The sequence below is a fragment of the Acartia tonsa genome, chromosome 7 (genome assembly GCF_053477335.1).
Source record: "Acartia tonsa isolate MP-2025a chromosome 7, ASM5347733v1, whole genome shotgun sequence".
In the NCBI taxonomy this organism is placed as follows: Eukaryota; Metazoa; Arthropoda; class Copepoda; order Calanoida; family Acartiidae; genus Acartia; species Acartia tonsa.
The window spans coordinates 24,268,137-24,409,928 of NC_137266.1; the positions used below are offsets into that span (position 1 = coordinate 24,268,137).

General features: G+C 31.7%; 3 protein-coding genes across 6 annotated transcripts; 2 read left to right on the forward strand and 1 right to left on the reverse strand.

The window, feature by feature from the left end:
• The first annotated feature begins 9,896 nt into the window (after positions 1-9,896).
• LOC145325121 (delayed-rectifier potassium channel regulatory subunit KCNS2-like) lies at positions 9,897-104,641 on the forward strand. 4 transcript variants are annotated; one of them, XM_080167969.1, is made up of 31 exons: positions 9,897-9,968; positions 10,310-10,417; positions 10,950-11,143; positions 12,534-12,616; positions 13,548-13,652; positions 21,917-21,995; positions 22,501-22,562; positions 24,075-24,135; positions 27,287-27,364; positions 31,808-31,824; positions 35,049-35,170; positions 59,898-59,977; positions 65,186-65,280; positions 72,161-72,202; positions 72,486-72,593; positions 73,759-73,857; positions 74,943-75,045; positions 75,482-75,578; positions 77,799-77,892; positions 79,055-79,131; positions 85,039-85,101; positions 86,811-86,928; positions 91,071-91,158; positions 91,850-91,993; positions 95,997-96,077; positions 98,470-98,519; positions 98,775-98,827; positions 99,290-99,432; positions 99,747-99,888; positions 100,326-100,383; positions 101,556-104,641. In XM_080167969.1, exons 4-31 carry the CDS (start codon positions 12,563-12,565, stop codon positions 101,598-101,600), a joined length of 2,358 nt encoding a protein of 785 aa, XP_080024095.1. In that variant the 5' UTR covers positions 9,897-9,968; positions 10,310-10,417; positions 10,950-11,143; positions 12,534-12,562; the 3' UTR covers positions 101,601-104,641. The 4 variants fall into 4 exon arrangements, with proteins under 4 accessions (XP_080024095.1, XP_080024096.1, XP_080024099.1 ...); XM_080167970.1 differs by lacking the exon at positions 91,071-91,158 and adding an exon at positions 91,206-91,293; XM_080167973.1 differs by lacking the exon at positions 95,997-96,077.
• Positions 104,642-130,680: 26,039 nt separating this feature from the next.
• On the reverse strand, positions 130,681-131,343 carry LOC145324222 (histone H2A-like). The gene has a single exon (XM_080166844.1). It carries the CDS (start codon positions 131,326-131,328, stop codon positions 130,951-130,953), a length of 378 nt encoding a protein of 125 aa, XP_080022970.1. The 5' UTR covers positions 131,329-131,343; the 3' UTR covers positions 130,681-130,950.
• A 3,805-nt stretch (positions 131,344-135,148) lies between these two features.
• On the forward strand, positions 135,149-135,637 carry LOC145324223 (histone H2B.1/H2B.2-like). The gene has a single exon (XM_080166845.1). The coding sequence runs from the start codon at positions 135,155-135,157 to the stop codon at positions 135,518-135,520; it is 366 nt and encodes a 121-aa protein (XP_080022971.1). The 5' UTR covers positions 135,149-135,154; the 3' UTR covers positions 135,521-135,637.
• The last annotated feature ends 6,155 nt before the right edge of the window (positions 135,638-141,792 follow it).

A 141,792-nucleotide genomic window follows, 5' to 3' on the forward strand; every position in this document is an offset into this window, starting at 1 on the left:
GAAAATTATGTTCTTTAACTTTTAATATGAAATTTGGGGTATATTCCTTTTCGTGGCAACGTTCCTTAAGGGGCGATTAATCGTTTTTTTTCACAGTAGCTTTTCTCCTATTTCTAGCCCCTGAGGGGCCAATTGTCTAACTCTGTGGGGCAATCACCCAACCCAATATAACCTAACCTACCTAAAATAACATATCAAAAGCCATTTTAAAAATACGAAGAATCGAACCTTAAGGGGCGTTTCCACGAAAGGAACTATTTGCGAAACTTTTTGCTCACTTGTAAGAAAGATTAAATTAGACAAAAATGATGAGGCATATATATATAAAATACTATTAAAGGATAATAGCAGCTCTCCCAATACAGAGCAATGAATGTGTGTACCTATCTGTAAAACATTCGCCAATAGAATAAATGTAAATGGTTAAAAGAAAGGTCGGAAACGGATGTAAACGTTTATCTTATCTTTCTTATATATGGTTCGCTTTTTTTCTATATGGTATTCAACATTCTAATAACTTTACTAGTTAAAGTTTAAAAAGAAATTTAAAAAAAATATTTACCTGAACAAAACAATGATTTTAAGGACAGACAAATTAAGATGCCAGTATATGCTTATCAAAAAGCTGTATCTTACATTTTATATGTTTATTTTTGATAACAGCGGAAAAGATTGTGAATCTCTTATAACTTTTCGGCCAGTCGGACATACTGACAGATAAATGGACAGCCAAACGAATGAATACTGCTAGAATTTTGTTTGTTTGTATATATATAAGTCCTATTAAAATTGTTTAGTGGTCGAGCTCTTATTTTGAATATCAAATGTTTAACCCACGAGGATAATCAAATGTCTCAATCAATTAGAGAAAATGTTTCAGAATTATTCTACCGTAATCATCTCTCATCCTTAATGTTAGTAACTATTTGAAAAAAATCTAGTAATACAGATAGGATAGTTTAAACTTTGGTATAGAAATGAATTTGTAAGATAAAGTTGTTGTAAGTATAGACACAATGAACCACATAGCTAATTAGTGGAACAATTAGTTACCTTGCCCTTTTTTGCAGTAATGTATACAATACATTGCAAAATTTGTAAGTTGGATTGCAAAAAATCGTTCAGTTAGCAAACAATAGGACAATCATTCAAAGCAGTCATGTCTAAGTGGGGTAAGCGGGCTAAATGAATTATCCCCCCCCCCCTCCTAAAACAAAATTCAATCTGAAAAATTTTCAATGGTTCAAACTCTTTGTTTATTACAAATAAGGAAAATATTTGACAGATTTCACCAAAATAAGAGCTTTTATTCTATTTAAGAAGGTGGGATAAAAAAAATAATTTAATTACCGCCAACATTAAGATTTTACAACCCCTCCCAAAGAAATAGCTTGATTCAAAAATTCATATTATATTGTAGTTACGAAACTAATTTTAGACAGACAGCAGACATTCATTGATAAATTTAATAATGTTATTTTAAATGTCTATATGTAAAGTTTATTCAAACAGTATATAGCAAAAGGACAGACAAATAAATTTAAATTAAACTCTTCCTTAAACTTTGTGCTTGGCAAATTTGTTATTCTGCAGCCGCAGCTGTATTCAGCAAAACATAAAAGTTCATCATAGAATCAAATAAGTTTTAATTTAAGCACAGCTAAACCTGCAGCTGTTTTTTTTTACATTTTATAAGGTATTTTTTTCTAACAATCTGCAGCTGCAGTCATTTTTTTTCTCTTTACAGTCCCAGCTCTGAGGGTACGCGACTGCTGATCCCTTAAAAGATATTTGTTTGTAAATGTAGCATGTTGTTTATGAGCATGAACTTGAATTTTGAACTAAATGACAATGTAGTATTCCTATTAGGTATGCATGTACAGCTTAACTGTCATGCGCAGGGATAAATATTCTTTAATACTAAAATAAGAGCAAAATATATTTTGAAAACAATCATATAATTGTCCTATTCATCTGATGTTTGGAATAATAATAATAAAAATATCAATAGTTAAACAATATTCCACTTTAAAAGGTTTGACACTCTCTACAAGTGTAAATGTTCGTTTGTTGTACAGTCTGATTTTAGAGCTTTCCTTTTATGGATTTTGTCAACTTTTTTGTATAATGTTTGAACAATTACCCAGTTTAAGACTGTGTCATTGAACATTGAAGGTTTTATTTGTTATAAATAAGTATACCAAAATAAGTAAAACAATACTACTAGTTCACAAAATGTTCATATTAATTTACTTTCTTTATAACACATGTCCCTGCCTCCGTTTAACTTCCAGGTTGAAAAACATGTTTACATGAATTTTAGTTAGGCAAGCAGGCATATAAATGGGTATTATTACCAGAGGAGGAAAGGAAAAAGCATAAGACAGGTGAACATGGATCGGAACATGGACAAGATTTTAGTTTCTCCACCAGCCTTATGTATCTGGACTTGGGTTTGCTAGCTTGAAAATATTAATATTATTATTTTTTTTTTTTTTTGGGGGGGGGGGTTAAATTATCTCATATCTCCCTGACAAATAGATCCTTTTGATTTGTCGTTCATTCACTACCGTATAATTTTAAATATTGATTTATACTTTTAATAAATAAGTTGGGGGGGGGGGGGGTTGATTATAAAAATGAAGCCAGGGAATGGGTCAATTTGGAAGACGAAGAAAGTCCCTAAAAAAATCAGCATGTTACGTCATAAAAAAAACCCAGGGATTATCCATCTCTTTTTTAGGGGTTTTCTTTCCCACTCCTCCTCTCCTCATCCCTCATTTTTATGACGTTATTGAGGGACTTTCTTCGTCTTAGTAAATTTGCGATTTTATAAAAATGCGCAATTCTTATGATCTAGGTTTGCTAAACATGTGCAGAGGTGAGGCACACCGTTTGATTTACATACATATTCAAATGGAAGTATTATTTGCACTTACTTTTTTACTTAGTAAGATGCTCCAACATACTAAAATAGGTAATATTATATTGTAGGCTATAGGCTACCCCTAAAGACCTCTCGGAAAGGGGGTCGACCCTTTACTTTACATTTTTTTCACGGGCGATTTACCTCAGAAGGGTGAAGATACCCTCCCCCCAAAAAATGTATAAACCTTCCCTGGGCATTTAAGAAATATCTCTGCATAGGAGAACTCTATCGGTCCAAGGGTTAGTGAGACCCTTCACAAACACACAGGCTGGCACTCTGATACTTTCATAGGTAAAAATCACAACCATTCACAATTTGTTTTCTTAAATTAAGGCATAACACCATTAAATACGTGTCTGCATTTTTATTTAAACTAATGCACAGAGGGGCAAAGACAGGCCAAAATTATTTCCTAGTCGTCGTAGGTTAGAATAAATCAGTAATGATTTTTTATACCCTATGTGGAGGTCAAGAATAAACTATTTTTGGCCACACTGTGCATGCAAGATATTTTTAGCACAAACAAATAAACCTTACATTCTAATTGTTTATTTTTCACCTCCAAAACATTTTAAAATCAATTTATCCATTAAATCTGAAAGTTTGTTTAATCATATTGTTGTAAGGCGTTTATGGTATAATTTATTATTAAAGCTTGGGCTAAATAAACATTGAATAAAACAAATTATTCTAGGTAAATTAGATTTTATTATTAGTGATACAATATATATATATATATATATATATGATACAATATATGCGATTTAAAACATTAAAATAAATACCCAATTTTGATATTTTAAACTTTTAAAACTTCTAACATAAAAAATTAATCAACAAAGCTAGGACTGCAGTTTGTTTTAAAGTATAACCATTTCTGCTGAGCCAAATTATTAATTATTAATCAAAATCAAATTAATTTTGCTCATATTTGCTATTGAACTTTTTAATAATATTCAAACATAAAATCTACACACAAAAAAGTAATAAAAAAGTTAGAAACAAGTCTGCAAACATTATAATATTGATTTTATTACCCCAGCCACTCTATAAGTAGGGTATTTTTGTACAAAAATCTTATTGTAAACCTGTAAAAGTAAGCTCATTAAGTGTATGTATTCCTTGTTTGCTTACAGGTTTTAAAACTGAATAAATTTATTAAAATAGATAACAACATTAGACGATACCATATAAAGTTTTTAAGTCTTTCATATTCCTATCTATATAAGGCCAAGGAAACCATAACTCAATGGATAGCCCAGGAAATTTTATTATCATGTTTGAAAAATTAATGAATGTTAGCAATCAATGGTTGACTTCGATTCTAATGGACATAATTGTTATAATTTTAAGTTATATGTAGAGTCGGATTTATAGGTTTTTATTATACTTCTTTTCCAATTATTATGTTAAACCTTGAATACTTCAGTCGAGGATATAAAGGTATTATTTATTACTAATGCTACTATTTTGTATTTTGATACATTTCTTAGTAGTTTCAGAAATTCTGTTGTAATATGAATCTTATTTTAAACATGATATTTTATGAAACATATCTTCTTTATAGGTCTAGGGACTAGCTAAGGCTTAAGAAACAATTGCTTAAATAATTTTGTACTTTTTAGACTTTTAAAATAAGGTTATAACTTGTGTATTGTAGTGTTCCGAAGAATAATACAACTTCAAAACATTGAACAAAATATATAAAATAAATAAAAATAAGAATAAATAAATAATTTTTAACTTATATACCTCGCTGTTTTGTATGTATGCACAAAGGCCCAGTAATTATCATACAGTTAGAAACCTGAAAAATATTCTGAAAGAAAAAGACTTTTTTCACCTTCATAGATTTTTGTGTCTGTTGGGGGGGGGGGGGGGGGGGTTATAGGGTATAACCTCACATACCCTTAAAAGTCCCCCAAGAAGTGTTTTATTTTTGGTGCTTTGCCCCATGCTTGAAAACCCTAAGTTTCCCCCCCCCCCCCCCCCGCCCTAGTAAAATAAAATTAAATTTTTGGGCAGTAACCCCCAACATTATAGAAAAGGGGAGGATAATTACCCCCAACATGTGTCAAATTAGGTAGGTAAGAAATCACCCTTCTCAAACATTAATTACCTTTCCTCCCACCTCAAAAAAAGCTTGAATATACTTGATAATCCTTGGTGATAATCCAGAAAATTTTCAATCTTCCAACTGATATAGGCCTGGTAATTGTTGTACTTGAAAGCAAATGAAAATAGGAAAAATATTGTAAAACCGTTTATAATTTGTTTTCATAAAAATAGAATTAATATTTAGTATTTGCACTACTTAAAAGTATTAGATTTAAGTTACTTTAGTATTTCAACTTAGATAAGCATTATGTTTTAAATTTGACAGATATTGTCAGTAAATAACAAAATTTAATTTTACTTGAATTTTAGATGTTTTACTTTCATTTTATAAGATTTGAACTTTTGCCTCTTGTAAAGAGAAGCTACAGCACAATTGCAACTTACCTTTTCCCTGACAGATTTTGCTAAGTACATTTATTGGCTAGGGTTCAACACCATTTTATTTGCAAGTTCAAATAAAAATAACATCTACCATTTCTAGGATCATTGAACAATGAACACAACAAAAATATTTCCATGAAAATAAATGTTAACATTTTCAAGGATCATTGTTTTAAAAAAGAAGAAAAAGATGTATAAAATATATGTATGCCCATATATTTTGCAAAAATCTTGGCAGCTTTTTGTGTAAGCTAATCTTTTGGATATAATAAACAACTTTTGGCTAATCCATGATATAACCATAAGTTTGATTTTAAAGGAGGAAAGAGTGGTTAAATTTCTGTAATAGTAACAAAGTTTGTTTTAACATCTTTTAAAAAGGAAAGTTTGTATTGTGGGAAAACTTGAAAATAAAAATTTTTCTAAAACTTGAAAATATATTTTGTTTTAGAGAATTTTCATTCTAATCTATTGAATCTTTTATATGTTTTAATGTAAACGTTTAGTTCACAATTCTAATTCTTATGAGCTTCAAACTATCTTTGAGATGGGAATGTGTTATATCCAAATATAAAACCACCAAGATTTATCAAAAGTAGGAAATTTTATCTGACATCTAAAATAAGGTTTGGCTTTCCCTAAAATCGAAAGAAAAGATCCTTGAAAACCACAAAAAAAAACATTTGATATCCTTGAAACTAAAGAGTTAATGAAGATAGCTATAAAATGTTAAGTAGAGGATTATGGTAAGATTATAACAATGACAACATGCACTTCTGTGTGGCCAGGATTAACTACTTTACAAGTATTCTTTATTGATGCCATATTTTTTATACACCAAATAAACCTAGGATTAGCTCCAAACATACATAGAATATTAACATTAGAATATTTAGTAGCATCTATCATATCATTTAAGAATGTCATTGAAGGGAATGAGTAGTTGATCAATATCAATAGTATTTTAAAAATACATATAATACAGTGAGTAGAGAGAAAGGGGCTATGTATTTTTTACTTATGGAAGGAAAAGGCTATACTAAAAACAGTTAGAATATGACAATGAAGCAAAGGTATAGAATGTAATTTATAAAATAGTGACTTTTGATTATTCTACTCACAGTTAGACTATCTACAGTAAAGATTTTGTAGTAATTATAAAATATTTCTAAAATTTTTTTATATTTAAGTTAGCCCATTTTTTGCTCATTGAAATACAACTCTGTTTCATCTTTGATAAAGGATTGTAAAAACTATAAGAATGATACTGCTTCATGTTATGGTAATTTTACATTACAAGATGGTTATGTATGTGTTTAATGTTTTAGAAATAGATACATTATAAACCATGGATTTGAACAATAAACTCATAATTATTCAGTTTTATTTGTATTTTCTTTTCAAAATAACACAATATGTATGACTATCTTTTAGAAACAGTGTTAGATAATTTTATAACAGCAAAGGTTTATTTTATGATCCATCAATAAAGGTTGAGCCAATTATCAATTATTAAATTTTGTGTACTTCTTGAAAATAAAATGAAATCTCTTGAGGTAAAAGCAAAAAATAGATTGTCTGATCATTAATTTGATTTCGTTAAATTAGCTTTGTTTGTTCTTGCTAAAAACTTTTAATCTAATAGTCATGATCCCATCTGCTTTGATTATATGATCACATTTCCACCTTTTAGTACTTTCTGTATAGAGCAGCATAAGATAGGTGTGTTTGTCTGTCTTTGTGTTCTAAAGATCTCATATACCCCTTGACAAATATTCTTCCCCTTTATTTATTAAAGCTGCATAACTAATAATTGTACTTTTCACTGTTTTTTGGGAACCAAAATCCAATCACTAAAATGCCTTTTAAACAGTGAAACCAAATTAAACTTGAATATAATAATAAGAAGAAATGATCTCTTAAATCCCATCTCATTAACTAATTGTATCCTCGATGCATCTGCTGCATATAATCTTTATTTTATTTGCATAATTTACCTAATCCTATTTCTGCTGCGCATGTAATGATGAAGATTTCTCAAGTGCAAATATTGTCTTGCCATGCCAACTTTGTAAAATAGAATGACCAATAAAATAGAAACTTTACTTTGGAGATAATTATACCTTGAGAATTTATGTATTAAAATAGATGCATGCTAAGAAAGCTACCAAGGATAAATCTGAGAACACCTTCTTCATAGCAATCAAGAAAGTGACCTTTGGTAATATATTTTTAAAACTGCTGAAAACCTAAAAAGTTACCTAGGATAATGCTGCATTTGCCCATTTTATAAGATGGACACAAAAATGATAGCTAAATAGAATGCAATAATCAAATGACATTAAAGACTTTAAAATAATGTAACATTTTAGTGTCTTTTGAATCTCATGTTTTATAACTTTATTCTTGAATCTTATTATCAATTTTATCTTCAAAGTAAAATTGAAATTAAGGATAGATACATTTCAAAATATTGGTTTCACTTCCTAAGGTATAGCAATAAACACTGCATACTGTGCAACATGTTTACTGGCAATGCATGTTTTAAACAATTTTCACACATACTTACATTCAATTTATTTCAACACCCCCACTGTTGTTATAAAGTAAATTTACAAATATTTCAATTTTGTTGTTTCTCAGTTTTGACCCTACAGCATAACAGTTTCCTTCTATGGGTTTTACTGAGTTTTCTTAAAATCATATTACAGTCTCTATGCAGCTCATCTTTTAAATTACAGTTCTTACATCCTTAAAGTACCATTAAAGTTATTTTTATCAAAATGTGTTTAGCTTGTTACAGGTTATATACTAAGTAGAATTTTACCAAACAGGTAAAAGGGTCTTCTGAAGCATCCATGTAAGGCAAAGGACAAATAATACTTCCTGTATTAATATTGTGCTCTTGCTGCCAAGTGCATTAGAATCATTATTCTTTACCTCCACACATGGATGCATGTGTTAGTGTGTGTGTTTCACAACTACTCTGTAATTGATAGCTGGGCAGAATTTATGGTTCCAAGCTACAGGTTGTTTCAACCATGTTTTGCATAAACGATATTCATGCTCGGAAGTAGAAATTATTTGACTATGTTCATAAGTCTGTTTTTCAAATCTTTTTTTTTATATTACTTAAACAAAAAAGATACGGTCATATAAAGGTAGAGCATCAACAACTAACAAAGAATTTAAAATAAAAAGATGAGCACTCTCAGAAACTTTATAGTCTCATAATACATACAATTAATTGTTATACTGTATAATAATACTAGCGGCTTCGCCCCTAGCCCCTAGGGGCTTTGCCCCAAGAGGTGATAAAATAATTTGGGCGAAATACGTAATAGGACCTAGGAAATCCCCTAAAAAAAATGGGGGGGGGGGATTTTTTGTTTTTAGGGGGGTTAGGGGTGTCCCACCCTCCAAGAAAATAGCCTAAAACCACCACAGGACCAGTAGGTATATTCCCTGAAGACTAGAATCCGATTGGTTCAGGGGTTACCGAGATTTTAATGGACGGACGGACGGACGGACGGACAGACAGACAGACGGACGGACGGCCAGACAGACAGACGGACAGACATCGTTCTACTTTGTATTATAGATAGACGATGGATAAACATAATGCTATGCTGCTACTAATAAATCTAAATAGTCTGTATGTAATAATATTGACACAAATAAGGAAAACAAGAGCATAAATACTATATGCATGTATAGTTGAATGTATTCAATATCAATTAATCAATACTAAATTAATTGTCAACACAAACTTTTAAATAAACAAATATTAATGCAATAAATACAATATATTTAATATTAAAGAGCTAAAATTTCTATAGATTTTAAAAATATATTTAGGTATATATTTTTAAAAGCGAAGATGTTCTATAATTCGGGTCGGTCCGTCAGTCCGTACGACCGTCCGTCCGAGACGGACAGCTTTTTCGTTATTTTAGGGATGTTAGAATTGTCCTATCAATTTCAAACTTTGCATGAAATAGCTGGGTACGTTTTAGAAAGTGTAGCAACTCTATAATCATTATCAGAATTTCTGTACGTCCATTTTAAACATTTGATTTTTTACTTTTTTAACAACAAAATTTTATGTGATTTAATTATCCGATTGATCTGATTTTTAGTATAATGATTCCCGGGACACCAAAGTACAATATTATAAGCAAAGCAACTCTATAATCAAGTCCAAAAATCTAGGTATGTCCATAAACATTATCCCGTATCAAGAAGTTTTTCAACAAATTTAGTCACAATTTTGCTTTGACTCTTATTAATTTTTATTCTAATTATTCAGTTCTGACGCTATACAAGTGTTAATGTCTGTTTGTCCTACCGTTTCAGAGCTTTTCTTTTATGGGTGTTGTCATCCTTGTTTAATCTAATATTGCATAAAAAGTTTTCCACGCCACCTGAAGTTAATTATTGTTGTATCTAGTGTAAATGTTTACTTTTCAGATAATAATGCCCGGGGCCTAGAGCCTGCAACACTAATAAACCAACATTTTCTTGGTGTTAGTTCAGACAGGTACACAATTAGATTACTGTGTTTTCGAAAGAATAATTCATATCAGGAAAAATATTCTTATTCTAATTAACAATATAGCTCTTCTTTGGAATTGATAAACGAAAAAAGAAAGTTATCTGTATCATCCTAAGCTCTTTAATTCTTAAAAAGATCATGTACTCAATAAGAATTGTCCACTGAAGTGATTAATTTTGAAATTTTCTTTTCATTTCAATAAAGAAGACAATTTAGGAATCTTTTTACCAATATTTTGGGGTCTTATTGTAAATCACGATAAGTAGGAATTAGTTCCTTAACACTTCCAATACACAGTTTTCATTCGTGTATCGCCCTGTGGTTAGAGTCAAGATAAATAGTGTATAATCTTGGAAGCTCTGAGAAGCTGGTGGTGGGAAGTTTGAGCGCTTACATTACAAGATTCAAATTGTAAACATCACTCACAATTCAAGGTTAATAAGTAAAGGTGTAGTAATACTTTTAAAAATTACCTAGGTAGTAAGGCTACTCTATTAACTTTTCAGTTTCGGGCTATTTGTCAGTCTAGCCCTAACTTTCATGTGTTCTATTACTTTTTCTAGATAATGTACACTACATTCGATGCATTGTTGCCCTAATGTATTTCTTTTTTTTATTTTGTGCTTTTCTCCTCCCTCATCCATACCTTCATGTATATATTACTTTATTATCTTTGATAGTCTGTATTTACATTTTTAATATGGCAGGTGTCCAACCTATGATAATTTTAAAACACTTTTTTTTAGTATTGCAGCTACTCAATATCTAGAGTATGTTTGTCGTCACTTACTGGGTTGCGTAATACGGATTTTATTTGAATTTTCTTTAATCTACTATACTTGCTTTATTACAAACTTTCAGTTTTACTTTAATTAACAGTTTATTGTTCTTTTCTCATCCAAGCTTTTGTTAACTTCCAATGCTTGTTTTATAACAAACCTTTACTTATAAAGAATAAAATTCCAGGTATTAAAAATTATTATTTGTCTGCATAAGAGTGGATTTGTCCGCGTGAAGAAGTGACCTGGAGTAAAACTTTATATGGCTTGTATGTGTGTGCAAGTGCACAACACACACACACACTCAGTGCTTCTCTGTGCACACCCTAGCCCACACACACACACACACATGCACACATACAACTAATTAATTAAATGCAAGTAAGTGGGTTTACACATTAGATAGTCGTGGCAAAAGCTTCTTGACAACTTGTCAAATATAACAATCATATCACATGTTTTGGTCTAACTCATCTGTAAAATATAGTATGTGATATCAGTCTGTCTAATTAGATCTAATTATCTGCTTTATTGAGTTCTTTTAATTATGAAAAACTTTTTTCTGAATTCTGAGAAAAAAAATGACTTGTTGTCATACAAAACTAAGCATAAACAAAAAAAACCTGAATTTTATAATGCTAGTTTTATTTTATAATTGCCCTTTCAAACCTATTCTTGATTATTTGTCTAATTTTAAAAGCCATCAATCATTATTCATTTAAATACCATTAAAACTAAGCCATAAGCTTTAAAATGACATTAAATGCACAATAATTAATATTTGAATAGACAAAGGTTATGTAAGTTTGCATAGTTATTGTTGTATATACCTAATAAGCCTTAGTTCCTAGCCTAATATCAAATTTGTATTCATGGACAGTATCTCACAGTATTTGACAATTAGGTACATGAATGGATTTTTGTGTTTTGGAAGATTATAAATTGTCATATTTTAATGTTAAAATTTTATTGTATTATCAAACTTTTATAGGTGAAAAAAGGACAATTACACCCAAAAGTCGTTAGAAAAGAAATGAAAAATATTGTTGAACATAACTGAAGTTAAATAAGAAAACAAGAAAAAAAGGAAACAGGATTGAAAAAGAGAAAATAGTAAAGGAAAAAAGGAAGAGAATAAATGTATATTTATCAATGATGCTATGAAAAAGCTTCTATATAATACAATGATCCATTGGTGTATCTAATTATTTGACTATGCGCCATATTCACTCAAACGTATGCCCGGGCATAACATCATATAAATCATGTCATAAAACTTATATAATGTTCAAAATTATTGAAACTTTTAATACATTTACATTTAAAAACATCATTCTTACTCTAAAATGGTTTATAACACAAACATATTTAGACCTTTCCACGCACCTTGAAACATACTCCACGTCTTAATTGCGGCCCTAAGGCAACCAAACCTTTGATTGCACGACCTTTGTCTTAGATGTCCATTTTTGGGCAAAGGAATTCCCCCTACTCTAACTATTTTTGTCGCGCACCTGATGTAGCAACAGTAGGAGCCATTTTTAACGTCTTTAGTTATGACGCGGTGTTAATCCGAGATTCGAACCTATCATCTTCCCAACGACGAGCGGATGCGCTAGGTGTTTAACCACGGTCGCTGGTTACTTATCACACATTTTACATTAAAGTATCATAACATGCATTGCATTGATGGCGATGCAGCAGGGGAGGTGAAACCTTGAGGGTGTGTTTTCACATTTCTTAGCTATACTATTACAATTACACTGTTTAGGTATACCATGACGAATTGGTAGAGATTTAATGAGCGTAGTGGGAGTGGCACAATATAATGGCAGAATGGACCATAATCCAAAGGTAAGTTTTAGAATATCACATTTCTCAAGTGGACCCCACCCGCCTTCCCAGGGAACTAAATGTATAAGACAATGGCCGATAAAATGTTGTACATTTGGAGACTCAATGAAAAAGTCGATCATAATACATTAAACTTAATTGTTAAGCGAACGAATATGAAAACGTTATTATAAGATTTTTGGGACTAGTGTAAAAAATAGTCTTATTTCTCCTCCATCATTGACTCCCCAAAAACTTTTCTTTAGAAATTTATCTCGGGCCCAATGGAATCTCTATTTTTATGAGTATGAAAACTTGAAGACAGTATAGCCTAAGTTTATTACAAATCTGTTATCTCGTTACCAACATAAATGGTTTGTGATATTTTTTTTTGCGGTCCTATTTAATAAAATAGTATTTTCAACTTTCCATGTTCCAAAGTATATAAAGAATGTGGTGTATATCAGTTAAGTATTAAAGCTACAGTACGTTTATAGGGCATTTAAGTTGGTCTGTTAGCACTGAAACACTTGAACTGGCATCAGCTTCAAATATGATAGATCAACCAATTCTGTACGTAGGTTAAAATCTCTAACTGTATAAATATATAATTAACACACCTAAAAACAACTTTATTCCTGAAAAATCTCAAATGGACCATGCTGACACCTAATAGAATAGTTAACTAGGGATGGTTTCTATATCTTTTCTTACAGCAATAATAACAATAGAGCTTCGGCCTTGTCGTATGAATTTCTGCTGTGTGATTTCACATTTTTTGACGACTTTATAACCAATATATATTGCCCTTGTCAGCCCTAATCTTATTAACAAATTACAATTCAAAACGTTCTGCAGTGAAATACAGTGACAATAAATTAATCTTCCCCCAATTCTTCAATATAAATTTCTTAAATGGAACATTATTAACCACCCTATATTTTATTTCTAGGAAATTGAACATTCAACTCCACCTATAATGGAGCCTGGAAGTCCTGCCCTGACATCTCCAGACAACCTGGAGATCACAAATTGTTTCCAAGAGGAAAAACTACCGGTAAGTAGAATATATATAGATTATAACATTATCTAAATTGGTGCTTTCCCTCAAAGTTCATAGCAAGCACAGAAATACCCTCTCCCTTTTTTGTTGAAATATTTTGAAAAAAAGAGAGGGGGGTCCCTAAAAGGTCCCTAAACTCCTAAATGAAACCAAAAAAATTCTTATTGTTTTAGAAAGACTATTCAATGATTCATTTAAAATATTTGTTGAAATACATTTCTATATCCTGTAAGGCATAGGTTGATACTTTAAAATATCAATATTATGCATTTTTGAGTGTGTGAAATTGCCTTTGGACACATGTTGAATTATCAAGAAATAACCTCAACATCAAAGTATGTAAATTGAAAAGGCTATTAAGAATTTGCACCATAATTTTGTGCATTATTTTTCCTCAAAATAAATGACATAATGTCATAAATAATTGTCATTTATATTTCAATGTTTTTTTAAGTTTTCAAATAAAGAATTATGTCTAAACAAAATTTGCTAAATAAATTGTTTAAGGAAGCAGAAGTGAGTTTGACTGTTTAATATCTTTAAAAAAAACTAAACCACACACTCTAATTAACTAGCTTCAATAAAAGCTTAAATAAGGGAGAGGAGAGATAATTACGCCCTCTCTACTGATATTTACTTTGGACAGAATTGTCTTGTATTAAATATAAATACTGAAAGTACTGTAAAATGTGAAATATGATATTTGTAGTAGATCCTAAATCAATGCTAACTTTCCAATCAATTTGAAATCTCTCTCACACAAAGTTTGTGTCTTTAACTTTCCTTTTCACACTATATATCTTTATTGTAGTTTACTTACGCCTGCACTCCTAGTATCTAGGGGCTATGTATTCGGAAGGGTATGGAAAGGCAGGGAGTAAGGGAGGGGACAATGGATCGAACATTCAATTTTTAGGAGTCTTAGACTTTGGGTACTGGCTTAAAGGGAATGTGCAAGAATTTAGCAGTTTCTGACTGAGTTTGGGTACTAGAGCATGAAATGCCGCTACTCGCTGTGTTAGTTTTGAATATAGCAGACGGAAGAATTTATTCTGATATGGGTGGTATAAAAAAATTCTCAAAAATATCATTTCATAGATAAAAACTTTATGTATATTTATGTAGTAAACAATCTAAGAACCCTTATCTAATTTTTAAATGATTGTTTTTTTTTAATTTTTTCTTATTTTATAGTATAATTTTATTAACACAATTGCCTGCAAATTTTCTGAATTAATCTGGATTTAATGGCCTTTCTTTGAAAACTCTTAAATTGAATTTATTGCCCATTGTCCTCTCCCTTACTCCCTCATGGAAAGGTCTAAAACCATCCAGGGACGTGTGAAAAGCTTCCTTTAAATGGACAATACAATCTGTTCAGTAGTTATCTAAATCTTAAGCTACGGACAGAAAAAAAAACTTTATGTAATGGGATACTTTTTCTCTAGATTGTCCAATTTGCTTTTTAGCTTTTAAATCTGGTTCATGCAATGTACTCTATAATAAGCTTATTTGGTTTTATTTTAAATTTTGCATCTTCTTTAAAATTGTTGTGTATACGTATTACGTATGTTTAAATGCAGTTTTTCTTCACACACAAATTCTTTATTGAAAAGACCAAATTCTTACACTATCAGACACACAAATGAATTGCCAAACTATTTAAAAGTAATTACCTTTACAAATTTTCCTTTTTTCCTATGAATAAAGTTAGCTTGTAGATGCTCAGTCATTAATGTTTATTTTGACCCTCCCAAAACCATACAAAGTTTCCCTAAAATAATTTACCTATTTAGACATTTATTTATGGGATCTTAATCTATGATTTTTCTGTCTGCCGTAGTTATTGTATAACCTTTTCTTCTGACTTTTATAACCAAATTTTCCCCAACTTCTTATTGTTGGATGTGACTCAACCTTCTTTCTTTCTAAAACTCTAATTTCTTTTCTTCCTAATTATCATTTTATCTTTTCTAAAAGAGCTAGAGAAGAATATTTTCATAAAATGAATAGTGGACAAAATTGAACAAATTTAAGGTTCGTTTACATGATACCTTCTTAAGTCAAAAGTTTATGTCAACTAAATATATGAGATCTGGATTAAAGCGTTTATTAGGTTCAGTGAAGTCCCGCAGGGTTAGTGCAAGGACTAAAATAATTATTTTTATTCAAAATCAATAAGGAAAGAAGGATTGGAGAGGGTTCAGTGGTCAAGAAATATTTTTGAGTGAGAGTACCCTATCATGTACCTAACAGGAGTAATTAACTCAACTTTCAGTTATTTTATACCTTTCCCCGTGGTTTGTGTGCCTTGCTGTGCATGTTTCCATCCATCTTATCATCTTATCTAGTTCCTAGGAATTCACTTTAATCAAATTTTCAACAAATTCAAGTTTTAAAGTTGTGAGTTTGAGGCATGACTAGGGTTTCAATCTGGGTGTCCTATCCCCACCGTTCAATATCTTATATTATGGAATCTGAACAAATTATTACAACAGAGTAAATTTCCCTTTTTCCTTATATGTTCACTCTCATAAACGCTTTTAAAACAATTGTTATTGTGTAACACTTTAAAAATATGCGAAACCAAAGTCACACCTTCAATCGGCGTAACTGTAAGGGCTGAGGGTATAAGACAATTCTTATATAAAAGTAACAAGATCTGTTTATATTTTCGTGTATGTACCGAAAGATCGCGCCAACCGCTAAACCGATATAGTTCTCCTTCACAGTATAGCTTTTCTGTAGATGTTCATACCCTTTTGTGGGAGGGTACCATCAATCTTCAAAGATAAATCAGCCATTGAAAAAAAAACCAGTTTCGTTACTTTATCTTCTCAAAAGTGGATGGTCTACCCCGAACCCACTTTTATATCTCTTTTATTTGAATTATGACTTTGTTTGTTAATAAATGTTGGGAGAAAGTAAGATATTAATTTGACAGGCATTGCCCTGTCCCTCCCTGATGTATACATGTAATAACTTACAGAATTTAAAAATTATTTATATCAATGAGTGCAATATCGGGAATGGTCCCTTTCGTGGCAGCGCCTCTTAAGGGGCGATTCCACGTATTTTTGATAGGTTAATTTAGGTCAGGTAAGGTTATATTGGGTTAAGTGATTTCCCCACAGGGTTAAACAATTGGCCCCGCAGGGTAAGAGCCCCCCGCAGGGGCTAGAAATAGGAGAAAAGCTACTGTGAAAAAAAAACGAAGATTCGCCCCTTAAGGAGCGTTGCCACGAAAGGAACTATACCCCAATAATCTTTTATTTATGCTCAAGTGGGGAATCCACTTCACAATTACCCGATTACCCGATAGATTACATTTTCTAGAAATCCCCTCACCACTGAGCACCTACTCTATAAATATCAATGTCTGTCCGTCTTATAAATACCTGCCTTGTAATTACTCAAATAATGCATACCTTAATAGTTGGTATGTCTTTCTGACCAAATGACTAACAAAGATATTTTACTAGTTTTTTGCAATGTTTTTATTTTTTTCTATAATCACGTTTGAAGTTTTGATATGTTAAACTTAAATAATTGTATTTTGCACTGAATTTCTATTTATAGTTAGTGACCTACTATCATTTCATCAAGTTTTTTCACCTTCAAATTGGTTATGTGCAAAATAAATATAAACAAGGATGACAACATCCGTAAAAGCGAAGCTCTAAACGGTAGGAAAAAGGGCATTAACACTTGTATAGTGTCAGAACTGAATAATCATATTATAATTGTTTAAAAGTCGAAGCAAAACGGTAAGTACATTTGTTGAAAAATTGCTTGATTCAGGTTAATGTTTAAGGACAGACTTACATTTTTAGGACTTGATTATAGAGTTGCTTCGCTTAAAATATTGTACTTTGTTGTTCCAGGAATCAGTATACCAAAAATCAGATTAATCAAATAATTAGATCATATAAAAATTTGTTGTTAAAAAAGGGAAAAAAAATCAACATGTTGAAAATGGACGTACGGACATTCTGGTAATGATTATAGAGTTGCTTCGCTTTCTAAATTGTACCCAAGTACTACAGTGATCACCATGCAAAATTTGAAATTATTAGAACAATTCTAACGTGCCTAAATTAATTGAAAAAGCTATCCGTCACGGACGGACCGACGTAAGGACCGACCCTAATTATAGAAAAGCTTCGCTTTTAAAATCAGAATATTTGGAGAAAAAGTTAAAGCTAAGCTTCCATAATTCCTTATTTTGAAGTATTCTAAGGGATAAGTCAATATACTTACCCACTGTTGATAAACAAAATTACTCCTTCTGTAGATTAAAATTAATGGATTAAAAGGTTTGGACACTTCTAGTTTAGAAGCAACTAACCAAAAGAAGGTATCCAAGGTTTATGAATCAAAGTATAAGTACGGGGTTATAAGACTTTGTGTACTAGTGTAATTTACAGACCAATGTCCTCTCCCTCCAAATTTTCGTATATCATGACCCTAAATATTTTGAATGTAAACGCTTTCAAGAATAAAGAAACATGTCCATCCAATGACCTCTAACCAAGGTGCAGTATTATTTCATATAAAAACAGTTCCTTCAAATTATATTTTATATAATCACACATTCGATAATTATAATTGTATGAAAAATAAGTTTTATGAATTGACATTTTATCACTTGATACTGAATCCTTACCAGGTTGCTAAGGACCAAACAGGAACTCAGTCTTGTTGTCTGTTCCAGGTTGAAGTGACACAATAATATATAATAATAATAATTGTAAAAACTGAGGCAAAAACTGATCCTTAGGCCTTACAATAGATGTACAAGATTAGAGAGTTTTCATATCTTTTAGAAAATATTCATACTCTCAAAGAGTTTCATATTCGCAAAAAAGACTAATAATAGTGAAACTGTCGCGCTATATTCAGGAATTAAATGCTTAAGTGATGTTTAAAGGACCAGGCTGTGACCAGAAATTAAAAGAAAATAGCGCTTCCATTAGTAGTAGAAGAGGTCATGGGTTCGAATCCCGCGGTCTGAATTGGCTCAAAAATAAAAACTTTAAAATAATTTAAAAGCATTGTTTACAGTTGGAGGAATGTTTTGGCCTTTAACACTAACAATTCTTTACCTTTTACTAAGACATTGAAAAAAGTAGCTTTGGTGTTTAGATCTTGATTTTTCTCTTTTCTCTAACTCTATTGTCCCTACCTTCCTATCTTTTCTGTCCTTCCTATACTTGACTTATATTTTGTATAGTAAAGTTATATAAAGAAAATAGATAGATAGTTAGTATCAGCGAAGCTTTTCTATATTTAAGAATTTTTTCTTCATACATAAAAGTCATACACTTAAAACTCAATGGTTGGTTAAAATTATAGTACCAATGTTTAGGGTATAACTACTCTACAATTTAATCTAATATCAATTTGTTTATTGCATAAAATCTTCGTTTTAATGTATGTTCTAATCCTTTTTATGATAGAAAGATATGATATAAGATTCCTCTCCTCCTTCTTTTCTTATTGGTGTGCTTGTCTAATCTGTTCTCTACACATGATTTATTATGACTATATTGCATTTCTTTCTGCAACCCCTCCCCCCTACACCATCATACCTACTCCATTCTATAAACTTAACAAAATACTATCCCCTTTGCCCTTTTATTTCATAACTTTATTTATTGTTTCTCCCCTTTATATATTAAAGCCACAACAACAGATATGACTCCAACCTATTAAACCCTCTCTCTCTCTCTCTTGTTGAGAAGTCAGACATATAATTTTTAACTTTTAATGACTATAAAACCTATCTTAAACCATTTTTACATAATTGTTATGCCTTTGTAAAAAAAAAAATGTTTAGTATAAATCGAATTTAAGAAAAGCTAAATATTGTCTTTTTCAAGTCTACAGAACCTTTAGAACCAAAAATATTGCTTTGAAAGTGAAACTTTTAAACACTTGAAGGAAATACCAAATTTGTTGATCAAACAATTGAAATTCTTAAAATGCGCTGCATTACTTTTTACCATTATTTGACTCTAAAAATATTTGGACTTATAAATTAAGTAAAAATTAATGGTCAAATGAATAAGAAAAATTTATAATAAAATATGAAAATTCAACATTTTTAAAAGCTATAACATTTTTGATTCCTAAGATAGGTTTTGTCAGTCCTTACAAGATATATTTAAAGTTGTTTGTAAATATCATCAAATAATAATAATTGTCAACAACTTCTGTTAGATTTTTAAAGATGAAAATGATTCTAAATTATATTTCTAAAACTAAAGATTAATAGAGTTTTAATGTGCTTCTACGGGGCAATACCCAATATTAAAAATATAAGGATAACAACATCCATAAAAGCAAAAATCTGAAAAACACACATCAACAAGTATATAGAGTTTAACAAAGCGTTTAATATTCAACATAATTTAGAATTTGTACAAAAATCCGTGAACATATATCCTAAAATAGCCTAAATACTGGATGCTTAATACGGACATACGTGCAAACTTACATTTTAAGACTAAATTAATATCAGAGATATGCTGCGCTTATATCTGTATTCCTAATAACCCTAGGAATCAACCGTAAAAATATTTTTTTTTATAAGCTAAAAATCATTATGCGCAAAACAAATTTTCGATATTGATTAACAAGATTGAAATTGATAGGACACCTCATCCAATCAACAAACTAATAAAGTCAAAATTTAGGTAATTATCTAAAACGTTTTAATGTTTGACTTCATTGTTCTTGTTATTGATTTTTTTTAGGAGAAGCTGCGCTATTTTTAAATTCAAGGTTAAATAATATTATACAACAAACATTAACAAATAAACATGGAAGAAAAACAAATAAAAATGAGGAAAATTGCACCCATAGTTAGCCTAACAGCCCAGCGGGCCAGTTCTCTTTGATGAATAAGGATATTATTGCATTTCTAGAGTTTACCCCATAGGCTATCTTAGCACGGACAAATATTCATAACTAATTCTTGAAATTATTTCAAAATTGTAGATTTACCTGATTTTTATTTTACTTTAAATCTGGTTTGTTATATAAGCCCATAAAAATAAATTTATATAAAAAAGTCTAAATAACTGGAACTATTTTCGATTTACATAATAAAAATATAACTTTCCTTTTATGCCTTATGTAGCCACTCACACATCATTTGTGATTCTTTCTTTAAAATTAGATCTGGCCTCCCTCCCCCCTCCCCAACCCCTATTATAAATCCTTATACTAAAGTAACAGGATGTTTGTCTGTGTGTCTGTCTGTGTGTACCGAAGGATCTCGCTAACCGCTGAACCGATCGGGTTCTCCTTAACAGGGTAGCTACTCATAGGTCCCGGGAAGGTTTATAACTATTTTGGGGGAGGGTACCACCACCCTCTCAGGAGAAATCGCCCCTAGAAAAAAATTACCCCTCCCGAAAAAGAGACTTGAACGAAACATAAACCAATTATTTCTGTAATTAGATATTTTAAATAAAAAAAAACATTCAAAGTGCCACTAGAGGCCTCTAGGGGCGTAGCCGCTAGTATTAGATATAGCACTACGGCTGACCAGAGACAAATTTCCTTTCATCTTTTCAAAAGTAAAAATTTTGGCAGAAAGTTGCATTGAATTACAGATTCTTAGCAGCGCAGCTATTATTTAATCAAAATATTTTTGTCCATCTGTTCAGAATTACGTTGTTGAGCACTAATAACCGAAACCCCCTTATTTTTAAATTAAATGGGAAATAAGGGAAGGGGTAGTTTTTCGTTTATTTATTACTCTAGGTCATGTTAGGTACCTGATATTTGGTAGTAAGCAGCCCCGCAGGGTTTGGACACCCCGCAGTGGTTATGTAATTTCAATTTCTTGAAAAATAAGAAAGGGTGTTATGATTGAAGAACAGGTACTTTGTGTGATGGCATCGAATTTTTTTTTTTAATTCTGAGATTCCTAGTTTGCCTCAAACAATTTCTGTCTGCATGTCTGTCTGGCACTAAATTTTGTCTTGACTAATCATCAATTCATATTAAGTCCTCATTTGAATGTCTTACTTTGATATTTTGTAGGAATGGTTGTATATTATACGTGGATATTATGAAAGGAAAAATTGTAGTCACTGCAACTCTTTTATTAGTCATTTCGTTCATCCAGTAGGAGGAGAAGAGAATTGGGTGAAGAGGTGGATTTATCGTCATTGTAGCCCGCAGCGAGTCTCACTTTCATGAAAATCTGGTGTAAGATCCAAGTAATAATATATCCATTTTTGTAGGAGAAAGTTGAGGAGATGTATCATCTATTGGTCAACATAACACAAGAACTATCAAGAATTAAAATCATACTCAAGAAAAGTAAGTTTTATTTTACAACATTTTGGAGGCATGGACCTAGGGGCTCAAGAGAGGTTAGGAAGGCCTGAAAATAGTATAAAACTTTTCCAAGACTTAAATCCAACAAGGATGACAACATCCATAAAAGCGAAGCTCAGAAACGGTAGGACATACGGACATTAACATTTGTGTCAGAACAGAAAAATCAGAATATAAATGTATAAGAGTCGAAGCAAAATTGTAAGTAAATTTGTTGAAAGACTACTTGACACAGAATAATGTTTATGGACATTATTATTATATAATCATATTATATTATGGACAATGGAACTACTCGGGAATCACCATGCAAAGTTTGAAATTGATAGGACAATTCTAACACGCCTAAATCAACGAAAAAAGCTATCCGTTCCAGACATTTGGACTGACGTACGGATGAACGGACCGACCATAATTATAGAAAAGCTTCGCTTTTAAAAAATATATAGCCTAAAACCAATTAATATTATTATTGTGTTTATTTTAGAAGAAACGAGTGAAGAAGTAAACGGGGGCGGGCTTCACAATTATGAAAATATTATACAAAATGTAAGTATCTAGTTTTATGGCATTTCATCTAAACTTTAATATTAACATAGGATCTAAGTTTCCTAATGAGAAAAATATGAACCTAACTTTTATTTTGTCATCACCAATTGAAATGTAAGAAATACAGTGAAGTAAAATGGAAAATAAGGTGTTTATTGTGTTTGTTAAAAGCGAAGCTTTTCTATAATTAGGGTCGGTCCGTCCGTCCGTACGTCCGTCCGTCCGAGATAGTTAGCTTTTATTCGTTAATTTAGGCATGTTAAAATTGTCCTATCGATTTCAAACTTTGCATGGTGATTCCTGTAGTAGTAAGGTACGACTTGGAAAGCGTAGCAACTCTATATTCGTTATCAGAATGTCCGTACGTCCATTTTAAACATGTTGATTTTTGTACTTTTTTAATAACAGTTTTTTATGTGATAAAATCATCCGATCGATCTGATTTTTTGATTACTGATTCCTATTACAATAAGGTACAATATTATGAGCGAAGCATCTCTATAATTAAGTATTAAAAATGTCAGTATGTCCTTAAACAGAATTCAGAACACTCAACAAAAGTTAATGTTCGTCTGTCATATCGTTTCAGAGCTTCGCTTTTATGGATGTTGTCATCCTTGTTTTTTACTTTAGGTTAGTTATGGGCATGGTGGTTATAGGCAATGCAGGGATAGGGTCCCCTTCAGAGTTAAGGCATGGGAAAGAACTAAATACCTTTCCTTATTAGCAATTTATTTTATAAATGAAGGGTTCTGTACTTAAACGGCGGCACAATATAGGAAAGCACAGATAACTTTATTTTTCCATTTACCTATTCTCTTACATTCATTTAATTGATATAAATCTAACCACTTTACAATAAGGATAAATGCAAAAATCAAATTATCAATCACATGTAAATTAACCACTGTTCTGATTGATGTGTAAATTTACTTTTTTAATAATTATTTCATAAAATGCATTTGATTGGTTTTTATGGAAATTATTTTTAAGCAATTTATCACAATTATGGTATTTGGAATATATTATTTATTTACGCAATTAAACGTATTAAAGATTTTATATTTTATAAAAGTTCTAGCGGCTGCGACTCTAGTTTATAGGGGATCTGTTGTTAATTGAGTATAGAATGGGCAGAAAAATAGCTGAAATCCATCCCTTAAAAAATTAGAACTCAATCAGTCCAGTATTTATAGAGATCTTTAGACAAAAAATAACCTTACTGCTTTATATAATATAATTATATTAGGAAGATTGTTTAATCTGCTAGTGTCCTATCCATTCTTCAATCTTTCTTTTAAATTATTTTTTATTAAATCGACTGAATCATTTTTCTATTGTAATGAATTTAAACTTTCTTCCACTTTGCTATTATTTAACATGTAATATTTTTTTCTATACGGTTTAAATTTGCTTCATTGGCGATTACAGTCTCGCTATGAGTGGGCAAATCTATTAATTCGCATATCCACGTACAACGAGAAATATGAATAATGTTATCCTTTATTTCAGGAACTTATTGCCAATAATATTTCTATAAATTTGATGGACAAATCTCCAGAAAAGACTACAGGTAAGGTTCAAGTTTTGGAAGCTACTATAATATAAATCTGTATGTCGCATCGTATTATAGACAGTTTTCTACGGATTTTAAAATAAAATTGGGGCAAAATAACTGGTTTAAATTATATGATTTTTATTTTAATATTCGCAGAAAATTGTCTTTAATTCGATGCTTACATGATTTTCAGTGTCGCTGAGAACCGGTTCTAATCCAGCGGATATCAATTGGTTTAGAAGCAATACTGCAAAGACTTGTGTTCGATATGCGAATCAAATTTCTCTGTACATAATGATGACAAATACAAATTCAATCTGAATGGAGATATTTCGAATAATTTGGTAAATCCTCTAGAATCGTCTATTGGACCATGATTATGCCTCCCCATTTTTTTTTGCTTTCGGTTAAAAGCTTTAAAGGAAACAAGAATTGTAAGCTTTTTATCCTTAATTTACTCAAGCATATTGACTATCACATTTTTAACATATTATAAAGAAGGGGAGAGGGTTGATAAATGGGTACTTCTAAAGCAGATTGGTTGTTATTGCTAAATAATTTGAATTTAAATAGGATTACCATAAACATACATAGAATCGGTGTACCTGCCTGCTTGCAGCCTGCCAGGGCAAACCAGCTAATAATCAGTGGCATGAATATGCTTTCTAAAAAAACTTTAATTAGAAATTTTTGTCTAATAAGGACCGAATAGGAACATTTAATCATTTTAAAATATGACTAGCTTGCTATTCATTTAATATGTCTTATTGAAGCCATATAAGCAAAAGTCATTAATATCTTAATGTAATGTAATAATCAAATGTAGCAGGGGCGTCCAAGCTTTTTATTTTGGGGGGGGTAAAATTTTTTTAAGGGGGGGGGTAATTCGGTTTCGGGGGGGGTAAAATGGCGCGCGAAGCGCGCCGCAAATTTTTTTTACCCCCCCCCCAAAATTTTTACTCCGGGGGTAAAATTTGCTTGGGGGGGGTAATTACCCCCCCTGAAATCTGTTGGCAGGGGTAAAATTTGTCTACTCCCCTCAAAATTTACCCCCGGGGCAACCCCAAATTCGTTTGGGGGGGGGGGGTAATCGCCCCATTACCCCCCCCCCCTCCCCTTGGACGCCTATGAAATGTAGTGACCATTAAAACTTTTGGGGAACAGACTGTATATTATAATTCAAATGTATTTAATATCATGAGGGAACTTTTGCAACTCTGTTTTACATAATGTTTTTTTCTTCCATATATCTTTCCTTGATAATATCTATATGTTTGTCTATGTCCGTGTGTCTGTTTGTGAAATTCAAATTTGAATTGCATCAAATCATTTTCAATATTACATAAATTTAAATATAAGGAAAATTTATATTTGAAAATAAAAACGTTAAAAATATATCATAGAAGACAAGGATATTTGTGTTTTAATTAGCACAATAATTAAAATCTAACGAAATAGATCCTTAAAGAAAAGTAACAGCATGTCTGTGAGTCTATCTGTTTGTACCGAAGGATCTTGTTAACCACTAAACCATTGCTACCGTTTAAGAAAAATACTAATCGATTATATGTTATAAGAGCTCATAAGCGAGTAGCTAAGACAACAAAATAAAAAAAAAGAAACCAGCAGGAAAAGGAAGTAAATCCAGATCAATCAAGTGTCTTCTTTATGTCGACAAATTACATCATTTCGCTAGTGTATCAATAACATCAACCCACTACCCACTCTATTATAAATTTCAGTTTCTTTTGGTTTGGTTAAGACACCTCAGGAAGGGAAGGGATATGTATAATCCGGTTCTCTTATTCGTTTGATTATAACTTGTGTAGTCTTTTAATAAGTCTAGATTAAACTAACTTTTCCATTAAGAAGTTTATTTTATAAAATAATTGATTTTGTTCATCATAATGTACATGCATTTTACGTCAATTGTCTTATCCCTTCGGATGGAAAACATATAATTCCAAATTTAAAATGAGATGGGGGGAAGGGTTAAGATAATTGTGGGTCACTGATCCACTTGAAATATATTTTGCCTTCAATTCTTTACAAAACATGGAGGAAGTTTGAAAAGATTGAACAAAACTTAAACACATGCAGAACAAATAAACTAGGCTTCTGTCATATCCAGGAAGGTACTTTCCCTCAAGGTGCCTATGGAGCACCGAAACCTTCCTTTTTTTTTTTTGATTTTAAAAGAGGTGAGGTAGGTAGTTTTTTTTCTCAGTGTCTGTATAAGAAAGGTAGGGGGGTTGGTGGTCTTTTTTTAAAATAGACACTTTGAGGAAAACCGCACAAGGGATGTTTAATCTGTAATAAAAATGTATTGCCTTTTTTGCTAACAATTATTATATTGCAATGATTATCAGCATAAGTTTTAGATATGTTTATGTTTAGATTTTTCCTTTGGGAAGGGTGAAGGTATAACTAATCTTACTTTAGAAAAACTAGGGGCTGTGCCACAGCATCTAGAGGCTTAGTATTCAAGTGCATAGTTGGGGGTGGGGGGGGGGGGGGTGTAAATAGCATAAAACGACCACAAAGCTTAAACCTTGAAACAAATTAGCATAAAAATAAAATTGATAACTCAATTGGTTCAGCGGTTGGCGAGATATCAACGGACAAACAAACAAAAAAACTACCACTTTTTAAAATAAAATATCCTTTCCTCCAAAATCACTTGAATGTTCTTAAGACATAAATTTTCTGGATTAAATGTGTTTTATATTCCTTTTAATCTTCTTCCGATCATATTCAAGTATATTGGAAGCATAGCTTCCATATAACTTGTTTCACATTAATCTTAAACGTATGACTTGTTAATTAAGTTTGATTCGACTATAACAAGTACGATTATACTATAATCTATAAGTACGGCGATAAGCATAACCTTTTTTAATAGTCTAAAACTAGACAATATACTGTTTTACTGTACTATAGCTAAAATAAGGCTATTGCTTCTCAGTTTTGAAAACCTTCAGTCAGCAAATATCATTGCTACTCATCCTTGTTTTTTTTGGGGGGCGGGGGTAGTATAATTTTCTGTCACCACTCCCCCCCCCCCTTATAATACAGAGCTAGGGGCGTAGCAACTAGTTTAGTTCTAAGTAATATAACCTTATCGCTATTGTCTCGCTTATTATGAATATATTTGTCTTTGTTTCAGACAAGAGCAATCTGTTTGATGATACTAAATCTGAATTAAGTACAACCTATCTTGATATTCCTAAAGAGCCAAATTCAGGTACATCAGTTTCTTGTAAAATAAACACATAATAATGTACTTTGTATTGTACAATATAATGGTTGGTTGGTTGTATGAAAAAAATATTTTGCTTAACAGATATTTAGAGTTCCCATAAACTAAAAATTGAAAAATATTGCCTGTCTTTAAATACATTGGTCTTTTTACATTTATTTTCACAACTTAACATAATATTGTGTCTTTCCATTTCTTATTAGGTTATCTTAGTTACAAGGAATTATGCATCTGAATAAAATGTATTTTACAACAACTCTTGTCAAAGTTAATGCGTTATCGAGGAAAAATTTACCGTTTTTTCAGTATGACTTCGACACTGATCAATATCAACTAGATTTGAAACGGTTCTCAATATTACAGACAATTTTCCACGAATATTAAAATAAAATCATAAAAATAACATAACTGGTTTTAATCGTAAAATTTTCCCTTTTAATACCCGCGGAAAGCTGTCTATAATAAGATTACATAAATAAATAGTAAAATCATTTCTAGAAATAAGCTGTAATTAGTTTTATATAAATAAATTAATTAACAGTAAAAACGTTTTCAAAATAAAATATTTGACATATACATAATCCCTTTTACCTGGCGTTTGCTGATATAAATGATATAAAATTACTGGTAATGTAATCTCCAATCTACTGGCATAATTATGTAAAGCAGAACTCATATTTCCTCCTTCCGCTTTTAGTAGCAAAGCTACATTCCATTTCTCCTGAGCTTTTTGTCAGTATGTCTGCTTCACTTCTTAAATCTTTTTTATCCTCATTTAGTGTATTTTTACTTTTTAAAACCATTCTCTTCTAGCGGCATTATCGTTAATTTGTTAATATAAAGATATAATAATTTATTTTGTTTTCTCTGTATTGATACAGTGTTTCTGTCCATTTTATGAAAAATAATATTTAAATGGTCTTAGCTTCTGAATAAATTATGCTACTATTAGTCAAGCTAATTTTTTAAATATAAAAGTCACGCTACATTTGACATAATTAGTCTGATCCTATATTATAAAGTAGTAAGGTTTGTTTAAGATCTGTAAAATTACTGGTCCGAATTGGTTGTAATTTTTTATTTTTATTATTTTCCTGATCTCCTCTGCCCACCACTAGAGGCTAGGGGTGAAGCAACTTGGCTGGATACAAACAAATAACTTTTCCTCAAGACAAATTTTACAAAGTAACCAAACTATAAATTGTATCATAAAAAGCAGATGTCATTCTCTTTACAACTTGATAAAAATATGAAAACTAAAGTTTAGAGGGGGCATAAAAACTATGAATTTTGATTTTATGGATGGTCAAGTTTGTAGGGATAGATTAAAAGAACATAAATAAACTTTTAACCTTTAAAATTAACATATTTTTTCTTAAGACAATTGTTGTAATGTTTGAATTTAGTAGAAGATTAATTTATCTTCCATTGTAATATCACTGTATTCCTGTAAGGGTAGTGAAGGGTAGTGTAGGATATGTTTATGAACCATTTTCAAATCTACATTCTTATACCAGAGTAGCCATTTTAAATTCGAAGATTTTTTTCAGATTTTTTAGGGGATTAATTTTTTTTCTAGAATATTAAACTAGATTTCTTTTCCTAAATATTTCTTTAAAATAAAATAAAAATATACTTTGAAGGATTTTAAGAAAAACTGAAATAATTTAAAGTTGTGTAGTTACACTATAATCAGGGCATGCAATTTAACAGTCCTTAAGCGACAATTTTTATTGGATAGTAAAATTATAAATTCTTTTAATTTCCCCCAAATATTGTTATAAAAATATTGCTATACAGTCGACATATAGACATATTTTTATTTGGCTTGTTTGAAATACGACTACCCTGTAAAATGACTTGATCTACTTTGGAGTATGTACACTGGAGTAAAAAGGGGAACAAATTATGCAGACCTTTCAAAGTTGGGTGATTGAAAATATGTTTTCTCTTATATTTCTATATAATAAAATTTGATTATATACAATTTCTGCCTTTCATATATCAATAATACAAAATACTACGACGTCTAGCAGTACATCTGAAGCTAAAAATCTCACAAATCACCTAACCAAAAGGGTTGTGTTTGTTAGGGAAAAAAATTGCCTGCAACCCAACCTGTTTTTTATTTGCAGTTTTTAAAAAGTGTGCAATGTTGTACATATAAAATATATTCAATTAATTAGTTAGGTTTAATTGGTTAAAGTCTAATGGCGACAAGTAGTCCATAGTTGTAAGTTTAAGAAAACATTGATATAAGAAAATGTTTAAAGTTGAGTAATTTAATTCCACCCTCCCGACTTTCAAACAGATATTCAAATTCATCCTGTTTTTGCTTTTTCTGTGAGATAAAAACATGCTTACACACACACTACTACACCAAATCTTTTTCAAATCTATTGGTTTTCAAAACAAATATTATACATCAAAATTTTAGGTGAAAATGAAAATCTTTAAAAATAAACTGTATTTATATTTTTTGTAAAGTAAAGAAAAGTTCTCAGTTCAGACTGACAAACATCATTCTTCTTTGTATTACTGACATAAAAACTTTAAATATGACCTCATATAATGCTTTGGTTTCAGCTATTTCATTTTTAATAGCTGTTTGTTTGAAATTGTGATTTTTTCATTTAAAGTCGAATTGAAAGTGTACTTAGATCATTGAAAAGGAAATTTCTCGAAGATCACAGACCCCTCCTTTTGTATCAAATTAAATTTAATATAAGTTGGGGGGGGGGGGGGGGTTGCGTGTTTGTTTTTTACTGAAGAGAAGGTTGGGTTAGGTCATGTTTGTTACGGGGTAACACCATAGGTTTAGGCCCCAGAGGAGTTAGGCACTAAACAAAATTGAACCTCCCCTCCTTATTTTCTATTTCTTGATAAACAAAAGGTTGGGGGCTACTGTACTCGCTAGGCACTTTGATGGAAATCACCAAAAAATCAATTTGCATGAAAACGTGGTTACAAGGTCAAATTGTAACATGTATACAAGAAATACCAATTTATATTATTACTATGCCTTAAAGTTTGTAAGGCATACACGGAAATGAGTATGTTATATCGGAAACCTTTTATTTTTTCCCCACATACACATATTACATGTATGTAATAGGATTTTAGGATTTTGTTATGTTCAAATACAAAAAACTGACTAAAGAAAGACTCTCACAAAATCTTGTTGTATTAAGCTGCCACCAAAGAAAAAAATACAATTTAAGGTATCTTGAAGTAAAAACTTTAGTGCAAGAGTTAATCTACTATGCAAGGTTGATCGTGACCTCAAAACCTTTGTTTATACCCTTCAAGATACGGTTTTTGAGGCAATGTAATGCTTAGTTAATGGTTAGGTTTCTTTATTTTAACATGAACAAATCTAGAGGTTCTCTAATTTATATCAGTGTATATAACAAACAGTAATTGTAAGCTTAAAGGTGAATCCACTTGGAGTAAGTTGCTGTAGATAAGACATTGTAGGGTTATATTATATAAAAAAATTGACTTTAACCTAAATTCTTTTGAAATATGTAACTGTCTTTTTTATTGATATGAGTTATGTATCTCTTATTTATTAAGTTTTTTTCTTACACAAAAAGGTATGATTCCTTTTTAGCTTTCAGCTACCTTTCCCACCCTCCCCTAGAGGCTAGGAGCTTAGCAGATAATTTATTCATAAAATGCAATATTACACAATGCATCTAAAAAATGTAAAGAAAAAAATATTAATGATGAAGACATGATAAATAAATATAGTTTCCTGAAGCAAATCTACCATTGTTAACATAATTATGGGCACAGTAATTTATGGAGATTGCTCTATGCAATATCACAGTTTCACAATGCTAATAATTCATCATAGATTTTATTAAGTTGTTGTGTTTATTAATGTATTGTCTAAGACTTTCTTACTTTTAAAATTAAATTGTTTTTTTTAGCTTTTCTAGGATCCTATATGTACCTCCTTAGCAATTGGATCCTAGTTTGTTTTCTTTTAAAATTTGGACATAATTATTTTTTTAGAGGTTCCAAAATCTTACAAATTTTCATTGAATTTGTGAGACATTGCTGCTTGCAATTTTGAGAAAAATTATACAATTTATCAAAAATGCAAATAACCAAATATAATTTTTATTTCATCAAAACATGGTAATAAAAGGCCTATAAATAATTAAAAACAATCTATTAATTTGAGAACTTTTCATATTTGCAGCTATATTAAATACGTCGAAAACGTTTATCAATAATATACAAAGTTCTTTTTTTTGTATTGAGTCTGTGTCTCTTATCTGTGTATCTATGGTGCATAATCTATAATGTCTATTCTTCCTATTGTTATTTCTTTTGTGGCTTATATACAGTGTACCAAATATATAATATACATGCTATAGATGTAATATAATTAAATATTTGTTTTTTTCCCATGTCTAGCCTGCACTGGAAACAAGGTAAGTTATTCTTAGTGCTTTTCCTTAAAGTACACGTCGTGCACTTTCACCCCCCCGCATATTTTTTTTAAATCAAAAATAATGGGGACTTGTGGTAGTTTTTTATGCCTAGTCACTGCGGGGATACCCAGTACCCAATATAAACTAAGAACCCAAATTTAAGTAATAAAAAAAAACATTTTCTTATTTAATTCAATGTACAGTGGGAGGGTGGGGGGGGGGGTGTGCTTGACCAGGCATTTTAAGGGAAATCACTAGATCTTTTTCTTATTTATCAAGTCAGAAAATTTTTTATGTCGCGAAAACGTAGTTGAGTTTTAATTTTGGCTAATACAGCCAAATATAGTAACTACTGCTGCTATGAAAATAAATTTAATAGAAACGTGTGATTCATAAATACAAAGTAAGATTGCCGAAAGTGAGTTAATTAAGTTCAAAAGTTGGTTGTCTGTAATAATAATATTATCAGCTCGAGCGCATAGGCCTTTCCGTTTTTAGTGTTAATCTGCCCTTAGTTTTAATAAAGATTGATTGATTCTTGTACTTGAGTGAAGACAGACTGTTGTCATTCAAAAAGATTTATACATTCAAACTTGTTTCTTGCAGGGGGTATTTAGGATCGGAGGTAACTTCAGTTTTAGTACACTCTCTCTGTAAATATAACAACTACTATTATTACACCACCCCCTGAAATGTATTTACCCCCCGCAAGTAACAAGTTTGGATGAAATAATTTTTTAAGCCGCAGACTCCAAAAAAATTAATACGTTAATATTTATCATAGTCACTTTACAATTTTAGCAATCTTAGAAAATCTAATATTTTGTACATTATATTTTTTGCTTTTTATTATGTTTAAATTTGAGTCAGCTTGACCTTACAATAGAGTTTGACTATTAATTAACTTTTGTAAAATACAACTATACAAATCATCATTAACTTTTAAATTTCAATAATAGTTTTTAATTGCACATTTTTTTAAGTTAATACTTATATTATTTTCAATTTAATCAAAGATCTGAAGATTTATTTGTTTTTCAAATTGAATAAGTCAGGATAGGCTTTTCATCTTAATTTAGAGTACACCAATCTAAATAAGTATCGTTGCAATATTTTGTATCTTTTTCTGTAAGGGGAAATATTCTGAAAACCAAAAACTGATAGTAGTGCAGCTATTATATACCTTGGATAGTACGTCTGTCCTATGTATGCGAAGGTAGTAAACATATTTACTGCAAACTGCAAAAGTCTTGCATTTTCCACTGTAAAACTGTATAGCATTAAGCTTTTCTTTTTAAATCGTAAATATTCTATTATTGGTTGTTTAGATACGGTTCCTATGGGCTAAATTGTCAACAACAAAAAAACTTTTTGGGGGCTAAAATTTTATTTTTTCTAACCTTAAATCATTGAATGTCATATTTCTACTCTAATTTGGCAGATTAATTTTCCCTGTTTGTGAATGTGTAGTGTATAGTTGAGTGTACTGATGAGGGTTAAATCAGTTTTTCCTTTCTTATTTAGATTGATAAAGACAGAACTACTAGAATAGATATACTTATTATACTTAGAGTGTTCATATATTCATACCAAGTTTAAATAACAAAATAATTCCTTTTTTCATTGTTATTTGATTTTTATTTAAAAAGCATTTTATCCATTTGCTGCATAGAAATGGTTTTTTTTATGATTTCTAAGCGTGCTAAGACAAATAAGCTGTCATTGAGCTATAACCAAATAATAAAATTATAAAATATGTTGATGGGTCAATTGTTTGAAGTTCATGCGTTTATCTAAATTATCACAAAATTGGAAGTTTTGTAAGAATGTAGGCACTAGTGAAAGAAATAAAAGAAAACATTATTATAAGATAAATAAGTAACAAATTAATGTAAATTTGAAGATTAATTTGTACTTTATTTCTTTGTTGTAGTCTACTATCAAATTCAAAGCCTTCTTTGAATTTTTTCTTACAATTACTAAAATTACAAAACATAATTTTCTGTATTAAACAAGTTTATAAAGAAATTTATAAAACATTAATTTTGTATCTTTTAATGTTTTGTCAAATGTATTACTAAGGTCAAGCTGACTATAATTTATCCCATTGTTTGTTTGAATTTATGGTCTAAAATTAAACAGCATGCAGAGAGCAGAAACAAAAAGGTTCCAGGCCATTAATTTGATTCAGCTTTAATACTACTGGTGGTCAGAATTACACTTTTACCTCCTTTGGTTCATTACAAATTAAATCTCATTTTAAAAAGACTAGACGTACTTAAAAAGATTTTAATAGATTTTTGCAACTTTGAATTTTTTTAAAATTAAAATCCAAATTGACTAATTTTTAAAATGTTTTATGCTGTGAAATTTGCTTATAAGAGTGAAAGTAAATGAGTCCTATCTCTGTAAACAAGTTTGAAAAGATGCTGTACGTATTGGTGCAAAAAATGGGGACAATTTTTAAATTGATTTGACGGGGCTGTTTATTTACGTCACAAGTGAGGGGAAAGAAAAGGGAAGGAGGAAAGAAACCCCCTAGAAAAGAGATGGGGGTATGACGTCACACGCCAAAACAATTTGAAATTTGTCCCCATTTTTTGCACCAATATGTACAGCATCGTTTGAAAATTACCATAGGATTGACTCTAACCATGTTTTATTATGATTAAGGCATTAAATGCAGCTTTTAACGATCCTCTTAATGTGCAATTTTGTATTCTAAATTATGTTGAATATTGTCCTCATGGTTGATATGTGTTGTTAGTAGCACAGCTACTCTTATAATTATTGTCGTTTGTCCATCCGTTTTTAAAGTAATTTTTTGAAGATTGTAATAGTTTGGCATAATATGGTACTAAAAGGTAATACAAAAATTAACGTTTGCTGCCCGTAAGCTTTACAGCCACGCTTCTGCGGCGTATGGAGGCGTCAGCTGAGTGTGTGGGTCTATACTGCTGAGTTTTGCTATGACTTTTAATGACTGATTCGTCTACAATACCGTCCATACAGCTGAAGGTTACATACTGAGGCTTATTGGGTGGCTTAGAATAATGCGCGGCTGACTGATGGCTGAAATAAATTTTTAAGTGTCTTGTCCTTGTTTTTTTCAAATACATGGTTAATTTAGCTGGGTTAGTTCAATTGTTTAATAGAGTACCTACTCTATTCTTAATTATGATACAACATCTTTAGATGAAATAACATCACATATTTATTTGTAGGGTGAGGAAATTCCTAAATATTATGTGTCCGGTGAGGCGACCCTGCACCCCCCATCCCCGTTCCTCATAGTGGCCAACAAAGTGCTCAAAGGACCCGTCATCCTAAATGTTGGCGGTAAAAAGTAAGTAATATATTTTTTTCCAAATCAAAATTCTGTTGTGGTTTTATGCAGGAAATGGGATGAATTATCTAGACTAAATTTCACTTTCAGCTTTCGCATTATTTGTAAAACTTGAATTTTTTGTGTATCATAAACATTAATTATACATTTCCATAAATGTTTTTTTTCATTAAGCTAAATGGTTTTGCAGTTTCAATGATCTTAATGAACAAAATTATCTTTTACAGAATAGAACTTATTAAACTCTTGTAATGATTGGAAGATTTTTTATTTCTTTCTTCTCCACTAAAATAAAACTATGGCCAAACCGTGTAAAATTATCTTTTTATACAAACGTTTTATCTTTATTTACTAAGTATATTTGCGATTACTTTTATTTAATGAAATCTTCCAATTTTTAACATGTACAAAACGGCCTGCTTAATTGCTTCAAGATCCATGTCAGATCTATATAGGAAATAAATGTCTATAAACGAGCTCAAGTTTTCCAAGGAATATATGATTAAAACTCATAGTGCACCAATAATCCATAATAAACTCTCATTGCCCAGAACGATAAGACCCATTATTTTACTTTATTAAAAATAAATTCATTTTTTTCATTTCATGTTGCTATTTACCTTATATTGATGTATTTAATTTCTAATCATAAAAAAGAAAATTTAAATTTATAATATGATAAATTTAAGAAAACTATGTTTTAAAAGAATTCGATTGTGGCGACATTTTGTGTGTTCAAATATTAAACTAAAATTGTAATCATCATCATTAACCCTTTGGTGATGGTAATGTAAAGAAAAAAATATAATTGTAAAAAATCTTTTAAAAATCATTTAAATTATTAAATATTTACTTTCTTTTATATAGTAATGCCGGGTGAGGAAAATAGATTTATTGAGAAATAGATATGCATATAGAAAACTAGCCAATAGGGAGATAATTATATCGAGCCAACTCTAGTATTTAAATACCCGTGGGTAACTGCCATAAAAAAATGTTTAATATAATATTTTATATTTTCTTTATTTTTGTATGTAAAATTGGTACAAGTTGATTAAGTAAGAATGAGAAATTGGGTGGATGCATTTTTCTTGATTAACTTCTATTTTCTTTTTTTAATAAGAGTTCTTTTTTACATTTTTACATTTACTTAGTTGCCTTTTAAATTTATCTCAAAAACAATTCTGTATTGTTTCTTTTTATATTTCTAAACCAACGAATTACATCTACGTATTTTAGAATGGTCTCGAAAATGCTTGAACCTACAAGTTTAAATATTTTAGGGTGGATTAGTATTAGTTGAGCATGTTTTTAGCTATTTTTACAGGCTATTGTTCAAAAGAAATACATCCCTTTCCCCACTTAAGAGATAGAGAAAGAAAAATTCTGTTACCATTATGACATTTGATTTTTTAAACTAAACTTTTACTCGTGAGAAATGAAAATATTTTAAAAAAAGGTTTACTTTTTAAAGAATTTAGTATGAACTTATACCCCCAGATGAACGCAGCTTACACCCTAGCAAGTATGAATATAATAGGCATTAAAACTGGTCGTATCCAGGGATATTTCAGCTCATCGTAAAATATATAATACAGCCTAAATGGCGCACTAAAAACTTGATAAAAGAGAAGAGTAGGATATCAGAGATGAGAGGCAATTTTAGGTTCCGATATTCTACAGTATATATTATGTACTTGTACATATTTTTTTCCCTTCTTATTTTACAAGTTTCTTTCAAATGGTTAATTACTAAATACTAAAATTTTAAAAAGTAATATCTTTTAAATTCTAATTTAGTAATTAGTTGTTCTTGTACTTTTTGAACTTAAGTACATTCTTAAAATGAATCAATTAAAAGGGAGATAAAGACAATTTCATGATTTCATGAATTTACTTGTCAGGTCTAAACATCCTTATTTTAGAGTAGCTGTACTGCTAACAGTAAGCAGTAAATAATAAGGATAACAAGGATGACAACATCCATAAAAGCGAAGCACTGAAACGGTAGGACAAACGGACATGAGTCAGAAAAAATATATATAAGAGTCGAAGCAAAATTATGAGTAAATTTGTTGAAAAATTTCTTGATACAGGATAATGTTTATGGAAATACTCACATTTTTAGGACTTGATTATAAAGTTGCTTCGCTTATAACATTATACTTTGTTGCCCCAGGAATCAATATACTAAAAATCAGATCAATCGGATGATAAATCACATAAAAATTTGTTGTTAAAAAAGTAAAAAATTAACATGTTTAAAACGGACGTACGGACATTCTGGAAATGATTATAGAGTTGCTACGCTTTCTAATTCATAACTAACTACTAAAGGAATCACCATGCAAAATTTTAAATCGATATGATAATTATAACATGACTAAATTAACAAAAAAAGGTATCCGTCTGTGACGGGCGTACGGACGGACCGACCCTAATTATAGAAAAGCTTCGCTTTTAAAAACTGTTTTATGTGTACATAATACTCTAAAGACAGGAGGGAAAACACTAAAAAATATATACAGTCTTTTGCCGACATCCTTACCCCCCCTTCTTACATTTTTTGTGACATTTCTTAATACATATTTCTCAAAACTATTTTTTCCCATCTATAGGACGTAATCAACTTATTCATAAGCAATAGAGGTATTGTACACAAAATATCTTTTAATCTAAATGGAGTAATTTTCTGACACTAAAGGTTGCCCCACGTGTGTGTGTGGTGTAGTTTGTGTGTCTGGTGTGTGCGTTTGTGTGTGTCTGTGTAGTGGGTTTATAATTCTGTGGGGGTTTTGTGTTTGTATGTGTATGTGCATTTGAAAAATTGTTTTTAATAAAACAGAAACTCACTTAAATGCATTTAAAATTGCAACTTTACAGTCTCAAAAGCTATTTTTTAACATTCATAGCATGTTACATAAAGCTTAGATTATCTCATTTTATAAACTAACAACTTGGTGACTTATTTGACTTATGTGCGCTGTTCATACAAAAAGATTTCTTCGCATCAAAGTAATTTTACAGAATACAGGCCACCAATACATTTAACTGTGTTTTTAAATCTGTTATCACAAAAAAATATGAATATACAATTGATAAAGTTTGTTTAAATTTTGGATGTGTACATTATTGTTTTTTGTAAGCATTTTCACATATTATACACCATATTATTTTATATAGCAAGCATCATAGTATAATAGTTTTCTTGGCGTGGTGTAATGTCACGTTTATTGTAAAAAAAAAGTTTGATGGAATTATCATCTTATGATAGGTTGATAATCAACCACTTCAATTAATCCATTTTTATTTATTGTATGTTAATCTGTACACAAAAAATACTGGAACTTTGCAATTACTCAATTTTTTTTTTTGGGGGGGGGGATGGATGGGATATCACCTATTCCCCTATCTCATCTATATTATTGGGTGTATAAGAATATTTATATCACCGATTATATTATGAAAAATCTTAAGTTTTAAGTTCTTTAGAAGAGAAAACAAACAAAAAATAACTAAAGGGCCTCGTTAATAAAAATTGTAACCAATTGGAAAAAAACAATTATTCTATCGTACAAAATTCTGATCATACAATAAATATATAATGTCCCGGAGATAAAAAATGTTCTGCCAATAAATTAAATTACTGAGACGGAGGGGGGAACGAGGTAAAGACTTGATAAAAAGGAATTACCCACGGATAGGGATTAATTATCTACAGAAAAAAGATAAGGACAATTTTTTCCATGTACAGTATCAATAAAAACCTTTTTAGCTTACACATGGACGCAAGAACATGCTATTTTTATAGAGCATCAAGACTCGAAAAACAAAATTGTTGAAAGTTCTAATTCTTAAAGAGCAAATTTTGTGATGCATTATACTGGCAATTTAGCTTCTTAATCCAATATGTTTTAGCTTTTGTTTTAATTAATGCATTTTTGTTCTTTGTAGTTTTACGTAAAGGAATGTTTTTAATATATTTGATAAAGAAAGATATTTGTATTATAGTCAGCTTTCCGCAGGTATTAAAATGAAATATTATAAGATTAAAACCAGTTTTTTTAGATATTCATGGAAAATTGTCTGTAATGCGATGCTACACATGATTTTTCAATATGGCTTAGAACCGGTTCTAAACCAGCGGATATAAACCGGTTTGGAAGACATTCTGGAAAAATATGCAAATTAATTAAATTGTTCTTATATTACTAAATAATCATCAGTAGACAGACATACTTACTTTATATAAAGAAAATCTTTGCCTTTAATACTTTTGGAGGAATTGAGATGGTTTTGGATTCGAGATAATTGCGCAGTTGGTATTTTATGTAAACTATTCACTCTGAACCAAACAATTGCTGTGGAAATATACCTTTAAGTAACAAGTGGACCATCAATCCCCTCCCCACCTCCTGATTTAAAATATATAAATAAGGGGGTGTCAGATATAAGTTATTATGTAACAAATCTAGCTCGCATAGGTTAATGCTTTTCGGGTATAGTCCTTTCCATGACATCGCTCCATATGGGGCGATGATTTTAATTGATCGCCTCTTATGACATGGGGCGATGTAATGGCTCCTTGAAAGGAGCGATTTAATAGCCCCTTATAACAAGAGGCGATGTTATGACTCCTTAAAAGGAGCGATTTAATAGCCCCTTGCCCTAAGAGGCGATTAAATGATCCTTTATCGCTCCTTTATCGCCCCTTCTAAAGAGGAGATGATATGTCCTCTTATCCCAAGGGGCTATTTAATTAAATATCGCCTCTTCATGGCCCCTTCACTATTATATATATCTTAGTCCCTTGATGGCCCCTACATCGCTCCTACATCGCCCCTTCATCGCTCCTCCATCGCTCCTTCTCCAAATTTATATTACATTGTACTTTGATGGCCCCTACATCGCCCCTCCATCGCTCCTACATCACCCCTTCATCGCTCCTTCTTCAAATTTATATTACATTGTACTTTGATGGCCCCTACATCGCCCCTCCATCGCTCCTACATCGCCCCTTCATCGCTCCTTCTTCAAATTTATATTACATTGTACTGTGATGGCCCCTACATCGCTCCTACATCGCTCCTTCATCGCTCCTACATCGCCCCTTCTCCAAATTTATATTACATTGCAACTTGATGGCCCCTACATCGCTCCTACATCGCTCCTCCATCGCCCCTTCATCGCTCCTTCTCCAAATTTATATAACATTGCAACTTGATGGCCCCTACATCGCTGCTACATCGCTCCTCCATCGCTCCTCCATCGCTCCTACATCGCCCCTTCATCGCTCCTTCCACAAATTTATATTACATTGTACTTTGATGGCCCCTACATCTCTCCTCCATCGCTCCTCTATCGCCCCATCGCCCCTTAATAGCCCCTTACCTTAATTTATATAAAAAAGCCCCTACATAGCCTCTCCATCGCCCCTTAATAGCTCCTTACCTTAATTTTTATAACATAGCCCCTACATAGCCTCTCCATCGCCCCTTAATAGCCCCTTATCTTAATTTATATAACAAAGCCCCTACATAGCCTCTCCATCGCCCCTAATAGCCCCTTACCTTTATTTATATAACAAAGCTCCTACATAGCCTCTCCATTGCCCCTTAATAGTCCCTTACCTTAATTTATATAACATAGCTCCTACATAGCCTCTCCATCGCCCCTTAAAAGCCCATTACCTTAATTTATATAACATAGCCCCTACATAGCCTCTCCATCGCCCCTTACCTTAATTTATATAACATAGCCCCTACATAGCCTCTCCATCGCCCCTTACCTTAATTTATATAACATAGCCCCTACATCGCCCCTCCATCGCTCCTACATCGCCCCTTCATCGCTCCTTCTTCAAATTTATATTAAATTGTACTGTGATGGCCCCTACATCGCTCCTACATTGCTCCTTCATTGCTCCTACATCGCCCCTTCATCGCTCCTTCTCCAAATTTATATTACATTGCAACTTGATGGCCCCTACATCGCTCCTACATAGCTCCTCCATCGCTCCTCCATCGCTCCTTCATCGCTCCTACATCGCCCCTTCATCGCTCCTTCTCCAAATTTATATTACATTGCAACTTGATGGCCCCTACATCGCTCCTCCATCGCCCCTTAATAGCCCCTTACCTTAATTTATATAACAAAGCTCCTATATGGCCTCTCTATCGCCCCTTAATAGCCACTTAATTTAATTATATAACATTGCCCCTACATAGCCTCTCCATCGCCCCTTAATAGCCCCTTACCTAAATTTATATAACAAAGCTCCTATATAGCCTCTCCATCGCCCCTTAATAGCCCCTTACCTTAATTATGTAACATAGCCCCTACATAGCCTCTCAATCGCCCCTTAATAGCCTCTTACCTTAATTTATATAACATAGCCCCTATATAGCCTCTCCATCGCCCCTTAATAGCCCCTTACCCTAATCTATATAACATAGCCCCTACAAAGCCTCTTCATCGCCCCTTAATAGCCCCTTACCTTAATCTATATAACAAAGCTCCTACCTAGCCTCTCAATCGCCCCATAATAGCCTCTTACCTTAATTATGTAACATAGCCCCTACATAGCCTCTCCATCGCCCCTAAATAGCCCCTTACCCTAATTTATATAACATAGCCCCTACATAGCCTCTCCATCGCCCCTTAATAGCTCCTTACCTTAATTTATATAACATAGCCCCTACATAGCCTCTCCATCGCCCCTTAATAGCCCCTTACCTTAATTTATATAACATAGCCCTACATAGCCTCTCCATCGCCCCTTAATAGCCCCTTACCTTAATTTATATAGCATAGCCCCTACATAGCCTCTCCATCGCCCCTTAATAGCCTCTTACCTTAATTTATATAATCCTTACCTTAATATATATAACATAGCCCCTACATAGCCTCTCCATCGCCCCTAAATAGCCCCTTACCCTAATTTATATAACATAGCCCCTACATAGCCTCTCCATCGCCCCTTAATAGCCCCTTACCCTAATTTATATAACATAGCCCCTACATAGCCTCTCCATCGCCCCTTAATAGCTCCTTACCTTAATTTATATAACATAGCCCCTACATAGCCTCTCCATCGCCCCTTAATAGCCCCTTACCTTAATTTATATAACATAGCCCTACATAGCCTCTCCATCGCCCCTTAATAGCCCCTTACCTTAATTTATATAGCATAGCCCCTACATAGCCTCTCCATCGCCCCTTAATAGCCTCTTACCTTAATTTATATAATCCTTACCTTAATATATATAACATAGCCCCTACATAGCCTCTCCATCGCCCCTGAATAGCCCCTTACCCTAATTTATATAACATAGCCCCTACATAGCCTCTCTATCGCCCCTTACCTTAATTTATATAACATAGCCCCTACATCGCCCCTCCATCGCTCCTACATCGCCCCTTCATCGCTCCTTCTTCAAATTTATATTAAATTGTACTGTGATGGCCCCTACATCGCTCCTACATCGCTCCTTCATTGCTCCTACATCGCCCCTTCATCGCTCCTTCTCCAAATTTATATTACATTGCAACTTGATGGCCCCTACATCGCTCCTACATAGCTCCTCCATCGCTCCTCCATCGCTCCTCCATCGCTCCTTCATCGCTCCTACATCGCCCCTTCATCGCTCCTTCTCCAAATTTATATTACATTGCAACTTGATGGCCCCTACATCGCTCCTCCATCGCCCCTTAATAGCCCCTTACCTTAATTTATATAACAAAGCTCCTATATGGCCTCTCTATCGCCCCTTAATAGCCACTTAATTTAATTATATAACATTGCCCCTACATAGCCTCTCCATCGCCCCTTAATAGCCCCTTACCTAAATTTATATAACAAAGCTCCTATATAGCCTCTCCATCGCCCCTTAATAGCCCCTTACCTTAATTATGTAACATAGCCCCTACATAGCCTCTCAATCGCCCCTTAATAGCCTCTTACCTTAATTTATATAACATAGCCCCTATATAGCCTCTCCATCGCCCCTTAATAGCCCCTTACCCTAATCTATATAACATAGCCCCTACAAAGCCTCTCCATCGCCCCTTAATAGCCCCTTACCTTAATCTATATAACAAAGCTCCTACATAGCCTCTCCATCGCCCCATAATAGCCTCTTACCTTAATTATGTAACATAGCCCCTACATAGCCTCTCCATCGCCCCTGAATAGCCCCTTACCCTAATTTATATAACATAGCCCCTACATAGCCTCTCCATCGCCCCTTAATAGCTCCTTACCTTAATTTATATAACATAGCCCCTACATAGCCTCTCCATCGCCCCTTAATAGCCCCTTACCTTAATTTATATAACATAGCCCTACATAGCCTCTCCATCGCCCCTTAATAGCCCCTTACCTTAATTTATATAGCATAGCCCCTACATAGCCTCTCCATCGCCCCTTAATAGCCTCTTACCTTAATTTATATAATCCTTACCTTAATATATATAACATAGCCCCTACATAGCCTCTCCATCGCCCCTAAATAGCCCCTTACCCTAATTTATATAACATAGCCCCTACATAGCCTCTCCATCGCCCCTTAATAGCCCCTTACCCTAATTTATATAACATAGCCCCTACATAGCCTCTCCATCGCCCCTTAATAGCTCCTTACCTTAATTTATATAACATAGCCCCTACATAGCCTCTCCATCGCCCCTTAATAGCCCCTTACCTTAATTTATATAACATAGCCCTACATAGCCTCTCCATCGCCCCTTAATAGCCCCTTACCTTAATTTATATAGCATAGCCCCTACATAGCCTCTCCATCGCCCCTTAATAGCCTCTTACCTTAATTTATATAATCCTTACCTTAATATATATAACATAGCCCCTACATAGCCTCTCCATCGCCCCTGAATAGCCCCTTACCCTAATTTATATAACATAGCCCCTACATAGCCTCTCCATCGCCCCTTACCTTAATTTATATAACATAGCCCCTACATCGCCCCTCCATCGCTCCTACATCGCCCCTTCATCGCTCCTTCTTCAAATTTATATTAAATTGTACTGTGATGGCCCCTACATCGCTCCTACATCGCTCCTTCATTGCTCCTACATCGCCCCTTCATCGCTCCTTCTCCAAATTTATATTACATTGCAACTTGATGGCCCCTACATCGCTCCTACATAGCTCCTCCATCGCTCCTCCATCGCTCCTTCATCGCTCCTACATCGCCCCTTCATCGCTCCTTCTCCAAATTTATATTACATTGCAACTTGATGGCCCCTACATCGCTCCTCCATCGCCCCTTAATAGCCCCTTACCTTAATTTATATAACAAAGCTCCTATATGGCCTCTCTATCGCCCCTTAATAGCCACTTAATTTAATTATATAACATTGCCCCTACATAGCCTCTCCATCGCCCCTTAATAGCCCCTTACCTAAATTTATATAACAAAGCTCCTATATAGCCTCTCCATCGCCCCTTAATAGCCCCTTACCTTAATTATGTAACATAGCCCCTACATAGCCTCTCAATCGCCCCTTAATAGCCTCTTACCTTAATTTATATAACATAGCCCCTATATAGCCTCTCCATCGCCCCTTAATAGCCCCTTACCCTAATCTATATAACATAGCCCCTACAAAGCCTCTCCATCGCCCCTTAATAGCCCCTTACCTTAATCTATATAACAAAGCTCCTACATAGCCTCTCCATCGCCCCTTAATAGCCCCTTACCTTAATTATGTAACATAGCCCCTACATAGCCTCTCCATCGCCCCTTAATATCCCCTTACCTTAATTATATAACATAGCTCCTACATAGCCTCCCCATCGCCCCTTAATAGCCCCTTACCCGATTTTATATAACATAGCCCCTAAATAGCCTCTTCATCGCCCCTTAATAGCCCCTTACCTTAATTTATATAACATAGCCCCTACATAGCCTCTCCATCGCCCCTTAATAGTCCTTTACCTTAATTTATATAAAATAGCCCCTATATAGCCTCTCTATCGCCCCTTAATAGCCAATTTATATAACATAGCCGCTACATAGCCTCTCCATCGCCCCTTAATAGCTCCTTACCTTAATTTATATAACATAGCCTCTCCATCGCCCCTTAATAGCCCTCCATCGCCACTTAAAAGCCCCTTACCTTAATTTATATAACATAGCCTCTACATAGCCTCTCCATCGCCCCTTAATAGCCCCTTATATCCTCCTTCAAAACAGTTATACACCTTCCCAGGATCTATTGGAAGCTACCCTATAAAGGAGAACCATATTGGTTCTGCAGTTAGCGATCTTCTTTGATACATACAGACAATGATCCTGTTACTTTTTATAAGGATTAAAAATAAAATGGCCTAAAGCCATCTCATTACCCATAGGAAGCTTCACTGTAAAGGAGAACCATGTCGGTTTAGTGGTTAGCAAGGTACAGACAGACATACATACAGACAAAGATCCTGTTACTTTATTATAAGGATTAAAATAAAATAGTTATTAACCTCCCCAGGACCTATGAGAAGCTACCCTATTAAGGAGAACGATCTCAGGACCTATAGGAATCTTCACTGTAAAGGAGAACCATATTGGTTCATCGGTTAGCAAGATCCTTCGGTACAGACAGACATTCATACATACAGACAAAGATTCTGTTAATTTATTTTAAGAAATACAGATAAAATTGTTATAAACCTTTCCAGGCCTAAAACCATCTCAGGACCTAATTTCTGCCGTTGACAACTCGAGTTAAGTTACTATATTATTTTTACAATGTTTAACTTATCTGTTATTATTGGCTGACGAAAAGTTTGGGCAAAAAAAAAATTTATTCTTCAATGAAATATCTCTCCAGTATAATTTTGCCAAGTGCTAATTTATTAAGAATAAAGTTTGCCACAAATTTACCAAAAAATCTCATTGTCATTTCGCCAGGGAGGATTAGGATAGTTCCCAAAGTGTTATAAGTTGGCTTATCCAAGAGTGCTGTCTAGTCTCCAAAGTTTTATAATACCGTTTTCTTATTCGTTAGATTAACAACCTTGGGGACTTTTTATTGTTTTGTGATTGTTTAGTTCATTAAGTTGAGTGTCTAAATGTTTCAACCACTAATTCTAAACTAAAGAAGGGGTAATTTTGTGAATCATCAATGGGAATAATTAATATATAAACATACATATATATACAGTGTTTTTTTTTATGAGAGCATTTTTGAAAGCAATTTTACCCTACTTATAGTTATCAGAATTTAATGATTAATGGCTTATTCTCTTCGTTTTTTATAACCATTAACAGAAAAGCAAAAAAATATTTCTGTTTTTATTTAAAAAGTACAGTAAATTCAAAATTTCAAAACATGGGTGTCAACATCTAAAATAGTTATTTCTCGCATCGTATTATAAACGGCTTTCCGCGGATATAGAAAGTACAATTATGAGATTAAAACTAGTTTTTTTAGCCCCGAGGTGCAGAAGGCACCGGCTAAAAAAACTGGGTTTAATCTTATGATTGTACATATCTATATTCGTAGAAAGCTGGATATAATACGATGCTAGACATAGTTTTTTCGTATGGATGAGAACCGGTTCCTATCCACCGGATTCAAATGAATACGAGAAATGGTTTTAGCGCATTTTTCTTATGCTCAAATCTTCTACCCTTTCCAAGAATGGAGGGAGTACATTGGGGGGCCAGTATTCCCTCCCTGGTTGAGATATGGCCTTCAAATTTCAAAATGTTCTAGTACATGTCACAAGTAGTATCTATATAAATTTTTAGCTCAATATCTCAACTTTGAAGCGTTTTGCAGCCATTCTTGCAAAGGTAGATTATAAGAAAAATGCACTAAAACCATTTTTAGATGTTGACACCTAAGTTTTAAATTTTCTAATTTACTGTACTTTTTGAATAAAAACTGAAATATTTTTTGCTTTTCTATTAAAGGTTATAAAAAAGAAGAGAATAAGCCATTAATCATTAAATTCTAATAACTATAAGTAAGGTAAAATTGCTTTCAAAAAAGTTCTCATAAAAAAACACACTGTATATATGTATATATATCATTTTATCGACAATCGTCTTATCCCTGTAGATCTCTGATTATCAGAGCATTTTTGAAATATTTGCTGCTTATTTTTTGGCTGCCTTTGGCAAAATAATTTTTTTTCATAAAAAATGTATACAAAATTATCGTATTAATTTGGTAAATATATCATTGCACTTGAATTATTTTTAAGTCACTAACGGCTAATCCCATAGATGACCCTAGGAGTACTTTAATGAATAGATGTGGTGGAGAGGGGGGGGAGGGGGAAGGTTAAGAATTTAAGGGAAGTGATACCTTCCGGGGGCTGAAAGTGTTAGTCCCCTCCCCAAAATGAAAACTTTTCCTGCGAGTAAAATAAGCTTCAATGTAAAGGAGAAGCATATCGGTTCAGTTGATACTGATAAACATCCTGTTACTTTAATGTAAATATTAGTTTAAGGATAGTCTGTATAATCTCAGGGATAAAGGAAACATTAGGCAATTTTTACAATAGTCTCCAAAGTTTTATAATGAAGTTTTCTTATTCGTTGGCTCAAAACTTTGGGGACTTTTGTCATATTTTGGTTGTAGTGTTGCAATTTTGTGTATCGTTATTAGGGATGGATAAAAATTTATCGGCCATTGTCTTATTCCTTTAGATCCTTGGTATAATCAACTGAATAACAGTTCCAACAACAAAAATTAAGATATTGCTTCGCTTTTTATGGACAAATATCCTGTTATTTTATTATAAGGAAAAAAATAAACTATCTTAAAATCATCTCAGTACTCAGCGGTTAGCAAGATCCTACGGTATAGACAGACAGACATACATCATATCGGTTTAGCAGCAAACGAGATCCTTTGCTACAGACAAAAAAAAACTTTGTATATCGACTAGCGGCTACGCCCCCAGCATCTATTGGCTCTGTATTCAAAGGGGAATGAATAAAAGCCTAAAGCCTTCCCAGGACTTAAAATAGAATAGCCTAAAACCATCCCTCGACTTAAAATAAAATAGCCTAAAGCCATTACAAGACAAATATTAAGCTTACCTGAAATAGAAAGCCCAATCTGTTTAGTAGTTATTGAGATCTTAAGTTTCAGAACAGAAAGCCTTACTAACGTGGACAAACACAGGATATTTCGGACAAATGTCGGAGTGGACATTATATAAGTAAAACGCAGAAGTGTCTATAATATCTTAAAAATTAGGTTTCAACAACATTTGTTTAGTTATTTCTACACAGGTTAGGTTAGGTTAAGATATAAATATACAAATAAGCCCCCTGCAGGGGTTAGGCATATAAAAAAACCTATTTGACAGTTGTAAACAATGTGAGAAAAAAATATGTTTTAGTTTAATGAAATGTTCTATCTGTTTCAAACCTTTGCCTTTCGATAGAACTTACCTACTTTGGAAAACTGTTAGACTGATTTTAAAATTTCAGTCTGTGAGAAAAGATATTCAAGATTTTTTTTTGTTTTGAAAGATTTTTATCTTATAAATAAAATAAAAGACACTCCTGCGTTTTACATAAGCAATGTCCACTCCGACGATTGTCCCATTCCTAGGTTTGTCCACTCCAACGTTTGTTTATGTTTTACTACTTTATATAATAGGATAATATGTATTCTTCTTTTATATTTCTCTTTTCTTATTCACTTGCAGCTGCGCTCTTTTTAATGTAAGGAGGCAGAAAAATAGCCTAAACCAATTAGGGGCTTAAATCTGAAAATGAAAAAGCAAAAAAACATCCCATGACCTATGTGAAGCTTCCCTTAAATGGAGAATTTAGTCAGTTTATGAAATTTTTAAGCTTCAGACCAAAAAAAATACTTTTTTTGTTAAAAGAGAGACTTTTCTACAATTAGGGCTAGTCCTTTCGTCATTGCTCTTCTCATTAAGTTAAGCATGTGGTTTTCTCTGCTATTGTTAAAGATAGACTGTTGAGATTTTTAGTGAATATTCCCATGACATATGTATATCCAGTCTATAAATTATTTTGTCTGTCTCTCAATTATGCTTCAAAAGACTTAGGTTTCGTGATAATCTTTGAGTAATAGCATATTCTCTTAAAGTCTGCTCTATAACTTACTTTGTCTGTTTGTCCATTATATGATCCTTATTCAATATTCTATTTAACTAAAAAATTTCATTCTCTTAGTTTATTTTTTTTCTTTATTTCATTATGTTATTATATTATTTATATTTATTTTATTAATTCATTATATTTTCATTATAATTTTCCTTTTTAAATGCGAAACTTTTCTATAGTAAGGATTGGTTTGTCCGTACGTCCAAACGGTTAGACGACATTTTCTTTAATTTAGACATGTTATAAATATCCTATCGATTTCAAACTTTGCAGAATGATTTCTATAACAGTTGGGTACAATACTATATTCATTACTAGAAAGTATGTACGTCCATTTTTTTGTATAATATCATTGTCCCATTCATCTGGGTTTTGGAGTAATGTTTCTTAGGACAACAAGGTTTAGTATTATAATCAAATACTAAAAATAAAATTATGCCCTTTTACTATATTCTATACTAGCAGATTCGCCCCTAGCCTCAGGGGCTTTGCCCCAAGAGGTGATAAAATTTTTTTTTGGCGAAATTCGTAATAGGACCAAGAAAATCTTCAGCAAAAAAAAAAATGGGGGGGGATTTTTTTGTTTTTGGGGGGGTTGGGGGTATCCCACCCCCCAAGAAAATAGCCTAAAACCACCACAGGACCAGTAGGTATATTCCCTGAATAGTAGAATATAATCGGTCCAGTGGTTACCGAGATCTTAAGGGACTGACAGACGGACAGACAGACGGACAGACAGACGGACAGACAGACGGACAGACAGACAGACGGATGGACAGACATCATTCTACTTTGTATTATAGATTTACGCTAATTTTAACAAAATTTATGTTTGACCTCCTGATTTTAGAGCTTTGCTTTTGTGAATGTTGTTATCCTTGTTATCTTGCTTTTTTTTCCTTTTTCATAACCTATTATATAAAGTAGTAATCTTTTTTTTGTCTGTAGAAAAGCTAACCGCTGAACCTATATGGTTCTCCTTTACAGTGAAGCTTCTTTTAAGTTCATAGAGGGTTTATAATTATTTCGAGGGAGGGTATCTCCACCCTCCCAGAAAATTCACCCCAAGAAAAATATTACCCCATCCCCTCAAAAAATCTTTTTAACTTTTTAAAAGCAAAGCTTTTCTATATTAAGGATCAGTCCGTACGTCCGTAACGGTTAGCTATTTTCGTTAATTTAGGCATGTGATTCCTGTAGTAGAAAGGTACGATTTAGAAAGTCTATAATCATTATCAGAATATCCATACGTCCATTTTAAGCATACTAATTATTAACTTACAACAAATTTTTATGTATCAAAATTATCCGATTAATCTGATTTCTGGGATACTGATTCCTAGGACAACAAAATAGAATGTTATAAGCGAATCATATCTATAATCAAGTCCAAAAAATGTGAGTACGTCTTTAAGCATTTTCCTGCATGTTAGCAATTTCTCAATAAATTTACTTACAATTTTGTTTCGAATTTTAAATTTATGTTCTGACTATTCAGTTCTGACTATTCAGTTCTGACATCTGACGCCTGCAAGAAATAACACGCTTTAACTGCTAAAAGACTGCCACAAGAAGACCCAATACCCCAAATTATAAGCCTTCAGCTTCAATAACAAAAAAGTTCTAGGCATTTCAAAATAGCATTTTATGTACAATGGAATTTTTGAAAGATTTCCAATGCTCATAAAAGAAAAAACAATATTAAATTACGTTGCCTAGACATAAAATTATAACCTTATCTTTGTCAGAAACTTAGATTGCCTGTAACTGATTACATTTTTACAATAAAAACACCACATTTCATAGTCAAAATCTATGAAAAAAAATCGATTTAAATTGCATTTTTAAACGAAAATCATAGCGGAAACAAAGGGGTAAACTAATACAAGCTTAGCTGTGATTGGTTGTTAAGCTGATTCAGCCTTCTGATTGGCTACAGTACATTCGGTACAACGCAAGTAAAACTTATTTTTTTTTAATGATTTTGACTATAAAAATGGGTATTTTTATTGTAAAAATATAATTAGTTACTGGAAACCTAAATTTATGACAAAAATAAGCTTATAATTTTGTTTCTAGGCCACGTAGTTTAATTTTAAAGTTTTCAACATGAGCATTGCAATTCTTTCAAAATTTCCATTGTACATAAAATGTCATTTTAAAATGCCTAGAACTTTTTTGTTATAAAAGCTGAAGGCTTCAAATTTGGGGTATTTGGTCTACTTGTGGCAGTCTTTCAGCAGTTAAAGCGTGGTATTTCTTGCAGGCTTCCTTTAAACTTTTTTCTACCGTTTCAGAGCTTTGCTTTTATAAATGTTGTCATCCTTGTCATCCTTTTAAAACTTAAATTTAAAACTGTAGAGGGTCACATTCCTTCCTTACCTTAATGCCCTACCTTCTATAATGAAGGGGCAATACAATTACAGAGGCTGTACAGGAGCCACAAAGGGCCTATGTTATATAAATTAAGGTAAGGGGCGATGAAGAGGCTATGAAGGGGCTATGTTATATAAATTAAGGTAAGAGGCTATTAAGGGGCGATGGAGAGGCTATGTAGGGGCTATGTTATATAATTAAGGTAAGGGGCTATTAAGGGGCGATGGAGATGCTTTGTAGGGCCTATGTTATATAAATTAAGGTAAGAGGCTATTAAGGGGCGATGGAGAGGCTATGTAGGGGCTATGTTATATAAATTAGGGTAAGGGGCTATTTAGGGGCGATGGAGAGGCTATGTAGGGGCTATGTTATATATATTAAGGTAAGGATTATATAAATTAAGGTAAGAGGCTATTAAGGGGCGATGGAGAGGCTATGTAGGGGCTATGCTATATAAATTAAGGTAAGGGGCTATTAAGGGGCGATTGAGAGGCTATGTAGGGGCTATGTTACATAATTAAGGTAAGGGGCTATTAAGGGGCGATGGAGAGGCTATGTAGAGGCTATGTTATATAAATTAAGGTAAGGGGCTATTAAGGGGCGATGGAGAGGCTATGTAGGGGCTATGTTATATAAATTAAGGTAAGGAGCTATTAAGGGGCGATGGAGAGGCTATGTAGGGGCTATGTTATATAAATTAGGGTAAGGGGCTATTCAGGGGCGATGGAGAGGCTATGTAGGGGCTATGTTATATATATTAAGGTAAGGATTATATAAATTAAGGTAAGAGGCTATTAAGGGGCGATGGAGAGGCTATGTAGGGGCTATGCTATATAAATTAAGGTAAGGGGCTATTAAGGGGCGATGGAGAGGCTATGTAGGGCTATGTTATATAAATTAAGGTAAGGGGCTATTAAGGGGCGATGGAGAGGCTATGTAGAGGCTATGTTATATAAATTAAGGTAAGGGGCTATTAAGGGGCGATGGAGAGGCTATGTAGGGGCTATGTTATATAAATTAGGGTAAGGGGCTATTTAGGGGCGATGGAGAGGCTATGTAGGGGCTATGTTATATATATTAAGGTAAGGATTATATAAATTAAGGTAAGAGGCTATTAAGGGGCGATGGAGAGGCTATGTAGGGGCTATGCTATATAAATTAAGGTAAGGGGCTATTAAGGGGCGATGGAGAGGCTATGTAGGGCTATGTTATATAAATTAAGGTAAGGGGCTATTAAGGGGCGATGGAGAGGCTATGTAGGGGCTATGTTATATAAATTAAGGTAAGGAGCTATTAAGGGGCGATGGAGAGGCTATGTAGGGGCTATGTTATATAAATTAGGGTAAGGGGCTATTTAGGGGCGATGGAGAGGCTATGTAGGGGCTATGTTACATAATTAAGGTAAGAGGCTATTATGGGGCGATGGAGAGGCTATGTAGGAGCTTTGTTATATAGATTAAGGTAAGGGGCTATTAAGGGGCGATGGAGAGGCTTTGTAGGGGCTATGTTATATAGATTAGGGTAAGGGGCTATTAAGGGGCGATGGAGAGGCTATATAGGGGCTATGTTATATAAATTAAGGTAAGAGGCTATTAAGGGGCGATTGAGAGGCTATGTAGGGGCTATGTTACATAATTAAGGTAAGGGGCTATTAAGGGGCGATGGAGAGGCTATGTAGGGGCTTTGTTATATAAATTTAGGTAAGGGGCTATTAAGGGGCGATGGAGAGGCTATGTAGGGGCAATGTTATATAATTAAATTAAGTGGCTATTAAGGGGCGATAGAGAGGCCATATAGGAGCTTTGTTATATAAATTAAGGTAAGGGGCTATTAAGGGGCGATGGAGGAGCGATGTAGGGGCCATCAAGTTGCAATGTAATATAAATTTGGTGAAGGAGCGATGAAGGGGCGATGTAGGAGCAATGAAGGAGCGATGTAGGAGCGATGTAGGGGCCATCACAGTACAATTTAATATAAATTTGAAGAAGGAGCGATGAAGGGGCGATGTAGGAGCGATGGAGGGGCGATGTAGGGGCTATGTTATATAAATTAAGGTAAGGGGCGATGGAGAGGCTATGTAGGGGCTATGTTATATAAATTAGGGTAAGGGGCTATTCAGGGGCGATGGAGAGGCTATGTAGGGGCTATGTTATATATATTAAGGTAAGGATTATATAAATTAAGGTAAGAGGCTATTAAGGGGCGATGGAGAGGCTATGTAGGGGCTATGCTATATAAATTAAGGTAAGGGGCTATTAAGGGGCGATGGAGAGGCTATGTAGGGCTATGTTATATAAATTAAGGTAAGGGGCTATTAAGGGGCGATGGAGAGGCTATGTAGGGGCTATGTTATATAAATTAAGGTAAGGAGCTATTAAGGGGCGATGGAGAGGCTATGTAGGGGCTATGTTATATAAATTAGGGTAAGGGGCTATTAAGGGGCGATGGAGAGGCTATGTAGGGGCTATGTTATATAAATTAGGGTAAGGGGCTATTTAGGGGCGATGGAGAGGCTATGTAGGGGCTATGTTATATATATTAAGGTAAGGATTATATAAATTAAGGTAAGAGGCTATTAAGGGGCGATGGAGAGGCTATGTAGGGGCTATGCTATATAAATTAAGGTAAGGGGCTATTAAGGGGCGATGGAGAGGCTATGTAGGGCTATGTTATATAAATTAAGGTAAGGGGCTATTAAGGGGCGATGGAGAGGCTATGTAGGGGCTATGTTATATAAATTAAGGTAAGGAGCTATTAAGGGGCGATGGAGAGGCTATGTAGGGGCTATGTTATATAAATTAGGGTAAGGGGCTATTTAGGGGCGATGGAGAGGCTATGTAGGGGCTATGTTACATAATTAAGGTAAGAGGCTATTATGGGGCGATGGAGAGGCTATGTAGGAGCTTTGTTATATAGATTAAGGTAAGGGGCTATTAAGGGGCGATGGAGAGGCTTTGTAGGGGCTATGTTATATAGATTAGGGTAAGGGGCTATTAAGGGGCGATGGAGAGGCTATATAGGGGCTATGTTATATAAATTAAGGTAAGAGGCTATTAAGGGGCGATTGAGAGGCTATGTAGGGGCTATGTTACATAATTAAGGTAAGGGGCTATTAAGGGGCGATGGAGAGGCTATATAGGAGCTTTGTTATATAAATTTAGGTAAGGGGCTATTAAGGGGCGATGGAGAGGCTATGTAGGGGCAATGTTATATAATTAAATTAAGTGGCTATTAAGGGGCGATAGAGAGGCCATATAGGAGCTTTGTTATATAAATTAAGGTAAGGGGCTATTAAGGGGCGATGGAGGAGCGATGTAGGGGCCATCAAGTTGCAATGTAATATAAATTTGGAGAAGGAGCGATGAAGGGGCGATGTAGGAGCGATGAAGGAGCGATGGAGGAGCGATGGAGGAGCTATGTAGGAGCGATGTAGGGGCCATCAAGTTGCAATGTAATATAAATTTGGAGAAGGAGCGATGAAGGGGCGATGTAGGAGCAATGAAGGAGCGATGTAGGAGCGATGTAGGGGCCATCACAGTACAATTTAATATAAATTTGGAGAAGGAGCGATGTAGGAGCGATGGAGGGGCGATGTAGGAGCGATGAAGGAGCGATGTAGCAGCGATGTAGGGGCCATCAAGTTGCAATGTAATATAAATTTGGAGAAGGAGCGATGAAGGGGCGATGTAGGAGCGATGAAGGAGCGATGTAGGAGCGATGTAGGGGCCATCACAGTACAATTTAATATAAATTTGGAGAAGGAGCGATGTAGGAGCGATGTAGGGGCCATCACAGTACAATTTAATATAAATTTGGAGAAGGAGCGATGAAGGAGCGATGTAGGAGCGATGTAGGGGCGATGTAGGAGCGATGTAGGGGCCATCAAAGTACAATGTAATATAAATTTGGAGAAGGGGCGATGGAGGAGCGATGTAGGGGCCATCAAGTGGGTTGTTATATAAATTAAGGTAAGGGACTACGGAGGGGCGATGGAGAGGCTATGAAGGAGCCATCATGGGGCTATAGCATAGCCTCTTATCATAAGAGGCGATATTAACGCCCCTTCAAAGGAGCTATTAAGAGGCCATGAAGGAGCTATAGCATAGCCTCTTATCATAAGAGGCGATATGAACGCTCCTTAAAAGGGGCTATCACATCGCTCCATATGATAAGAGGCTATGCTATAGCTCCTTGAAGGAGCTATAGAAAATCATCGCCCCATATGGAGCGATGTCATGGAAAGGACTATACCCTGCTTTTCTATTACTAAATCATGTCGAGTTAGGCTGAGTTATGTTAGGTAGGGGTAGCCCATTGGGAGTAGAGCACTTCAGCTGGTAGGCAGAAAACTTGACAAACCCGTTCTCCTACGTTTGTTGCTTTTTAACCTAAGCAACCTATTTTTTTTTTTTTTGGGGGGGGGGGTTAGAAAATCATTTTTTTTCATTATTTCTTTCTTTGTCTACTTACCCTTCCCCCAACCATATTATATCTATTATTTTAGCCAAGAAGTTAGATGGGGGGGGGGGGGAGGCAGCAAGGTTCACTAACCAATTATAGGATTATACCAAATGGTTCTATTCAGAAAAGGATTTGTATAAAAGAACAATTAATTTCTAATCCTGTTTTATGTTTGTGACATGAGAATATATAAATAAACAAACAGTGACAATTAAGTCCATTAGTAGCGCACCAATCTAAAACAACCACAAACTGTATTCCATAAAATAGGTAAATTTGAAAGAATTATTACCACCCCCCCCCCCAAAAAAAAAAAAATATTTTAATTATGGACGTCATTGTCTATAAGATATAAAGATTACCCTCCTTCCCAAAAAATATTTGATTTTTATCACCCCACCCCCTCCCAATATAAAAGCTTGGGCGTCCTTGCTAAGAAGAATGTGTTAATTGGCAAACAGTCAATGCAACTTACAGGCATGCTGTATGTATAATAGCTGCGGTTCTAAAAATACACATAACTGCACACAAATAGAAAAAGCCAATCACCAACAGACAATAAAAAACATAAAGATAAACCATCTGAATGGTAATGACTGTATGGTTATACACATCTTAAACTATCAATTAGAATAATCCTTAAATTTATATTGCAAGCCTAAAGACAATTCAACAATTTCTTGCAGTAGAGATATTGCTAATTTTGATTACATTTATTTGAAAGTTCAAATGTCAAATCATTTCAAGTAATATTTTATAGACAGTAATCCGCTGAAATGTAAATAAATTTTCCACTTGACAAAAAAAGGCATTGGGCATATGAATTTAATTTGTGTTTCTGTGGATAATTCCTTTAAAACAATGATAGAAATGACATTTATTTGTTATTCAAAATAAGCTAAAATAAAGAAGTAGGAAAAAAATTCTCTTTCTTTTTAGGCTTGGCAGATTTATTATTTCCTTTTATGAATATGGTCCCCTCCCATTCTTATGTCCGTCAATCCTCGATATTTGACACTTATCCTGTCTTAATCATAAAAAGTACGGAAAAAAATCCGAGAAAAAGCATTTGAGAAGTCATAACCATAAACATTAAACATTAACCCATATTGGATGGCCGTAGGATTCTGCCGGCCTCCGGTAGCTTCATAAAATTATAGCATAAGAACATCATGTATATTTAAGAGTGAAAATTTCTTAATTTCAAAACTTAAGAGATTAATTTATTACACTGATGTAATCTCTTAAATATTACATGGAGAGAAAATGTAAATTTTAGTATTTGTATTTCATCTTGAAATGTGTACACAATATTGAGTAGAAGATTTAAATTTTTAGGTGTGTTCCGGATAATTGAGGAATTAATTTTCTTCATTTAATTGTATTAAAACAGAACTGTTAAACATGCTAATAGGAATAGGGATGTTGAAGCCTTTTATTTGGATGGGAATAAAATAAGGTGTTTCAAATAAATGGATCCAAAACACCCCTTATTCCACCCCCCCCCCCCCACTTGGATTTCTATGAGTTGGAAAGCTTTAGAGAAAGAAATTAATTTAAAAGATTTATTTTAGATATGCAAAATATTCATTACACTAGTAAGTGGGACAATAATGTTTATAGGCATCAACATCTTATAAAGATCATTTTTATGTTTAAAGGACTGCTAGACCAACAAATGAAAATATCTTATTTAATGAGAATCTGAATAAATAAAATAATCTACCCTTCTACCATAATTTAATATAAAATTATACTATATTTGATTACAAACATATAAATGCATGCTGTTTTTATACTGTTAGCATCGAAGAAAAGTAAATTGCAAAAAAATCTTGATAAGTGATAGATATTTCTGAAAGTGCACCAAATTTCATCAATTACATTGACAGTTTTCCTTTTCATATTCATTAAAAGTTTTCGCTATCTTGTCACATGTAAAGCAAAAATATTTGATATTGAAATATTTTTAGAAAATCGGTACAGCTAATGTTGAAAGCTCTACATCCTAATTTCTAAACTTTGCCTAAATCAATTATCAGAACTTGTATTAGTATTATGCAATATAACAGTACATACAGCACAGAAATCATAATATGAAAATAAAATCTTTTTTTTTAATTTGCAAATAATGCATTTTTTACTTAACCGCAAAATTGCAAATCAAAAGTGGAAATAAAAACTGGAAATTCTTTGTCTTCTTTTTTTTAAAAGTGTAAATAGGAAGGTAATAAGTTTGATTCTTGGCTAAATAAACTTTGTACATGTAGGAAAACAATTTTTGCTAAGTCAGTCTTGTTACAAAAGAATAAAATATGATATGAAAATTTTTATTTATAGATAAAGATTTTGCATTTTTATAGTTATTAATTAGTAATAAGGACCAATTTCTTAAATAAATAAGATAACTTAAATGCTTAATATCAGAGGTTTACGTAGTGGGACAAAGTGACTCAAAAATCAGCAATGTTACGTCATAAAAATGAGGGAGATGAGAGGGGAAATGGGAAAAGAAACCCTTAATGAGTTATAGATAATCACTCATTTTTATGACGTTACACGGCTGATTTTTGAGTCACTTTTTCCCACTACGAGTTTTACAACTGGTAAAGTTATCAGAAAATATTTTTTCTTAACTTATATTTTGTAACTCTTGCTTTGCACTTTACACTTCCAATCAATTACTTATCTATTTTGTTAATCCTAACGGAGTATGGCGGTATTTTTCATATCTCCTCTTTACATCTGACTACATAACAAATTAATGCCCATATTCACTCAACCGATTTCTCACATCTTAAGCATAGTATACATACATTTATTCTATGATAAAGAAAGTAGTTGGGATTACAACATTATCTGGGTTAAAATAAAAAAATTAAGCATACAAGTTGTGCCTATGTTTTCAGATTTTTATATTCTACGTCATATGATTAAATGGTTTTACACAAAAATTTTGGGTATGGGTTTTTAAAGCAAAAATTTCTATTAAAGCATTTTTGACTATAGTATGAGAACAGGTATTGTATGTTAATCATTAGTTTTACTCAAAGTGTGCCCCAAACATTTAGTGTTATTTTACATAAGGTCAGAATCTACTACCCGTAAATCAACACTTTAAAACCATCCAAGGACCCTTGCATGCATAGCCTTCTGAAAAATATCCCACATTGTTTTGCTTTAGAAAATAAAACCAAAAAGTAACTACATTATAGACAATCTAATAATGCGTTTGCGGTGAAGGGGGGGGGTCTTTAACTTAAAACTGAACTAAGATTTTTATTTTTTTACATAAAACTCTTCCATTTATGACTTCAGTTGTATATATGAGTTGTATAAAAGACATTCTTATAAACGATAACAAACATGTGCAGTGCACAGAAAAATGATTAGATGGACAAATGAGATAAGACTTCCGCCATTTGGAGGTCAATTATATTAAGAATTGCAAATGATTTTATTATTGTTTTACATAATAGACTTATTTATAGAATAGTCTTTATATGTATAGAATAGAATTATCCATCTGATTCTGCAATAGTTTTAGCAATTTTGCCTTTAAAAGCCAAAAACCATCCTGTATTAAACGGACGTTCAGACTTTCGGGTAAAGAATTTAGAGTTGTTTAGTCGTACCTAAAAGTTACAGGAATTATCATTTAGACTTATTATAATATGTCAAATCAATGTTATGAGTTATCTTTAATGTAAGTACAGACGTACCGACAAAAAGCATTGAATTATTTAAAAACACTATATGTTACATTATTTCTTTTCAGACATGAAGTGAGATGGAACACATTGGACAAATATCCAACATCAAGACTGGGCAGACTAAGACATTGTGTCACACATAGAGGTAATTATACAATTGCGTCTCTTTAAATTTAAAAAAAAATAATTTTCCCTGTACAAATTTGATCATTTAAGACATTCTTCTAAATTTTTGCTGTGTTTTTTTTTATAATTTTGAGGACTTTAAAATTGCTTTGCTACGTATGGCATATTTTGGTTGTTTTTTAATCAAGCTATCTGTTTCACACCAAAATACACAAACAATATGATAAAAGTTGAGTTTTAATGAAGTTTGGAACAAAGCTAAATATGTTTTGAATAAGTATGTGTTATGTTTAGAGTTTGGATTATTTTTCCAAATTAATATTCTGTATCAGCTGAAATTTCAGCTGTCTATCTTGAATAGGATACGAGAAAATCACGTTTTCCCCAGTTCATTAATTACGGACAGTCGGACGGCCATTCGGAATTATAGAGTAGCTTCGCTACTAAAAATTGAAAAAGGGAAATAAGGAAAAAAGACTGAAAGACTTGTTATCAGGGAGGAATGGAGGGGACATTGGACTGTAAATTATACTGGTACCTTACTTTTTATAAACACAGTAGAATAAAACACTAGAGGGAGAAAGGGTTAAATAACTGTATCTCCCCATTGCAACCAAACCATCTTGTTTAACCCTTCTATTGGGTCATTGAAAATCAACCAATTATTTTCAGACGAAAGATGCCTTTGATAAAGAAAGGCAGGTAGTTGTCTGTATATTCATCTATACTATAGATCTGTTATAAACACAACTTTCTCTTCAATTGCTAAAATTTTTTGGGTACTTTATTAAATCCTGGTTGGTTGGTTCAAGCTAGGTCCAAACTTTTCAACAAATGTGTTTAATTTATAGAAGGGATAATATAGATTTTACTTTTACCCACATTGTCCGAAACTAGATATGAAAATAATATTTATGTTCACAAAACTAATTTATAAACATAAGGTGTAGTTTATAACTCGGAATATTTCTAAATTATTTGTTAGTTACCATTTTCAAAACTTTGTTATTTAAATTTTATTTTGATACAAAAATTATGATTAAACAAACATATTAACAAAGCAAAAATATTTTCTTGAATAATAAATGAAGGTATACTAATACTAATATTTATGTTTGTCTGTTCCTATGTAAGATCTCGTAAAGTGCTGGAAAAAATAATTAAAGATTGAAAAGTATATATGGTTTAGTAAAAAAACTCTTTACTAAGTACAGGCTTTTTAAATTTTATTAACATTTCAATATTGATGAAAATAATAATTTATATTTGATATCTTATTATATAATAAAATGTATTGGCTTATCATTCCTTGGTAAGTGCTTTTTACCATTGGCAATGTGCCTCTCAACCAAAAGTGGCGGGAAAAATGCTTGTTGATGACGTCAGACAATTTCCTTTGCCAGCAGAATGTCTCTACACGGTTTACCCTCCTCGTTTCTCTCCCCCTCTTCTCTCTTTCTCTCTCTTCTATCTAGCTCTCTCATTTTCACATGACCGTGAAAATCTTGGGGAGATGAAGAGAAGCAAAACATAGAAATCTAATAAAGGAAAATAAAGCATTGTTCTGCTTTTTAACATTTAAAGAAAGGGGAAATCTAAAAGATTCCATAATAAGGATATCATTTTACTTACATCTGTGTTCCTAGCATCTAGGAGCTCTCCATAAAATGGGTAGGAAAGAAAATTGATAGCCTCCAATCACCCCAAGACCTTAATCTAAAAATTGAATAGCCTAAAACCATCCTAGTACTTTGGTGAATCTTACCGAACCAGTTAAGTAGTTTAAAAAATTTAAGCTACAGGAGAAAAATATTACTACTTTCCACAAAAGTATAACTTAGATTTAATTAAAAAGATTGATATTTATGATTTGTTAGGCTTAAAATCCTTGACGTCAAAGTACAAACTTTATCCAAGAAAATGACCAATAAATTAATGTACATACTCAATGATGCCACACAAAAATACCCCTTCCTTAAATAACAGTCAGTGATTTAAACATTTGGACACCAAACTTAATGCAACAACCAATCAAATTCAAAAAAAGTCCCCAAAGTTGTTAGTCCGACGAATAACAAAACGTTATTGAAATAATTTGGAGACTAGTATAATAAACATCCCAATGTCCCCTCCCCTCCATGAACTTTATCAGGGATTTATGTAAGTTACAGTATGATTTAAAAAGTTCGATCTCAATTTAACATAAATGTTAACCGATATTTTAAGTTGCAAAAATATGAGACTAAGCTTTATATACGCCTCCACCCGCCTAACCTGCATATAGGCATCCTCTTATCACCATGAATTGGAATGGGTAAATATTATTTGTAATTTTATCAAACATAGTTTGCAATTCAGATTTCTCAAATGTATTCTGTTTTAGAGATTTTACTAGAATTATTTTTTTTAAACTGTACAAACTATTAAATCCCTAATCTATGACATGTAAAAATAAAAGATAGGCTTAGCTTCAAGTTGGCATGTATAGATCTAATTATTCACTTACTCAGCAATTTTACCCGCGCCACCCATTACTTAACACTGGCAACCAACTCACAGACAATGAGAAAAAGTACACACACACAATCATTACCAAACGTTTTTAAGATTTTAAGTAGCGCAGCTACTTTATAAATGTAGTCTTTCGTACCGTGCAAAGGTTCTGTTGAAAAAACCAACAAGGGATTTCAGTTTGATCAAAAAGACTATGGAAAATAATCACAAAAAGCAATTCGATATCTTGGTTTGTAAGTGTCACCCTTTATATAACAAAAAAAGTAGAAATCCATACATTTATCCCACCAGGCAACCAGCCAGCCAGCCAGCAGGCAGGCAGCCACATAACAACCCTGTCTGGACACAAATACTTGGCACTAGATAAATATATGCTTTTAACCACCAGATAAATATAGATAAATACAAGATAGTAATCCAAGAATCGCTAGTTAACAACATATCCCTCCCCATCATTTCCCTTTTATTTTGAAAAAATGTTTGTAATGCTTCTGATGTCATCATGACCAAAACATGATTATCATTTTATTTATAAACAGCATGTTAGAAAATGTCACAGCAATGGTCACTTTTATCTGTCTGTTATAATTTAAATTCTAAAAGAAATAGGGGGGGGGGGGGGGTGTCAATGTTGTAAACTGTTATATTAAAAGGATTCTACCAAATAGAAAGTTATATTTATACAAAAGTGTATAAGATAAAGACCTCATTATGTCTTGGATACAGACAATATAAGTCACTTTTAGTGTATTTATGATACACTTATATTTGTTATTGGTAAGTTTGTCATTTTCAAGACAAAGTCCATCCATCTTTTATATTTTAAAATCTGATTTATGGTTACATTTGATAAATAATTAGGCGAAAATGCAAGAAAATCAATTTGATAGAAAAATTGAGTAAAAAATATGAAATGTTTAAATTAGGTTCATTTAAAGACTGGAAAGTTTTAAATTATTTTAAAATCTTATTTATGGTTTCTTTCTCTGTCTTAATGATAAGGAAAAAAAACTAATCTGAACAAAAGAAGATAATCGTTTGTTTTGCCTCAAAATTAGATATAATTTACCATTAATCTGGGTTAAGTGGGAAAAATAAATTAGAAGATAATAATATAAAATGATAATAAAGACTTGATTATTTAGTTTATTAATTCTAAACCCACCATAACGAAATCTATTAATTTATCTCAAAAACGTCCATAATTTTTTTTTAAATAAGGGAGGATGGGTTTTCCTCGTTTGCCTAACTCTGGCCCTAATCATGTTTGGCTTCCCAGTTTCCAACACAACCTAACCTAAACTGACTTAAAGAAATAAACAAACAAACGCACCCTCCATCCTCTTTTTTTCCAATTTATTTCTAATTAAAAAAGGGGGGGGGGGCGTAACGCCGTAACAGTGCCCAAGTGGGTACTTTGGCGCCAAATAGTTTTAAGAATGAAAAGATACACTTACATAGGGAGAATACATCTTAATTAATATCAGATGTTGCTCAAACAAAAACAAATAGCAATGTGTGTTCCTCTTATTTTGCTATTCAGTTAAATTTATTTTTCCTTTAGGCATTAAAATAGTAAAACAAATAACTTAGAATAGTCTTAATAAGGGGTGTTAAGGGATAAAACAATCGGAGATAAATATCTCAGATACTCATATTCCTCATTTTCGGGAAGCCTACTCAGTGCCACACCCTGAACCCCAAAAATCTACCGTTAGTCATACAATTTAAAATGAGTCCTGAACGGAGAGCTTTTATCCTTAAAATAGGCATGCTATCCTATCGATTTATTTTAAGCAACATTAAGAATTAGTTTCAATTTTGAAGCTGTATTAACTCTATAATCAGCATCATACTGTCCGAAGCTTTACTTAACATCATATAATTTTTTTACTATTTTAACAACAACTTTTTACATGATATATTACAATAACCTATTCATTTCATTTAATTTTTTTACTATTTTAACAACAACTTTTTACATGATATATAATAACCTATTCATTTCATTAAAATAACTAGATTGTTTTAATCGAAGCCTGTCTATAATCAAGTCTTAAAATGTTAGTATGTCCATATTCAGCATCCTTTATTCTAAAAATTTTGTGTATGTTTTTCTGCCTTTTTCATTTTTAGGCTTCACTTAAATGGATGTTTATCCTTGATTCTTTAAAAACTTTAAAAAAACTATAGGACAATAAATGTGTGGACATAAGGGCGAGTAAATCTGTCTGTATTTGATACAAATTGATTTATCCTGTCTACTCATCCATCAGTCTTTGCAACCAGGGACATTTCTTCTCAAGAAAAACAATTACAGGACAGGTGTAAGGCATTGTATTCAAATATGTATAATATCCTATTACATAAAGTACTAAGGTTTTTTATGATACTTAAATTCTCAATGGATACTAAAACGACAGGGTTCTCTTTCTAGTTAAGCTTCACATAGGTACTGTGCTTGTTTTTTGATATTTTATTTTTAGTTTCAAATGTTGGAATGGTTTTATTCTATGGCTTTAGCTTATCTCTGCCACATAAATAAAGAGATTCTAGATGATATTGAGATTCTTCTAAGTTGTGTATATAACTTTTTGTTTTTTTTATTTTTGATGTTTTAAATCATTAAGCATTTTAGAAATAGGACTACTACTTTAATTCTGCACATACTTTTCATCACATATATTATTACTAAAATTCAATTTTTGTTTAGGTTTACAGCATCTGTGTGACGCATATTCCCTAGAGAGACGGGAATATTATTTTGACAGATCTCCAAGAAATTTTGATGCCATTCTCTGCCTATACAGGAATGCAACAATATTTAATAATTCATATCAAATATGGAGTTGCTTTTTCTTTACATGTGAATATAATTTATCCAAGAAGGTTTTAGTTTGTTATTTGCAAATTTATGTTTACATTAGATAACAAATGATTAGGATTTGTGTCAAAAAATGTATTTCTAAATGTTTCGGAAAAATGATTTGCCTCAGATTTGAACCTTAATATCAATTGAAATATTCATTATTTGTGCTTGAACATAGAATATATTGTATAAACTTCATAAAGATATCAAAGTTACAAATTTTTATCCTCTTTTATACTTCTATAATTGTATGTATTGACACTAAGTTTGGTAAAAGCTAGTGATTTACTTTCTCTAGACAATGAAATGTCAGGTCTATCTTTATATAAGTGAGAGGGGAAGATGGTAGGTTAGTCTAGGGATAAAAGGAAATAAATAAATCTACATTTAGATATTTATCAATTGACAATTTATTACATTTGAAAAGTACTATAGGATATGTAATTATTTATTTTAACTGATAATATTTTTTTCCATTTTACAATACGCACTAAATAGAAATAACTTTTTTTAATTCGAATTCCTAAATATACTTTTAAAATGAATGTTATAAATATGCAATAGAACTCAAATTTGTTTTGCTTCTGGCAAGCTTACAAGTTAAGAATTATAATTATTTACTTAAACTCTTAATATTACTTTTTTATGATTTTGTCTTTTCTAGTAATATTGGCCTAAAAGTTTGTAGAGTTTTTATCTTTAATAGAAAAGAATTATTAAGTTACAATGGACTATTTCTATTACATATGCTTTTATTGCTGGTGAGTGTTGATAATAAATCAAGCTTCCAAGACACAATCACATATTGACCATAACAACTCTCTCTCAAGATATGTTTAGCAGGTAATACATAATCCTCCTGGCATATTGTCAATATACTCCACCATACACCAGGCACTGCACTAACACATTTTGTCCAGGGACAGGATTTGAATTCTTTGAATTAAATAGTAAAAAAAAATTTCAAAAGGCAGATAGTTGTCATATAGAGATATACTTTATAAAACAAAAACTTTATATTAAGAAAATATAGCAAAAATATCATAAACAGCTCTTTATTGATGTAAATTAATTCAAATTTAAAAGTGAATTAATGCATTCAAAAGATACAACTTAATTGTATTTCCATATTTTCTAGAAATCTTCTTAATTTACTGTCTTTTTTGAAATTTTATTCTACAAGTCCATATTCTTAATCTTATGTACAATCTATATATCTTTTTTTTGTCTATTTTCCACTTTCTTCATACAATCCATTTGTAACCTCTGGTAGATTCTATAATAAACATAAAAAGGGATACTAACAGTAAATGTAACCTTGTAATACAGATAAAAAACAATCAGAATAATATACAGGAATGTAAATCTATTTTTAGGACAAAAGAAAGATAATAATAACTTACCATACAATGATCCTTTATAAGAAATATGTTACATGAAATATAATTTTTATATAGTAAATACACTAAACAATTACTAATTTGATAAATAAACAAATATAACAATAATTTCCATTGCACATATTTGAATTTTAAAATAATTTCTATCACATCAATTCATTAAAATAAATTTTTTATTAATAAATAATTCCAAGATTTATTTAGAATAATATTATTTTCCAAACATGTTTTACAGCAATTGAATAATACAAGCTGAAAGGTTATTAAATAATAAGGTGTAAGCATTAAAATGTGCTTGTATGTCTTATATGTATATAAAGTAAATTGGAAAGCATTACTGAATAGGCATTTCTAGTATTTAATTTATTCACAAAATCTATAAATTATGTCTATCTCTATGCAAAATTCCAATATTGACAATAATGTATACATACCACTGTGTAGCTATTTTATCCTGTAGTAAAGGTTATCTTATGCAGACTGATGGGCAGAGAGCCAGTCTTTTATAGGCTAGACTATAGGTCTCTATAGTGTATATTGGAAAATTAAGTTAGGGCTATAAAAATGTATCATGTGTTTTTTTCTAATAAAGTTTTAATACAAAAATATCTTAATTAGCAGGTGTATTTTATTCATGTAGAGAAATAAATAAACTAGACAAAAAAATTTTATAAAATCAGAACATGTAGAATTTTTTATTCTAAATTACTCACCAAGGAATGATATTAAATATAACATTGAACAAGTCTGAAAAAGTTTTTTTGTTTATGCAACTTTATAGCAATGATCCTTAAATCTATTTACAAAAGAGATAACACAATCAAAACTAATCCTAATTTTCTGTAAAGTTTCCAAACTATAATTATATGAAAGTTCATATTCTTGAATTGGATGTATTGAATCTATTGCCCAATTTTTATATTTTGGGCAAACCATCTTGCAAAGGTATGCTGATCAATATAAATTGGTGTTTTGCTTTGAATATTTAATTTTAATTTTCATACATCTCTATAATTGGTATAATTTATTTATTACACTATTCACCGAATATTTGTATGGAATATGATAACTATGATAAATAATTTATGTTAGGTGGTAAGTGAGACCCTTGGGAAAATAATTGATGCCTATAGACCTGACTGGGATATGTAATAACATTTTATGCAGTGTATGAATATTATATATAGGTATATATTATAGTAGTTGCTTATTAACTATATTTATTGCATATTTGCTAGTCTGAGTGCTAATAGGTGTTTTAGCTTATTTAGAGTCATGATGTAAATTATTAATATGACATCTTCTAAAAATTATTTTGAAAGTTTTTTAATCAACAAAAATTAGATTTAATTTGGTTTCACTCCTACCTATAAATGGACCACTAGACACTGCCTGGCCTAATCACAATACTTATTGAACTTAAACTAACAATCTTACATTATATGATATGAAAGAAACTGCCTATTTTATCTACATATCTTTAATATTTAAATAGACTCTGGTTGGCCTGCGGTCTATTCCAGACACAACAATTTATTTACTTTACCTAAGCTATAAATGATTAGTTTGAATTTCATTTGCCCATTTTTTGAATAGAAGTTAAGATATATTACCTTCTTCTTTTCAAATTCAAACTTATTCACAGGGCAGAAAATTCATAGACTAATTTAAAACCTGGAATAGTTATTTTTGCTTGTACAATATAAATAGAAAATACTAAACCAGAAACATTCCAAAGAATAGAAAGTTATGGTTATAGAAAACAAATTTTCTTTAACAAATAAATCAAAAGTTGTATAACAATAAAAATCTTTTCCTGAATGGTAAAAGGAAAATATTTAATGTTAACAATATTTATTTTTAGTATTTAGTCAAGTTGTTACAAGAAAAAGTTTCTAACGTGTCATATTTATTGGTTTTCTGATGTTAAGTATAGTTACCAATATTTATGTAAATATAACAGTTTTATGCATAATTATAATGTTTTACCATGAAAAAAAGCAATTTTGTAAATGTTGTTTGTAAAAACCCATTCATAAAATAACAAAAAGAAAACAGTAGGAATTTTTTTTTTCAAACGTTAAATGATTAAAAATTATCTAAGACATGAATTCAATAAGATAATGTAACAAAATCTGTATTCTTCATATTGTAAAAGATTTCAATGCCATTGATCCAATGAAAAGTTTCTCCTTGTTTCTTTTGTCAAAAGTTTACACAGCACTATAACCAAAGCACAGCTTTGCTTTTTCATCTTTGCTGCACTGCAATGATAGTCTAGAAAAGTTTTGAAATATACTTTGATCTATGTTTTGATTAAAATTTCAGACAAGTCATGTTGCATAGTGAGGTTCAAGATTCAATCAAACAAAATATAGTTTTTAAATGAAAAATATAAGTATGTAGCAAATCAAAACCATAACTAAAAACTAATGTATTTACTTTCATTTAATTACATTGGCTCTCACAGCTAAAAGATTGGTTGACAATAAACTTTCCTAATATCCAAATGTAACAAGATAAACAAAAAATATTGCAAAAGAACAAATAATTAAATTGATAAATAGATTAAAACTTTTATTATTAGATAATGCAATAAGGATTATTTATTGATAGCACTTATGAAAAAAACTAGAGAGAGATAAGGAGAATAGAAATTTAATGAAAACATATAAAGAATATTTATAATTAATTCAGAAAACTAGTATAAAAACATTATTTGTTTCTAAAACTAGTTAAAGTTCTATGATAATATTTAGAATCTCTGCTGTAAAAATGTGTTTGTGTGTCTGTCATCCAGAAAGTATTTAGATATAAACAATGTGTAGTAGGATATATAAGTTTAAAGGAATTTTAATGTTAGGGGGAGATTTGAAAACTAAATCAAATTTTAAGGATTTTTAAATAAAATTAGTTTTTTGTATAATTTTTTATCTAAATGCGGAAATACAATTTAAGTTAATTAATTTTGACATCAGTGATTGGTGGATTGAAAACTATCTACACTCTGATTGGAGAAGCTTAAATGTCAAACATCATTCACCCAATTAGAGCGCAGGAAGTTTCTAATCCACCTATCCTATTGGTCAAAATTAATTAACTTAAATTGTATTTCCGCTTTAGATAAAGAATTATAAAGATGAAAAACGAATTTTGTAAATAAATCCTTAAAATTTTTTCAGATTTCAAATCTCCCCCTAACATTAAAATTTTAACTTTTTAGTAGCGAAGCTACTCTATAATTCACTTTGTCCGTCCGTCCGTCCGTCAGTCAGTCAGTCAGTCCGTCCGTAACGCTATGGGGGAAATGGAATTTACTCAGCTCCTTTAAAAGATAGAATGCTGAAATGCAGCAGGTTTTAGGCTATTTTTATATTTTTCACATTTTTCTCCATATCTTCAGTGTTTATGGTCCGATTTTCAAAATATTTTCAGTTATAGATATCAAAATTAAATTTTCCGTCTTTTAAAGAAAACAACCATGACGGCCAGACTGCCTTTTTAGCAGGTTTTAAGCTGTTTTTTTTATATATTTAACATTTTTCTCCATATCTTCAGTGTTTATAGTCCGATTTTCAAAATTTTTCAGTTATAGATATCAAAATTAAATTTCCCGTCTTTTAAACAAAATAAGCCAGACTGCCTTTTTAGCAGGTTTTAGGCTATTTTTATATATTTAACACTTTTTTCCATATCTTCAGTGTATATGGTCCGATTTTCCAATTTTTTTAAGTTAAGGATTTAAAAATTTAATTTTTTGTCGTTTTAATAAAACAACCATGACGGCCAGACTGCCTTTTATCAGGTTTTTGGCTATTTTTATATGTTTTACATATTTCTCCATATCTTTGTATATTTTGATGCAATTTTCAAACTTTTATGGGATATCTGTATCAAAATAATTTTTCCCATTGTTATGAGCATCTTTAATATAATTTACTTTGACCATTGTCATCATGCAAAATAAAACAAGGTTTCATGTTTATTTTATCCAATAAATCTATTCTTGATTTTAGTAAAAACCTTTTAAATCTACATATTCCAATGGACGACTTTTTGTGCTTCGCTACTTATGGATGTTGTCATCCTTGTTAACTTCCTAACTGTTGAATTGTATGTATTATAAAGGTATATAAGGGTAGCTGCATTAATACATAGATCAAAAAATTATTAATAATAAGAAGAAAACTGTACCAGGAAATGAATCTGTGATTCCATGTTAATTAGAGCAAGTTCTATATTTCTTTGTTCTTCTAGTAATAAATTATCTAGAAGAAAGAGAACTAAATATTCACCAATTTCCCATTTTCTCACAATGGTAAAAAAATATTTTTATTTATGCATTAAAGAATCCCAGAAAATAAAAGAATATACTATATCTTTTAGGAAATAAAAACGTCATCAATGTTAGAAGATGCACTATATTTTGAATAAAATGATGGAAAATGTTTTTATTTGTGGCAATAGTGAGGTAACAATAGAAGAAAAACATATTTTATATGTCACACATAAATTACTCTAGTTGCAGTGTATGTTGTAGGTAGGTTGGAAGTGGGTAGAAATCCACTATATTAAAAGTATACCAGGATAAAAACTTCCACAAAGTAAGCTGAAGAAATCAACCAGAGAAAAAACTAAATAAACAATTTGATAAAAACAGTAAATTAAATTTTGTTAATGGAAAATGGATTTCTTTAGAACAGGGATGTCCAAGTTTAGGGTAAATGGGATTTTTGAACAAAAATTTATTACATTAGATTACTCCATAAATTAAATTAAATAAAATGGATTGCATTTTGAACCTAAATAAAATGCTAAATTTATAACACCTGCAAACCATTATTAGTTTGATAATAGAATGACGACAACAAACTAAATGTATGAAATCTCTGCTATTTAAAATACAAGGAAGAATAAATAAAAGAATAAAAGGAAAGGGGTAGTATGGCCTGGGATAGAGAGAGGGCAGGTTCAGATTTAGTGGTCTTTGTCATCACAACTAAGTGCCCCATAAATTTTATCTTATGTTTGTCTTTTCATTGCCATAATAATGGACATACAATACCAGTAATTTAGATACATAATTTTTCTGTTTTGACAAATTAAAAAAATTTAAGGGTATAAATCATTAAAAATTTTAAGAAATACTATTTCTTGTTTTATCATTGGAACTGTATTAATTTTAGATCTCATGATTGGATCATGGTGGAGTGGAGGGGTAATAATTGAAGTGCAAAAACTTAATACATACTCATTACTACATGTTTTCTCTAAATCATTTGATAATTAAAATATACTAAACACCAGAAACATTTAAAAAGGTCACTGTTGAAATTAGCTAAACTTATTGATTACAATTCTAGGAAACAACCATTAGCTAAATACTTCATATTAAATTTGAATTGTTGTGCCACTGTTTAGAACTGGGAAGCTGCATCTCCCTCAAGGAGTTTGTGTTCAGGTAATACATGACAGTATTCACCCTGCAGTTTTTAATATCATTACCAAAAATATTTCAACATGTCAAGTTTCATTTATAATTTTTGTCATTTCTACATTTATAATTGTTTTCATAATTATTGAAAACTACTTTTATGAGATCATATAAATTGTTGCATAAAATACTAGAACGGGGAAACTTCATCTTACTTTTGGGGTATGTGTCCAGGTAACAAAATGGCAGCTATGAAAATAGGAAATTTCCTAACTGAATTTTGTCTTTTATAAATCAATATTTTTTTCAGGATTTTTGTGAAGAACTTGAATATTGGGGCCTTGACGATCTCCACATGGAACCATGTTGCCAGCACACATACTATAGGGCCAGATGGTTACTTCCTACTGCAGAGAAGGTATAGTGTTGCCAGCATACAAACTATAGGGTCAGATGGTTACTATCTACTTCAGAAAAGGTATAGTGTTACCAGCACACATACTATACGGCCAGATGGTTACTACCTATAGCAGATAAGGTATAGTGTTGCCAGCACACAAACTATAGGGCCAGATGGTTACTATCTACTGCAGAGAAGGTATAGTGTTGCCAGCACACAAACTATAGGGCCAGATGGTTACTATCTACTGCAGAGAAGGTATAGTGTTGCCAGCACACAAACTATAGGGCCAGATGGTTACTATCTACTGCAGAGAAGGTATAGTGTTGCCAGCACACAAACTATCGGGCCAGATGGTTACTATCTACTGCAGAGAAGGAATAGTGTTGCCAGCACACAAACTATAGGGCCAGATGGTTACTATCTACTGCAGAAAAGGTATAATGTTGCCAGCACACATACTATAGGGCCAGGTGGTTACTACCTACAGCAGAGAATGTATGGTGTTGCCAGTACATTTACTATAAGGCCAGGTGGTACTACCTACAGCAGAGAAGGTATAGTACTATCAGCAAACTTACTATTGGTCCAAATAGTTACTATCTACTGCAAAGAAGGTATTTGCCCAATTCCAAAATAACTTTTAAAGGTCGACCAATTTTTTTTGTAGGTCAACCTAAACAAGCACAACCCACAAATACCTTTATAAAATCGGTCAACCTACAGCTTCTATAGGTCAACCTAAATTTTCCAGAGGTCGACCTTTGTCTTTTGTGAACTGGGCGAATGTCTTGGCAGCACATACTATAAAGTAACTTTACTTCACAAATGCTTAAAAGTACAAATTGCAGCAATTACAATAATAAAATAATGAACATAAAATTATGTAATCCTTTTAAATCTAAATTTCCAAACTTGAAGAGAACAATTAACTTTGGTATTCTTGTTAGCTCAAAATTTTCAGGTAAATTAATCTGACTAAATTTGCATAAAGATTAACTTTAGCCTCCTAGAAATCCTTTAACTACATTTACATTAGCAATTACAAATTAAGAACATCTAGATAAGATATAAAGTATAAAGATTGTACATATATTTCTTCTTTTGTACTTTACTCTTAAATGTTTTTAAAATATTGTCAATCTGTAAAGTATGCAGTATAAGGATGACAATTCTATTTTAGGAAGAGGTAGAGGAAGACTTTGGTTCAGGTTTCTGTGCTCCAACACAGAAACATTTATGGAATCTTTTTGAGAACCCACATCATTCATTGGCTGCTAAGGTATGCAGTTTTGGTTTTTATCAAAGCTACTTTGTAAATATCCCTGTATATCCTAAGGATAAAACTTAATTTCCTCAGCTGTTAATAAAGATAGTCAGATGATTTATGGTTAATTTTGTACTTCAGATAGAAATATATTATTTTAGTGTCCTGTTTATTATAGGTTGTTGCTGTAGTATCCTGTTTATTTGTTGTGGTATTCACTCTATGTATTATTATATCTATATTATTATAGGTTGTTGCTGTAGTATCCTGTTTATTTGTTGTGGTATCAACTCTTTGTATTATTATATCTATATTATTATAGGTTGTTGCTGTAGTATCCTGTTTATTTGTTGTGGTATCAACTCTTTGTATTATTATATCTATATTATTATAGGTTGTTGCTGTAGTATCCTGTTTATTTGTTGTGGTATTCACTCTATGTATTATTATATCTATATTATTATAGGTTGTTGCTGTAGTATCCTGTTTATTTGTTGTGGTATCAACTGTTTGTATTATTATATCTATATTATTATAGGTTGTTGCTGTAGTATCCTGTTTATTTGTTGTGGTATCAACTCTATGTATTATTATATCTATATTATTATAGGTTGTTGCTGTAGTATCCTTTTTATTTGTTGTGGTATCAACTCTTTGTATTATTATATCTATATTATTATAGGTTGTTGCTGTAGTATCCTGTTTATTTGTTGTGGTATCAACTCTTTGTATTATTATATCTATGTTATTATAGGTTGTTGCTGTAGTATCCTGTTTATTTGTTGTTGTATCAACTCTATGTATAATTATATCTATATTATTATAGGTTGTTGCTGTAGTATCCTGTTTATTTGTTGTTGTATCTACTCTATGTATAATTATATCTATATTATTATAGGTTGTTGCTGTAGTATCCTGTCTATTTGTTGTGGTATCAACTCTATGTATAATTATATCTATATTATTATAGGTTGTTGCTGTAGTATCCTGTTTATTTGTTGTGGTATCAACTCTTTGTATTATTATAGGTTGTTGCTGTAGTATCCTGTTTATTCGTTGTGGTATCAACTCTTTGTATAATTATATCTATATTATTATAGGTTGTTGCTGTAGTATCCTGTTTATTTGTTGTGGTATCAACTCTGTGTTTGATTATATCCACACTACCTTCTTTCCAACAAAAAGATACCAAAGGAATTATACGTAAGTATATTTAAATTACACAATTTATAAAAAAAAATAACAATTCGAAGAGTAATGTTAATCGTTAAATCTTTGCTAATCCTGTTAAAAATGATTTTTCTAATACAGCTTTTCATATAAACGTTTGTTTTGTGGCAACTATTGTAGAAAAGCCGATAATATTATAATTTTTAATTGGTATAATTAGTGAAACACAAAAGAACTTTTATCAACGAGTAATAATTACAAAGTTTTACAACAATATAAGTACAGCATGACCCATAAAAAGAACTCCTAAATATGATTCTTGTATACCCTGAAAAAGTATGTTCCAGCTAGCTAATATAACAATACCCCCTATCCACTACCCTAAACATGGAGGAACGTATTGACCAATATAAAAAAATATATAAAAAAGTTAATTTGAAAATTGCAACACATTTAAATTACATTTCAGATGAGGACTCATTCTTTGAGGTTGCAGAGGCTGTTTTTGTTGGGTGGTTCACTTTTGAATATGTCATCAGATTTATTGCTGCTCCAAGAAAACTAAGGTAAATACAGACGTATAGAATAGCTTCGCGTCACTGGACTGTCATAGAACTTTTTAAAGGGGTGAAGTAAGGTGTCAGAATGCGATGACCTTTTTTTAGAGGCAGCTCAAATATTTTTTACTTCCAAGATCCCTTCCAGACCTTTCCGCTATCAGTAGTCTACTTGCGGGATTGTTATGACCCCCGCAAGCAGCTTGGATGTGACTCTATCAGGTCAGTCACCCAAGTATTGAAACTACAATATGAATTGCCTAAAAAATGCACAGTAAATATAATAAAAGTATAGTAGTAGACGTGTAAAGATAATAAAAGTATAATATAACCAAAAGCATCCAAATCTTTCTAAAATAACAGTTAATTTATCAGTTGGAAAAAGGTATTGTAGTTAAATTAATACTATTAAATGGATAATGCAGCCATATTAGTTTATGGAAGGTAGTTCCAATAAGTCAATTGTTTTAATATTTTTGTTATATTGGGCATTTGATATTTTAAAAATATGCAATTAAAGAAGCAAAACACTTTTCAGTTGCACTATCTTTGTAGGAGATACTCATTATCAATGCAGATGCATATTAAGCATTTTTAGCTGGCTTTCTTGTTTTTTCGTCAAGAAAGTTTTTAATTAACATAGCTGGTTAGTTGTGCATTCAAGAACCAAATTTTAGTCAGTTTGACCTCGACTAAGTGTTTAATGTCATTATCACCTTTATAAAATGTGTTTTAGAATAGCTAATTTATTTTAGCATGTAACATTTAATCATATCAGGAACATAGAAACTAATCAAACGTATAAAATATTGGAGTCTTTACGAGGGGAAATAAAAATAAGAAAGTATTTTTAATCAAAATATTTGGCTTCAAACATAAAGATCAAAATAATCCCCGTCTCCCCTCCCCCTAAACCCACTCTAACCAATCTTGAACTTACAATGCTTTAACATTTTATTATACTTATGTTCTGTGTATTATTTCCCCCTCTCAGAGGCGTAGCTACTCTAAAGATTACTGTTAATACAAAATTCGATAATATATTTAATAAAAATAAATAGTGTACCAGTACCGAACTATATTACTATCATTTGCTCAACCCCAACAATAATAGCTTAAAACAATAGTATGATCAGTAGGTGTATTGCCTGAAATTTAATCAGATACCGAGATCTAAAGCTTCATCTATGCATACATGAATCAAGTACATATAAAGATTAGTTATAATTCCTTATTTCGTAACTATTGGAAATATTTATCCCTGTTTCCTATTTTATTTGACCCAGGGTTAACTGAGAAAGACGCCATAAACCTGAATGGTATAATGAATTGTTCTTCAACTAGGCTTCTGGAGCAAAAAAAAAATATACATAGTTTGCAATCTTAGTTCTACTCTTCAACCAAAGTTTGTACCTTTGTCGCTATTTCAATCTGATTTATAACAAGTTACTTGATTATAGTGTCTCCGCAGTCTTTACTTACATATTTTTAAGTAGTAAAGAGGATCTAAATGTCCGTCTGTCCATTTTTCCGTCTGTAAGAAATTGTACGGGGGAATTTATCAGCATCTATTAAAATTAGACATCTGAATATTCCCAATACCAATAAGCATTCATTATATAGTTCACTCGTTCCGTCTGTCTGTCATTTTCACCCATCTTTTTATGATCCCTGAACATCTGCTTCATATATCACATGTCCGTTTGTTAGTCCATGTTTTTTTTTGGCTTTATATATATAATTATTTTGGTCTATCCCTAACATAAAATACTTATTTCTTGAATTAGATTTCCATACGAGGTTTGAGAAATCAAATATGGCCAGAATTATAATCAACATCAACATGAAAATCTTGGAAAAATCTATTTTTGTTGGTTATTGAGTTTTATTACTAGAAGAAGTGCAATTACTCTTCATAATAATCTAGAATTTTTGGTAAGAGGACGTCAGCAAACCTCGAAAGCTATTATTAGTGGCTACGTTGATAGTGGCACTTTTTAGTATTTCTTGGGGCGATTTCTCTTGGATGGGGAGAGATACCCTTCCCAAAAGTAGTGATAAACCTTCCATCCAAAATATCCATTGCACTTAGAGTTTCCAGATATCATCCTAAATAACCATTAAATATATATTTTTACTTGGACTACCAAAGACACCTTGTGCTTTTTTCACATGTTTACAGAAAATATGCTCGTTGTTTTGGATTTTCTAAACAGTCTTTTATTTTAGATTTTTGAAGGCAGCCATGAACGTGATTGATTTGCTTGGAATCCTGCCATACTTCATGTCCATGTCTATATCCTTGATAACTACTTCTGGAGGGGTAAGTGGACAACTTTGATTCGAAAAAAAACATTGGATTGGTGATTTTTTAGTAGTGAGGCTTCTCTACAATTCACTTTTTAACTCCATCAATCAGTCAGTCCGCAAAGCTTAAGGGAAATATGATTTTTGAAGATTGCTATGATATTTGCTTGCATATCTAGTCTTTTCATTGTATTGTCCGTCTGTCTATCGGTCAGGCTTCAAAAGACAATCACCTTATTGTTTGAAGGTTCCTTGATTTTCTTTGAGTTTTTGTATATTATCTCTCTTTTTTCTTTGTTATGTGAACTGAAATATGTCTGCTCTATAACTCTGTTCGTCCATATCATGTTCTTTAGTTCTTCTTTACTTATAGATTATGTACTTGTTAAAAGTCTTTATGAGCACAAAATAATAGATTTTGAATACAGAATCAATTGAATTAAGATACGCTCACTTTATTATTGAATATGCTCTTCAAAACATTTTCAATGGCTGATGATGTTTTTCTTGTAACCTTGTTTTATCTTATCCTGTCCTTTTTATGATCATCCCATTTCAGTTTTTTTCCTCGTCATTTTTATACTTCCAGCTACTTTTACACCAGAAATGGACAACAAAGTACAAAATGTGTATGTTTTCTATCTATCTATCTATATATCTATCTATCTATCTATCTATCTATCTATCTATCTATCTATCTATCTATCTATCTATCTATCTATCTATCTATCTATCTATCTATCTATCTATCTATCTATCTATCTATCTATCTATCTATCTATCTATCTATCTATCTATCTATCTATCTATCTATCTATCTATCTATCTATCTATCTATCTATCTATCTATCTATCTATCTATCTATCTATCTATCTATCTATCTATCTATCTATCTATCTATCTATCTATCTATCTATCTATCTATCTATCTATCTATCTATCTATCTATCTATCTATCTATCTATCTATCTATCTATCTATCTATCTATCTATCTATCTATCTATCTATCTATCTATCTATCTATCTATCTATCTATCTATCTATCTATCTATCTATATATCTATCTATCTATCTATCTATCTATATATCTATCTATCTATCTATCTATATATCTATCTATATATCTATCTATCTATCTATCTATCTATCTATATATCTATCTATCTATCTATCTAGTTGAACTCTGACCAGGCCAAGTATCAGGATGAGATGCGAAGAATTGCTCAAATATTCCGAATAATGAGGATTCTCAGGTATTACTTCAATTTTTTAATAAAAATTTGTCATTATCCCTTCAACTGTCAGAGGACCACAAACAAACCTAAAATGAATTATTGGTACTCATCTAGGTAAGTAACTAGTAGCAATGAAATAATAGGCGGAGGATATGGTTGTAATTTACTCAGAGAGATATTGGCAAAATTTGTAAATCTTTAATCCATTTAACAATTCGTACTTTTGTTTGGCCAATGGCTTCCACTCTAGTTTTTATCCATATTTTTAAGATACTTAATCATCTTTTATTGGCTAATTCATATGGACTGTAAATGCCTAATATTAAAAACAATTAATAATACAACAAGGATGACGACATATATAAGTAGCGAAGCTCAAAAATTATGGATGGATATTCGAAAAAAATGAACTATAGAGCAGTTTCTTTAAAAAATTAACTAAAAAATCACGAAACCCTGAAAGATTTATAACGTGAAAATCCAGGAATCGATCTAGCACCTCAACCAATAAGCAAATCTTTATGAGACTTTGTGGGGATATGTAAATTGTGAACTTATTTAATACCTGAAAAATATCAGCCGTCTATCTCAAATAGGAGTAAATAAAATCATGAAAACTTAAAATCTAGGAACCGAACTAGCACCCCATACAATAAGTAAATTTTGATAGAACTTGATAAAATTATGCAGAATATTAAAGTATTCAATCTCTGAAAATTACAGCCGTCTATCTTGCATAGGAGTAGAGAAAATCATGAAAACTTCAAAATGTAAGAATCGATCTAGCACCATAGTTAATTGACGAATCTTAATGTAACTTGGTAAAAATGTGAGAAGATTAACATACTTTATCCCTGAAAATTTCAGCCTTCTATCTTTTATAGGAGCCGAGTAAATCACGTTTCCCTCTTTCTGTCTCAGACGGACGGACGGACATTTCGAATTATAGATCAGCCTCGCTACTAAAAATAACCATGACTCTTCAGATTTTTAATTTTCTTTCTATATGAGTTTGCAAAAGACACATTGGTAACTTAAGAAAGGGAGGAATGTTCTCAAAAAGTAAAGAATTTGAAGAAGAAAAAACATTATTTAATATGAAATAGTAATGCTTCTTTGTCTGTAGCTTAAGATTTTGATAACTACTGAACCGATTAAGTTCTTCATTTTCGGCTTTACATAGGTAACGGAATGGTTTTAGGCTATTTTATTTTTTCTTAAATTATTACTTCAGCACAAACTGATAAGTTAAAGCACACCTTTTAACTTTTCCCCTTCATATGATAGACTTTATATTTCAGAATTTTTTTCTTTTGTCATTTACACAGTGTACATTTGCAAAAGACACATGGGCCCAGAACTAATCTTGACCAAGCAAAGCATATTATAATATGGTTGCCATAGTAAAAAGTCATGGTGCCAGAGCTTATCTTGACCAAGCAAAGCATATTATAATATGGTTGCCATAGTAAAAAGACATGGTGCCAGAGCTTATCTTGACCAAGCAAAGCATATTATAATATGGTTGCCATAGTAAAAAGACATGGTGCCAGAGATTATCTTGACCAAGCAAAGCATATTATAATATGGTTGCCATAGTAAAAACATATGGGCCCAGAACTAATCTTGACCAAGCAAAGCATATTATAATATGGTTGCCATAGTAAAAAGACATGGTGCCAGATCTTATCTTGACCAAGCAAAGCATATTATAATATGGTTGCCATAGTAAAAAGACATGGTGCCAGAGCTTATCTTGACCAAGCAAAGCATATTATAATATGGTTGCCATAGTAAAAAGACATGGTGCCAGAGATTATCTTGACCAAGCAAAGCATATTATAATATGGTTGCCATAGTAAAAAGATATGGGCCCAGAACTAATCTTGACCAAGCAAAGCATATTATAATATGGTTGCCATAGTAAAAAGACATGGTGCCAGAGCTTATCTTGACCAAGCAAAGCATATTATAATATGGTTGCCATAGTAAAAAGACATGGTGCCAGAGATTATCTTGACCAAGCAAAGCATATTATAATATGGTTGCCATAGTAAAAAGATATGGGCCCAGAACTAATCTTGACCAAGCAAAGCATATTATAATATGGTTGCCATAGTAAAAAGACATGGTGCCAGAGCTTATCTTGACCAAGCAAAGCATATTATAATATGGTTGCCATAGTAAAAAGTCATGATGCCAGAGCTTATCTTGACCAAGCAAAGCATATTATAATATGGTTGCCATAGTAAAAAGACATGGTGCCAGAGCTTATCTTGACCAAGCAAAGCATATTATAATATGGTTGCCATAGTAAAAAGTCATGATGCCAGAGCTTATCTTGACCAAGCAAAGCATATTATAATATGGTTGCCATAGTAAAAAGACATAGTGCCAGAGCTTATCTTGACCAAGCAAAGCATATTATAATATGGTTGCCATAGTAAAAAGACATGGTGCCAGAGCTTATCTTGACCAAGCAAAGCATATTATAATATGGTTGCCATAGTAAAAAGTCATGATGCCAGAGCTCATCTTGACCAAGCAAAGCATATTATAATATGGTTGCCATAGTAAAAAGACATAGTGCCAGAGCTTATCTTGACCAAGCAAAGCATATTATAATATGGTTGCCATAGTAAAAAGACATGGTGCTAGAGCTTATCTTGACCAAGCAAAGCATATTATAATATGGTTGCCATAGTAAAAAGACATGGTGCCAGAGCTTATCTTGACCAAGCAAAGCATATTATAATATGGTTGCCATAGTAAAAAGACATGGTGCCAGAGCTTATCTTGACCAAGCAAAGCATATTATAATATGGTTGCCATAGTAAAAAGACATGGTGCCAGAGCTTATCTTGACCAAGCAAAGCATATTATAATATGGTTGCCATAGTAAAAAGACATGGTGCCAGAGCTTATCTTGACCAAGCAAAGCATATTATAATGGGGTTGCCATAGTAAAAAGACATAGTGCCAGAGCTTATCTTGACCAAGCAAAGCATATTATAATATGGTTGCCATAGTAAAAAGACATGATGCCAGAGCTTATCTTGACCAAGCAAAGCATATTATAATATGGTTGCCATAGTAAAAAGTCATGATGCCAGAGCTTATCTTGACCAAGCAAAGCATATTATAATATGGTTGCCATAGTAAAAAGACATGGTGCCAGAGCTTATCTTGACCAAGCAAAGCATATTATAATATGGTTGCCATAGTAAAAAGACATGGTGCCAGAGCTTATCTTGACCAAGCAAAGCATATTATAATATGGTTGCCATAGTAAAAAGACATAGTGCCAGAGCTTATCTTGACCAATCAAAGCATATTATAATATGGTTGCCATAGTAAAAAGACATGGTGCCAGAGCTTATCTTGACCAAGCAAAGCATATTATAATATGGTTGCCATAGTAAAAAGACATGGTGCCAGAGCTTATCTTGACCAAGCAAAGCATATTATAATATGGTTGCCATAGTAAAAAGACATGGTGCCAGAGCTTATCTTGACCAAGCAAAGCATATTATAATATGGTTGCCATAGTAAAAAGACATGGTGCCAGAGCTTATCTTGACCAAGCAAAGCATATTATAATATGGTTGCCATAGTAAAAAGACATGGTGCCAGAGCTTATCTTGACCAAGCAAAGCATATTATAATATGGTTGCCATAGTAAAAAGACATGGTGCCAGAGCTTATCTTGACCAAGCAAAGCATATTATAATATGGTTGCCATAGTAAAAAGACATAGTGCCAGAGCTTATCTTGACCAAGCAAAGCAAATTATAATATGGTTGCCATAGTAAAAAGACATGGTGCCAGAGCTTATCTTGACCAAGCAAAGCATATTATAATATGGTTGCCATAGTAAAAAGTCATGATGCCAGAGCTTATCTTGACCAAGCAAAGCATATTATAATATGGTTGCCATAGTAAAAAGACATGGTGCCAGAGCTTATCTTGACCAAGCAAAGCATATTATAATGGGGTTGCCATAGTAAAAAGACATAGTGCCAGAGCTTATCTTGACCAAGCAAAGCATATTATAATATGGTTGCCATAGTAAAAAGACATGGTGCCAGAGCTTATCTTGACCAAGCAAAGCATATTATAATATGGTTGCCATAGTAAAAAGACATGGTGCCAGAGCTTATCTTGACCAAGCAAAGCATATTATAATATGGTTGCCATAGTAAAAAGATATGGGCCCAGAACTAATCTTGACCAAGCAAAGCATATTATAATATGGTTGCCATAGTAAAAAGACATGGTGCCAGAGCTTATCTTGACCAAGCAAAGTATATATCATAATATGGTTGCCATAGTAAAAATTAATGATGCCAGAGCTTATCTTGACCAAGCAAAGCATATTATAATATGGTTGCCATAGTAAAAAGACATGGTGCCAGAGCTTATCTTGACCAAGCAAAGCATATCATAATATGGTTGCCATAGTAAAAAGTCATGATGCCAGAGCTTATCTTGACCAAGCAAAGCATATTATAATATGGTTGCCATAGTAAAAAGACATGGTGCCAGAGCTTATCTTGACCAAGCAAAGCATATTATAATATGGTTGCCATAGTAAAAAGACATGGTGCCAGAGCTTATCTTGACCAAGCAAAGCATATTATAATGGGGTTGCAATAGTAAAAAGACACTTATGATTATTAAAATAGTTTTTGCTATCCATAAAATATCTAATTACAATTGCCTCTACTATGGCATCTGTGAGTAAATGTATCCTCTCAGTGTGATAATCCTTGGAATTGGATATCTGTAATTGCAAGATTCAAGTATGCATCCACTCATAGACTAACTCATATATTGGCCTTCAATAAAAATGACACTTTTAGAAATCTCATTAAAAACTATTTAGTCTATGATACGATAAAGATATATATGTTTTCAGCAAGAATCAGAACCGGTATTGATTCATAAAACAAAGAAAGAAGTTTAAAACAAATTAATTTCAAAGCAAAATTACCTTTATAGTTGAATAATTTTGCCTATTTTCCGGAATTTAATCGTTGTTGTATATTTTATCATTTTTCTCTATTATATAATAACCCCTCCTGCCATAAAAAAATGTTAAAAAATATATAAAAGCATTAAATCATTAGACCAAATTTTAAGATCATCTTTGTGCCTTTCATTCTCTCTATCTGAATAATATACAATTACATAAGCAATCCTGATCTTCAAATTAAACTTTCAATCAAAATAATTCGGAAGGGCAACATGTTTTGACAAACGTTTTGGTCGTAGAAGATATAGTAAAACATACAGGATAGGGCAAAGAACGATAAATTTGCTTTCTCCAAACATTCAGTGACTAATGTTATTAGAATATAAAATGGACACACAGAAAACTGTCCCGAATTTGTATTAATTTTGAGGAACAAGACTCCAGTGACGTCATATTTTTCTTTCCCGAAAAAGAGAAGGGGGGAAGAAAATATCTTCAAAAGAGATGGAGAAAACCCCTTTTCTCCCATCTCTTTTTTCTTCCCCCCTTCCCTTTTTTTCTTTCCCCCTTCCCTTTTTCGGGAAAGAAAAATATGACGTAACTGGAGTCTTGTTCCTCAAAATTAATACAAATTCGGGACAGTTTTCTGTATGTCTGTAAAATGGTAAAAAACTACTTTTTCTGCCAGTGAACGACCTTTAGCCCAACACTTAGTAGACAAAGAGGATTATTGATATCTTAAGTTGCAAAGCCTAACCTAACAAATCAAAATATATTTTTAAAACTTAAGATCAAGTAACAGGTATAATGATCAAGGACGTCCAAGCTTCTTTTCATCTGAGGGTTTGATATAGATGCCTCCCTTTGGACTTGAATAATGAGAATACACTCTGGCGAGAAATATATAATTCAAATATGAAACGATTTTCAAATTCATTGTTTTTTTTCAGGATTTTCAAACTTGCTCGACACATAACTGGACTCCAAACACTTGGCATGACTTTAAGAAACAGGTAAATTATTGTAATGTGTTTGTTTATTTATTAAGATCTCGTAAAAGGTTCTTAAAATCAAGGATAATTAATGAACTGAACAGCTATAATATTCCGATGGAACCTTGGAGACTTGATTTTTAATTGATTGGTTCATTTGGGCCAAACGTTTAAAACACTAATTGTAATCCTCAAGAGTGGTAATTTTGTTTATCATCATTGGTAATGTACATCAATTTATCAGCCATTATCTTATCTTTTTAGATTCCTGAATGATAAAGCATTATGTCGAATAACTAATTTGTACTCATCGGACATACTTACAAATCCAACTTGCAAAGAAGCTGCACTACTAAAAAAAGAAATCTGTAACTGAATAACAAATGCATTAAGATAAGACAAGAAAAGGAAAAATAAAAATGCGCAACAAACAGTCAAGCAACTAAAAATATTGGGCCTTCCTTAAAAAGGCCAATTTAAGGTCAAAATATTAATTGCATTTTTTAAAAAATTGCTTCTGGCATCAAACAGCATGATGGATTTAAATTCTTTAAAATATTTTAATATGTAGATTAATTATGGACATAAACTATTGTTTCCTTCTTATTCGTTAAAGTCTTATTCTACCTATACCTATAGAAAGGCTAAGATGATATTCAAATACAATGAAGACATATTAATGACTTATTTTTATGTTTATATTTACAAACTTTTTAAACAATAATTTCATGCATTTTAATTTGACTGGATGAAATAGTTATCTTCAGGAATATATGGGCTGATATTTTTACATACACCCCCAATAATTTTGCCCTTCTGAATAAAACAATTATTGGTTGACATGTTTGGACAGTTAAAGTTTGTTCCATCCAATCAAAACGTAATATCATTACCCAAAGTTTTTTTAAGCCAAACAACAGTAAAAATATTTATTAAACTTTGGGTACCACTACAAGTGTAATTTACCGTCCAATGTCCACTCCCTCCATGAGTAATTTTAGATAATATTTTAATGAAAGGAACATATCTCTCCTACCCAACTGAAGCATGCTAAAAATGTTTGCAATACAAGATGCTTTTATGTATCATCTTAGCATGGCAGGGATAGGATAATGGGCAATAGAATAATCTTCCATTCATTTCCTTTAATTCTATCTTCAGCAGCTGAGGAAATGATATGGTGGGATATTGTTCATCTTTTATTGTCCTCTCCCTCCCTGATATCATATTATACACTTCTTATGAATGCAATGTTCTTCTCTTTGTTCATAGAAAAATTACAGGATGACTCTCAAATTTAGATTTAAGAAACCTGTAATATTTTATAGATAATATTTTAGGCTATTCCTAAAGACGGTAAATTTCTTGGAGTAGGAGAAATCTAGTAATAGTGTCTAACTTTTTATCTTTGTGACGTAACAAAAATCGAAGGATGAGAGGGGAGGTGGGAAAGTAAACCCCTAAACAAGAGATAGATTTTTGTTACGTCACAAAGATAAAAAGTTAGACACTATTACTAGGTTCAGTAGGAGTTATTTTATTTGCACCAGCTCACAAGAAACACCTTGGTATGACCAATAGGTATATTCTTTGAAAAGCAGAGCCCAGCTGGACCAGACCAGCTTTATATGGATGGAAAGACATTGTTTTACAGAAATTACAGGAATTGTAGATAACTTATGAAATAGGTTGATTTATTTTTAAAGTTTTATAGACATCCTTTATTTTAGTTACAAGGAGCTTGGTCTCTTGATGTTGGTTGTAATCATGGGCATGTTGATCTTCAGTGGTCTTGCTTATGTCAGCGAAAAAGATGAAGAAGATACAATGTTCATCTCTATGCCACAGGTTAGATGGAGAGATAGGCATATGAGTAGATTGATAGAGAGATAGATATATATTTAGGTAGGTAGATAGATAGACAGACAATGGACTTGCATATGTCAGTAAAAAGGATGGATGAAGAAGATATAATGTTCATCTATGCCACAAGTTATATGTATATGTCTAAATAGTGTACATAATTCTTCTATTATTACAGTGTTTGACAAATAAAATAAACTTTTTATCAAATGTTAAATGAAGACAGATGACAAAGCAGTTTATTTATAGTTTTTGTTATCCAAGTCAAGATACATATTTGATAACAAGGCGGGTCAGCCGCACCAAGAATCAGTTTTCCACAGCCGCAAGCTTAACAATCCAGAACACAGTAATAGTGTCTGACTGATTATGACGTAACAAAAAAAATTAGCCAATGAGAGGCCACTATAAATTTTACCATTGGTCAACAACGGCCTCTCATTGGCTAATTTTTTTTTTGTTACGTCATAATCAGTCAGACACTATTACTGTGTTCAACAATCCATAGTAAAGGCCAGTTACACTACTAGACTAAAAAGTCGCCTAAACCTTAGTGACTGATACATAGTCAATATTTATTAATAAATTTAGCTGCAACAAAAGTTAATTGTGACTGAAGCCGCTTTATTAATCATTAAGAAACATATTATTTCAGCAATTGATATCTATCAATTTCCAGCTTTTTATAACTTTCCAAAAAAGACAGGCCGCCTTTTATTTCCAAAAACAATCTTAATTCAACAACTGAGTGGATATCAAGCCCTGTTTTATAATTGTTTTCTTGTGAGTCAGCAAGCATATATGTAAAAAGATGTGGTAAAAAGAGTCAGCTTGTTGAACTTAATTAACATGAAAATAGATTTAGTTTGTGACCGACCATCTATAGGCAGTGTTCCTTCAAAAAAGAACTATATAAAAACAGTAATCTAAAATTAGGCACTAAAATAAGAAAGATTTTTCAAATTTTGTACTATTCGAGTAACTGTTTAAAATAAATGATGAAGCAAGTGGATTTATAACAAAAATACAATTTATTTTCAACAATTGAATTTGATTTAGATATAAAATTTACTTGCAAGTTTGTATTCACATAAAAGAAACATAGATTGACCAAAGCATATATCTTATATTTTTATGCAAAATAAATCTTAGATAAAATACCAGATGAATATCACAGATTGAACATAATATAATCCAAATTATAATATAAAAAATATCACACGAGAAAGAAAATATTTGTCATTTATTTGTATTGGTCAAAAGATATTATTCAAGAAAAATAACTAAAACTATTTTTGTATTTTTCATAAGGATTGTTTTTAAACAGAAAACATCATGATAGTATTTGGTTTAATTCAAATTTGAAGGTTTGATTATTTTAAATCAATTAATTATTACAATATATAACACTTTATTATTTTTAAAGTCAAAAGAAAATTTCTAATGGTTAATCAAAATATTAAATTATTTTATTCATCTAAACATATATATGAATTAATGATAAAATTTAGCATATGTGATACAATACTAATAGTGTCATTTGACATGAAGCTAAAGGATATACAGAATGAAAGAAAATATAATCTTTTTTGTTATTTGTGATATATGCATATTAGGGGGTTTGAAAATGCTACAAATCTGTAGATTTCCAGTCACCGAATTCACAATTATGATGATAAATATAATTAGTTCTGGATTAAATTATATTTACATAGAGTATGCCTTATTTAAAATATAAAACTTATACCCAAAAATTTTAATCAAATCTAAATTATTGGTTTTTATTATATGTACAATGTAAGTATTATCAAAAAGATCCAAAAATCCAAAATATGTTTAAAAGTCTTTGATTTTGAAACCCTCTAATGCATATGTATTGTGAGCACTGGTTGATTATACTTGTCATTGTCTATCTTATTTACATCTTACATTGCATCACATAAGGGGTGGGTGTATGATACAGCATTAAAAGAAAATAGTATATTTGATTACAGTAATGTGCTTTTGCAAGCTTAATTCTAAATCAAATAAATTAAAAATCAGAATTAAAGTTTTCTTTCAAAGTTTTTTGAAAGGACTAAAACAAGAAAGATACTTGGTTTGATTTTGCTTTTAGATTGTTCAGAATACAGTCCCTACGCTGTATCTCTCCTTTCGAATGCAATCCTCATTCATAAAAACACACAAATATGCACAAAGCAGAGTCTTTTTGATTTTTCTAATTTTACTAAGAATATTTTAATCATTTATTTACTAATTACGTCACTATTTTCATTTTTTATTTGACAAAACAATATTGCTGTTTTGATACTTCTACCCTAGAAAAAGTTTTTTTTTCCTTCTTCTATATGCAATCTCTTGCCTCCAACTTGTCATGATATTATAATAAAGACATAATACACAATACACATACACACAAATACACATGTTTTCCTCACTGTTACACAGACAAATAAGATTATTAAGTACATCAGAGTAGAGTACATACCAATCAAATATTTTCCAGTTATTGCACTTTAGATCCTTTTTTTATGGGGAAGTTGGATATTAAACCATTTGCACATTGAAAGGTTTATACAGAATTTGTTTTATAGTCCTGCAATACTTAAAAACTAGGCAAAGAACTCTTCCATCGTCAATTTCAACACCAGAAAATATTCTTATGTAAAAATAATGCTTTCCAATTGTTATGTTTCTTACAAACTGATTCAAATCTTATTTACAGTATATATATAATATATTTTTCTTAGCAAAGCTACTCTACAATATGCTATTTTTCGGCCTCTATCTAAGACAGACAGCTGAGATAAGTGATGTCCACAATGTCCATAGAACTGTAGGTCATGATTCAAAGAAATAAATCTTTTTAACATCCGTTATTCGGCTACTTTTGAATTTTGCCAACCTCATTGATTATTTTTTCTTGCATATTATATTTATGCCCATAAGAAATAGCAGTAAGTAAGCTTACTATCCTAAATTTCTTTGGATACAAATTACATTGTTGACTTTTTGAAAAATGGGTAAGTATAGCACAAGTAGGAGTAAGTGTATGTGTGGGTGAGTGTACTTTATTTGATCTCCCAAGATCATCTGGGTCATTCACCTTAATGTATTTGGGTTTAAACCAAACAGGGATAAGAAAATACTTGATAATCATTTTATTGCTAAATTTACCTCTAGATATATCCAAGGCAAAATTGTGAATTGTAATAATTCGTGTAGATTATTATTTTTTTACCTTTTCCTTTCCCTTCCTGGTTTAAGTCAAGAGCTTCTACCAGGCAACACAATGTTATGATCAACCTTATTAGTAGAAATCTTCTGTATTTTTCAAATATAATAATATTTCCAGAAAAATGATTGTTTCTTTACATTTTTCTTCATATATTGTAATCAGTTAATTTCTTTTTTCGTATTAAATGATGTACTCTAGAGGGAAATATTCATTTTGTGAGTGACAGTTAACATCCCAGTAACATTACTAATAAGAATATCATTCGACTTTTTGGCCAACACATTTTGTTCTTAATCAAGTTTTCTCTGGTTTTTGACATCTGTTTGCGGGTGCGTGAGTGTATATTTAATCCTTTAATATGACCAGTGCCAAACAGAGAGGTTGTGCAATCATTTCAATATAAAGGTTCTAGTAGAAACCTTATAATAGAGAGCACTTCATAATGAATTACCAATAAAAAAATTTTATAATCATATTCGATATTTGTTTTTTGTGTTAAAAAAGACAATACTTGATAACTTATATGTAGCTTTACTAATAAAACATACACGGATAACAATATCATTAAAGGCAAAGCTCTAAAATCAGACAGTAGAAAATAGAAACAGTAACACTTGTAAAGAGAAAGAATCAAAGAAGCACAATAAAAAATCATAAGATGCAAACAAAATCAGCATCTTATAATGAACGCACGTACCTATCTGTCAACAATACTAGAGTTGCTATACTTTCTAGTCTGTACCTAAATGTTACAGGAATCATCATGCTTAGTATGTCTTGTTTTGTACGGACCGATACCAATTAAGGAAAAGTTTTGCTTATTTTTTTTTGCCTGAACCACTAAACTACTAAACATTGTTTAAATAATAATGTATGTTTTGTGCTTCAGGCGTTGTATTGGGCAATCATAACAATGACCAGTGTTGGCTACGGCGACATCTCCCCGACCACGTGGTTTGGAAAGCTCGTCGGCTCAGGTGATGACCCCAGTTTTATTTCATGTACTTGATGACTAACTATTTAGGCGCTGTATTGGGCAATCATAACAATGACAAGTGTCGGCTACGGAGATATCTATCCGACAACATGGTTTGGTAAAATTGTCGGTTCAGGTAAAAAAATCCACCAATGAATCAATCACTGAATCACGGTGTTTTGTGAATGTATAGTTTGTGTGATAGTGTGCACTCAACCTTCCATAGATAACAAACAACAGGTTTTTAAATAATATTTAAATGATATAAAAATCAAATGTCATTTATAATATGAGATTAGGAGACATCAAAGACAATACTGCCTAAATTAATCTGCACCACTTTTACCCACAAGCCACAAAATTCAAATTTGGGGAATGATTAATTTATGTCATATTTTCTTATTCAAATCAGCTAAAAGATATTTTTTATACATGCAATACATGAATTAAAGCAAGCAAGCATGTGTTTTGGGGGGAGGGGTGAAATGCAATTAATTTATGACAGCAAAATTTAAGAATTCATAATATGACTTTTGGGTCTTTTCTCTATAAAATCTACCTAAAAGCATAGGCAAAAATTTGTAAATAATGAGCAATGAAATAAAAGCATGTAGTTTGTAAATATAATAATGTAAACCTTGTTTATAAAAGAATCTTTAAATATTTAAGCTTTAAATTCAATAATATTTCAGCCTGTGCCATTTGCGGTGTACTGTGTATCTCCCTCCCCATCCCCATTATTGTCAACAACTTCAACAAGTTCTACGAGAAGGCCAAGATTGAGGAGGAGATCCTTCTCAAGAAGAAGAAGGCATCTTGGGAGGATGCTAAGAGAGGTAACGCATGCAAATTAGTTAGAGCATTTTTGTGTGTTATATTAAGGACATTTAGTGGAATCCTATATGATAAGGGTATACCTATCTACGATGATAGATTATCTTATTGGCATAAGAACATAAGTTAGTTTATCTTTAGATAGGTATACCTAAGAAATATTATGTAATAATCACCAATACAGTGAAATTATTTTATTTCAAACCTGTAAAAAAATAGAGAAAGAAATTTAAAAGTTTTAAGTTGATGAAAACTAAGTGCATGTTTGGTCCTACAAATTATAATGTCCCTATAAAGCAAAAAAATGACAATTATGTCTATAAGTAATTCAGAAATTGCTAAGAAATCACTGATTTGAATATTTGCTAGAGATGGTAGCTTTTAATAAGCAGTATAATGTTTAACATTAGGAGGACTCAGTCGTACAGAGGAACTGAATTTAATTATAGAGCAGCTGTACTACAAAAAAAAGTTATACTGTATTGGTGACCTTATAATCATAACTACAAAAAAAATAAATGTTACATGTAGACAAGTAGGGAATAGTCCCTTCCGTGACATCGCGCCTTAAGGGGCGATTTGTCGCATTTTTAAAATGGCTTTTTATAGGTTATTTTAGGTTAGGTTAGGTTATATTGGGTTAGGTGACTGCCCCATAGGGTTAGGTAATTTGCCCCGCAGGGTTAGAGCCCCCCGCAGGGGCTAGAAATAGGAGAAAACCTACTGTGAAAAATACGAAGAATCGCCCCTTAAGGCGCGATGTCACGAAAGGGACTTTACCCGACAAGTATTTAAACAATACAATATGAGTAATTAATATTTGATTGTTTCATAATTATAAAGTATATCATTAAAATGTTAGACCCCTTTACAATTTAATGCTTCTATCCTTTTATAAATGCATATTATAAAGAATGAAATAAGCTCTTTCCTTTAAAAATAATTATGTAAACTTGACATTGGCAAAGTGTTCGATGAATCTTAAAATAATGTCCATACACATAATAAAGGGGATAGGACAATGGATGATATATTAATTTTCCAATCAATTCATAAACTGGAAAATTATTAACTTGTCTGCATGCTGTCAGAGAGGTGTTAGGTTTTAGTCCGGGTCACATCACTTAATACTAGAAAATACACATTTAAAATGGTACATATTGCTGTTAAATCTTTTGTATGACATTAATTGTTAGAGTAAATTAAAGAGTTGGTTGCCCTGTGGATGTTACTTGACCTATAGTGTCCCAATACTCTAGATGATGTCTTAAAATCCAAGTAGAATCCCGCCCCAACTACTGAGTTATCAACTAGGAAGATTAATTTATCTACCATTGTCTTTTCCTTTCTTAGATTTTCCCTAATTAAATAAGAATTAAATATCTTTGAAATCTTGAATATTTCGGGTAACCCTTCCCTCATTTGTACACCCTTTTATTTCACAACCTTTTACCAAATGGAATGTTTGTTATGTGGGAGTGTCAAAAAAGAGAAAAAAATGCTTGATTGTAAAAAAAATATATTTTCTATTTTGACACTCTCTGTTTTTTGCATCATGGTTGTTAAACACAATATTATATTGAACTGTTGCTAGTTGATGTTAATATATTAGGTTTCAGGATAAAGGTAATTTAATTTCATTACGGATTAAATAAAATATATCTTTACATTTATAATGAAAAGCATTTGCCCCACATTTTCTTAATCTTTTTTTTGCCCAGTCTACATCAATCTTAACGAGTTCCTATTTATATTCTTGTATGTTTTCTTTTTTTGTTACACTCTATTTTTCCATTTTTCCTCATTGACCCAAGCAAACACCTTAACTAATAAATAATATTTTGTGTATAGTTCCTTTCGTAACATCGCCTATTAAGGGGCTTTCGTCGTATTTTTACAGTAGTTTTCTCCTATTTCTAGCACCTGCAGGGGGGCTCTGACCCTGCGGGGAAATCAATTAACCTAACCAAAAATATCCTATCAAAAGATACTGTGAAAATACTACAAAACACCCCTTAAGAGGCGATGTCACGAAAAGGGACTTTACCTAATATTTCTTTTGGTTATATTAACCAGGGCTGGATGGCCACTAATTTTTATATTTATAAGTCACTTTCATCGTGTCTCTCTCTAAACTGTCTAAACATTTTATCTTCCTTCTTCTGTCTCCCTCCTTACACAACTTTTTTCCATTCTATATATATTTTTTAATTTTACCCCCACCCCATATATCAGATTTCTATATCACTTTCTATCTATGTGTATCTAACTAAACTATCTACCTAACTTAATCAGCGCTCCCTGAAATGTAATCTGTAAGAAATTAAGAAAGCATGTATTTTTATCTTCCAATTAATAGTTTCATAAAAGTTTGCAGAAAGAAGGAGAGAGAGGGGGGGGGGGAAAGAAAAAATAAAGAAAGGTGCATTTTTATCATTCAAATAAGGTTAAATAAATATAAGTATAAAAAGATAATCTAATTAATTGAGACAGAGTTAAAAAATTCAAAACATTGAGTTGAAAAAATACTAAAAAACTTATAAATATGCTGAAAAAATCATTTTTAAAGTCTTGAATTGTTTAAATTAAATATATACAATGAAAAAATAATGGCTGTCCTATTCTTTGATAAAATTTAAGCCATTGCATATTTTATTTTATCATTCATTTTTATTCTTTGATTTAATAAGAGTTTATTTTCTAAGAATCAATATTTCTAAAAATAAAACATTTTTATCAAAAAAATGTTTACACCTGCCTACAATAAAAAAAGAAAGTCTGTCTTTTGTCTTTTTATTGTATAAATTGTCATTAATGCATGAAGGTTTACATTTACAGGGTGAGTAAGAAAAACATTGCTTTTCGACTTTTTTACATTACTATGATGATATGGTAACAATAATATGTCCTCTTTTTCTTGTACAAAACTACCTAATACTTTTCAATTAGATGTTTAGGATCTACTGCAGTTCACCGTAAAATATTGCTGTTAAGCAATATTTCCAAAAATCTATGAATTTTAAAGGCTGCTAGCTGCCAAACGGCTGAACGTACAGATCATACCCGCACACCATTTTAAGCGGCATAATAAGGCCTACAAATAATCTGGAATAGCCAAGATTCAATGACGCACAGGGAAAGCTTCACTGAAGAAAAAACGCGTAAAATAGGTCTTTTTCGTGCATTTCTCTGCACTGCGAGATAATTATGCATTATTGATTTATGGCTATTCCAGATTATTTGTAGGCCTTCTTATGCCGCTTAAACAGTGTGCGGGCATGATCTGTACGTTCAGCCGTTTGGCAGCTAGCAGCCTTTAAAATCAAAGATTTTTGGAAATATTGCTTACCAGCAATATTTTACCGTGAACTGCAGTAGATCCAATGTTTATCAAATCATAAAAGTGATATAATTCAGCCAGTTTAAATTTAAAAATAAAACATAAAACACTTCATTACACACAATTTAAAGTCATTTTGCTCTCGAAATTTTGTAAAATATTATTGAAAGTATACAAATAAAGTTTTGTAGAAGGGATAAGCACATGATAAGTTTATTCGGGAATAGTCCCTTTTGTAACATCGCTCCATAAGGGGCGATTCGTCGTATTTTAAAATGGCTTTTTATAGGTTATTTTAGGTTTGAATTGGTTATATTTGGTTAGGTTATTGCCCCACAGGGTTAGGTAATTGGTCCCGCAGGGTTAGAGCCCCCCGCAGGGACTGAAATAGGAGAAAAGCTACCGTGCGATGTTACGAAAGGGACTATACCCGTTTATTCTTCTAATCACAGTATTAAAAATTCAAAAAGGTCAGGTTTTTTAATCGCCCTTTACAATGAGACATTATAAAACAAGAACATATACATAGATAGTCTTCAGTAAAAAAAACTTATACAATTTACATATTTTGAGAAAATTAAACCTAAAATTTAAGTAAGACAAAAAGAGTTCTTTGAAAAAAAGCCACTAACAGAAATAAGAAATAATGTGTAATATATTTTTAGGTGTATTTCAAAACATAAATGAATCCTTTGAACAGCTAAATTCAACGAAATATCTGTACGATATCCTTCACCATCATAATGGTGAGGAAAAAAGAAATGTCTTGTACCATTTTTAAAAATGATTTTTCTCTCTAGAACAGAATTTTTTTCTTCATAAAATTTTACTGAATTCAGTCCTTTTTATAATTTTTCAAAGATTTATATCTTTTTAAATGTCATTATATTTATACCTGACCTATATATAAAGACTATTAAACTATTTTATATCTTAAAACTAGAAAGGTTAAATATAAATCTCATGGCATTTTTGTGATATTATCTTTTTAAAACTTTAAAATGGACTATATATTCGGTTTGTCTAATCAGACTATCTAAAAACTTTTTTTTCCTACTAAATTAGTATCATTTTAGGCTCAGATCGTTATATGTCATTTCATTTTTTTACAACAAGGACAAACTAAGTCGTAGTCAGGGAATTGGAAAAACAATAATCTAATAAAGAAGAAACCTGTCTACGCCTTTTATTTATAAATCATAATTCAGACCAAAAACGACGGTTTTGAAACATTTTCCAGATGATTTATAAAATGTACAGCCTCGACATCTTATTATTCTCTAACTTAGTAATAGTTGTCTAGTTTTTTTCATAATTTGGAATTTTTCATCTGGCAACCATTTTACCTGGATCTAGGAATCCGTGTTTGAAACATGTTAAAAAAAAACTTGAATTGTTTTGTTATTTGGGTTTAAGTAATATCAAACCATCTTTGATAAGAAAAATCAAGTTCAATATTTATATTAATAAATTTTTTTGTCCACCAAAACACGTAAAAAAAGTCAGAAGTATATAATTTAATTCTTAATAAGGGTTTATTGGTTAAATTTGAGTAATTTAGCAAATAAAACATTTCATTGATGTGCTTAGGAGCTTGATTTAAAGAAAAGTCGACATAAAAGATTTTTGAATAAAGAGGTTTGGTATTACCAAACAACAAATATCAAACTTGGCCCTCTTTTTTACACTTTTCAAACTCGGCTTCTATGGGTGGTTAACATTGCTAACAGTCACGCCAAAATCATAGATTTTTTTATAAATCTTTCACTATGCAGATTGCCATACGCTTAATAAAATTTTTATTAGCATATAGATTTTTAAACTTTTAAACTACTTTTTAAAGGATGGATTTAGAGTTATATGTCTCAAGAGCCTAAAATGTAATGCTCTTTTTTTCTTCTTTTTCTTTTTTTTATAATTTCACTTTTTGTTTTGTTTTATTTTAAATCTATAAAGATATAAAATTTAAAAATTGAATTTTTTGTAATTAGCTTTAGTAATAATTTATATATTTTTTATTTTCATTTTTTCGTCTGTTTTATTTATATTTATTTAAAATACTTCATTTTTAATTAATTTTTTATTTCAATTATTTTTTCTTCTATTTTAAGTATTAAATTTGATTTAACAAAAATGATTAGGAACAGCGTCAATTAATTTAAAACAAAAATAATGATTCAAGCTTAAAAACTAAGGTATAGGGAATAAAAATTTGTACATATAATATGTTCTATCTGTGTTTTAAATAAATCTAAATTACTACAGGTCATATTCATAACTCTCGCTTCCTCACCTTATAGACCATACAACAGTTCTGACAAAAATTAGGTAGGTTCACCATTGCTGTGTTAAACCTGAAAACATGTATATAATATAAAATATCCAAAAATCCATTTAAAAACATATGAATTAAGCAATCATGACTGCTTTTAGATTTGCATGTTTTTTTATTACCTTGCATGATTTTTCCCCCCATTTTTAAAAACCCTGTAAAAACCAAAGATTACCATTTAAACATCATTTTTCAAATATGCCTGTTTTTTTATAATATCAAATATTTGCATTTACTAAATGAATAACTGTATACTAAACCACATACATTTTACAATTAAACATTTTCAATATTAATTAAACATACATAACATAATTATGGAAATATTTTGCATGATGCGGACAAAATAATTTTTCTTACTTTGAATGTGTTAAACAAAAAACAGAAAAATACGCACATATACATTTATTGTATATTGATACATATACTTACCTCTATGAAATCTATTTGGTGCAATTTGATAGACCTAACACAAATTTTAAACTATAGGACGTTATACATACATTTTATATTACAATCGAGCGAGTCTAAGTCTACTTGTTTGGAAACATAATAAAAGTATTTTTGTTTTCCTTTTTTGAAACATGATACATGAAAAGGATAATAATATGAATAAGCACAAAAAAGGCATTATTGAGTTGCAGTTAAAAATCTTATAAAAAAAACCTTCAAATTATGATATAATTATCATAATATAATAATCCATGTTGAATAAAGTTTTTTTTAAATTATTAAATCTAAATCAATTTTTGCATTTATAAATATTATATGTTAATTTAATATTGATATTAATATTTACTTTTTAGGTGCTAATTTTGATGAATTAATGAATTATAGAAGACATAGTTCGGCTGCGGTAATTATTTCTATTAATATTTTTTCCTGGTGGATAGGGCAGCATGCCCTCGAATCAATAAACTTAAAATCAATATGGTTTGAGTTTCTTTGATCTGAGGATATTTACATCTTAGGTCCATAACCATTCGTGTAACTTGTTGATTTATTATTTACATCAAAAGATAATTTGCAGTTTAGTTAATAGATTTGATAGGCTTACCTTTATTTGAGTTTTGCTTTAATTTTTCACTGTTCAATTATTTTGTTGATTTAGGGTAAAGTGACACAACTAAATGAACAAAACAAGACTTTATCACAAGAACTTAGGTAAGATATATGTTTTAACATTACGTTACACTTATTTTAATTTAATTAAAATATTTTATTATTGCTGTGCTTTTTATGGGTATTAGTATTTAGTATTGGCCCTAGAGAACTTGAGTAGAACGGGGGGGGGGGGGGGATGGGGCAAATAACCCCCAACTTTGATTTTTTCAAATTTAACATTTTTTGGGAGGGAAAGTTTTTCTAGGTCTGATATCACATGGGAGAATAGATTTACCCTCCCCAAAAATAGTTATAGACCTTTCTGGACCGATAAAGAGAACCATATCGGTTAAGCGGTTACTAAGAACCTTCGCTACACACAAGCAGACATCCAGTTACTTTTATAAAAGATATCAATTACATTTTTGCTATAATTTTGATTGAAAAATAATACCCAACTATCTATTATTTTTTTCTACCTCTCAATCTATCCTATGTATCATATATATCTATCATTTATAGGAACCCAGTAAATAACAAGGACCATAGTCTTGTGAGTGTGGGTAGCCCAGATCATCTTATTCTGAGTACCGAGCACATGCTGAACGCTGTGAATAATGTGAACACCAGTGATTCTCACCATCATGTTATTAGCACTACTGCGGGTATGAACAACCATTTTGACAACAGAAAATATCACCATTTAATAATAGCAATTACTTTCTTCCGTATTTTATAAATACGAGGTAGGAGTGTCCTCGCAGGATATTACAAATTGATTTTAAGCCTGCAGGAATAGGGTCTTTTGCAGGGGTTAGGTAAAAAACAACTACCAACATCCTTTATTTTAGTTTTATACTGAAATTTAGTGGGAGGGAGGGGGAGGGGGGGTAAAAAATTATAAACAGGGAATACTAAAGTTTATTTAACTTATGTTTAAATATTTATTTAAGAAATCAATTATTAATTTTAATTTAAGGACCCCCAGACCATCTGATGTTGACCAGCAGCGGGGTAGGGGGGCATATTAACCACCCCCACCAACCCCTACAGTCACACCACCCCCATGCCATCAATAAGGAGCTACACATGCTGGCAAGCTCTGGTGGCATTCAACATAGGCAATCATTTCATCATTATGATATTTGGCGGTTTCCGTCAAGTACAGAAACCTACCCTTCTTATATTGAAATAGATTTCAAATAAGGTGTTGTTTTTAATTTTTTTCTTTCCTCTTTTAATTTTGGTTAGGTAAGGTTATATTAGATAGTGGGTAGCCCAGCCGTGATCTCTTCTCAACTGTAAAGCTTGTACAGTTCCAGACAAGGTTTAAACTATTTTAGAAGTGGGTACTAGCAACTTCCCAAGAGAAATCGTCCTACATAGATAAAATATACTCCCATCCCTAATTTTGTATTTTAATCTTTTAATTAAATTGTAAAATTTAGTAAAATTTAAAGAGGAAGGTCAGTTTTCATTCCCAATCCCATATTAGGTACCTCCAGGGGCGTAGCTTCTGGTAATCAACGCAATATAATTTAAATGGCATGATTGATAGAAACAGTTTGAATGGTATCCATGAAGCTCCTATGATTAACAACTTTACACATAGTAAGGTAAGCATGAATTGTAAGTAATCATTTTTATTTATTGTTCATCTTTACCAACCCGTTAAATAATTATTATGAACTTTACTTTAAACTAATAAAAGCATAAACATACATTAAAGTATCGTAAAATTGGTATAATTAATGGGAGATTTACTAGGTCCTTTTCTTAATGTACTTAAAATTCTGTCTGGATGACGGCTAAACAAAAGATTTATAATCAAGTTCCTGTCCTTTCCTCAATTTTTTATTTTTTGTTACTAGCTTTCTGTCATTTTTAGTAGCGAAGCTACTCTATAATTAGTAACGAAGCTACTCTATAATTCCGATTGTCTGTTTGTCTGTCCGTCCGTCTGTCCGTAATTAATGAATTGGGGGAAACGTGATTTTCTAGGCTCCTATTTAAGATAGACAGCTGAAATTTTTAGTGAAGATTCCCACTATATATGCCCATCTAATATATACATTGTTTTGTCTGTCTGTTTGTTATTTGGGGTGCTAGATCGATTACTAGATTTTTACGTTTTCGTGATTTTCTCAACTCCTTTTCAAGATAAAGGGCTGAAATTTTCAGAGATTAATTAATTTTATATTCTACATATTTTCACCAAGTTTTATTAAATTTTTTTTGTTAATTGGGGTGCTTGATCGATTTCTAGATTTTTTAGGTTTTCATGGTTTTCTCAATTCCTATTCAGGATTGACGGTTGAAATTATCAGGGATTGGATATGCTTATGTACTACATATTTTCATCAAGTTTCATTAAGATTTGTCTATTAATTGCGGTGCTAGATCGATTCCTAGATTTTTTTTTCATGATTTTAAGATTGCGTGATTTTAAAGTTGTGATGATTTCCCTATTTTACCAATATTTACATTTATTATATGACACTGCTTTATAGTATTTTTTCCTGATATACAATCATAATTTTTGAGCTTCGCTACTTATGGATGTTGTCATCCTTGTTTTTAATTAAGACAATTATAAAGTTTAAAATGTTGTAACACACAAAACAGGGAATATTTTAATTAAATGTAGTTTTGACTTAACCAAAGCGTTTGGTGAATACCTTTATAATCTTTTCTATTAGATCATAGGTTGCTTTGAATAGTGTCACAGGATTTTTTATAAAGTTTTATTTGTTAGATTTAAGTAATTAAATATAAATATTTGTTTCAGAAGAACAACGAAAGCTGTCCAAGTTTTGATAAACTGAAAGATTAACCCACACCCCGAGCCAAGCTAAAGTTGAGTAAGGTTATTAAAGGTTGCGCTAAGGTGAGAGACTCTACGCCTGCTCTAGCTATGACCGCGGATATACCTGCTGTAGCTATGCCCGCAAGAACACCTGCTGTAGCTATGACCGCGGGTACACCTGCTGTAGTTATGACCGCGGGTACACCTGTTGTAGCTATGACCGCGGGTACACCTGCTCTAGCTATGAACGCGGAATATTAACAAATTTTGTGAACCCTAGTTAGAAATTATTCAATTATATATAACGTATAACAAGTAACATTTTAAGAATCCAAGACAAAGTTTATGCAATTAAAAATGCTCATTCGTAAATTATCATTATATTATTATAATTATTTAATTATTGAGATTATGGTTAGAACGTAACATGTACAAATTTACCCTAAAACAATTATTAGTTTCTATTATGACAATATTTTAATTTTTTTAGTTGAAATATTATTTTGAAACTCTTAGGTGAAAAATGATCAAAGTAATAGAAACTCTCATAGCGAATCTACATAATAACTAGCGTATGTTCGTAGATCAATAAGTAATTTATAGGACATGCTTCTTTGTTCTATATCATTCAGAGCAGTTGCGTGCACAGGAATTCACCAGGTTGGTATGAAAAAAAGAAAGACAGTCATTCTCAATTTCTTATTTTAGGAGGGGAAGGGGGTTTACTTGACACCCTCCTACACAACTTCATTCCGATCCCTTATGAGTTAGGAGGTTAAAGGAGGAGCAAAACAAATTAAGGGTCGTGTATATATTATGCAAAGATTCAGGAACGGGACAAGAAAGTCTATGTAAAAAAAATATTTTATCCTGAAGAGAAAAAAGGGTTATAAATCCACTGTAACAATACGATAGATTGATGTACATCCAAGAGGACAATAAACACAACTACCCCTTCTGTGGATTTAAATTACAAGTTGAAATAATTGAACAATCACAAATTTTTACAAGATTTTAGGCCAACGATAACGTGGATTTAAAACTTTGGTTACCAACGTAATTTACAGTCCAATTTCCCCTCCCTCTTTCTCTGGGTCTTACTGGACTATATTACTACTAAGTGTATCTAATTGTTGTCAATACTTGCAATCATTTAGTTACCTCGCTAATAACCTGCAGCCAATTTCCCTTACCAAATAACCTCTAAAGAGGACAAGTATTTAGAACAACAAATATGCAATATTACAAACTATAATTGAAGTCAAGGATATAATAATTGACATTAAATTGCTTTTACCTTATAAGTTAGATATGTAACTAGCAAATAATAGAATAGATTAATATCCGACATTTAATTCCCGAATTGAAGGACAGTGTTTGATAGATAAAAGGTAATGAGGTCTTGCTACTTTTTCTTCCGAACACATTCCCCTCCCCGTACCAAAGCCAATAACTCACCATTTTCCCTAATTTTGTTGTCAAACATCCCAGCACATATAAACAGAAATTTGGGATAAGTAAATTTTTCAAAAAACCTCGAATATGTATCATTTTACCTATTAATAACAATTAAATTATATTTGATTAAGAAAACAATACTAATTGTCTCAATAACGATTACCAGTTTGTATCCAGCAAAAGAAACTGTCTTTTTCATTATTTTTGTACATCTACAATTTTTCGAAATAATGATTCAAATAAAAGATAGGCCATAAAATTTATACACTTATCAATTCCTGTTTGTGTATAGTTGAATCTGGTACACAATCTACATATATATCTCTTCATTGAATGTAAAAATGATGCCAAATCCGATTATTTATGATTTTGTATGACTATCCATCATTGAAATGATGTATTAGCTAGGTTTCCCCCAAAAATAAAAATGTTTATACAATGTTTCAAATATTTCCCTAACTAGGGTTTGTGTTTTAAATTGCATTCCCTATACAAGAAGCCATAAAAATTCTGTAAGTTTCTTGCTAACTGCTGAACTGATTAATTCTCCTTTACAAAGTAGCTTTTCAGAGTGCCTAAGAAATTTATTTGGCGGGGAGGGTAACACCATCCTTAAAAGAGAAATCACCCCCTCCCCCCTCCGAAAAAAATGTTCAGGTTTGCTGTTTAGAATTATATACTTTTTGTGTAAACACTCATACTTTTTCTTATACTGTTTTAATACTGATTTTGTCCTTTTTTTCGTCACTTTTATTTTGGGTGTACTACCATACACTAAAAGAATGTCCAGATTTAAAAAAAACCTAAATATTGCCCTATTTCAAATTTTCCGTAAAATCATTGAAAATTGTTGCAGATAAAGATTTATAATATTTATCTTTACATGAAGAATCATAACAACTTGAAGTATATAAAACCATTTGTTATAGCATTCATCTTCCTTCCTTTAAATCTTTCAAACATTTATAAACAACTTTAAAAGTGTATTTTATTGAAAATATTCGTGTTTCAGTTCTGACGTCATGATAAAAAATCTAATAAATATACTTAATTTTTTGTCATTATTGGCCGAAGTTTCATAGAACACACTTTATAATTTAAATATTAAGCCTACACTTATATCTTACAATTTTCGTAATAGCGCGCTCTATGATCCTTATTAGCATTAATTATTATGTAGTTGTACATTGAAGCTGTATGTAAATAGAATTGCACTTAAAGCATAAATTGTATAAGGTTAATCATTGCAAATATACAATATGTAATTTCCACTTTGCAAGCCCAGGGGAACTACAGGGGTGTTACAATTATCATACAGTTGTTTATAAAAGCACAGTTTTTTATCTCTGTCTGATCTCTGTCTGTCAATTTTATCTAGTGTCTCTTCTTTTTCCCTTTTTAGCCTCTCTAAATCTGCCAATATAACTCTTATTTTTTCCCTATCTCTCATTCTCTGTCTTGTACGTACTGTTTAATATTTTACTTTTCTTTTTCATACCCTTTTCTTTCACATTATGTCTAATGCTAATATCTTCATTTTTATTTCTATTTCCATATCTTTTTCAACTATTTTACGCGTCATATATGTAATATACATCAAATTCTGTCTATCTTTAAAATTCTTGCACAAAATGTCTATCCAGATACTTTGACATACCCAATATTACGCTACAAAGTTATGTGCACTTATTGATAATCAGATTATTGTATCACGCCAGGCAGGGAGGGGACATTGGGTTTCATGCTAGTCCCCAAAATTTTAAATAAATTTTTTCGTTGGCTTAACAACTTTGGGAACTTTTATTGAATTTTAATTTTGTTTCTTCATTATGTTTAGTGTCCAAACGTTTTAACCACTAATTATTATATGCAGAAGAGATAATTTTGTGTATCATCATTGGGGATGTACATCAATTTATCAGTCATTGTCTTATCTCTTTAGATCCCTAGTTCCATTCACAAACTTTTCATATTTCCAGGGATTTAAGGATAGGTCAATTTACGACAAATTATTTGCAAAGCATTTGCGTTTGGGGAAATGAAGTTGTTATTTATTATTTTTAATTAAATTTCAATTAAAAATTAAACATCACGGGTGTTTTAACTTTAGTTTGGCATAAACTGCAAAAAAATAATTATGCATTTTCTTTACAATTAAAAGAATAACATATCAAGACGGATTTATTAAAAGATTTTTGCGTTTGATGTAAAAATATCTTAATTTCATTATCGACTGTTTTCTAACTGGATATTTTATTGAAGGGTCTTTGTATGACTTCCTACGTTTTGTCCTATAAAGTCATAGTTTTTAAATTCGATTGAATCAACGTTTCAAATCAATTTCACATATAACAAGCTAATAAAACACATTTTCCAAAAGAGTTACATAATACATATAGTCAGACGAACGGGAAAGGTGGATGGAGTAGATTTGCCACTAAAATAGATTGTTTCATTGGAGTGGGCAGAAATTAAAAGAGAATTCTATTTCTTTGATCATAAAATATATGTTGTAGATTTATTTAATTTTGTTTTTGATACCGAGTGACTTAGTATTTGATTATATATCTTATTTTTTATTAGGTATTGTTCAAATTAACATTCATTTAATTTAAGAAAATTAGGTTAAGGAAAATTTTAAAAAGTAAATAATTTTATAACTTTAAAAATAAAGACAGTTTTTAACTTGAATTGATTAAAATAACTGAAAGATTTGCTAATGAAACAACAAATTGCAATGTAGCTAAAAAATTATTATTTTAAAAGTAAAACTAAAATACCAGTGTTCCTAATTTAATTTCAATTTGGCAGTAATTATTATTATGAATTTTATTATTATTACCGAGTCGAAAATTCAAAGGAAAGTCTGTAAATCCTACTGACGGCCAAACGGCTGGCTGCACAGTTGCCAACGATGTGCACATTTTTAGATTAAAACTACAAGAACTGATGAAGAAACATAGACCCATTGTTCATTAATATTTGAATTCCATTGAATTCCATTTGAAGGGAGGAGTGGGGGGGGGTCCCAAAGGGTTTAAACACTGTCCCTAATTAGATGGCAAAATAGATCTGATTAGGTTGTACAAACTATCAGTCTCATAACTTTAGCATTAACACAGGGATAATTTTGTTTATCGTAATTTTTGAGGTTTACAAAAGTATATATATCTTATCCCTAAAGATATCCTATTATTTTACCTTGGCTTGTCCTAATAATTCATTACAGACCATGTAATTTATGCGTTGCAACCAGCCGTTTTGCCGTTAACAGCTTTTAAAGTTATTGAAGAAGACTTTTCTTTGGATTTTCGATGCTATTCGTATTATTATGCATTCAAAATATTACATTGAGCACGGCCTTAGAAACTATTTAAATAAATATTTCATTCTGTAATTATTATTTTCAAACTATAAAGTACTGTAAATCTTTTTCTGAATTTGTAAATATATATAATAATATTGTTTTATCATATCAAGATATGATTATAATCATTATTTTCTAGAAAATATAGAAATATATAGTTTATTATCTACATCTATTGTTGTTCTTTTTATGTACAAGATATTTTAGAGAATTGACTGTTTTAGGCTTAATCCGCATTATTAGGGAAGACGTTAAACAGTAAGTGAAAAAATTTTGCCTTGGCCCCCAATCGGGCTTAACTTCTTGCAATGCAGGCGCAATTAGTATTTCCTAGGAAGGGAGGAGACCCTAAATTATTTTGCAGACCTCGAAACTTTATTTAGTCGTTTATTTATCAATTTATCAACCAATAGTTTTTATCTTCACACAAGGGGTACTTGTTTAGCAAAACTTCATTTAATTAATTTATACACTCAATTTCTTTCAAATTACTTTGCAGAAAATAAATCTGTACTACGCAATGACCTATAGTTTGAGCTCATAAGTCAAGATACCTTACTAATTCTCAAAATATTAAATCATTCAAGGTCTGTAAAGACGAACAATATCTGTTCATCGGTTTGGTCGTCCCTTAAGATCGCGATAACCACTCATTGATTAGGTTGTGTTTTTCAGGGCATTTACCTTCATTTCCTTTAATATCATTTCATGAAGAAGGAAAAAATCAATATTTTTGTTACCATTAGAATACTTTGGTTGGTGATTTACAGGGGCAATCAAAATACTGGGAGGATATATTGGCCCATAAGTCATACATTGAATTTCAATTATGGTTACCTTAGTCTGTTGAAATTTTTCACTCTTATGTAATCCTAAAATAAGGTTTTATATTCAACTAAATTGGTCTGTCAGTATTTTGGTCATGCTACAAAAGGACATGTACATAAATAATTTTGAATATAATGTCCTTTTAATGACCCCTAAATATTTGTTCCTTTATCTATTAATGATTTCTTTTTTGCTTCGTTATTCATGGATTTGTATCTTTGTCTTAATACATAATTGAGATTATATAATTGTATTTCTTCTTTGTTCCAGAATTGCTTCTCCAAAGATATTTTTATCCGTTTCTCTGCTGATTTTTAAATTCAATTTTTAAACATTATTTTGTCAATTAGATTTCTGATTAGAAATATTTATATGTATTTTTATCGGTTGTTTTATCCTTAACTTATAATTTTTATTTTATTTTAGAGGTGATAGGATCGAATCTGGGCCAAAACCAAATAATCATGAAGTAACTTTAAGTAAATGTAGGAATAGATACTTGAAATACAATTTACAACTATTTGAATTAGGCGTAAGTTAGGTAAGGTTATTAACAATACCAAACCTGTATAGGCAGCGAAAGTTAGAAGAACTACACAAATTCTGAACTATATTTTCATGCAAGTTATGATGCTTGTTAAAGGATAAAATATGTTTTTATATTGTATGAAAGGATTGTCTATTGGATGCATATAGGCTGAGTTCTACGCCAAACAGGAAATTTGTCTCTATAAACTATATTATCAACACACCCTATGCTCATGAAAGTAGTAAGTTAGTGCTTTTTCAAAATACCCAAAATAACATAAGCTAATTTTCCGACCCCTGAATTTTAAATTTTTTAAAAAAGTAATAGTAGAGGGAAGGAGGGGGGTAACAGTGCTCAACAGGATAATTTGTGTGAAGTGCCAGTACATTTTAATTACATGTTACACACAAAAAAACTACAGTCTTACTTTTTAAAAACGGCAAAATTCATATATGTATTTCATTTAATCATATATTTTATCTAGGGTGGAATGGGACATTGGAATGTTAATTACTCTGGTATTCAAAGTTTTAAAGACACTTAATCTTATTCATTTGATCAAAGGCGGTTACTGTATTTTGATTGGTTAATTCAAAAACATACTTTTCAATAAATTTGAGCCTATTAAAAGAGCTATTTTATTTATCTAATTAGAGATGCATATCAATTTGTCCTATTTCTCATATTCATTGGTTTTTCTATCTAAAAGCAAATTTATCTAAAAAAGACTTTTTTAAGAAAAGAAAAAATGTCTTAAGAAATTTAATATTATTTATTGTGGTTTTCTTTTTTTGGCGGTTACCTTTAAGAACAAGACAACTGTGTGTTTCTGGGATACACGGATATGACATTATCATATCTTCTATAAACAGAATAATCTGCAGGGATAGCACAATATCATATCTTCTATAAGCAGGATAATCTGCAGGAATACAGGGATATAACAATATCATATCTTCTATAAGCAGAATAATCTGCAGGAATACAGGGATATGACAATATCATATCTTCTATAAGCAGGATAATCTGCAGGAATACAGGGATATGACAATATCATATCTTCTATAAGCAGAATAATCTGCAGGAATACAGGGATATGACAATATCATATCTTCTATAAGCAGGATAATCTGCAGGAATACAGGGATATGACAATATCATATCTTCTATAAGCAGAATAATCTGCAGGAATACAGGGATATGACAATATCATATCTTCTATAAGCAGGATAATCTGCAGGAATACAGGGATATGACAATATCATATCTTCTATAAGCAGAATAATCTGCAGGAATACAGGGATATGACAATATCATATCTTCTATAAGCAGGATAATCTGCAGGAATACAGGGATATGACAATATCATATCTTCTATAAGCAGAATAATCTGCAGGAATACAGGGATAGGGCAATATCATATCTTCTATAAGCAGGATAATCTGCAGGAATACAGAGATATGACAATATCATATCTTCTATAAGCAGAATAATTTGCAGGAATACAGGGATATGACAATATCATATCTTCTATAAGCAGGATAATCTGCAGGAATACAGGGATATGACAATATCATATCTTCTATAAGCAGAATAATTTGCAGGAATACAGGGATATGACAATATCATATCTTCTATAAGCAGGATAATCTGCAGGAATACAGGGATATGACAATATCATATCTTCTATAAGCAGGATAATCTGCAGGAATACAGGGATGTGACAATATCATATCTTCTATATTCAGGATAATCTGCAGGAATACAGGGATATGACAATATCATATCTTCTATAAGCAGGATAATCTGCAGGAATACAGGGATATGACAATATCATATCTTCTATAAGCAGAATAATTTGCAGGAATACAGGGATATGACAATATCATATCTTCTATAAGCAGGATAATCTGCAGGAATACAGGGATATGACAATATCATATCTTCTATAAGCAGGATAATCTGCAGGAATACAGAGATATGACAATATCATATCTTCTATAAGCAGAATAATTTGCAGGAATACAGGGATAGAACAATAGCTTATCTTCTATAAGCAGAATAATTTGCAGGAATACAGGGATAGAACAATAGCTTATCTTCTATACATATTGTATGACAATGCCAATCCATTTAATATATCAATTAAGTTATAAAGTTATATAAATAAATTACTGTTTAAAACATTTTTTTAAGATCTAGTATATATTTATTTTTTTAAATTTCAAATTTCAAATCCATTCATATCAAGCTAAAAGAAAGGGATTTTTAAACGGAGATTGTGTATATTTTCTAATTATAAGGTGGCTGCAATACTAAATTTTACATGCATCGTTTTCATAGACGTCAAAGGGGGTAGGGGGTGGGTTAAGGGGTGATTACCCCCCCCCCCCCCAAATAAAAAAGCTTGGACGCCCCTGATCGTTTTAGGCAACTTCACCAAAAAGACAAACTAATCAAAGAAAAGATATTTTTATGCAAAATATTTGAAAAGTTTTTTTCTTATTTGATTAAATTTTTCAGATTTAGATCCATTTGATAATAGTTATATAATTATTAATTATATTTTTAAAATATTTTGGTTTTCCTTTGTTTGACGAAGCTGCTACTCTATAACTAGATACATTTTTCCTGTACGTCCTACCTTGCAGGATACAGTCTCATTGCAGTCCCCAATTAACGTTATACAAACACACAAACTTATGACTACCTCTGGACCAGTTGGGGTTGAAACATTACATTTAATAAATATAAATTTACTCTATAACTAACTTTGTCTGTCCGTGTGTCCGTCTATTAGTCAGTCAATATGTAATGTTTTTGTGGAAATAGGATTTTCTCGGCTGCAATTTATGATATAAAACCAAAATTTTCAGTAAAGATTGTAATTGTATAACTGTTCAATACTGTTGTTGTTGTGGTACTAATAACTATAATTGTCCTTATATTCAAATGCATAACTTTCTCTCTTTTTATGTATTTTGACATCTTAAAACGTTTTGTTAAATATGGGGCTTATTTTGAAACTTTGATTGCATGTCTTTTATCACTACGTGTTTTTTCCTGTCATTATCTGGGAAGTGTGGTACACAGTAAGATATGGAGAACATTAGTGAAACATTATCTTATTTTAACATTGTTGGGATACTAAATATACAATAATTATACAAGGATAATTATTTTCATCAAAACGCATATTTTAAAGAAGTCTTATTTTAATAGACAGTAATAGAACAGTGTAATGATAATCTTATGGTAATATCAAGGAAAAAGTAAAATCAACGACCAAATTGATTCAAAATTAAAATATTGGAGATATTATCTCATGCTATAAATAGACAATCTAAAGACATGATAAAACCATGATATAAGTACTTATATAAGTATTCATGGCGATCTCAGCCGAGCAATCCTAAAATTTATTGCTTGTGGATGATTTTTTTAACATAAATTTTTAATATAATGCATTTTCGTAACACCTTAAAATCTTATGTTGTATCATTAAGACAACCTTTAACAAATATTATCTGTGTATATGTAGCTGTGTATGTGTGTGTGTGTGTGTGTGTATACTATTTAATTATGTTGAGACAGAAAGAGTAAATATACTTAATCAGGTAATGTTCATAGATAAAGAGATATAGATAAACAAAATTAAAACTATCTTAATTATCTTCCATCTATAATACAAAGTAGAACGATGTTTTTCTGTCTATCTGTCTCTCTCTCTGTCTATCTATGAAATAAATATATAAAGTTTATGAAAAATAATGGTCCCACGGTGGTTTTAAGCCATTTTTTTTTGGGGGGGGGGGGAGGGTATGGTAAAACTTTTATAAACAAAGTAATACGATTGTATAAATAAATATATATTTTTATATTAATTGCAGCAAAGTTTAAGAAAGGAGTTTGGCCTTTCCATAAATAAGCACTACATTAGTCCACAATTAGAGCATCATTACAAAAATTTTAAATAAAAGACCAATACTCTAAATGTTTGACCAAAATATCAACAACAAAAAAACTAATACTCATGACTATTTTCAGTGTTCTTTTTTGTCTGTATTTTGTGAATAAATTTTATATGGAAATGTTTATGTACAATGTGTACATAAATTGAACCTAAACTGAGGTTTTAAAAACATTTCTAAAGTTTTTGGCATGTTTTTGAAGCATAATTTTACAATGTGAGTTTACTTTATATAAATATACAGCAGCAATGTCATATAAAATGGATGGCAATGCAATGTAAAAATCCATGTATCTACAGGGTGAATAGATTAATGGAACAAAATTTTCTGAAAAAAAATATAAAAATACATTTTGACTTAATCTTGGCCATTTAGGGTAATACATTTTTTTAATATCCAGAGTTTTGTTGATTATGTACAACCTGTATTGCATAGAACAAAAATAACTCTTTGATTTTTTTTGCCGGAAAGCTTTAATTTTCTTGGCGGGTTACCCTTGTTCCATATTCAAAGCATCAATTACTATTTGTGTCAAGCAAATTGCTATGGCACTGAATTAGAAGCATAAAGAACTATATTTTATACACAAAGCTTTTGTTAATATTTGTTATTAATCATAGCTTTAAGGTATCTTTAATTTTTTTATTATTTTCTAGAAGCTAGTTCAAATAAACACTAACAATTTCTCCTGGAATGTAGGAGGAATTACCCCCCCCCCCCTTTTTGGACGTCTATGGTTGTACCCACCTAAATAATTACACGTCCTTGGCTGCAACAATAGAAACATTTTACATTACTTGCTATTTAAAGAACATACTTTTGTCAATTATTTAAGCAGAATAAAATAGCTTCCTGCCACGGATTAACCATGCATACCTGACCTGGAGCACCCTGTAGGAAGAATATCTGCGTGCCAAGTTTCAATATAAAGTATGTTTTCAACCATCCAAATTAAGATTGATTTCAACATTACCTACCTTATTTATGGTCGTCAATGGCATCCACAGGTTTGTGAAAAAGCGAATGCATTTTTTGATAGCGTAGTTACTATTTGATTGTAACTTATCCGTATTTTTATCATTTTGTTATACATTTCACTTCATTGACAATAAAAGAATAATACTTTTAAATAAACGAATGGTTGTAGAATATACATGGATATTGTGACAGGGGAAAAATTTAGGTTGCTATTTCCCCAGTCATTTATTGGTCAGTTCGTTCATCCAGTAGGAGGTGAGGGGATGGGGTAAAGAGGTTTGAAGGGGGTTTCTTTAATTTAGACCGCTGCGTGTTTACTTTATTAGAGAACATGGAAATCTGGTCTAGAATCCAAGTCATAATTTATTCATTAGAATAAGAAAATAAATTGTAAATAAAATATCGTAAAATTATAAACGAGGTTTGGTGATTGTTGAAAGTTATCTTCTGTCGCATTATATTAATTGCTTCATACCTTTTACATATATAATCAAATAACACGTATAAGTACATGATAACATTAGATTAATGTTATACTTATTCATTACATACTTATGAATATGATTATTAGGTTCACTTCATAATATATCTCTCATTTTCCATGTACAAGTGTACTTTACATTTATATTACAAATTATTACTATAACAAAACTAACGTGTATCTAAAAATAATTCGAGTTTTATTTGCAAAGCTACTCTATAATTGATCCGAATGTTGGTCAGAGTAAAGTATGTTAGAATCTAAAATGTTATATTAGTTATTTCTCACACCGTATTATAAACATCTTTCCGCGGATATAAAATGTATAATTATAAGATTAAAACTGGTTTTAATACGATGCTAGACATAATGTTTTTCGTATGGATGAGAACGGGTTCTAATCCAACGGATTTTCCTCTTAGATTAACGATGTTTAACCTTAACCGCCCAAAGTTTTGTACGCTTACAAATGGATGAACGAGTTTAATAACTTTGGATGCATTGTAATTTACAGCTCACCCTCCCTCAATTATTTATTTCTCTTTCTTTCTGTCTGGTTACTTTTAACAAAGTTATTCTTGTTTTAACTCTTTAGTGATCTATTTTGGTCATTTCTATTTTTATCTCTCATATTAGCATAAATTTTCCATATATGCCTATATACAAATAATATAGTTTTTAACCTGACATATATATGATCATTAGTTTTAGTACATGTAATCATCAAAAAAAGGAACAATGTTTCAATTCATGTTATCTCGTTGGGGCAGGATTCTTATTCCATTTCAAGTGATCATCTAGATAATTTTATTTATGTAATAAGTGGCGTTATAAAGAGGGATGTTTCCATTGCCCTGGCAAAACTCTTTGCACACTATAATGTTATAAGAATAGCGGTAATGTATTTATAATGGCTATTTTTGTTTAACAGTATATAATAAGGGAGGGAGAGAATAGAGCTGATTCTATTAATTTTCATCTTACCCCCCCTCCAAAAAAAGGTACTTTAACATGCTATTATAGCAGTTAAATACCCTAATATTTAAGTGGACATTAATTCAGAAAACTACTATTAGAATGAAGTCAAGAGTTACTTGAAAATATTGAATAATTTTCCTTTTTTCATGCATTAACTTTTTCTTAACTTTGTAAAAACCAAAAAATGTGTACTATGAGACACTTAAATATTTTAATTGATTTAAATCTGTGAATATATGTCTCTACTTCTTGTTTTTGTGGCCAATATTCACTTACTACACCCCCACATAATTATCATAAATCTTAACCATTCTATTATGAATACAAATTATTCATCTAACAACATTGTGATAATTATTTGTAGCAGTACTGCATGGAGAGCAGCAATAACAATATTAAAATAATTATGTACAAATGGATATATTATTACTTGGATTTTACACCAGATTTTCGTGTTCTATAAGAAAGTGAACTCTGTAGCGGGATAAAATAACGATCTCCCCCATCCTACTGGATAAGCGGCCCGACCAATAAAGCGAGGGGAAATTGCAATCTAAATTGACTACAATTTTTCTACTGTTTTGATAACCACGTATATTCTACATCCATTATGTAAAATAATATCAATAAATCTCAACACAGAATAAATATAATAGTATAAGCTTAAGCAAGATTATAAACATTACGCTGTTTGTGTGTGATTGAACGGAGTTTTGACTTTAAAACAGTATCTACTTTTATTGAAGCTTGATTATTTATTATTTTTAATAGATGATTTTAATTTACATTTTGGGTAATTTTACTTTTCAGTTGAGATGTAAATTAGTTTATCATCCATTGTCTTATCCCTTACTATATGGTAAGGTAACGTTGCTTAATGTTTAGTCAACGAAAGTGTTCCAAATAACCTTATTCTTTATTCTTTAGATATTTTTAAAAGCGAAGCTTTTCTATAATTAGGGTCCGTCCGTATGTCCGAGATGGATAGATTATTTCGTTAATTTAGGCATGTTAAAATTGTCCTATCCATTTCAAACTTTGCATGGTGATTCCTGTAGTAGTTAGGTATGATTTAGAAAGCGAAGCAACTCTATAATCATTACCAGAATGTCCGTACGGCCATTTTAAATATGTTGATTTTTTACTTTTTTAACAACAAATTTTTATTTCATCTAATTATACAAATGTTCTGATTTTTGGTATACTGATTCCTGGGACAACAAAGTACAATGTTATAAGCAAAGCAACTCTATAATTAAGTCCTAAAAATGTAAGTATGTCCATAAACATTATCCTGTATCAAGAAGGATTTTAAAAAATTTACTCACAATTTTTCTTCGACTCTTGTACATTTTTATTCCGATTATTCAGTTCTGACACTATACAAGTGTTAATGTCCGTTTGTCTTACCGTTTAAGTTCTTCGATTTTATGGATGTTGTGATCCTTTTTTTAAATAAGAATTATTTTTCCCCTATGATCCCTGGCGCATGTTATATGATTGGATGATCTAGCAATAAAGAATTGTAAAGAAGTTACTACAAGGATTAAGTAGCATCCATATGTGGACATTAGTAATATAATATCATGCCAAAAAGCTTGCTACTCAGTTCGGATGCATTTATGTACCAGGGTCGGGACGATTTATACATTTTCTTAGTTTATTAAAGTTTTTTCTATACATAATGAAGTAATAACAAGTCTACAAAAACAATAAAGTTATGTGAATTATTAATACTTTCTATCTATCTTAAAGTCCAATGCAATGTATGGTAATAAGTTATTATTTATTGGGACAAAGCATATTTCAAGATAATGCTAATTTGATATCGTACCTATTACTAGGTAACATACCCGCGATTGTGGCTCAACACGTAGCGCTTCCGCTCGTCGCCGGGAAGGTGATAGGTTCGAATCTCGGACCGACACCGCTTCATAACTAAAGACGTTAAAAATGGTTCATACTGCTGCTATGTCAGGTGCGCGACATAAATAGTAAGAGTAGGGTGTATGGGCGTTATCCTGTTACAAAAATTTTTATCAATTTGAAAATTTGAGTACCCCCCCCCCCCCCCCCCCCCGACAGTCTGGATAGTCTGCGGGAGGAGGAAAAGATTTGGACACGGGAAAAAGGCAAGCTTCTGTGGAGAAGCCTCGCTTCGCTCGGCTTCCCCACACAGCACGGACACGTTATTGAATTAAATTGAAGCTTGCCTTTTTCCCTTGTCCACAACTTGATGTCGGGGTACTCTAATTTTCTAAATTTCAAAAACTATTTTAGGTTAGGTTAGGTTAGGTTAGGTTATAGGCTAGGGAGCCGAGCGCTGCGGCCACGGATGTTCGTTGTCTCGGGTACTTTAATTTTCTAAATTTCAAAAAACTATTTTAGGTTAGGTTAGGTTAGGTTATAGGCTAGGGAGCCGAGCGCTGCGGCCACGGATGTTCGTTGTCTGGGGTACTTTAATTTTCTAAATTTCAAAAAACTATTTTAGGTTAGGTTAGGTTAGGTTATAGGCTAGGGAGCCGAGCGCTGCGGCCACAGATGTTCGTTGTCGGGGGTACTTTAATTTTCTAAATTTCAAAAAACTATTTTAGGTTAGGCTATTTCTTTTAAATATTGCTACCCAACCCACAAACAAAATTGTTCTTGCTAAAAATACGCGGACGAGAGGGAGAACATAAAGGGGACTGGGAAAAGGGGGTTGTTGGTCAGATGGGAGAGGAAAGGGGTAAACAATACAGTAAAAATTCGCGGACACTCACATGATGAGAGGGAGAACATAAAGGGGGCGGGGATAAGGGGGTTGTTGGTCAGATGGGAGGGGAAAGGGGTAAACAATACAGTAAGAATTCTGTATATAAATAGACTGAAAGCTTGAAGCTGTTTGTTAGTCGACTACAGACTGCCTTGTAGCGAGGGGCTGAGATCCTAAACTGGTTGGCATGGTTGACTAAGGAGGCAAGGCAAGGCTCGTGTCTCGCCTTATATACCCTCCCTCCCTTCCTCCTGTCCAACCTAATAATAGTTTACTTAAATTATTATTTTGTTGTTGGGGGGGGGGGGGGTACTCAAATTTTCGAAATCGCTAAAAATAATACTAAGAGGAAAATACCGGTGTATGCCTTGGCCCATAAACAGGCGCAACTCATTACCATGCACAGTTAGGATTTCTCAGACAAAGGTCGTGCAATCAAAGGGTTGGTTGTCTGATGGATGTTACTTAACCTAATATCCTTGGATGTTTGAGTATCCCATCCCATTACACGTGGATAATGCTCTGGAATCTCTAGATGATCACATAAATCGAAGGAGAATCCCGCTTTTACGAGGTAATGGTAATAATTACTACGTAACATAGTCAATGCTTCAATGTTGAGAGTATCGAACCCAACATCTCCAAAACACATATGAAAGATGGTAAATAATAAATTTGGTCAAGTTTAGTCATAAATATGTTTAACAATAGATAAAAACAAACAGCAATTATGGAAGCAGAGTTTAGTAGCCGACAACTTTATGTTGACAAGGTTACTTTTACTAAAATTAATCTGTAACTGCTGCAGATTTTTAAAAAGTGGCTCTGGCTAAATATAAATCTGGCGGCGATACTTTAATATTAGGCTTTAAGATTCATACAGCTGCTTGACTTAAAAGTAGCAAAGCAGCGTACGGTTGATTTGCTAGTGGCTGCATATATAAAAAAAGATATTTGCTAGCCGCTGCAGGATGCTAAACAAAGCGGCTAATTGCGGCAACTATCCCTGAGAGTAAAAAGGATAAAATCAGAGGCGTGTAGAGGGGGGTTGAATCCCCTATGTATCCACCCTCAAAAAACATGGGTCTATAACCCCTTGATAAAACCCAATAATACACAGACAAGAAGGTGGGGGGGGGGGGTGATTAAAATTCAAGAGGGTACAAAAAGAAATGTGCGACCTTCACGAGTCAATTTACCAATCAAAGGATACATGTTTTACTTTCAAATATGTTGATTATAAAATGGGTGGACACCTAGATGGATATATCCACCCCCCCCCCCCCCCCCCCCTCCTAATAGTAAAAATACACTCATCTTTGGTTTAAGGGGGGTGTCAAAATTTTCGAGTGTGCATACCTCTGGTGAAACTCTGTGCACGCCACTGGTTTACACAATTTATTATTAGGTCAAGAAGGCAGAAGGAAGCATTCCACAAATAAATCATAATAAAGCTGGGAAAAGTTTTGATTATCTGTAAATTTGTTTCAACTTTGCACAATAAACCTTTTACTATATATACTATGTTCTTCATTCAATTAAGCAAATAAATGATATTTCTTTATCAAATTAGATTATTTACTTATTACCCTTTTCATTTTTTTTATTATTCCCTTTTTTGGTTGTGACAGAATAAGTTTACTATTTGTAATCTTTTTTTATGTTTAAGACTAAACCTCTATTAAATCTTATAGCGCACTTTTATTTATATTTCAAATTTTCCAAGAGGGAGGGGATAACACAATTTTGAATTAATATATAACTCCACTTTCTCTTTCTCCTTTTCTCTCTGTATTTTCAATACAAGTTATTCGTCCTGTTAAATCATATAAATTGTATGTACATCTACGCATCTATGACTATTTTTTTATCTTGTTTACTTATACAATTTTTAAAAATTTTATAAAATTTTATAACTAAAGTATTATAAAGTCAACAGATGGTAAATAGATATGTTTAAACTTTAGACAATAAATCTGTCACTTTAGCTAGATATAATATTATCTTCCTTATATAAGAGTATCAGTATGTCTGTCTGTTTGTTATAAAGGATCCTGTTTAACGCTTAATCGATATAGTTCTCCATTACAGTAAAACTTCTTTTAGGTCCAGGGAAGGAAAAGCAAAAATCCTTTACTTTTTACGTTTAAAACTAAGACTGTATTAGAAAGGAGGGACGTTTCCTCCCCCCCCCCCCCCTTTCCAAGTACAAGTCTAAAAAGGTTTTAGTTTGTGTTTGTTTGACTTCAGAAAGGTGTTTAATATCAATATTATTAACAACAAAAAAATACAAAAGCAATAGAATAAAAGGTTAGATGCAAGAGTAAACATTTGAAACTCAAAGAAATGGAGATTTTGGTTTGAAAATCCATAGTCAGGATAATAATTACAGTACATAGATGTAGTTCTACTTACTATACATGATAGCCACTAAACCAATTCATATGCGTTGGTCAAATATACAGATTATACTAGCAGGGCTGGAGTATTTTATTTAAATAGAGACCTAACTTTGAAGACCAATTCTTCCAACCTAATTCAACTGGATTTTTTCTGAGGTTGGTTGAAAATAGTAAACTTTAGGATATAGAAGTTACAAAGATTCCTTTAAATTCGCAATGCATTCACAATAGCATAAATAACTTACATTAATTAATATTATAGACTGAAAATATTTGAGACTTGAGATTTAAAAAATTATATCTAAACAACAAAACAACAATAATAACGTAACATTTTGTTTAAAAGACTATATCTATAGAAAATGTTTGCTTTAAAAACTGTGCACAAAATCCCCCAAAATAGGCATTTCAATTTTAGATTACATTTATTTTTATTGTTGTATGATGCATAATTTTATTAGCAAATTATCATTCGAATGGGTGGGCTTAGTGTCATACAAATATAATAAAGTTGGGACTTCTATGCTATAATAGACAAGGAAAATTGTCTCCATAACTAGCCGGACAATAGACAGCCAAATTTTAGGAAAAAAGAGTTGTTTGTTGTTTAGTAAGAATGAATGTTTTTGGACTATTGATTATTACTAGCATAAAGAAAAAAGGATAAGAGGATGAATACTCACCCCCTTTTCATGGTAAAATACTACTTCCCCATCCCTAAATTTGTAACCAAAATCTAGCAGACGAAAATCAAAAGCCGCCCAGGGCTTTTAGTATGTCAATCATAAATGATAATGTGAATAAAAAGAAAAGCGATATTTAGCAAACAGCCGTTGGCGGTCAGAATCAGCTGATTGCTAATTATGAAAAAAAATTCCCCCTTTTTAGAAATGGAAGGATTCATCTTTCATGCACAAATTTTTTTAAATAAAAATAAAATTCTATGTAATTTTTAATTAAAACATTAAAACGAAAATATCTAATCTAATAGTCTTGCCCTAAATATGGAAATAGTAAAAAGTAAAAAATATTTTTTTTTGATAATTTTTAATCCTCCCATTTGAAAAGTGTTGGAATAGCAATAAAATTTAGCGCGGCAACAGCGCTGAGTAGGCCTCTAGGCCCACTGCCTATTTTCGTCTTCTAGTTGCTTCGATTCCTCTCTTTCATTTTTTTCTCTATGATTACTAGAAAAGTTCAAAGTTCAATGAAAAGAAACGATTATTGAGTAGCTTTTTTATTTCTAAGTATTTTTAAAATCCACCAATAAAGAAGACGTTATAGAATTAGTTACATAAAAGTAAATACGGCCATAAGTTTAAGAGCAGCTACACTACGAATAATGTAGTTCGGACTTTTACAATATATGAAAAATATAAAGTCTTACCAAGAAAAGATTGAGATGAAATTATTAACAAGAAATATCGAATTCAAAGCAAGCTTAGATATTTAGCATTACATTTAGTCTATGCTCTTCCAGTTACTTTATAATTATTCACGTCCGAATGATCAACGTTAGATTAAAGCAATTATTGGTATATTTTGTATTGTTTACAAAGATAAAGTTTCAATAACTAATGAATCTAGAACTGAAATATTTAGTAGTTTGTAGATAAGTATGTTTCAATTTTGTTACTTTTTTTGCTGTTATATTTATATGGGTATAAGTTTCCTTCATGTAACACAAATAAACGTCCTTAAAATTTACTATATTTGAATAATTTTACGATTAAAATGTATCTTTTAGAAAAGCTGAAACCCTTTAAGTTGAGACGACACAAAACCAAACAAGGATGACAACATCCATAAGTAGAGAAGCTCAAATTTATGAATGGATATTCGAAAAATTGAACTATAGAGTAGTTTCATAAAAAAAATCACGAAACCATGTAAGATTTATAACGGGAAAATCTAGGAATCGATTGAGCACCTTAACCAATAAGCAAATCTTTATGAGACTTTGTTTGGATATGTAAATTGTGAACTTAATCAATCCGTAAAAATATCAGCCGTCTATCTTGAATAGGAGTAAAGAAAATCATTAAAACTTAAAATCTAGGAATCGAACTAGCACCCCAACCAATAAGTAAATCTCTATAAAACTTATGCAGAATATTAAAGTATTCAATTCCTGAAAATTTCAGCCGTCTATCTTGAATAGGATTAGAGAAAATCATGAAAATTCAAAAATGTAGGAATCGATCTAGCACCCCAGTTAATTGACAAATCTTAATGAAAGTTGGTGAACATATGAAGAATGTTAACATATTTAATCCTTGAAAATTTCAGCTTTCTATCTTTTATAGGAGGAGCTGAGAAAATCACGTTTCCCCCTTTCTGTCTCAGACGGACGGACAGACGGACGGACAATTCGAATTATAGAATAGCTTCGCTACTAAAAAATATTTATAGATTTTATGAAGAGTCTAATCTTTATTTGGTATAATAATATTAAGATTTTTATCAGAGATAAGTTTTATTTGTATTTCTGTTAAAGCAAATTTAAAATGAAATTAAAGAAAATTTTATATCTTGTATTTCACTTTAGTAAGTTTGTCTGTAAGAAATGATATTTAAATGAAACAATATAAATTGTCAAAAACGTTTTTTTATGTAATACGTTTTTAATGATTTAAATTGAAAGTTAAGGGCCTATTATTTTTAGAGAAGATAATAACACATTTCCCTAGAGAACTTTGATGTTCTATATGGTATTATAGACTGACTGACGGAAAACTAATCTATTGTAAATGTGCATTAGTTGGAGAATCTTAACACAAAAAACAGCTAAAAAATGCTTTTGCTCTATACTATTTTTTATGGACGAATATTCGATGTTAAAAGTAGTTAAAGAAATCTAATTTCAGTCCATAGCACTACGATTGACTAATTTACCAATTGACAAATTATATATGCTGTAAAAGAAATATTTATAAAAATCTTCCGTCTATCTTGGTCAACAGCTGTTCTTTTCTCCAATACTACAACGCACAACGTTAGACGGACTGACCCATTGAGTTATAGAGTATCTATATTAAGAAAATATATTTTAGTTGAGAAAAGAGAAAGGGCTATTTGTAATTTATTGAGTCTTTTCTATTTTCAAATTCTGATTCCTAACACTGCCAGGGAGAGAGAGGATATTGGACTGTAAATTATACTTTATTATTATAGGCACGTTCTAATATCCGTTGGCTTCATGAATTTGATTGTTGATTAGGTTTTTCTCAATAGACATAGCCATAATTGTGTCAAAATTGTGTCAAAACTTATCCATGTGACGTCATAAAAATGAGGTAGATTAGTGGATAAGCGGGAAAGAAAACCCCTAAAAAAGAGATGGATAATCCCTGTTTTTTATGACGTCACATGGATCATTTTGACACAATTTTGACACAATTTGGCCTATGTCTTATCAAAGTATCAGTGTCCAAACTTTTCAACATTAATATAGATAAGGGGTATTTTTTTCAAAAGGGTGTAGATCAATTTCTTCTCCACTGGCTTATCCCCTTCTATCCATGTATAACTGTACAATATCAGTAATGTATGCTAATAGGAAACATATCTTCTCTATGTGTTTAACATGTCACTTTCCAACTTCCCTGTTAACTTTAAAAAACTTTAATATTAAAGTAAAATAATAGAGTGGCCACGAGCTACCCACGGAGTAGGGATTCTGAGCCGAGTCCAAATTTGAACTTTTCTTTCAATGACAGTCGATAGTGTAGGAAATATAAACAAAGTCGTTACAAAAGAGCAGAACCAATTTTTTAGCAAACGAAAAAGTTCCCTAACACTTAGGGCAGGTAGTTGTTTGGGTTAGACATCTATACTTATACATTCATTACTTTAATGAAAACTAGCGGCTACGCCCCCTAGAAGCCTCTAGGGGCACTTGCATTGCGAGAGGGGAAGTTTTAAAAAGAAAAAAAAAATTTTAAAATTTTAGGGAGAACATTTTTTACTGGAGGGGGGAATGAAGATCCCCTTTCCCAAAATAGTTAAAAACCGTTGCTGGACATATAAGAAGCTTCACTGTAAAGAAGAACCATATCAGTTTAACAGTTAGTGAGATCCTTCGCTACAGACAAAAAAGCTTACTACTTTATATAATAGAATATTAAGCTGTCTGTATTGCTTTTTATTTTTTTATGTTATGACAACTGAACATCTGCTCTATAAATTACTTTGTCTGTTTGTTCATTCCATGATTTTTTGTGCTTCGCTACTTATGAATGTTGTCATCCATGTTTTAACTTAAAGCCGCATATATTGACAGGGTAACTATACGAGGAGGAAAATTCCAATTTATCTTTATTGGCTGTGAAGTCATGATAATCGACAATTATAAGGAACAAAATGGCCCACACAAAAGTATTTTTAGATTTAGAAAGTTTCTTCATGTTGAAAGGAGATAAAAATATTGATTTTCAAGAGAAATTTTATAGCAAAAACTAGGAATAATAGACAAAATAAATAGATGTTCTCAATATACTGGTAAATTGCAATAAAAGTCAGGAAAAGAGGGGACGCTGGGCTGTTTATTACACTAGTCCCCAAAGTTTTATCATAACGTTTGGCTTAACAATTTTGATGACTTTCATTAAATTTTGATTGGTCGGAAGTTGAGTGTCTAAATGTTTTAACCAATAATTGTAATGTAAAGAAGGGGTAATTTTATGTTTGATTATTGGGGATGTACATCAATTTATCGGTCACTGTCTTATCTCTATTTATTGGTTGGTTTAATATTTGGCTTTTCTCAATTCACAATGATTAGCAGTTATTGTAAACAAATCATCTAATAAGATTTTTTCTGAACCGCTCACTTTATCTTTTATATATTCACTGTTTATTTATTTCAAACTGTGATACGGCCGTATTTATAGAGTAGCTGCGCCTCTGAAGAGGCTACAACTCTAGCCACACTTTAATAAGTATTTAATCTGCAAAGCTTAACTCTAAATGGCCATTAACCGAGATAAAAAGCTGGAATATTTTGCTCATTTTGTCGGCATATGTTAATTAATTGTCTGAGTTCTGTTTCACAAAGAATATACACAAAACGAAGCTTCTATTTGTTAGGGTGTTTCCAACCTTACGTACTTACGCCCTTAGTTCTAATCATAAAATTAGGCACGTTAAAATCCTCCTATCGCTTTAAAATCTTTCATTAGGCATAAAAAATAATAAATCAACATTTCCATACCAAAAAAATAAGCTTGCATCCAGATGCCTGGACAATCAATCTTTTTAACTCTCCTTTCTTATTGTTAAATAATTTTCCTTGATTTACAAAAAAAATTAGACAGGAAATTGTGAGAAAATATTTTTTTCACTAATTTACAAACTTTTTATCTTACAATTTGCCAAAATATTTGTTGAAAATTGGTTTATCAATACAAGGTGGAAGAGGATTCAAAAGATTTACAACCCTTACTTTCCTCCTAATATCTAGCAACTACTGAAGGAAATATTTCACACATTATTTTGGAGCAATTGCAATATTATTTAACTTTCATTATCCCATCCCCGAATCACTGAGGGACACTTATGCTAAACTAGTGTCTAGTTCTTATCATTTGTGTTACTTACTGTTAGCCAAACTTTTTATCAAAATTCTAAATAAAAGGAAAATAAACAGGTACAAATATCCTGATTTATCTTTTTCTAGCACGGTTTCATAGCACACTTGTCCACGGCTCATAAATTAAAAAGCTAGATAGACTTGACTGTTAAATATGGTATTAAATTTAGGTTGCCTTTTAAAAATTTTGGTGCTTTTTAATTGGAACTTAAAAGCATGCTAAGCACTTTGTCGATGCTGTACGTATTGGTGCAAAAAATGGGGACAATTTTTAATTTGATTTGACGGGGCTGTTTATTTACGTCACAAGTGTGGGGAAAGAAAAGGGAAGGGGGAATTAAACCACCTAGAAAAGAGATGGGGGTATGACGTCACACGCCAAAACAATTTGAAATTTGTCCCCATTTTTTGCACCAATACGTACAGCATCACTTTGTCTAAGGTGAGCGATGAGCAATGGAATTTTTACCATTAACTGTTCTCAATTTCATCAAAACTGCTTGTTATTGCTGCGCTACTTATGAATATTATCCTTGTTTTTTTAGAATAGATATCTCTATCTATTAAAAGACAGCCAGGAAGTGAAAAAAAAACTTCAGGGAGGGAGGGGATATTATATTGTAAATTATAATGGTACCTAAAGTATTATGAATGTCTCTCATTCTTTGCCCTAAAAACTTCGTTGGTATTTTCATTAAATCATTGTAGATGTACAATCAATCTTTCTTCCATTTTTTTTGTAATATCCCTAATATCGTGAAAATGTTTAGATTATAAAAAGTTAAGAAATTATAATTATTTCAACATTAATTTTCTTAATGGATTTTAATTTTAAGCATGGGGTTTTATAACAAACTTTTTAAAAGTAATGTATTTATTTGGGTTATTTTTCAGCAAAACTATCCTATAATTCTAAATGACAGTCTGTCAGAAACATTATGGAAGAAATGAGATTATTTCCGTATAAATACCAATGAAATATATGGGAAAACGTTTCAAGTTGGGACTTTAATATATCTTGCTGTAAATCTCCTGAAGAATGTCTTAATTTTGGTATTGTCCCTTTCGTGACAACGCCTCTTACGGGGCGGTTCTTTGTATTTTCACATTAGCTTTTATTGGGTATATTAGGTTAGGTTAGGTTAAGTTCGGTTAGGTGATTGCACTGCCGCGGCTAGAAATAGGGGGAAAGCAAATGTAAAATATGACGTAACGCCCCTTAAGAGGCGTTGCCACGAAAGGGACTATACCCTTAGTCCTAAAAATGTTTAATTTGTTTAGAAGCAATCACAAAAACGAATAATTTTTACTATAGATAAATAAATTTTAAAAAACTTATATTGAATATATTTTTATTATCAAAGTTAAACTTGTACTTTATCACCTCCAATATAACATTTGCCTGAGTTATCATGCACAGCAGAGCCTATTTGAATTCAATTATGCAATTTTACTCATCCAATTCCATCGCAAAGACATTTGGTCGTTTAATAGTCATTTTTTCAAATTGCTTATAGGGTGATTATTAAAATATATCTTATTAGATTGGAAAAAGTTATGGAATAGTTATTACTGCAGAGTATTATAGACAACTTTCTGCGGATAGTCAAATGGAAACTTATAATTTGTTGGCTACTTGGGCCCGATACCCGTGCCATCAAAACAAGGGAATAAAATATTTTGCCAAAAGTGCAATAACCTGATGTACGAGTGCTATTGCTTCTCCTAACGTTTTAAAAATATTTGTATAAATAAATAAGTTAAGACTGTAGGGGCTAAGTGTCGCTTCGGGAACTAGACCTCCACGCACCTTGAAACATACATGCAATACTTATGATTGCGTTGTAAAGCGTCCATTAACCCATCAGACAACCAACTCTCTGAGATGCACGACCTTTGTCTGAGAAGTCCCAACTGTGCATGGTAGCGAGTTGCGCCTGTTTTGGGCCAAGGCATTCCCCCCACTCTAACTATTTACGTCGCGCATCTGACATAGTAGCAGTGGGAACCATTTTTAATATCTTTAGTTATGACGCGGTGTCGGACCGAGATTCGAACCTATCACCTTCCCGACGACGAGCGGATGCGCTACATGTTGAGCCATGGTCGCGGGTTTGTATACATATAATTATACAGGGTGCGCCACATAAAACCGGACTTTTTTAAAACGGCCATAGCGCCAAAACTAATTGAACGATCAGGACGTTTGACCCTACTATAAAAAGCTTAGGTAATAACCTTTTAGCTTATAAAAAAGTTTGAACGATAGGGGATGTGTAAAAGGGGATCATAATTCTATAAATTTAGTGTTCAGAATTAAATGCTGTAAAGTTATTTAGTCAAAACATAATTGTTTTAAATTTAAAAAAATATTGAAATTCTTTTTCTAGAAGCAGGACTATCTCTTTAAGGATCTTTTTAATTGAATTAGATGTCTTATAGTTCTGCAGAAAAAATACAAGAAAAAAAATTGTTCAAACCTACTCATATTTAATGCTTTTATTATAGCAAACATCAGAATATTATAAAGAGCTTTACATATTTAATATATTTATATAATAAATTACAGCCAGACTATTGTAATACGTGGGTGTATTTCTATGACGTCTTTAGTTATAGCGTAGTTTGAGCTAAGACTTGAACCTTTTACAACTAATAGACGAAATACGTCTTTCATAGCCGTGTTTGTTGTCCTTCCGTCAGTATGAAATACTAGTTTTCTTTTCTCATTGATTTAAATATTAAAACTCTAATTGGCTTAAAGTGCACCCCTCTTACGGGCCTAAATTCTACAAGAGTTTGTTCCAATACTGATATTGTTCTCAGATTGGCTTAAAGTGGCAATACAATGCTACATTTGGCTGTAATTGTCCGTATTAGCTAAAGTACAACAAAAAAAATTGTGGTTTTGAATGGACATAAAATTCAATAAATCTTTGCATGCATTTGCAAGCATCTTGTTCTAGCTACTGCGCCAATTGTTCAAACAAGAATTATTTCAACAACAAGAACACAAGTTTACAAAGACAGGTTAGAATAAAAACAATTTTAAATACACCCGGAAACATAGTGGAGTAGAGTATTACTTTGTTTAAATAACAATCTTTTTGATTGCCCAGTCTTTTCCTGTAAGTACAAAATAAACATGTTTGTGTTTTACGCCTGTTTAAACCCAAAGCATTCATCTAACTCAAGGCAAAGAAAAAGGTTTATCGTCATAGAGTATCTGTGTAAATTTTTTAATGATTTGACTTTCCCCAATTTATTTATGGGTTATTTAGAATAATAGATAAAGTGAAGAAATTAATATTGGAAGGTTACAAGAATGATAGATAGACCCTTAAATAGATATAGAATGATAGAAAGAGAATGCATGAGAGCGAGAGAAAAGGAGAAAGTGAAAAAAGAGAAATAAACAAAGAGGAAAGGAGAAGAAAAAAGTGAAATAAAGATGAAAAAGACAACGAAAAAAGGGAAAAAAGGTGTGAAGAAAAGTAGAACATAGAAAAACATCTAATATACTTTTTCATGATTTACTGTTTTGGTTTTTAGATGAAGATAATAAGGAGAACCATTATTTTCATACGTGGTACCAAAGTCAAGTGGGTTATGGGTTCCATTTACTAGTGGTATATACTATATAAAACAAGGATGACAACATACATAAGTAGCGAAGCACAATTGGTTGAATACGGTTAAAGTAAATTACATACTATATGCGCATAACAATGGGAAAAATATTTTGATACTGTCATCACACAAAAGTATGAAAATCGGACCAAAAATCCAAAGATAGGGGGAAATATGTAAAAACCTGCCAAAAAGCAGTCTGACCGCCATGGTTTCTTTTCTTAAAACGCAAGGAAATTTAATTTTGATATCTTTAACTAAATTTTGTTGAGAATCGGACCATAAACACCAAAGATATGGGGAAAATGTAAAAAAAAATATTAAAATATCCAAAAACCTGCAAAAAGGCAATCAGACCGTCACTATTGTTTTCTATAACTGAAAAAAAATTAAAAATCGGACCATGATTACCAAAGATATGTGGAAAATATAAAAATAGCCTAAAACCTGCTAAAAGAAAGTCCGACCGCCATTAATGTTTTATAGTTAATTGTGCTCCTTAATGATGGGAATGTCGTCAAAAAGTTTCAGCCTTTTATCTTTTATAGGAGCCGATAAAATCATGTTTCCCCCAAACTAAGACAAACGGACAGACGGACATTTCAAATTATAGAGTAGCTTCGCTACTAAAAACAAAGTTTACAACATAGAGATGCTTCGCTTATAACATTTTATCTTGTTGTCCAATGAATAATTTTTCCAAAACTCAGATGAATATGATGATTATATTATATAAACATTATTGTAAAAAAGTTAAAAAAAAAGAACTTACCAAGTTTGAAATCGATAAGACAATTAAAATATGCCTGAGTAAAAGATAAGAGCTATCCGTTACAGACATACGGACCGACCTATCTTGATTATAGAGAAGGTTTGCTTGGTTTTCGTCCGTTAAAGAAATGAACTAATTCGTTTCACAGATCCGCCAAAAAAATCTGAACTAATTTTGTATACATAATTTTAAAATTGAGCTGGAATCACAAGTGACTTGCCATTCGGTTTAAGAAAGGTAGAAAAAGTGATGAGCGAATGAGAGAGTGAGATAGAAATCAGAAAGAAATAGAGAGAGTAAGATGGAAATAGATAGGATCACAGAAAATCATTCTGGAAATTTTTTTTGATCCAATAGAGATTGCTTTTAGTTTAACAAGGATGATAAAATTCATGAGCAAAGTTCATGAATCATTTAAATTTTCTTGTTGAATTATTATGCTAATTATGCGGTTTCTTCCCAAGATTTTAAATAGTTATAGTAGGGGGAATGCCTCGGCCCATGAACTGGCACAACTAACTACCATGCACAGTTAAGACTTGTAGAAAAATGTCACGCAACCAAAGGATTGGTCGTCTGATGGATGTTACTTAACCTTAGGTGTTAGAGTATCACATCCCATTACACGTAGATGATGCTCTTGATTCTCTAGATGATAACTTAAATCGAGGGAGAATCCCTCCCTTACGAGGTAATGGCAAAAGGTACTGCTTTTTACAAACACATTTAGCTGCAACACTTCAGTATACATACATCCTTTTATTAGGAAAGTTTTTGTACCTATTTTCAAAATAATTATCAATGTCCCTTGGTGTAGAGTATAAGAACTAGAATGCAGAAATCATTGATTGCACACAACATCCAGGGATAAAGAAAATATATTGATTTATCAGGGATAACAGAAATATGCATGAAAGAAAAATGTAATACATTGATTAAACACAGCCTACAGGAATAAGCGTATGGCGCTTTAAAAAGATAAAAAAAAGCAGGGTGAAACAAATAAAAGAAAAAAGTATACATATTATGAGCCACGCAAATCATCTAAATTGAAATCCAGAAATAGGGTAGATGAAACATTATAAGTTTATCTCCTTATGGTATAAATGATAAAGTTGCATTTCATATGCTGATTGCCAAAATTTTAAATTGATGGACTTTTTACGATTTATCTGTTACATTCATTATTGCAATAAGGATTGCTTTGTACAATAATGATTTCTTTAGAAGCAAAGGATAAATGCAATTGTATATGCATTATATTATAACAATCATGGAGTAGTTGCATTTACTCCGGGAGTTAAAATAATCATAAAAAAGGATGAAAGTAAGTCACTCTCTGTTATTCTGTTCTTAACTTTCTTTTCCATCCATCTGTTATTCTATAGCGCGCAAAAGACATATTTTTAATGCTCATACATATAAGACTGACATTTTCTTAAAAGAATCTCTTAGCCAATAAGTATAATCATATATGCTATAACTCCTTTTTACCGTTTGTCAATTTGGCTTCTTTCTTTGCTTCTATTCTGTTATTTAAAGAAAATTAAAATGATCTCATTTGAAAAATATGGTTGCTCTCAAAAGAGAGCGTTGTTCATCAGGTAGAGAGTAGCGCAGCATGGTCCGGTCATATTCTTAAGCCTTGGTCTTCTCTGACTTCTTGGGTAGGAGAACAGCCTGGATGTTAGGCAGGACACCTCCCTGGGCGATGGTGACACCACTCAACAGCTTATTCAACTCCTCATCGTTTCTGATGGCCAGCTGGAGATGTCTGGGGATAATCCTGGTCTTCTTGTTGTCTCTGGCGGCATTACCAGCCAACTCTAGGACCTCAGCAGCCAGATATTCCATGACAGCGGCCATGTAGACTGGGGCACCAGCTCCAACACGCTCAGCATAGTTGCCCTTGCGGAGCAGACGGTGGATACGTCCAACTGGGAACTGGAGTCCAGCTCTGCTGGAGCGAGACTTTGCCTTTCCCTTCACTTTACCACCCTTTCCACGGCCAGACATTGTGATATATGTTTAGAATTTGAAAGTCAAATACTAACTGAATCAACTGGTTTAATTACCTTCTTTTTATATCTTCCCCTCCAACCCTTTATATTCAATTTTAGATAATTACTGAAGACTTTAAAAGCTCCGCCCTTAAAACTAAATCTCCGCCCATTTCTTAACAATCCACACCTCATAATATAACCTCATCTAATCCTTATACACTCAAATACAGCGATTAACTTCAGCATTTTTTTACCTGTCTTTAAACCAAAAGAAGAATGCGTACATATTTTACATAGAATACTTAAGATCTCGTTTTTAGTAATATTGATTAATGATATTGTTGTAAGCTTAATTTTCTATGTAATAACTCTTATGATTTTTACTTGATTATTTAGCTTGCTACAAAACAGAAGCTCAGATAAATTTGTATTTCTAATGTAAAGGCTTAAAATGCGCTTTCTCTTATTTTTTTCTATACCTAACCCAGCGGGTCCATAACCCTGTTGGGCTACCAACCTTAACTTTCTATTTAAAAATGAGAGGGAGGGTTGTGGTCAACCAGGCACTTGAGGGAAAATGCCGCGCCGTACAAAACCTAACACAATATAAAAAAATAGAAATTCTAAATTAAATTCAAATCCCCGTAATATATCATTATTAGTTTTTCAAAGTTGTTCCTAAAAGAAAAATTAGACAATCTTTCTGATATATGACAGATAAAATTAGACATATATATGCAGTATAATATTATTACAACAAGGATGACAACATCCATAAAAGCGAAGCACTGAAACGGTGGAGTGGGGACAAAACCGCGACATAACAAAACCGCGACAGGGACAAAACCGCGACAGTGACAAAACCGCGACAGTTACAAAATAACAGAAATATAACTATGTAGGATTTTTTTTGTAGAAATACATGGCCGCAGCGCTCGGCCCCCTTGCCCATACCTAACCCAACCTAACTATTGTAAAAAAAATATTAAAAATTTGAAAAAAAATCTACTAACCCCTTTTTGTAAAATCCACGAAATTCTAAACTATAAATAAGTTATTGTACATTAAACATTTAAACATATAGGTTAGGTTAGGTTAGGTTATAGGCAAGGGGGCCGAGCGCCCGCGGCTAGGCAGGCCAGAGGGCCGAGCTCTGCGGCCATGACCTTCTAGCATTAAGATTTTTTTATTATAGATTTTTTTGCAATGTCGCGGTTTTGTCATTGTCGCGGTTTTGTCCCTGTCGCGGTTTTGTTATGTCGCGGTTTTGTCCCTGTCGCGGTTTTGTCCCCACTCCGAAACGGTAGGACAAACGGACATTAACACTTGTAAAGTGTTAGAACTGAATAATCAGAATATAAATGTATAAGAGTCAAAGCAAAATTGTAAATAAATTTGTTGAAAAACTGCTTGATAAGCAGGATAATGTTTATGGACATACTTACATTTTAAGGACTTGGTTATAGAGTTGCTTCGCTTATAACATTATACTTTGTTGTCCCGGGAATCAATATACCAAAATTCAGATCAATCGAATGATTAGATCACATAAAAATTTGTTGTTAAAAAAGTAAAAAAATCAACATGTTTAAAATGGACGTACGGACATTTTGGTAATGATTATAGCGTTGCTACGCTTTCTAAATCGTACCTAACTACTAAAGGAATCACCATGCAAAGTTTGAAATCGATAGGACAATTCTAACATGCAAAAAAGCTATCCGTTACGGACGTACGGACGGACCGACCCTAATTATATAAAAGCTTCGCTTCGATTCAATTTTTATTGTTTATTATGAACTTAAATCAAATCCATTCACAAAAATATATTTAACAGATTCAAATTAAATTGAATTAACATATGATTTTTAAGCGAATATTCTACCTGTATAGCATCCATTAGTCCGTCTATATTACTACCCTAGACATTTTTTCCTTTGTTTACTGTTTAGCTATATTGTCATCTTTTATCAAATTCAAATCAAATTCAAATATTTATTGGGACAAAACAACATATACATTTAATATTCAACATTCATAAATGGTAATTACATTGCATTAAGAATTTATTAATAAACTATTTTTTATATAAACAATGAATACTATAGGATTAACACAATATAATACAAGTATCCAAGGACTGAAAAACGCCTGAGGGCGGTGTTGACAGCCTTTTAATTTTAGACTTCGATTTAAATGTTTTTTAAGCGGTCTTTTATATAAGTAATATATGTACACTATATACAGCAATATGCAAAGAAGGATGTTTAGGAAAAGTAGGGGGGGGGGGGGAATAGGAAAGTGGAGAAAAAATGGGGTCTCTGTGCGATTATAAAAAATGTATATATTTTAAGCAATCAAAAGGTAAGCTACAGGTTGACTTGAACAATCATAGATTAATGTTAAGGTCACAGGAGGGACACAATAGCCTTTCACAGGCAACTACAATACTGTCTAAAAGCTTTCTTTTCAATTTTTTATAAAATTTAAATCTAGAAGTTGCCTGTTCCACTATAAAGCTATTGTTAATGAAAAACGCATTCCAGGTGGCTGGAAGGGTACAAAGTGGAAGATTGTTAACCAAGTTTAATCTGGCAAATGGGATGCTATAATCTTCTTGGTTTCTAAGCCTAATATTACCCTGGGACATATGTCCTCGTGTTTTCCACATGTTATAACTCTAATGTGAAAGTGCTCTTGCTCTGAAATTCAAAATGTCCATCTGTCCGTCCTTACCCTTTTGGGGGAAACCTGGGTTATTTGGCTCTTTTAAAAGATAGATAGCTAAATTTCTTTTCAACATTCTAATCATTATGGATTGAAATTAAGTAAATGAAACCCATAGTGGTCGGACTGCTTGAAAGCAACATTTTAGCCGCCTTTGTCTTTTTTCCGCACTTCTTTGATGTTTTTGGTCCGATTTTTAAAAAATGTTTGAGTAATGTATTATAATTAGATTTTCTGTTTATCTAAGTGATTTTTCTGTCCATAGATGAAATGACAATCATCTTTATTTCTATATTTCTTGGTAATAGTATTCATAATATTAAATTTGTATGTCAGTAAGCATCTACTCTATATGTTTCTTTATTAAATAAGCTTGGCTTAAGAAAAAATAATCTTATCAATCAACAAGGATGACAACATCCATAAATAGCGAAGCACAAACAATCATGGATAAGAATACGCTAAAAGAGGTTTAAAGAGCACATGTTAAAGTCAAGGATAGATTGATGAGAAACCTTTTCTATGAATTTTTATATTTTTTGATATTCATATTTTCTATTTTGACTGACAGACTGGTGATTAAAAAAAATAAAATTTTCATACCCTTAAAGTCAAGAATAGATTTATTGGAGAGAGAAAATTATGAAACCTTTCTCGTACATTTTTATTTTTTCAATGATGATATTTTCAAATATATGGGGAAATATGTGTAAAAATATATGAAAAAAAACCAGCTAAAAACCTGTCTGAAAGCTGTCCGACCGCCATGGATTTTTGAAACTTAATTATGCTCCATCTTGATGGAAATGTTTCAGTCATTTATCTTTTATATGAGCCGAGAAAATCACGTTTCCACCAAAACGATTTAGATGAAAAGACGGACATTTGCTACTTCGCTACTAAAGGTGTTTTAAATATTATTGAGGAACCAAAATGAGATATATTAGCCTTTACAGGGGGAGGGGCAAAATGTTTTTATAAGGAAAGTGGTTGGAATTAAGAAAGGGTAAACTAAATGGGTTGTTGGCGCAAATTTGGTTGTATTCAGAGGAATATAAATACTGACCTGTAGGCTAATACTTCAGTTACAATTTGTATCCTACACCGACAACATGCCTCCTAAAGTTTCAGGAAAAGCTGCCAAGAAATCCGGCAAGGCTCAGAAAGCCATGGTCAAGGGAGATAAGAAGAAAAAGAAGCTGAGAAGGAAGGAGTCCTATGCTATCTATATCTACAAGGTGTTGAAGCAGGTGCACCCCGACACTGGTGTCTCGAGCAAGGCCATGAGCATCATGAACTCTTTTGTCAATGATATCTTTGAGAGGATTGCTGCTGAGGCTTCCCGTTTGGCTCACTACAACAAGAGGTCCACCAGGGAGATTCAGACTGCTGTCAGGCTGCTCCTACCAGGTGAACTGGCCAAGCATGCTGTGTCTGAGGGTACCAAGGCTGTCACCAAGTACACCAGCTCTAAGTAAATCATAAAGAAGACTCGCTTTCCAACTGGAAATAAATGGTCCTTTTTAGGACCTAAACATATTTTATGTTGAGATTATAATTTTTTTGTTTGATTATTTTTAAAAATACTAGCGGCTTCGCCTCTAGCCTCTAGGGGCTTTGCCCCAAGAGGTTTAACCAAACAAATTTTTCGTGTTTTAGATTTAAAGAAAATTTTTAAAAAAATTTTTGGGGGTTAATTTTTATTATTTGGTGGGGTTAGTGGTGTCCCACCCTCCAAGAAAATAGTTATAAACCTTTCCGGGACCTATAAGAAACTATTCTGTAAAGGAGATCCCGATCGGTTCAGCGGTTAGCGAGATCCTTTGCTACAAACAAACGTACAGACAAACAGACAGACATCGTTCTACTATATAGATTACTAGCGGCTTCGCCCCTAGCCTCTGAGGCTTTGCCCCAAGAGGTTTGATCAAACCAATTTTTCGTAATTTAGATTTTTAAAAAAATTCTTTGGGGGGGGGAGGAGAATTATTTTTTTATGGTGGAGGGGGGTAGTCGACCCCACTCTTTTTATTTTAGTTTTATAAAAAAAACAAAAAATTTTTTGGGGGGTATTTTTAATTTTTTAAGGGGGGTTGGAGGTGTCCCACCCCCAAGAAAAAAGTTATAAACCTTCCCGGGACCTATGAGATGCTATCCTGTAAAGGAGAACCCGATCGGTTTAGCGGTTAGCGAGATCCTTCACTACAAACAAACAGACACACAGACAAACAAACAAACAGACAGACATCGTTCTACTTTGTATTATAGATTACTAATTATGGCAATGAACATCCAACCACAAAAATTGAATAACCACTTCTCCCATCCAAGGTTCGTCTACTATCTGTAATTTTTATATATCCTGACGTAAATACAAAAAGGACAATTATATCCTTAAATGGCATAGAAGTTCAAATCTATCATTTCTTAGTGAGTGTAGAATTTTTCAAATAATTCTCTGTATGACATTTTTGTGTAATTTCACATGTTTTAATTCTATCTATTTTTGAAGGGTTCAATTTGAGGACCGTTGGACGACCAGACATTTACCAAAATTTGTAGATTAGCTATGCTATTACATAAAGCTATCTTGCATGTCAATATAATTCATAAAGTTTACCCATTCTATGTTTTCTGCAGGAAAAAGTTTGAAAAGATTATGTTTATCTGCAACCATTATTTTTACAAAAATTTATTTTGATTGTGGCATTTATTGCATTTGTCTCGTGACAATAATAAACAAAATGCTTTAAAACTTAACATATTGCCATATAACCTTTTGAATGGTTTTATTCTATGTGTGCGTGTATGAACCGAAAGATCTCGTCGCACAATTCTCAGGGAAGTCTAGTAATAGTCCAATTAATTGTTTAGGCTCATTGCTGGGGAGTGAGCAATTTAAATTTACCTTTCCAATTAAAAAAATTAAGTAATAATAAGTGTTTTACATTATCATTGTTGACCGGCTTTCTAAGAGCACATTTGTATCATTCCACTGGTCCCTAGCGTATAAAGTTGGGCAAATACCCAAAATATTTAAAGGCCTACATATTAAGTAGATTATATTCTGGATGCATACTCATATAGGGGATCAATAAAACTTAGCCATGTGACGTAAAAAAAAGAGGGAGATGAGAGGGGAAGTGGAAAGAAACCCCTAAAAAAGATATGAATAATCCTTCATTTTTATGACGTTACCTGGCTGATTTTTTAGACACTTTTTCCCCTTACAATATAATCAACGTTCTATCATGCATATCACCCGAGAAATAATGTTTCCCATTAGCTTAGCTTACTGATAGAAGAACTGACAGGCATTTAGAATATGATTTACACAAGTTGACCTAATATTGAACAATGATAGGTAACAGATTTTCCTCACCATCCCAACTATAAAAATATGTTCATCTATGCAAAGAGAAAAATTTGTGATTGTGGTTGTGTCCCGCCTTTTCCTCATTAACATGGTACTTACCAAAACAATTCAATCTTTGTCCGCCCTGTCCTGCAGCACCTCCTTACCCCTGTTCGTCCTGCCCACTAGTAACATCCCTTCAGTCGCCATTGGACCACCTTTAAACTCCCTCTCCCCATATTTGTTGTTTTCAATTTTTTCCAATATGTCTTTTTTAAATATTTTTAGTTAATGCAGAATTTATCAGGATGGCCCCACAAAGGACCCAAAATCTTTTTGAATTAAAAAGTTAAGCGAGGGAGGGTCAACTAGCCAATTTGAGATATAGTACCGGCCCGGGGAATATTACATTCTGTCAAATGACTTATTTTTAGGTTTCTTTTTTTATAAGAAAAAAATATAATTTCTTTTTTATTTACATTTTCAAAGTGAGCACATTTTACCACTATGTTTTGTTAGTGCCAAGCAAATTTAAAGAGTTTTATTTTTAAATCTAACAATATACTAGGAAGATATGAAACATTAACATACCTGTATATTATAAAAGTCCACAGTCTTATAACAACGTTCTCTTATTCGTTGGCTTAAAAAATTAAGAGTTTTATTAAATCTTAATCAGGTTGTTAACTATCAGTGTCTAAACCTTAAACAAAATATTTTTCTAATGGAAAGCTACTATTGTAATATATTATACATATCGTATGATATACAGGTTTCCACGAATATTAAAATAAAAATCATTTATTCAATGCAAGTTTTGTTTGTCCAATCCTTCGGCCCCTCAGGACTTAAACTGGGTTTTTACCTTTATAATTTTTTATTTTAATATTTAGAGAAAACTGTCTATAATAAAATGCGATTAATTAAGTTCAAAAGATACAAAATCTAACAGATTATCAATGGAGTTTGCAATGGTTCATAATATTTGCCTTGTGTTTTCCTAATAGGCATAAATCTCTATTGTAGTTTATATTATATACAGAATAATTGAGATTTATCCAGATAGCTATCACAAGATATATATATTAACTCATGGACATATTTACATTATTGGTTACATGTTATCACCACAATCCTTTTGTGTACATGTACTGTTCGTGTACATGGTATAAAGTACATGACATGTACCCTTATATTGGCAAACATTAACTAAACCTGATTTGGCCTGTTTGACGTTTTTTTCTTCTAGCTTCTTTATCGAAACCAGCGTTGGTTTCATAGCAAAAATATAATACTTAAACAGTTGAAATGTTGATTTAAATTTTTAGCGTTTAGCTGCGTGATTTAATTCCTAAATAACAAAAAGTAAAACAGGAGTAAGTAGAATGATTATTTCATTGAGTGTCAATTTTAAAAGATAATAATAATTACATTTACTTCACAGAAAGTTTATTTCATTTAAACTTTATACTTGGAAATTCAACTTTCCATAGCTAACTTATCATATGTTTTTTCATATGCTTTACACTATACTAGAAAAGAAATTTTTACACGATATAATTTACCCAAGAAAAGATTTATTTAAAGAAAACGTACTTTCCAACCAAAATCTTTACACAATTTCATGGCCGGGTTGTTCCTCCACAGTTATTCTATTAGCTGATTTAGATAATGTGTCTCTAGATTATCTCTATTTATATATAGCTATGGAATAATTCAGAGGTTTCGTGATTTTTCTCCTTTTTAATTCTCTAATTCTTTTATTTATTATTCTTTTGTCCCAACCCTTATCCTGTCTCTCACCTATTTTTCAACTTCTTGTATTAAAAATTACCATTCTTTTTCTTTTCCGTATTCTTCACAGAGAATTAGGGATAGTCAAAGAATAATTTTAGATTTGTACTTTTAAGTTTAGGATTTTTAAACTAAAGTGCCAATTAAAGAATCTAATCAGCTCACCATTTTAAACAGAAGCCTGCAATACTTTTAATAGTTTTAAATATTATATTTTTTCTGTTTAAAATAATAGATATAAAAATATGTAGATAGTCCGATTTGATCATGTTAATTAATGTAAAGAAGGGCTGTTTAAAACCCCTTAAAAACTTTGGGAACTAGTATACTTTACAACTTAATATTAAAATAGTTATAGAATATAGGTAGTACATTTTTTTAACAAATTTTAGTTTTTGTATTGCAAAATAGTTATTTCGCCCCTAGCCCTTAGGGGGGAGGGTTCATGAAAATAGCCTAAAACCACCAAAGAACATTTTAAAAGCTTCCCTGAAACGTACAACCAATTTAGACCAATTTTTGGCTTCAGACAAAAAAAAACACTTTATATCATAAGATACTTTTTTGGTATTTTTGCCATTCTTAAAATATAATGAATAATGATTACCAAAATACTAAAGTTTCTGTGTGTTTCCAGTAAGATCTTAAAAAGACTTAAAAGTTTAAACTTGTTACCCTCCATCACCAATAAAATATTTTTAAAAGCGGAGCTTTTCTATAATTATTAAAAGCACAGCTTTTATATAATTAGGGTCGGTCCGTCTGTACGTCCGGATAGCTTTTTTTGTTAATTTAAGCATGTTAGAATTGTCCTATCGATTTCAAACTTTGCCTGATGATTTTTGTTGTAGCTAGGTACAATTTAGAAAGCGGAGCAACTCTATAATCGTTACCAGAATGTCCGTATGTCCATTTTAAACATATTGATTTTTGACTTTTTAACAGCAAATTTTTATGTGATAAAATCATCCGATTTCTCTGATTTTTGGAGTAATGATTCCTGGGACAACAAAGTACAATGGTATAGGCGAAACATCTCTATAATCAAGTCTTAAAAGTGTTAGTATGTCCTTAAAAATTATCTTTTAATTAAGCAATTTTTGACCCAATTTACTAACAATTTTGTTTCTACTTTTGTTCGTTTATATTCTGATCATCAGTTCTGACAATCCTTGTTTTTTGTATTTATTCCATTTAGCTTTGATTTCCCTAGTCCTTTGTTGTGTTGATTGTTCTAACCTTTTATTCCTGCTTTTGTCCGTTGTCCTATGCCTGCAACCCTGCATTTCCTACTTCATCGGCCTATCCCCATAACCCTGTCATTCCAAGTCCTGTTGTGTGTTCATTGGTTAGTTAATGTATTCAGTATTCTATTGAGTAGAAGCCAAATACTAAGATTGGGCTGCATTGTTCAATTAGTAATGATGTTTTACCCCCTATATTATCAGGAAGGGAGAGGACAATATCGGTAAAAATCAATCTATACCCCTTTTTTCCATCTATTTAAATCAATAAATAAAATTATTTACCACCTATAGAGTCAGGTAAAATTCTGACCTGTACGAATTATGATTAAACAGAGGTTAAGGATTGAACTATCATCAATTATGATTAACAAGAGGTTAAGGATTGAACTATCATTAATTGTGCTGTCCCTATATCCCTTTATCTAGTTTAAGTTTACAATTTTAGCTCCTCATGGATATTCATTAAAAAATCTGACCAAAAAAGTTTATTTCTTATAAATCCTTTCTAAATTGGTTAAATCTTTTAGAAATTTAAACTCTGATTTCTTATTTTCTAGTTTTTTCTTTTTAAAGGTTAGCTAGCTGTGTTAATAAAATGTTATAGTAAAACACAGCTCACGTATGGGCCCTCAGATGTCAAAACTTTATTTTAGTGTTTGGCCAAAATGACTTAGCAATTGTATCTGTAAGTACGTCTAATAACATCCTTTGCTATTTTTAAAATCCTAGAAAATTTTTTTTGCAAGAAAATTGCATAAATTCGCAACCTTTTTTAGAACCACTACATAACTCGAGTTTTAAAACTTTTTATATAAAATCCTTTTTACAAAAAATATCAATAATTACTTAAAATTAAACCTGAAAGAAAAAAAATCTCATTACACGTGTTAATTTGCATGTTTTAGGTCTTTTTTTGAGGAAAGTATAACTTCCACATTTTTGACAATAATATATTTTTTTAACATTTCAAAGTAAAATATAATAAAACTTAAACGATTTTTCTTGAATTATCAGTTGAAAATTTCATCAAACATGCAATTTAAGTGATGAAAATTTAATAAAATCATTTTTAGAATGTTTAGAATTACCAATTTTCTACATTTAAAACAAAATGTTAACATAATTTAAAAACATTTTAACATATAACTTCAAAAATCATTAACATTTTATAAAAAGATGTTTCAAAAAATAAATCATTAAAAGGTATTAAAATGCATTTGAAATTACTTAAAATTAAAACGAGAACATCTTTTTACACTGTATTCTATGTAATAGAGTTTAAATGACATGATTAGTGAATGAAATATTTCCTAAACTCATTAAGCCTTTTTGTGACTATATTAAAAATAATTTA

Bases quoted from the DNA above. Each gene is read 5' to 3' on its own strand.
- LOC145325121 (XM_080167969.1), top strand. From the start codon at position 12,563: ATGAGCGTAGTGGGAGTGGCACAATATAATGGCAGAATGGACCATAAT. The intron at 75,046-75,481 runs GTAAGTATATTT...ATTACATTTCAG, and splicing joins AGATACCAAAGGAATTATAC to ATGAGGACTCATTCTTTGAG. The intron at 96,078-98,469 runs GTGAGGAAAAAA...TTTACTTTTTAG, and splicing joins TATCCTTCACCATCATAATG to GTGCTAATTTTGATGAATTA.
- LOC145324222 (XM_080166844.1), bottom strand. From the start codon at position 131,328: ATGTCTGGCCGTGGAAAGGGTGGTAAAGTGAAGGGAAAGGCAAAGTCT.
- LOC145324223 (XM_080166845.1), top strand. From the start codon at position 135,155: ATGCCTCCTAAAGTTTCAGGAAAAGCTGCCAAGAAATCCGGCAAGGCT.